The 135,993-nt window shown below is 35.6% G+C and overlaps 3 protein-coding genes and 2 long non-coding RNA genes across 6 annotated transcripts in view; all 5 read left to right on the top strand.

Moving 5' to 3' along the window:
* The first annotated feature begins 940 nt into the window (after window positions 1-940).
* Window positions 941-18,091, top strand: LOC125661185 (uncharacterized). The gene is made up of 7 exons (XR_007364703.2): window positions 941-1,135; window positions 7,129-7,278; window positions 8,250-8,369; window positions 8,641-8,659; window positions 8,757-8,803; window positions 13,628-13,649; window positions 13,757-18,091. It is a non-coding gene; the product is annotated as an uncharacterized LOC125661185 (long non-coding RNA).
* A 13,042-nt stretch (window positions 18,092-31,133) lies between these two features.
* On the top strand, window positions 31,134-83,978 carry LOC130049630 (multiple epidermal growth factor-like domains protein 10). Its single transcript, XM_056147498.1, has 13 exons — window positions 31,134-31,214; window positions 31,327-31,536; window positions 32,363-32,584; window positions 34,274-34,399; window positions 37,773-37,922; window positions 37,997-38,137; window positions 50,311-50,457; window positions 67,903-68,112; window positions 69,689-69,910; window positions 74,896-75,033; window positions 82,185-82,334; window positions 83,770-83,919; window positions 83,962-83,978. The coding sequence occupies exons 1-13, from the start codon at window positions 31,154-31,156 to the stop codon at window positions 83,976-83,978; spliced, it is 1,944 nt and encodes a 647-aa protein (XP_056003473.1). The 5' UTR covers window positions 31,134-31,153.
* Window positions 83,979-85,360: 1,382 nt separating this feature from the next.
* On the top strand, window positions 85,361-88,696 carry LOC130049465 (uncharacterized). The gene is made up of 3 exons (XR_008797974.1): window positions 85,361-85,504; window positions 86,960-87,109; window positions 88,557-88,696. It is a non-coding gene; the product is annotated as an uncharacterized LOC130049465 (long non-coding RNA).
* A 1,468-nt stretch (window positions 88,697-90,164) lies between these two features.
* LOC125661166 (receptor-type tyrosine-protein phosphatase epsilon-like) lies at window positions 90,165-117,595 on the top strand. Of its 2 annotated transcripts, none has more exons than XM_056147166.1 (22): window positions 90,165-90,306; window positions 91,747-91,896; window positions 93,187-93,336; window positions 95,180-95,314; window positions 96,186-96,294; window positions 96,522-96,574; window positions 99,392-99,564; window positions 101,207-101,300; window positions 101,829-101,896; window positions 103,274-103,310; window positions 104,378-104,475; window positions 104,646-104,771; window positions 105,634-105,782; window positions 107,316-107,451; window positions 109,141-109,290; window positions 110,015-110,108; window positions 110,601-110,674; window positions 110,801-110,935; window positions 112,020-112,145; window positions 113,727-113,878; window positions 114,026-114,161; window positions 114,818-117,595. In XM_056147166.1, the coding sequence occupies exons 3-22, from the start codon at window positions 93,246-93,248 to the stop codon at window positions 114,950-114,952; spliced, it is 2,271 nt and encodes a 756-aa protein (XP_056003141.1). In that variant the 5' UTR covers window positions 90,165-90,306; window positions 91,747-91,896; window positions 93,187-93,245; the 3' UTR covers window positions 114,953-117,595. The 2 variants fall into 2 exon arrangements, with proteins under 2 accessions (XP_056003141.1, XP_056003140.1); XM_056147165.1 differs by having other exon boundaries at window positions 99,383-99,564.
* Window positions 117,596-126,027: 8,432 nt separating this feature from the next.
* Window positions 126,028-135,993, top strand: part of LOC125661182 (DC-STAMP domain-containing protein 2-like) — a 20,094-nt gene continuing 10,128 nt past the window's right edge. Inside the window, exons 1-9 of the mRNA XM_048893111.2 lie at window positions 126,028-126,227; window positions 126,358-126,540; window positions 128,325-128,495; window positions 129,502-129,603; window positions 129,959-130,079; window positions 130,758-130,834; window positions 132,779-132,844; window positions 133,710-133,923; window positions 134,610-134,767. Coding sequence (XP_048749068.2) covers window positions 126,071-126,227; window positions 126,358-126,540; window positions 128,325-128,495; window positions 129,502-129,603; window positions 129,959-130,079; window positions 130,758-130,834; window positions 132,779-132,844; window positions 133,710-133,923; window positions 134,610-134,767 — 1,249 coding nt within the window. The 5' untranslated portion in view covers window positions 126,028-126,070. The remainder of the gene's footprint in view (window positions 126,228-126,357; window positions 126,541-128,324; window positions 128,496-129,501; window positions 129,604-129,958; window positions 130,080-130,757; window positions 130,835-132,778; window positions 132,845-133,709; window positions 133,924-134,609; window positions 134,768-135,993) is intronic.

The following is a 135,993-nucleotide window of genomic DNA, read 5'->3' as shown; positions in this document are numbered from 1 at the left end:
GAAAAACAGACGGTGTGTGTCCTCAAGGGTGTCTGGATGGATGGACAAATTATCATTGCAATGAAAGTAAAGTAAAACAATATTGAGATAAAACTATTGTTTTGGCTTCGTGATATTTCTGATTTCTCAATGTATTGTAAATGAGTGATATTTTTTTTTTCAAATGGGATGTACAAACAAGCGAGTGTGGCATTCATATTATTTTATTAACATTACTTACAAACAAAAACAGGTATTAATGTTCTATTTTGTGCATACGAAATAAAACACACTCATTCCCATAGTTACGACGTTAAAGAGTATGGAGACTCACTCGCGGTAAAATTACCACGATACTTAATGGTACAGAGATACTTGTAGATGCCGAAAATATTTTGGAAATCCTGCGTGTTCTTGAGATGAAGTCTTAAGGTCTGAAGTATATATTGAGTGACCTCGATGTAGATGCATAGGGTACTGTGAAGACTGTAATCCTGAAACATTGATTTTACTTTAGAACTGGAAAGTTTGAAAAATAGATACAAAAGTATTAATGTTAGGTACCTGTAATATTTATAGACATTTTGGTACTCTAATGATGTGAACTACATTTACATAGATAATTTTCATACTTTTTTCATTAGAATATTTTGGGATAAATATAATTGAGGTATATCTTCAAGCAGATCAGTAGTAAATCGCATATAGACTGTATATATTTAGGAATCTTTTCCCGGCACCACTCAAAAATAGAAGATATCACAATCTGACACATTGAAAAATGTTTTTATTGATAAGAATGTATTCATATATAATGAATGAAAGAAGAGTTTTAATAAATGGTGCTATTTAATCCGTGCATGGTACATGTAATGGAGTCTTGATGAATTGGAGAGTAGCTAGTATCTCACTCCCCTGCACATAATCATTAATGAATCAGTGGTTCACTCCCATGATTGCAGCCTGTAATGATTCTATATCTAACATACGATTCCTGTCATTGTAGCCTGTGCAAAAGGACATTACGGTCCTAACTGTAGTCGTGTTTGTGGACATTGTAAAGGAGCGGATGCATGTGATCACGTGAATGGTTCTTGTCCTTCACGAGAATGTAAACCAGGATGGAAGCAAACATCTGATCGAAAATGTAACACAGGTTTGTTTCCAACTTTTTTGATATGATGGTTTGAAACAAAATATCGGTATCTAAATGATATTCCATTTCATCTTAATGGTTCATATGTTGGAAATATGCTGCAAAAACGGATTAATGAAAGATGGATGATTTCCATTTATCTTGTTACAACGACAATCATCTTTTGTATTTGGTGTTCATTTAATTTATACAAATAAACGGTGAGTGTCGCCATTTTTACCTGCATTCCATTGGTGTTCAATGATTCTATTGAAACATTCTCCTAAACCTTGTTTATCAAGATACTGTTATAAATGCTTATTGTGAATTATCAATGACATTACGAACGTGCGGAACACAACCCCCAGAATTTCAAGATGTGACGTGAAATACTCAGATATTTTGTTCGCGGGTTGATAATCATTTTTGATACAGTTTGGTTCTGGTGGAAAGCATTGATGATAGCTGTTGAGAAGATATAGAAGTGTTTGCCCAATTATCTTTTGCATTGCTTATAGGACTTACGAAATAAATAATTATTCGTTATCTTCACTTTTCATATTGTTCTCTTACAATCTATGCTGTCAGGAAATCACATTTCTTCTTTTGTAATTTTGTAATTTGCGGAACATCTGGGTATGTTTTGGGTGACACTTCTTAGAAAATATTCCATACCACTCTCAGACATGTGTAAGGAAAAACTGCTTTACCAAAGGAGTTTTCTACATAAATTCTTAAAATAATGACATCTGGGCTTTTGATTTAGGCCTTAGGGTGGGGCCACTATATACTGAACATGTATTACATATAAGAAAAAGCTTCTCTACTCTCAGTCATCAGACAGTCACAACTTAGGGTGGAATCAATATGACCATATAATGATATGTCTTAAATCTTATAAAATATATCTTCTGACAAATGATTGAGAAACATTAAATGCATAGTTATTATACCCACTATTATCACTCTATCTAAGTTGTAAAACCCCCGGCACCTGGTATAAAGATTTAGACTCCATGTTGGGGTCAATATGAATAAAAATGCATTAAATGTTAGAAAAAAAAACTCTTCTATTTTAAAGTAGTAGAAGATAATCTGAAATCCATGAAGCCTATATTGCTATATAATGTAAATGAAACTCTTTTCCTCTACTTTTGCAGCAGAAATCTCCTTTAATCTTATGTACTGTGACACTTTTTTGTTCAGAATGATTATGAATATTCATGGCCTTAATGATCAAGGTCAGTTCATGATCCCCGTGGTAAGGTTCTAATTTCAGATTGAGGCTAAACTTGTCATATAATAATATTGGAATTTTCATGACCACTGGGACAGGGGTACTGATTCCAGCAGAATCATATAAAATATAATGGTTAAATGTTTAAAGGACACATCACATGTTTTTAAGGGTATACAAATTGTATGTATTTTGTCTTTCTTATGCTTATATTAATAAATTCTAATAGTTAATTTACCGAAATATTGCGATGATTTGTCACGGTGCAATGTAAATCTAAACCCCGATTTCAAAAAGGCTCCTTCATTAGTAAGGCAGTCACGTGGTACAGTGATGTCACACGTGCTCTTCTCCGATAAACTGATAGGGAACGTATTGTGAGATGTTTTCAAAAACTTAGCTTTTAGGTGCTGAATTTATTCACCATGGATAACATCTACATCGATGTTGCCAAATGTTCCCGAGTCTTATATGGTTAAGCTACCTGTACATACAATTAGCGATGTAGATATCCAAATAAAGCGGTTTGTGTTCTAGTAGCTTTCGATTAGCAATCAGATGCTATTGGAAGTCTCCTATAAAAATCAAAGCACATCCTTTCCTGATTCGAAACACTTCTTCAAACCTTCGACCTGTTTCAGGTGTTCAGAGAACAGGCCTAATCTTTCGTTTCATAAATATGACACAAAAGGGTAGGCCTACAAGAAGAGAGAGTGCACAAGGCATGACATGGATATACCCACAAAACTGTAGTATTTGTCTATATACGCCTACATGTCAAAACTATCCCCGCGCTGCCCCTCCAACCGCCCATGTAATATTTCTCTCTCGCGAACGCAAACACACACATACACACAAACACACATATACACACAAACACACACATACACATAAACACACACATACCCACAAACACACACATACACATAAACACACACATACACACGCACACATACACATAAACACACATATACACACAAACATTGAGTCTCCCTCCCCCCCCCCCCTCTCTCTCTCTCTCTCTCTCTCTCTCTCTCTCTCTCCCTCCCTCTCTCTCTCTCTCTCTCTCTCTCTCTCTCTCTCTCTCTCTCTCTCTCTCTCTATCTCTCTTTGTGCTACATACTTTTTAAAAAATTGGTTCTCTCACTTCATACCTATGAAGTTGCACATTTATAGATTTGCTTACTCCACCTGTTCAATTTGATGCATATCTCTAATACAGTAGTTAGCTTAAATTCCCGTGTTGTTTTTATTTTCTCCATCACAGTACTGATTTTTTTTACGTAAAGTTAACACGTTTTAAACGTGGTAAAGTCCTGCTCATGACCATTATGTTCATTGAAAATAAAACTGCGCATAGTGTTGTTTATGCCTAATTTAAAGCTTTCCTTTTCTTATTCAAAACATGACAAATGGTAGTACTTGCTTTGTGTGCTCCCGTGTATTTGTATGAATGTTTGCGCACTCATACCTGTATGCCACGCCATATTTTTATTTATATTTACTCCTGTATAAGTGCATCTTATATAAATTATGAGATATCTTCTATTTTGAATAAGATATCTAATAAATTTCTTAAGATGTCTCATATAATTTACAGTTGATATTATATGTCATAAAATATATAAGATATGTTTTAAACTGTATAAGATATATCATCAACTTTTATATTAAACAAGATATCTTATAAAGTTTATGAGATACCTTATAGAAGATAGAACATATCTTATAAATCTATCTTTATAAGATGTCTTATAAAATATAAGATCTCTCATATGTTTTTAAAGAATATATCTCATCAATGATTTTTTTTAAATAAGATATATCATCAAATTGATGAGATATCTTATAAAAGGGCCTCGATGGTCGAAAGGTTTGAGCATCGCGCTCAAAATCACCGGCCTCTCACCTCTGACCGGCGCGGGTTTGAATCTCGCTCGCGCCGGTAAATGAGAACGTTTCCCAGTTTACTTTCGGAAGGTCGGTGGTCTCTTCCACTAATAAAACCAATAAAAACCGGTCAGCACCAGATAACTAAGTAATTGTTGAGTGGTGAAAAACAGCAAAACAAACAAACAAACATATAAAACACACAGGCTATCAAATATGTTTTATAAGATATCTTATACATGCTATATAAGTTAATTCATATTGTTATAGGTCAGAATTACCCAGCAGCAGAATTTACTAAGAAAAGCATTCAAACAAAAGATAATATTCATTTACAATTATTGAAAGAAAATTATACTAATACAAAGTACTAACTTACGATAAGTGAACAATAAACAATGTCCGTGCCGAGTAAAATCTGTACACAAAACAAATCACAAATCGTCTGTTAATTTGCAACGAAATTCCTAAATCCTAGCTCCAGTTATAAAATAATCCAAAATGCCTAAAGTGCTTGTCTAACCAGGGCTTAACATCGGTTAATTCACAGTGTATTCATAATCAGAACAACTTTTCTGGTATATTTTTGAAAGACACAGTTATGCAACCATTCCGTCATCTTTCTATTACGTGATAAACATTGAAGTTTAGAACAATCTAGGTCACAGGTGTCACCCAAGTGCAAGTATTGCACATTAATATGATACATTATGTAGTTTATAAGACATCTTATAAAATATAAAGATATCTTATAAACTTTCGTTTATAAGATACCTTATTCGAGTTATAAAATATTTTATAAGAATTTATGAGATATCTTAAATCAAAAAGGTTAATAAGACATCTTATATAGTTTATGAGATAAATTATATACTATATAATATATACCATATATCAAACGAGATATCTTATAAGGAAAACATACACACGCGCGCACACACTCACATCGTCACTCAAATACACACCGACACCCACGAACGAACACACTCATGAACACACACCTTTTTTGCTAAACAAAAGCAAAGTTGAGGTTACGGACAGGGACTTGGGTGGTGACCATTCGTGCTCGCGTATGGCCTGAACTTGACGACCATTCGTGCCCAACCTTATGTCACCCTTACGGCACATTTGGTCGCCGAGCAACGATACGTTCGGCATGTTTGGTCACTGGCGACGAATTGTGCGACACGAATGGTCGTCGGCGACCAAACGTGCCCCACGTATCGTTACTGGACGACCAAACGTGCCAAGACGACCAAATGTGCCGTAACAGGGCCTTAAGGGCGGGTCGAAAACTGCCCAAAATTGGCAAATTTTCAAAAGCTAAATGCATGGCGATGTAGAGCAGGGAGCCCTCTACCACAATTGTAAATTTCATTATCTCAGGGGTAGGGGTTGTGACCCCAGGGCGGTGCTAAACCTATTATATAGTGTTTATATGTAAAATACATAAATACCATTTTCTTAAGTGTTATTGATACTAAATGGATATTTATGCAGAGCGGGTAGTCCTTTACCAAAATTGTAAATTTGATGATCTCGGTGTTGAGGTTTTGCTATCAGGGTGGGGTTAAAATGATCAGTACTTAAATGTGTGAACTATAAACATTTTTAACTTCTTCTTGATATTTGGTATGAAGTATCTCTGAAACTAGAGGGGGCATGATTTGTAAATTTCAGGATTCCAGCACCCCTGGACCTTAGGGGCGAGGCCAAAACTGTCCCAAATTGACCAATTTTCCTCTCTACAACAGCACATGTTTAAGAAAAACTAAATGCATTAAGATGTAAAGCAGAAAGGCTTCTACCAAAGTTGTAAATTTCATCATGCCCTGCGTAGGGGTTCTGGCCCCAGGGTTGGGCCAAACTTAATCTATAGTGTTTCTGTGTAAGTTTGCTGATACTGTATAAAATCTAAAATGGATATTATCGAATAGCAGAAAAATGGAAAATTTTACAACCTTGGGTTTTGACTCTATGATGGGTCCAAATTAGTCATATATTTTAATGTTTTAATGTTAATACACCTATTATATCATGTAGCGCCTTTCATCAGATTTTTCACTTATGGGGGCATTGAAGTTGTAAGAGCACATATTGTTTTATACCTTTGTTGAATGTTAAGATTTAGCTTAGATATTCAGAAAAGGAATTGTTTTCTGGATTCCATAGCCCTGGGAGTAGTGATACTTTTCAGGTGATCGATATGGTTTATGGGCCCATTCTTTATATATCAATCAGCTAGAGTTTTATCGTAAAAGCTACTACCTACGTGAAGACATCCCTCCACAAGTTGTGAAAACGCGTAGAAACCTTTTCATCACCAAAGATGATGATGCAATACGCAAGTAATTTCGGTAATTTCCCTAGTGCCCGTACACATACATGTTTGAAATCTCAACCTCTCTATAATCAGAGTTTTGTGGTTTGTAAAACCACAACTTTATCATTTTCTGAAAATAAATTGCAAGACTATTTTGTCAAGAAATCAAGGGAAGGAGAAGATTACCGGTATCTCTTCATTACAAAATATCCATATCTAGGTACGGTTTTCGCACGAACACATTAGTGTTTGGTATGGTTGTAATTGTCTCCGGTAGGTAACAAAGAATGCATTTTGAAAAGCAAAATGTGATGTATTCCATTTGTACATGAAATAGAATGGTATTTTGTATTATTTTTACACCATCATATACATGTGCATGTATACTGTATCAAAGGTTTGTATTTATCTTTTAGATATATAATTTGGTGATTCTATTGTTAATCAATCAATATATTGTGTACAATGATTTCTGGCTTGATCATGGGGAGATTGTGTGGTAATAGTATCATGCAATGAGTCATTGATGAGTAAATGTTTCAGATAAAACTCTTATCATTGTAGCCTGCGAGAAAGGATTGTACGGCACCAACTGTCGTTATGCCTGTGGGCATTGTGCGGGGAACGTAACATGTGATCACGTGGATGGTTCTTGTCCTTCTGGGTATTGTGAACCAGGATGGAATCACACATCGGATCGGAAATGCGACCAAGGTATCAATGCATGATTTAAATGCAAAATATCTGTAAATGATAGTATTCTGCGTATGGTTAGTTTCTAAATTGGGCAGCTTCTGGCAAATAGGGTGATATTACATATATTTTAGCAGTTTTATTTAAAGTCAGCATTTCACAAATCTCATGGTCGTCATAACGGTCCAATTTACAAGTACAACACGTCATTGAGTAAAATTGTTATCAGCTTCATACCAATTTAGGCCGTTATTGACCACTGATTTTAATTATGGATCACTGTTCGTTATCTTAACGTTTTCACGAAATATTTGCTTTTTATTGTTGTAAAGTAACTCTCGTTTTGTTTTGAAAACAATAGTTTTTCGGAAGAATGTAAATTGAATGCTCATCCCGGTCATTATTTATTGATAACATCAATCTTAAGATTGCACACGCTCTGGGAGGGGTGTTATCGCCTTGAATTCGTTAAACAATACACATTATATAATTAAAGAATGTCTGGACAATTTCATCCTATCGATGCTATAGCCATATGTGTGGGGAAGTTTATTGTATTAATTATCTAGCTATAAAATGAAAGGTGAAGATAACAAACAGTGATAAATCTCATAACTCCAATAAGTAATATGAAATAGAGAGTTGGGGAAGCACGGATCCCTGGATATACCAGACTTGGTATAAGGTGACTAGGATGAGTGAGCATCCTCTGTTGTCAAACCCGCCGTGAGCCCTATATTTTGATCAGGTGAACGGTGTTATCCGTTGTCAAAATCAGTGTGTCAAGAGCTCCCGAACAACCGACCTGAAACACGTCAGAAATCATTTAACCCATTGGTATTTTGTATTAGCAAACTAGATCGCTATAACAACCATATGATTTGCGAAATGCTGACTTTTGGAACCCCTGCACCGTCAATTTGTTGTTCATTAGCCTGCTTCAATTAAAACACTGACCATAGTGTATATGTTAAGATACTTATTTTTCATAGATTCGCAATCCTGTACCACTGCGGGTGACAACACTATAACCATCGTCATCCTGATAGTTTCTGTTATCATTGTTCTTACCGGAAGCATCATAAACTTCCTGTTGTGGAAAAGAAACCAGTGTAAGTAAATCAATTTGCAACAATAAAGACAGGCGCTTCGTAATTAATCTATTGGAGAGCAGAATAGTATATGTCAAAACCGTGACGAGAATTCAAATAATCTTTTATGTCATCAAATATCTAGAATCATAAGTTACTTTTAGACCATAATAATTAGATTATATTTCTTTCTTAAATTAATTTGTGGCTTATATTGCCTTTGCATAAGATAACGGATACATTTTGAAGAGTCGAAGTTTTATTAATCTGGATATATTTTCTTTTATTTCAGCCCAGAACACAAAACGGGGGTGAATATGTTGTTTCATTGTTATTATTGGAAAGTGTACTTGTTCGGTAAATTTGCCACTAAGCGGGTATATCACGGTAATTTTCTTCTTGTTTCAGAGTAAAAGAAAATTCTAGTAGCCAAACGACGGCGCATGAACTTCCAGGTAAATTCATAATGAATATATAATGATGAGTGTGTCACCGTGTGAATATCTAAGGTGAAGATATCGAACAGTGATCCATTTCATAAATCTATAGTCAAAACCAGTGTCTAAAGAACAGTTTAACAATTGGTATAATCCACGTCAGCCAACATTTGACCCACTGCCAGACTGTATTTAGAAAAAGATTATTGAATTCGCAAAATGCTGACATTCAACGAGTCTGTAGCTTACTTCAATTTTAAAAGCGGGTCATATCGTTTGAGAGACAATGTGACATGTGACAATGAAATATTGTTACATAGATATAGGTAGTCAAGATGTATGTTCAATAGAAATCCAATTATGAACCAGATACAATAACCATAAAGTGATTATGCTTGATATACATCTGTTGTGACGTGCCTGAATGGTATATATATATATTGCTCATGCAGTAATTTTTAGGTTTAAAATGGAGTCGATGGATATACTTTGAGTTCAAATACCCGGTGTACAACTTTGCACAGCAACGATTTGATTAGTGATAAATAGCTCAAAGAAACTTTGGTATTGATTTGATGAAAATCAATGATTTCTTAAGCACGTGATTATTGAATGATACACACATCCACATTCTTTCACAAGATTAGATGCCTCTCTAAGGGAAGACATATATGTACCAGTAACATCGTATAAAACTAAAAACTGTAAATTGCTACTCCTTACATAATCTTTTTCTGATAATAGATTTCATGCAATATCAATGTCAATTGCATTCCTTAAAACCCCAAGTTTCCAATTTACAAGAAAAACAACACAAATCTGTTGAAACAGGAGTATGTTGGAATTCAATGAAATTGTTTGGATTTTGACATACATGTAGTTATTTAAATTGTCAAGGGACACATCACTAGTATGCACGTACTCATACATGAGGTTTCTTAAGCGTTGTCTTTATATTATAATTGGTCTCTGTCCGTCGTCTGAAATGTGTTTACAATTGAAAAATTAACTACAATTTCAATTCTTTTCAAATTTAGTATGAACTAGTCTCGGGAACAAGTGGGACAGAAATCGTAAATTGTAGGACTCCTGCACCCCTTTGGCCCTTGGGATAGGACATAAATTAATCACTTTTCACAAAGCTTGGTTTCTGCAACAACACACCTTTAAGACAAACTATATACCTTTTCATGTGGAACAGGGAAGCTTCTACCAAAATTGAGAATTTCATAATCCGAGGGGTACATGTAACAGTTTTGGCTTCAGAGCAGGGATAAACTTGGCATATATTGCGTAAAATTTATATATATTGTAGCATATTTGTAAGACTCCAAAGTGCGATGGGACCCCAAAGTGCGATGGTCACGCCAAACCCCGATGGTCTGCGCCAAACCCCGATGGTGTGACACGCCAAAGTGCGATTGTCCACACTCATGCGCCTAAGTGCGATGGTCTGACACGCCAAAGTGCGATGGTGTGACACGCCGAAATCCATTGGTTTTTGTTAACGACACAGTGTTTTGGTACAGACTGTACCAACCGTGTGTTGTCTCACTAAAATATCAGTGCAAAATTCATGCTTAAAAATAAGAAGTTCAACTTATTTCGTTACCATCTAGTTGTGTTGATAAACACAGACTTTTCCAGCGCGAAATCGTGAAGAATGTTTTGCATTATCGCATTTCCCCAGGATTTTATTATTTGTACGTCACAAGTAATAAATTATCATGAATTAAAGAATGTTTGGGCGAAGTAGATAGTTCGACAACAAATGTATTTTGCCGTTCTCACTATCATCAACAGTGTAAACCTTGCTGTTGCTGTCGTCCGTGTTGCATTTATTCGGTTTCATTTTGAAAGACGTTAAGAATGACGTCACAATAACGTGACGTCACAAACATTACTGAACTACGCACCATCGGACTTTGGCGTGACCATCGTACTTTGGCGTCCGTAATGTTAACAAACCATCGCACTTTGGAGCGACCATCGCACTTTAGAGTCTTACATATTCTTTAATGCTATTGATACTAAATTGAAACAAATCATATATATTTCAAAGGAGCATAGGTCCTCAGTACCCCTTGCTTGTCGTAGAAGGCGAGGTAACGTGTCACAGTAGGTATGGACGATAAAGATCCCTCCCTCCTCAAAGGTCAGAAGTGCTGAGCACATGCCGAAATTTTGCAGCCCTTTACCGGCAGTCCCTAGATGAGTGAAACATTTTCAAGAGGGACGTTGAACAATATTCAATCAATCAATCAAAGGAGCAAATTGTCTTTCATTAAAATTGTAAATTTTATTATTCCAGCAATATATATTATTAGTTCCAGTGTGGGTCCAATAGTATCATAGTGGTTATTATCTTTTCCATCTGAAATGCTTATTTATTTTTTCTTGATACCGAAGAAAAACCAAAAGCATATCTAGAGAACAGAAAAAAGGTGTGTACCTCTGTGAATATTGCAATCCCGGGATTTTGACTCTAGAACGGGTCTAAATAGCCATACATGTAATTCATAGATTATATTCTGTAAAGTATTACGTTTTATAAGCACGTCTTCCTTTATGCTGCTACTGAATATAAGTAGTTAGCTAAGTATGCGAAATAGGAAAACAAATGTCATAGTCATTGGGGATAGTGATGATGTTAACAAATACCCTGATTATCAATAATATTTGTGGGCCTCTTGTTTGATTACATAGAAACGAACATAAAATATCTTTAAATTGCTCTTAACTATTTCCAAATAATCTAGTATATGTGTAATCAATATACATGTATGCATTCGTAAAAATCAGATGAAACAGTTGATTTTCAACCTGTAGAATATTTTCTACAATGACGTCGTTATCAGCACCTGTAATACGTTATCTTGTCACTTTTGGCACTTTCTTTAAAAATATAGGATACAGGATATTATTATTTCTGAATATGTTATAACTATTCGTAAAAATTAAGACTTTTAACTATTTCTTTAAAATATTTCATTGTATTATACATTGTAATTCTGATATCATTGATTTTCATTCCATACTAATATTTTGTAGTTATTCCATAACACACTTGTTTGTTGTATAATTACGTTACTATTACTTCACCTCTATTATGAATTATGTCGAAGATTATGCCAGACGATAGACTATATCTGAAAAAGGCGAATTTGATTCATTGTCAGAATGGATTTAAAGTATATTAGAACATATTAGAACAAAAGTATCTACCATCTACCCTTCTGAGTTTAGTAAACCAGACGTGATAAAAGATTTAGATATGTTAAATGGGAAATATGGTTTGGTTCCAGCTGACAAAGCTTGTGATAACATTATCTTTGTAAGGCTCATTATTACAACCGTATTTTAAACGCACTTGGTATTAAATCTACTTTTTGTAATCGCAATCCGACTTAGAGATAAACTCCAAAAAAACTGGCAGTAATAACAGGTCTCTGACTCATTGCAGTGAATGAAAGACAGAAGCAACGTTTACCAATTTTTTTGATATAACAGCAATGGTACATTCGAGATATATTAAAATGGACAATATCGGCCGCATGTGAAACACTTTGTGGGGTAACTGGGGAGTCGCCCAGTGAACCAGTTTAACTTAACTTGTAAGGGGTACACCGGGGGGCCCGAGTAAAACATTCAGTGCCCAGACCTGACCGGACGCCTGCATTCTAAGGAGGGAAGCGAGACCCGCCCTTCTCACCCTGTTTCCTGCAGATCTACCTGGTATGTAGATTATCGTGTTGGACATAAGCCCCTAACATGCATCAGACTGTAACATCCCCTCACTGAAGTGAGATGAATGTGGCCCCAACCGTCCCCAGTGTAGGCCCCACTATTAGTTTACTTGTTTTAACTTTTACAACTGATAGTACTGTAAATTGCCCTCGATTATTACAACTGAATTTTAAACGTACTCGGCATTACCTCTACTTTTTGTAATCGTAATTATACTCCAACTGCCCTTTCAAAAGGTGAAATTTTTCGAAACCATGCTTCAGTCTTAGGCACATTTCGTATCCCAGTCGGTAGGTTGAATGAATATAAGTTACTGTACCTATACTGGATTCGTAAACTTCATGAAAATCCTTACAAACAAAGATACATCGCTGGATTCGAAAATATTAACAGCTGGGAAGGAGAAACTTGTACTATGCGACTACATATCCCAGAACTGGTGTAAATCAAATGCGGATTCTAAAAATACTAATGAACGTTTAGTTAACGTGAAATCGCTAAACCTTTCTCAGAACAACATCAAAACTTATGACTTTTCAACACTTTACACGACCATTTTTCACGATGAATTAAATATTAAACTTGTTGACATCATATACAGTTGCTTCTTCAACAAAACTGGAAAACGGAAATATTCATATCTAGTGATCAGTCATTTAAAAAAAATTATGGTAAACACTACTCTGATTCCACGCTCAAACACTCTAAACTTGAAATAAAAAATATGTTAGAGCTTCTCATTGACAATATCTTCGTGGTCTTCAGTGGTCAGGTCCTCTAACATTATGTTGGAATTTCCACGGGCACGAATTGCGCAAATATTGTCTGTCGTGTTTCATACTGATTGTTAGACCGTTCGTGGCACACTGATGATCAAGATATAAGGCTCACGTTGGGTGTTACCGGTCGACAAGGGGATGCTTACTCCTCCTAGGCACCTGATCCCACTTGGTGTGTCCAGGGGTCCGTGTTTGCCCAACTCTCTATTTTGTATTACTTATGGGATTGATGAGATTAATCACTGTTCGTTATCTTTCACGAGACAATCAAACATTATAACTGTGAAATACGATAACGAAATTTCTTCATTTTCAGACACAACAAACAGCGAATATCAGTATGTACTATTTTCATTCACTAATTATGTGATACCTTGCTACTCTATGATGTTTTTTATAGCATAAACAAATCTAGAATTTTAGTTTATATGTTCATTTATACCAGGGTTAGATCTCCATATGCAGAACTCGGAGACCTCGACAAACCAAACACATACGAAGAACTTAACCAGCACGTGTATACCGAAGCTGTTTAGAAGAATTGGATCTGAATTTCTATATTGATAGATCAAAAGACACAAAAAGTATACTAGTATCTGAGCAGTCTCCTCGAATTCTATAGAGTGTGCTGTTGTCTCGCACGTAAAGCTCATAATTCAATGATGTATAATTGAAAGTGGTATGCATGCAAGGTATTTTTGGCAACATACTTATTTTGTGTTGCTTTTGTAATATTTTGCATTGGAATGTAAATATTGGTTTTAATTTTCATGATGTTTCTTGTTTTACATTTTCAAATACTCCCCAGTATACCGAACTAGTTTAGGAAATGTAGGCCTGGATTTCTTTGTTCATATATCAAAATAACACTGAATGTATATTAGCATCTAGGCAGTCTAATCGACGACGATGGCACGTGCAATTGTATCATATGTGAAGATTATGATAAAGCGATGTTTTTTTTGAAAAGTGATACTCATGTAACGTATTTTTGATTTGTTCCTATAACAAGTTACTTGAGAATGTCAAGTATTGGCTTTCATTTTCATGATGTTTCAACTTGTTTTACACGTTAACGGGATCTTTGATAATGGTTTTTGCTTTTATTCAATATTAGCGATACCAAATAGTAACTGTAGCGTGTTGAGAACATATACCATGATGTTATATGTGACTGACTACGTCAACCCATTGCAAACTATATATTTTTGAAGCGTTCGGAGAAGATTAAGTAACGAAATTTTTTTACAGAATTTCATGGCTGAAATCAGAAAGTTATGTAATGTCAAACATAATCTGAATGAATCAACACGGAATCGGTACTCTGAGACAGTATACAGATGTTAGGAAGGGAAAATTTGACTTTCCAGAACTACATTAACATCAACAAAGTTATGAAAAAATCACATTTAGAGATCCGAGGAAATATGCTATTTCCAAGATATGGGCTCTTTTTTATGGAAGTATATTCAGTATTTTGTTGAATGCTTCGATGGACACAGGGCGCATGCATACATATATTTCAAACTAATGATAATAAATAATTTACCTTCTCAACACCATTGATAGTTAATGAATCTCGATTTTTCTTCCAGTTACTTTTTATTTCAAATACCCACAAGCATACTGAATTTGTGTTTCCCTGCAGTTCGGGTGCTTGCATAGGATTTATTAATCCCTCTTTAGTCGATAATCACTTACGAGCGCCACGATCGACCATTTGTAGATAATTGCAGAACTTGTCTGGAATCGCAGGTTTTCATTCGAGATGATGCGAGTTAATCCATTCTGATTCCGTCGGATCACTAGATACATTTCTGTTGTCACGATGTGTCATGATCTGAACACCCGTTGACATACGATACGATCACATACGTTCTGATAAGATTGTCTCGATTGTCCAGATCAAGTTCACGATTGGACCTCGACCTTATTCAATAATCAAGATCTGAATTTCCGATTTGGGAAGATCATGTACGTGCAAATACGTTCGTACACGGCACGTTACATTAAACACGAACCGATGCACTATGTTGCAATAGGATGCGATTGTGATCGCGTGTGATATTTTTTTATGTAGATATTAACAGCAAACTAACAAGTCGACATTTTGACAAACTTGATGATTTTACATGTAGCTTCTTCATCGTCAATTTCCCATACATATGTAACAATATTCCATTATCACCTGCAAGTGGTATTTAGATTTATCAGCAATGGTTAGATACGCAAGGGCTTGTTCTGTTTATGATCGGGTTTTAAATCGAGACAAACAAGTTAATGTTACAGGGTTTTCAACAGTCTCGTTTAAAGTCACCATTTCGCAAATTCTATGGTGGTTATAACGATCATGTTTGACAATACAACCTGCCATTCGTTTAATTGTTGTCTGACGTATTCTTTACCGATTTTAGACCGTTCTTTACGCACTTGTTTTTATACGGATCACTCCGTTTACCTAATCAAGCTATGGGGTAATGGCAAATGTGAATGACCAGCAGGGAATGTTACTCCTCCTAGACACCTTGTTCCAACTCTGGTATACCCAGGGTCCGTGCTTGCCCAACTCTCTATTTTGTATACCTTATAGAGAGAGTGAGGCTGATCACTGTGTGTCACTATTGTTTACAATAACTTATAATGTGGTAATAAGTTCATACATCATTTGTGTTGATAAACGAGGAAGCATATCTGGGGAGGGAGGTGCTCCATACTATGAATTCCTTTCTGTGGTATCCTTTAGTACACTCATTGAAATCATGTGTTTTTGGTAATGTAATTGAAAAACATGAGCTCTTCTGAAGAATCCCAGCTTTGGTGAAAAAATCCACCAGGAGTCGAAATATATAAGTTTTTCTTTTCTTTTTTAGACTTTTAGATTACAATTTATTAAGACCATGACTCAGAAAGATAAGGGGGGGGGGCTGTAGTTTTTACATTGCAATGAATGAGGACTCTTTTTTAATAAACCTTTCTTATCAAGATCAGCCGAACCATGCTTAGTTATATTTTTAGGCAAGCATCCATCGTGCACATTTATATTTGAATTGATAGAGAAATAGGTTTAGGATATTTTTTGGAAGAGAAGCAGGACCTCTTTAAATCATATGAATATGTGAATGTTTGCAAGTTGTTTGAATTCAACTTTTTTCTTGGAAATTTTCATTAGAGTGGATCGAATTTCATTTGATGAATATAGAGGAAAATGTTTAACTTTTTTCTCTTCAGATCAACAGGGCCATGGTAGTCAAATTTACATTGACAAATTGCCCTAGTATGTGGATATATGCACTGTGTCCCTATGGGGTTGGGTTGGTGACATTATATAGGGTTTTAAATTTGTCAAGAGATGAAAAAGGGTAGCATATTTCTGAAGTACAGCATAGGCAACGTGACTCTGACGAGCGTTGTACATGTAGCACATGGACATATTTCAATTGTATACTGGATGATTTCACATTTGTCTGTATTTTTTCATTCATTTGTTTCTGTATAGAATGCGAGTATACATAATATGTTACCTTGGTATTGTGAACACATTTAATTATTTTATTATTTTTATTTAATGTGTAAATTCACCATTATTGTATAAACATTCTTATCTTAAATGTGTATGAAGATTCATTTTCAAAGTTTATGTCCAGAGATTGAAATTGTTTTGTTCATATGTGTGTTTGTTTACCAGATGGGTAATCTTTTTCTACCACTTGACACTGCACAAGAGGTTTAGTTGTCAACGTAGACAGGTCTAGATCTGCGGTAACTACCAAATTATGGTCAATGTAATTGTAACCGAGCTGCAAGGAAAAGGTCTTGATTCGGCTTTATGTTGATTTATTTTTGTAGAAATGTGTAAGGTATTGACCTATACTCAAAACAAATAACAATTGTATTACACAAAAAGTACAAGTTCATAATTTAGATAAACTGTTGACAATAAGTTACCAATAATACGGCATACATTGATGATAGAAAAATAAGACCTAAGTAAATATGATTCTTAGGTACCCCAAAATGCACCTGTAGAAGCTGGACAGCTAGATGTTCGAAGTATAGATGCACAGTTCTTTCATTTACTCCATTTGAACGGTAACTTATAGTTAAAGGTGACTCGTGACTATTGGGTAATACTTAATGACAAATGAAATTTAATGCTACAAAAATATCAACTCAATTCAATGCACATAAGAAAACCAATTCAATCCGATGCGCAGTAGAAGTCCTATTCAATCCAAAATGTATTAAACTTTTCAAAAATATAATCAAACGAAAAATGAATAAATACATAAGAAATGAATAAGAATAGATTTGTACTACCACATAATTAAAATGGTCAAAGAGCAAATTTGCTCTAATAGAACATGTTATCCCTCCAGAAAGTCCACTTGCTTCCTGGGGATTCTACTTTGTAATCCCAAGTGACTGGTTTTGGTTTTGATTCGGATAAGATATCATCATATTGCAGTGTAGAAATGATATCAATTATAGGTAGGATTACAAGATGTGAAGACAATTACAAAATATTAATAGTGTGTTAAGTATCCTTTTTGAAAAGTAACTGCTAAAAGTTGATAATTAATCATTGGATTTTGAAGCTAATGCATTGTTATGGCAAAACGTATGCTAAATGCACTTGAAAATGTCATTTATGTATAATTTTGATGTGATTAATACAGTTTCACATGTTGGTGTTAAAAATTTGATGATGGTATCTAATACCAGTTTATGAAATGAATTTTGATAATACTTGTAGCATTTATATATACTTAATTCTTGTCGTATGTCAACGTGAATTCCAAGCATGTCAGCATGTACCACTTTGAAATTAAATATCATCGTATAAGAAATATTTAAAAATCCTGGCAATTATTGAGTACCAGCATACAAGATGTTGGATAAAAAATCCATGTATTCCTTCAAATTATCATTGCTGAATTTTATGTCGGCATGAGTCATTTATGTATACATGTAACTTCTCTATGTCGACATGTATCTTATCTCATTCTGATTTACTCCGGGTCTGAAACATTAGAGGGTAAGATATTAGTGGTCAACTCACCCCACCGTGAAAAAGAGTTCCATTTACTGGTTATAAAGGTTAGCTCATTCAGTTTCATTCATAATGCATTACACATAGCGAACAGACATCGGATTCGGAAACAATGAAGACCCCTACCCTGGACCTGGAATTTTGAGAATAAAATTTGGAGGAACAGCTCTCCAAAACTAGAGAGAATACATCACCATATTTTGTACTGGAGGGAATTGACTACTAAACACTCTACCCTCAACATTTCAGGCCATGGGACAGGGGTCTTCGATGTTTCTGAAGCCGATATGTAATTACTCAGTGTAATGTATTATCAGTAAAACTTGGAGGAGCGGTTCCCCACAATCAGAATGAAAATCATTACCATTTCTTCATAGTGGTGGTGGTTGACACCTTGCCCTAAGCATATCAGGCCCTGGGTAGAGGTATTCAATGTTTCTGAACCCGACGTTTATTCAATAGGTGTTATGTATTATAGATAAAAACAGTGGAGGGCGGATATTCACAATCGGAGAGAGTACCATCACTTTTTTCACAGTAGTTATAGCTGACCACTAATATCGTACCACCTTCGATGTTTCCGAACCCGATGTTTATTCATAAGAAATAATGAATGATGAATAAAAAAGTTGGAGGGCGGATCTCCATAACCAGATATAGTACTATCATACTTTTCTCACAGTAGTGTTAGTTGACCACTAACACCCTATCTTGTTGTCTTTTCAATACATATACAATTTTGAATAGCGACCTAAGTTCTTGAATGTAATTCCCTATTGAATTGCGAATAGTTAATTGCAAATTGCATTCTGAAATCCCATACTATTGCCGGAATTGTATCGTTTCAATTTCATTACTGTAAAGCATCAGCAGTATTTTATTGTATTGATTTTATAAATGAAGAATATTAAGGTAATTTTATTGTGTCAATTATAGGACAATCCGAAAACATGAGTTATCTTTCCTTAATCCGGGACGTAGTACGCTTGCATAAGAGTAGTGTAAGACTTCCGGGTATTATATTCGAGAAGCGTCATTATCAACATTGCAGAAGGCTACAAATATATTGCTGTATAATTTTACAGTAATCACGCCAACAAATATGTTAACGTTAATATAAAAAAAATCACAATGCATAAGTTTACTTCGTACACGTGAAAATAACCAACTTTGCATGTAAAAATAATAGAAAATTAATGTTGTAAATAGAGGAGGACCCCCCCCCTCCCCGACCCGATAGAATGTTCTATTGTTAAAGTGATGTAATTTCCTACGGCGGGCCTGTCATGAGACGCAGTTAGATTATTCTAACTACCCTTCCCCCTCCCACTTTCTAGGATTTCACGTGTTTTATGACTGAAATTAGTATATATTATATATTGCATACATTTCCTCAGGCCTCAGGATCTTTAACCCGTGTTTCTATACAGTCAGACTTATAGTAAAATATCAGAAGTTACTTGTTCAATATCAATGTAGTACATTAAGCGATAAAAGTTCTGCCACGATGTACGTCTAGGTATGTCGGACTGACGCCTCTGGATTTTGAAAAAGTCCATCTCTTTGATTGGCGAGTATAAAATTTATCCCAGCCTGTACTTGTAAGTGAGAGTCCACTGACAGATTTCCAGCTGACTACTCACAAACTTTATACAGTTTCAAATACAAGTATAACCATAAATAATTAGTCGTCAGAAACCATCTTTAAACTAACATTTACACTTACAATTGTTTTGAAAATAAAATAACTTATACTAGTAATTGAACGCCCTGAATTTATAGTTGGCAAGAGTGTGCATCTGTAAATACAGCCATTTGGGATAAAATATTTGGAGTTTTACTCAAATTATTTTGTAAATTTGTGGCGAAAAGGGGGATCTAAATCTGTCATTGCAATTTCTGTTATGACCGATACGTATATATAATCACTTACATTTCAAGGGGGCTAAAACGAATAAAAGAGGGAAGATAGAGAGACGTCAAAAGCATTCTATTGGGGGTTAAACTTACCTTCCCCCAAAGAGTACATTTGAGAATATGGCAACAGCCCCACCCCCCTCGGGATCACACAGGTCTATGAAAAATAATTTATATCAATCGAGCAATATTGAATAAAATTAATTTTTAAAAAAATATTTAATTACCTATTTTTCTGCATTTTAAACATATCAGTTGATATTTTAAAACAATTCCAGCCTCATAGTGCAGTGTACAAATGATTTGCACACAGAATGAACATGTCCAGGTACTTTCGAGAAAGTTACCCAAACATTGCAATCTGGTTTATTTTTGAAAGAATCGATTGGTAGTGGTGGAATAATTTTAGCCCTGATAAAACAATGAGAGCGTTGATTTCCTAATTTAATTGATTTTTGTTTGTTTTTTTTATTTTGGAAAAAGGGGGGGGGCATGTTATGCAAGATCTTTGCACGTGTCGATCCTCGTAAAAACCCGAGCTTTGAGTTGATGAGATGCCATCATCTCTTGAGAATCAGAAGTTCTGTTCTGATTTCATACACAATAATTATGTCAGTCGTTATTGGAGACATTTGTAAACAAGTGAATGTCTGCGTGATTTCCAATTCAGTTTTTAACCACAACCACCCCCACCCCGAAAAATCACAGCCGACTCGATCAAGAAATTCGTTTTTGTTTCCATTAACATTTTCTTACTCTCTCGTACAAATGATTTCAACTGTTTACGATTTTGAACAACACCCATACTAATATAACTCTTATAATATATGCGCAGTCTGAGTGTGTTACTACCCGGAAGTTGTCATATTGACACAAAATGTAAGAATACAAAGAGAGATAACTCACGTCTTCGGAAAGGCCTATATAATCTTTATACCTGTGGAATGTCCTTGAAATTTTATTGTATGAATTGTATAAGACTACAGGAGATCCCTGAGATTAATTAGTAATTCTTTTCTACAATGTATATGCATGTCACGGGGAATTGTTCATGCATATGATGGAAACTATGGTGAAGATACTCTATTAGATAACAAATTGCCTTAATTTAAATGAAACGTTTTAGGGAAGTTACAGATACACCATTCTGATACCTATTCAACACAAAATGGGGAAATTGTTATTTTAAGCCCAAAAATGTGCTAGTTGAATTTACGAAATTTAAAGGAAACTATGAAAACAAGTCATTATTTTTGTTTTTACCCTTCATGAAACAAAATTTGGAGTTGTGTTTTTTCACGTCCTGTTCCATGTTTTTACTCAGCTAGAGGCATTGCCAGCTGTTAATGATGTGCCGCACATTTTGACCTGTCGAATTCTTTAAGCGTATTCATGCTGTTGAAGGTATGTTCAGGAATGTGAGTGTTTAGGTATTCCACCTTCCTGTGACGTCACAAAATTTTGACAAATTCAATGATATAAAACTTATACGGTACAAAATTTGATGCACCAGATGCACATTTAGACAAATAATGTCTCTTCAGAGATGCTCAACCGAAATGTTTGAAATCGGAAACAACAATGAAGTTTTAGAGCTATTATAGGGAAAAAGAGTGTGCCAACAAAGTGGAGTCAATTTCGTCCAGGGATAAGAGCTATGCGTGAGGGAGATAATCCTTAATTTTGAAATGAATTTCTAAATTTTATCACGGCAATTAAATATACAACCGCATTTGCAAGCTAGTAACGAAGTACTTAGCTATGCATGACAGAAACGTATGTTTGTCAGAGTCTTTGTCAATGGTCATTGTAAAAACATCTTGTTAACCATAAAAAAAATTTAAAGTCTAGGTTATAATCATATGTTTCAAAATATTGAATCCAAGGACAATAACTCTGTTTTCATTAAATTATTTATCAAGTCCATTATGCGATAAATTTCCTTTTTTTTCAAAAAAAAAAAAAAAAAAAAACCAAAACATTGAATAAAATTTAAATAAACAGTTTCATGAAATTGTTGTGAATACTATTGTACCGTTACAACCAGTTTTTGTGAAATTTTGATAATGCTGTTTAATGAAAATTGCAATTTTCTGACGTTGATAACAGCCATATTATGCTAATCGATAAAAAGATATTGCTACCGCAACACACTTATTTCATCACTTTTATTTGTTACTAAGATATATTATTTGAAGAATCGACAATCAAATATAAGATTGAAGCTATAATTCTAAAAGGGTGGAATTACCTTAATCTAGTATCAGCTTCTATACAAAAAAATTGACAATATACAAAATTTGGTAATCAACGTTTATACAAATGTGTATATCAACAAATTTTCTCTTCAGCATCAATGTAACTTTGATTTCAGCGATGACGGGATTCTCGGATAAAGTTGTATGATAACTTGCAGTGGTCATTGCGCTAATGAATTACCGTGTAGTAAAAGAGGCGGGTTGTTTTCCGTGGGTTGTATGAATGGATGGACAAATTCTTATTGCAACAAAAGTAGGTCAAGGCTTTATTTTTATCAATTAAACCTGAAATATTTCACATTATTGTATTATAGATGCACACTACTTAGGAAAACCTTCATTTTTACCCAATACAAAATTGTCTTCATTTACGATATTTGATAGAAACTATAAGAAAACAAATCAGTGCATTGGCTGAAAATTCTTCATCAAACAGAATTATGGGTTATGCCTTCTTATTGTCGTATTTTCATGTTTTACTTAGTTAAAGACAATAACAGCTGTTCGTGATGTGTCGCACATTTTGAGTTATTAAGATCTTTATATATATTCATACCATTGGAGACCTGTTCTGGAATGTGACTTTTTACGGTGTGTCAGCTCCACTATTCTCTACCCAGAGTTCCGTGCGCTCCTCGCACTACACCTCAGTCAACGGTTTTTTACATAAATCTTGTAAAAGTTTTTAATATTCAACATTTATGTTTTCGACTAAATATTTAGTCATACTATGAAATGTTTTTGGTGCAATTAAATTGATTCTTACTGTAAATTGTTAAAAAAAGGCCTTTTCTGGAACTACGTCGTAATATGCGTATCAATGTAGGACATCCACGTGGTGAAGATTTGAATGTAAACATAAAATCAAAAGTAAACAAAGGCTGTAAAAATACGATAAAACTTGTTAAATAAGAGACAAACAGTTAAACAGTAAATATGTACTGATTAAAGTACCAGTGGGCTATGAAAAGAGCCTGATATCATCACCTGTTATCAGAACTTTTAAACGGAAAGGAAACCGAGAATTATTGTTTATATCATGTGATTATATTGTCACGTGATTCCAAGCGTTGACAGAGGTGTATGTGAAGCTTGCGTAACGCGCCCTCTTGTGAGAGAATGCTTCTCCACAACAAAATATATAACATACAATATTTGGTGATCAACGTCTCTTCAATTATGCATCTCAACAACCTTTGCCTTTTCAGTATACATGTAAATGTGACTTTGATTTCAGAGTGCGATGACGGAACTTTTGGATATAATTGTGTGGTGATTTGGAGTGGGTACTGCGCTCATGGATTACCGTGTAGTAAAACAGACGGTTTTTGCCCTGGAGGTTGTGTGAATGGATGTACAAATTCTTATTGCAACGAAAGTAGGTCATTCTGAAGTAGCATCTCAAGTAGATTTAATACGCTTTTCCTGTAACTTCTTTTCTTAATTGAAATGCTCCTTTTATCGAGGTTTTTTTGTAACAATTACACCTGAACTAATTCACATTTTTGTATTATCGATATTAGCACTGTAAAACAATACTCACTTTCAACTTGCCATCAAAACAAAACAATGTTGTCCCTATTCATGTTCACGGTAATACCGTTTTAGTAAAAGCAGCTACAATTATATGCGTGGACTCAGAGTTCTTTTTTCAATGTCAAACTAAATGTTAGAACCACCCCTATTTTCATTTAAAAGTCAAGCTAATGGTGATAATTTGATACCAGTCTTGTAGTGAGATAAGTTCATAGACAGGAGTACAATTTATGTGGTATAGTGAGTATTTCTTATCATTTTGTTTTCATTACCGGATATTTCAGGATATATGTCTCACGGCGGTACAGCTGGCAATTGCACCAACTGGAATAGTTACGATTATATCGATAACATGTTCACATCTGTTAATCCACCAATGACCTTAGAACAGTTGGGGGAGTTCCTCTCAAAAACCTCCAATTTAATTGAAAAATCCCACTTTCCCTTGATGAGGTGTTTAGAACCATGTCTAGGGAGAAAATGAGTTCACCTCTAATTTAATGGAAAAATATTACTTTCCTTTGATGAGGTGTTTAGAATCATGTCTATCGAGAAATTGTGTTGATGCTTAGTAGCGGAAATTTGGGATCAGGGGTAGACAAATGGACAGTTGTCGAATTTAAGTTTTACTCCACTATCTGTATGAAAACGTTTTTGTGTTAATCAAATGGTGAGAGACAATTTTGATTCCCCGTACGATATATACTTATCTGTTTAACTAACAAATTCTGAGTTACCTAAGTACATATATGTAGGTGCTGTTTTACAAGCACGGACTATTCTGATTTTACATTATAAATATATGGTTGATTTACATAACATTCGACTCAATGAAATGTTTGTTGAATAATATATATTTTCAGAAATCCCAATCAAGGGAAGTCGGAAATAACTCTCCATTTAGGATATAAAAGAAATGAATAGCCAGAAAAGGATTAATTTCAGAATAGAAATAATATGTATGGGAATGGTCCGCCGTAAACGTAACCGGAAAGAAAAGAGAGTAGATTTACTATATAGTCATTTTGCCGGGAAAAGGCTACTGTACAACACCGGTTGACAGGGGATGCTTACTCCTCCTAGGCACCTTATCCCACTTCTGGTAAATTCAGTGGTCCATGTTTGCCCAACTCTCCAATCTGTATTGTTTATAGGTGTTATGAGATTGATCACTGCTCGCTCTCTTTACCTTTCATGTGAGCGGTTGATAATTCCAGACATGCACATTTTCTGTTGTACAAAACAATATATTCCATGATATCAGCCATACCGTAATTTGTATTGTACCATCAACTATGATCGATATTACTCTTTATTATACATTCTAAATAATTTCCAATCGATATCGTAGGGAGCCATTCAGTGTAAAACTAGGGTGAGTTAATCCACTAAAGTTTATAATCTCAGAGTAAACCCTCGTTAGTGTATAATCTCAGGGTAAATCAAGGTAAGTGTATAATCTCGGAATTAATCCATAGAAGTTTAGAATCTTAGGATGCGAAATAAGAAATGGATTGGCTTTAGGATTATGTGACTTTTCTCCACGTGCGTGTAGCTATAATTTTCTCTGTCCTTTCTTAAGAGTAAGAGGTAAACTATCTCTATTCCATCTTTATAGATCAATCAAAGGAATAAAGTGTCTAGTTGATTTTATGGTTTTTTTCATACAGTTTGTTTATAAACAATGGAAGCATAGAATATGTTCGTATCAATCTGATTAGTTGTGTTTTTTGAGAGATCAGATTGTTTTGGTATATGATCATTTTAATTGTTTAAATAATAATGATTCATTTTAATTGTTTGATTAACAATGGTTCATATTCATAAAATATACCAATATTCTCCAAAGTTGATAAATGTAATCTTTAGAATGCAGTCATGGATTTTATGGGAGAGCTTGCATGGAAATGTGTGGTTATTGTGCAGACAACGAACCGTGTAACCACATCAACGGAACCTGTCCTGGCTCATGTAAACCCGGATATCAGGAGAGGAAGTGTGACACAGGTTGGTGCCATTTTTTTTTTTTTAGAAATCATGATAAAAATAGTTGGTATTTCCCTGTTCAAGGAAGAATTATTACGTCTGATTTTTGTTTCGGGAACATTGACATCATGACATGGTATAAGTCCTCTGTAGATAAAACATATTTCACCTTTCACTGTAATGATGACTTCATCCATGAAGTACAATATGTATCTCGATTGTAAGATACGTAGAACATAAGATATGCAAAATGTAAAATATATGAATTGATTTTCAAAAATACACATAATGAGTTCACATGATAAAAATAAAAAACACATTGTCGTAAGGAAATGTGTACTTCTACACGTGTAAAATACAGAAAGATAGACTAAAGTTTTGTTTATTTCTTTGTTTTACACCCCTTCGAGAATTTTTTACTCATATTGAGACCTCACCAACAGTAGTTGAAATACCATAAATTTAAACCTATGCTTAGCGCTCAGGTCCATCTTAGGTTCCCTAACATAACAGTGGCTGCCACAACACGAAACTTTCGTTTCAAGGTCACATCCGAAAGACCTCTCACTCTCCCTCTTCTAAATGCCGAGCGTTTGGTCAAGGGGCAATCACTACCTTCGTCTTAGTTGTAGTGTGAACATGACGCGAGCGGGGATCGAACTCATGATCCACAGTCCACGAAACAAACTCTAGGTCATATACATAAGTGGAGTAGACTGACTGACAGACCGGTCAATATATAGTAGTTTATACTTGTATGTAAAGTCAACAAGCAGTCTAACGGACATTTCTTGTAACATAATGTTCTAGAATTGAAAGGTCATAAAATGTATCATTTAATCAAAACTACCAACCATGACAATGTTTTCAAAATGATGCAACATTTTTCTTTCAGAGGGGGGCCCCGGGACCTCTGGATTCATGTGTAAATCGCTCTGTGCTAATGTGTGTAACGCGGTGTTCAAGAAGCAAATCGGGAACTAAGAGAAGATACATCGATGCATCTATAGTATATGACGTTTTGTAACCATGTTTCTAGTATATTGATATATTTAGATTATTGCATTCCATGGAATATGTGGAGACTTTTATATTATGTTATACATGTGTTTATATTCGCTATATCGGTGTTATTCAAAGTTTCGGTATCAAATGTATATCCTATAGGAATTATTTCATACACATTAAATAAATAATGATGAGATTTATTGTTTCCTTGCAAGACATCATTACTCACGTGAATGTTTCCCAAATGACAAATAGAGTTTGACTAATAGTATACCTCTTTTAAATGACATGTAATTACTTCCCTTACCAATAACTAGTATGCAAGGTGAAGATAACGAACAGTGATCAATCTCATAACTCCTACAAGCAATACAAAATAGATAGTTGGGCAAACACGGACCCCTGGACACACCAGAGGTGGGATCAGGTGCCTAGGAGGAGTAAGCATCCCCTGTTGACCGATCACACCCGCCCTGAGCCCCATATCCTGATCAGGTAAACGGAGTTATCCGCAGTCAAAATCAGTGTGGCAAGAACGGCTTAACAATCGGTATGAAACACGTCAGACACCATTTGACCCTATGCGAGGTCGTATTGACGAACTAGATCGTTATAACGACCATAGAATTTGCGAAATGCTGACTTCAATCGAGACTGTTGAAATCCCTGTACCATCAACTTGTTTGTCAGTAGTTTACCTCGATTTAAAAACTGACTATACCCAGAACAAGCTCTTGCATATCGAATCAGTTGAGATATATAAACACCATATGCAGGTGATAATGGAATATTGCTACATAAATAAGGGAAGTTGACGATGGAGAAGCTGAAATCATCCCGTTTGTCATACAGTTGAGTTGTTAGTTTGTCGTTAATGTGTACTTTCAATAAAATATCTAAGTATGAAGCAGAATATCAGCAGTAATGATATCAACATTACATGTATTCTACACTATCATCTCCAGAAAACAGTGCCTCTTCACGCCGAAAACTGTGAAAATAACACTCTTGAATCGTCATATCACTAACTAGTTGGTGTATTGTTTCAATAAAAGTGAGTTTGGGTTGCGATACTATGATGTCAATCTTTCATTGCGATTGCTGACTGAAAACAAAAGTAAAAGCTGTTTCCTTGAAATCTATGAGAAATGTGTACGCTCGATCAAGCGAATTGATATGCTGCTATCGGAACGGTAGGAATTATATTAACATAAAACAATATTTTAACATCGTTTGTTTCTACCCACCATAAATACCTCTAAAACCCGAAGTCTACATAGCTCAGTGATGGTAATGGTAGGGTGCTTACTGCTATACAATGCTTTCAGGTCAGCGTCCGAAATGAACAGGGGGTGAAGCACGTGCCCTTTTCCTTATCTTTTGGAAGATAAACAGCCTTGAAACATGTGATGAAGTATTACTAACAGCAAACGATTTTTTTTTAACGATAATAAATTTAATGATGAAAGAAATTTACTTTAAGATATACATGTATGTATTGTATCCAGATAATTCACTAAAACAATAAGATGGTTTGTTGTTTTATAGGGATATAAAGCCATTGGAGAATCTGTTTTACAATTATTGTCACGCCCATCTAGAACTGCACATGGTAAAGAAAAACTAAATGCATTAAGATGTAAAGCAGGAAAGCTACCAAAATTGTAAATTTCATGTTCCCCGTTGACCTCAGGGTGTGGCCAAACTTAGTGTATAGTGTTTATGTGTAAGTTTGCTGATACTGTATAAAATCTAAAATGCATACTAATAAGTCATAGCAGAAAAAGATGTACAAAAAATGGTGAATTTCACAACCCAGGGTTTTGACTCTAGAATTGGTCCAAATTAGTCATATCTTTTAATGTTAATACACGTATTATATTATGTGAAGCCTTTCATCAGTGTATGTAGCTGCAGAACTGTAGCTCTCCGAAAAAATTATGTTGAGAGACCAGTCTGTATATTTTTTTTTTCGGAGAGCTACAGTTCTGCAGCTACAGTGTATGTACTTGTGATGGTATTGAAGTTGTAAGAGCACATCTTGTTTTATACTTTTGTTGAATCATCACAGTTAAAATTTAGCTTAATATATTTTGAACCTACTCTGGAACCAAAAGCCTTGTATCATGAAATTTACAATTTCTGTAAAAGGCTATCTGTTGCTTCTTAATATCTATATCAAAAGGGTGTCCGAGTTAGAATAAGTCTTCAGTACCTCTTGCTTTTTGTAAGAGGCGAACATGGGCGGTCCCTCGGATAAGACCACAACAATTGAGGTCCTGTGTCACAAGTCTCGCACAATGCAGACCCCTCACTGCTCAAAGGCCGTAATCGTCGAACATAAGCCTAAATGTGCAGCCCTTCATCGGCAATGGTCTCCATATGAGTGAAAAATTATCGAACGAAATACTACATAATATGCGACTAACCAACCAACTATATGGTACACCATTACATTTCAAACCTGATTTTTGGACCCTGTATAAAGGTTTTGTAGTAACCCTTAGATATTAGGTTTGGAAAATAATTCAGTGCTATTTTTTAGCGGAATACAGAATGTTAAATATTCACAACAGCTGAACATCAGCAGGGCCAAGGTAATTCAGCTTAGCGATGTGGTCCCTTGTCTGTAACTTACTTATATGGTATTTTTTGGTTTTTGTACCTTGGATCTGTCTCTATCGCGTGCCTTTTACTCAGAGAAAATACATTTGCCATATTATTAACCTGGCCGATGTATAGCTCCTTCTTATTTTATTTACTTGCTAAGTCTTTAATCATTTTTGGTACGTTGTTTTTCTTAATGCTTTACATTTATGTCTGTTTTTTCTGTTGATTTATCCTGATGCTTCTTAGTTATACTCACCGCTATATGTGTGACATGGTTTACTTTACGCTATATCTTGCATTTGTGTGTGCTGATTTTCGTGTGTTTGCATACCTGTATGGTATATCATATTATATATATATATATATATATATATATATATATATATATATATATACCAGTTGGTATAAACAAAAGGGAACATTACTGTCTATAAACTATCTTAATGAACATTTTGGGTGTAGTATATGTGTACTATCTATTTAAAATATTTTTTTTTAAAAACATATATGTTTATGTATATGCAAGAATTTACTTTACACCAGTTAGAGTGCACTTACAGGTATGATTTAAAAGGTTATTACAGTAGCTCTCGCAATTTTTCAGATGTTTTGGCGCAATTTTGATACATGACGTTGCCTTTCAGATGTATCTACATTGTGACGTCATAATACGTTGTTCAACGTTAGTTGCTATACATTTTAATAAACACGACTGATGAAGGCTGGTGAAACGGCTGAAGTATTTCGAAAAGTGTTTTAATGTTTTTTTTTAGTATATATATATATATATATATATATATATATATATATATATATATACTTTCTTTACATTTTGTTTATCCGATGCTGTTATGTATGATGGATATTTAACAACTAGTCTGTACATAGCAGTTATCAAAAAGAATCCACTGTATTTTACTTCCTTATCAGTAGAGGGATTATTGTATAATACATATTAGTAAAATTAAGGTTTGAAAAGTGTTGCCATTAAAAACATTTCATTATCTACGGATATGAGACATTTTGTTTAGGAAGCTTAAGAGAAGTTAAGCACTTAGGTCAGTACAGTGATTAGTTAATCTTAAAGGACGATTCATATCAAAGATGTAATGTACAGTTGTGTGCGAGAAAATAATTTCTCTTCAAGTCTCCAGACAGGAAGCAAGAAGATAAATCATGAAGTAGTTTTAACAATGATGGAGGTTTTCAAGTTGAAATGAAACAAGTCAATCTAGAGTCTTAAAGTATCTATTCGGATAAAAGAAATTTTCTTTAAAAATTCTAATCAATTTATTTTGGAGAGAACATTTGTGCTAGAAAAATATCATCATTTATGGTAGTGTGCCTGTGAATGAAAACGATAAAACAGGAAGATAATTGTATGATATTCACAAAAATTATGAAGTGGACATAGTGTCATCAAATGAAAATAAACAAACTTCTTCCTTGTTGAATAGTGGTTTTCGTGTCATCAAAGATGAAGTCGTCCGCGTTTCTGTACATCCAAGTCAGCTATTTCATTTACGTACAGTCCTACGGTAAGTTTACGTTTACTTTGTACATTTTCACATCTTAGAAAATCTTGAAAACAATGAGTTTGAACAGTACTTAGCGTTATTGCTCAGAAATAGTGATTATTTTCTTGAGTAGATCAGTTGGTGAGGCCCGGAGTTACGGAGGCTGTGAGTAGTTCTGTAGGATGGGGAGGGTATCCAAACAAGACAGTGGACGGAGACAGGAGACAAAGGCCTTACACGTACTGCATGCACACAGCAGGCGGAAAAACAGAGGCGTGGCTCAGAGTTGACTTAGGAGGGATCTACAATCTGAAATCGGTTAAACTATGGTATAGAAACACTGGTAGGTAATCAGTTAAATCACCAGTTATTATTGCGCCTTCAAATAGAATTTATAGAGTAATCTATATAACTTCATTTACAATACACGTGCTTAATGGGCTTCATAAGTTCTGAAATAACTAGTTGTCAATACAAATCAAGAGCATATTTGTTAAGAAAGAGGTTCTAATAATGATGCTGTGTGTTATTACCATTAGTCTCTGGAGATGTGAATAATTTCATTTTCAGTATGTATGTTTACAGTGTAATTTAATGTAGAAGGCTCGAGATTTTATACATACCAATAGGAACGAACATTACTTACCGTTATTTCTTAAACACAAAGATATTCTGGAGTGACATTTTGCAATTTTGCGAACAGATTTTCAGTCTCAGCTACTCCGCTGTAATTTTTATTTCTCTTAATTTGAATCAATATTATCTAATAATGAAAGTATGCTACTGAAAAATATACTGGTGGCTTGAAAGTTTGATGTTTACATCCCATGTGTTTCATTTAGATACGAAGGTAAGAAAAATCAGATAAAATCTGACAAATTAGATCTACGATACACCCCTCTCTAGATCTAGCAGTGAGAGTTCTATATCGTACTAACACGTGTAGCAAAATGAAACCACGGCTTTGGAGCAAAGCACGAACTTATTGTTAGGGAGAAGGGGGGGGGGGGTATGAAACATGTGAATGTGACATAAAAAAAACTCATACCATGTTTTCTATAGGAAGAACATGTTGAATCTTATCCGTTCTTTCAAAACAATTAGGACTGTTTAAAAGAAGGACTTACTGTCATAAAAAAAATAATCCTTATCAATCTTATAACTATTAGATCCAGGACGTAATACAGAGAGATTACGGGGATTTTCCATCCGCCTGACAAACACGATTACATCTGTCTTCAGTGACATCTGTTACCAGGATCCTGGAAACCAAACTCTGCCTGCCGTGTTAGAGATAGATTGCCGGGGAGCGGCCCGATATGTTTGGTTCTATACAAAGAAAGACAATAACGGTGGGGTGTTTCTTGAAATTTGTGAAGTGGAGATATACGGTAAGGGTTTAACTTAAACAGGTTTGAACCTGAGTTTTGTAACATTTAAAACTCTTTTGAAAATATATCTGCAAAATCCACATTGAATGGGATTAAAAAAAACACCATAAAAATAGTGTTTGAAACTCGCTGTAAAATTTAATAGACTTGTAGGGCTGACTACTTGTAAAAGGAATGGAGGCATGCTCCTGAAGTAATATCGATGAAAAAATATTCGGTCACCAACTTTCATTTTCGACGGGGTGTTTCAATAGTAGGCAGTGAAAAATTCGTAATCTCAAACTAAAATGGGAAAATTTCCCTGTACAATAGTAAAGTATGAGAGGAGGGAAAATCTTAAAAATCATAAGACAAAATATAGGTCATCAGTCTGGATTTTAGGGGGAGCCTGTCAACGGGATTAGTGACCAATTATATATATATATATATATATATATATATATATATATATATATAAATAATTGGTCACTAATATATATATATATATATACGTATTGGAATATAAAAATATAAGGTATATGCGATGAAAAATAAACTGTGACATGCAGATTTAGAACTTTTTGATTAAGCAATCCTTCCACCACAAAATATAGTCAATGCCAACCCCTATTTGAATAGTTGATAGGGTTCAGTAATAGATGTGTAATATATTTGCTCCAATAGTATCAATGGCGGATATAAGGGGGACAGCCGGCGCCCCACTCCCCCACCCCCTAAAAATTTACAATTTCAGGTATATCATGGTATATTGTTTAGAAAAATTGTAAACGAGAAAGGAAGCAATATTTTTATTTTCACTCTCGGAGAAATAAATCACAAAATATTTTGATTTATTGAATTACTTCTATTGGGAGAACTTAAATTGCTTTCCCATCAAGCCTTAAGATTTGCGTCATTTTATTAATTTCTCTTCATTAAAAACAACAGAAAATAGTGAAAATGGCTATATAGGAGACATATTTCAAGCCCTATCAAATCTATAAAACCCAGGAGCCCCCCCCCCCCCCTGGCCCCGACCAGGCCTGGAGGTTATAAAACTTTTACCGTACTCATATTCAAACTCAGCCATATTTGTTTTGAGTACAACGCTGAGTAAGCTCAAAACATACTGGACAAATCTTGAGCATGTACTCCATTTGAGCATTAGAATGATTTTATAAAAGTTTTATAACCTTGACGTTTGAGTATGATTACGATTTAGAGCACAGAGTTCGAGTTTGAGTATTGAAAACGTGCTCAAAAAAGTTTTATAACCTCCAGGCCAAGTCTCTGTCATGGACTCACTTGGGACCTCAAGGCAGCCCGCAAATTCCCTGCCTCATAAAGTTGTGCCCCCTATCCACAATTCCCTGATTCGCCCCTGAGTATTCGCATTCAACTAGTAAAGACTTAGTCGTAGAATTCTGCGCAGTTGTTCTAAGAAGCTCAGGAGCTAACTTCCTTCAGAGAGATATATATACAATCATAAGGTTTTCCCAGGGTTGAACTATTAAAATTTCCTTATCTCTGGCCCCATTGTTTTATGGATTTTCCTTTTAAGAGAGATATATAAAACATCATAAGGTTTCCTCATGGATTTGAATCATTAATGTAGACATCCTCTATTCAAATAACATACACAATTCTGATCGTGCTTTATTCAGCATAAAAAATTGTCTATGATATTTGTTTCTGATCATTACCATACAGGATGTCCAGAAAAACATTTCGGCGAAAAGTGTATCAGATGCGATGACTGTGGAGGCCGTTGTGACGAAATAAGTGGACAGTGTCAGTGTTTAAAACCAGGCTACCAACCCCCTGCCTGCAATAAGGGTATAACATAAACATACGAGTTCTTCAGATTTTTTCTATATTTTATAACAAGTAAAGTTGTAAACGGCTACTCAATTCCACCTTCCATTCATCTAAAATGATGCAATTATCTTTATGATGCCGTGAGATTTCAAATGTGTGTAAATGAAATCATTTGGAATTTTATTATACTAAGTACATCATATCTGTGATCTCTGAACAACAATATAATGTTGTTGGAATGTGTGTTCCCTTTGAACATAAAGAAAATAAATCATCGTTGATATTATCTTATAACATTTTCCCCGTCATGCATTCAACTCTACAAATTGATTTATGTGGAGCTCGAGTATATATATGTTTTCCGCCACACTCAACAATTTTTCAGTTATCTGGTGGCGCCCAGTTGTTATTGGTGGAAGGGAGAACCTAGATACAATGTACCTGGGAAAAGACCACCGACCTTCCGAAAGTAAACTGGGAAACTTTCTCACTTACCGGCGCGAGCGGGATTCGAACCCGCGCCGACAGAGATGAGAGGTCGTGTGATTTTGAGCGCGATGCTCTAACCACTCTTATTTAATATCTCCATAGCTTTTCGGTTTTGGTCTATAACCAGAACTCGTCTTGTTGTGATGTTTTACTGTGAATAAACTATCTCTCTAGCCAAGAAATAATGAAAAAATGACATATACACAGCACAATGTTATGTCATATTCAAAATAATTATATTTTTGTTGAAAATACAAATAACTTTTTTGTTTATAATTTATAACGATAATGATTATAACAATAATAGATAATTTATCTTACGCCATATAAGACACAGTGTAGAATGCAAGGTGAAGATAAGGAACAGTGATCAATCTCATAACTCCTACAAACAATACAAAATAGATAGTTGGGCAAACACGGACCCCTGGACACACCAGAGGTGAGATCAGGTGCCTAGGAGGAGTAAGCATCCCCTGTTGACCGGTCACACCTGCCGTGAGCCCCATATCCTGATCAGGTAAATGGAGTTATCCGCAGTCAAAATCAGTGTGGCAAGAACGGCTTAACAATTGGTATGAAACACGTCAGACCCTATGCGAGGTCGTATTGACGAACTAGATCGTTATAACGACCATAGAATTTGCGAAATGCTGACTTCAATCGAGACTGTTGAAATCCCTGTACCATCAACTTGTTTGTCAGTAGCTTACCTCAATTTAAAAACTGACTATACCCAGAACAAGCCCTTGCATTTCGAATTAGTTGAGATATATAAACACCATATGCAGGTGATAATGGAATATTGCTACATAAATATGGGAAGTTGACGATGGAGTAGCTGAAATCATCCCGTTTGGCATACAGTTGAGTTGTCAGTTTACTGTTAATGTCTACTTTTAATAAAATATCTAAGTATGAAGCAGAAGTGGACGACTCTGTGGTGTCCTTTATTTCGAGCTCACAAGGATATATCAAATCGACATATGAATGAAAGCTATCATTGTTAATATTACTCTAGGCGCTTTACAAACGTGGAGAAACACTAAAAGGAATTTACATACATGTAATATGTATTATTTAAAAACAAAATTACCAAATGAAAATCTTTAACGAAAGGTAAATATAGCCCTTACAATCAAAAGTGTTAGAGTAACAAATTTAGATACAATAAATAATCTTGATAAAAAATAGTAGCATCTATATCCCAATGACAGTGCAAAGAATGATATTAGAATTACATGTAAGCTAGTCTATAAGAGTGCGTTTTCAAATGATTGTGAACACACAAGACTGATTCTAAGTGTCAGGTATGCAGAGGAAGACTGTTCCATGAACTTTCCGTAACAAAACTGATTTTTTACTATAGGTTTTAGTAAGCACTCGTGGTTGTAAAAGTCTCAAGTTTCCTTCAGAGCGGAGTGAAAAGTATTGTTCCTGCACGGGAGGTTAGGTCCTAAAGATAATTCGGAGCATTTACGTGTAGCGATGAATATGCATACGCTAGAATTTTGTACTTCGATCACAACTTAACTGCCAAAACTGGTCTAGTTGTGATATGATATATCTTCTTGTGTATTTTAATGAGGCGGGTCAAGTTGTTTTGAACCCTCTGAAATTGACTCATGATCCCTTTGTTTATCTTTAAAAAGTAGACTGTTTCCGGTCAAGTCTTGCAGTACTTATAGAATCCATCAGTTTTTTACGTCCGTAGATATAAAGCAACGGTTTTCTCCAATGGCACTGACGTGGTAGTTGCATCATTTGGTGACAATAACAGCAGGAAGTTGACTTTCCATAATACGGAGCAGGTCAAAGAAGACTGCAAGATTACGAACCGAAGTTACACCGTTTATGATGTTATATCCCTTTGTAGCTTATGGGCATCTTTCGATTGGGGTTTTGATGAGAAAGTAATTCCATATTTTCCTCGTTGAGTTTGAGAAGATTGCTCGACATCCAATTTTCAATATCTTGTAGACACCTTTCGAGTCTAATGGAATAGTTTTCCTACTTGTCGCGTGGTCTTATCGCCATGTACACTTGTGTGTCATCCCCATAGCAGTGATATTTAAAATCATGACGACGACAGCTTTTTGCAACTGACCTTGAAAAAGGCAACATAATTTAGATCCAAGGACAGATTATTGTTGGACCCCAAACGGAAGATAAACTGATAATAGCATTTTACATGAGTTATTATAAAAATATTTCTAAAAGATGAAAGATACTTAATACAATGGGATATTATCTAATGGAATACAATATTATGGGGTTTATGATATTGATTATTGTTCGTTAGTTTCACCTTTGATGTCAACAACAATGGACATTTTTCGATAATTCAACGTCTGATTCATCTGTTAGATATTTTGTTTCCAAGAGTCAAGATATAATAATTGCAAACTGTATCAATTCTTCAATAGTTTATGTAAGTTGTAGTCTTCTACTTTGTATGCGTACTAGTCATGATCGCTGTATAGCCTCAATATTTGAGTTGTAATGGAATTAAATCAAGATGAATTGTCGTTTAACGCAAAACGTAAACTCAACAAGAAATTGAAACATCCTGGCTCGTTTATCTAATGAAAATAAATTACCACCATCAATGATCATAGATTTAGTAAAGAGAGTAATCGGTGCTTCTTCTCTGCCAGTAGAAAAGTTTGTACAATATAAAACTGTGATATGAAACAAATATTTGCAGGATTCTTTAAATGACTGTTATCAAATTAGTTTGCTATGTAAATAAAGTATCGTATTTCATTTGCCATACAAAATGAATAATTGAATGACCGTTCGGAATACTTCATTGCAAATAGTTGAAATACCATAATTATGTACATCTCATTAGTAAGCTGTATCGAATTGCTCTACACTTATTTGCATTGTTTTATTGTAGCCTGCGAGAAAGGATTATACGGATCAAACTGTGTTGGTTCATGTGGACATTGTCAGGGAAACAAGGCATGTGAGCACGTTAATGGTTCATGTCGTAATGGCCATTGCGAACCAGGCTGGAAACATACAAATGAATGGAAATGTAACCAAGGTATATTTCGATGACTATTGCTAATAATTTGGTTTCAGAATAGTGAGAATCATTAATGTTGCGTTTAATTTCAGAGTGTGATGACGGACATTATGGACTCTACTGCCTGAATAATTGTAGTGGTCACTGCGCTGACGGACTACCCTGTAAGAAGAGAGACGGTGTGTGTCCCGGTGGGTGTAAAGATGGGTGGACAAATCCCTCCTGCAATAAAAGTAAGGGTACAATACAGAGGACACGAATAGCTGTTCAAATATATGTAGATACCACGGAGTCGTCCACTTCTGCTTCATACTTAGATATTTTATTGAAAATAGACATTAACGGCAAACTGACAATTCATCTGTATGATTTCAGTATCTCCATCGTCAACTTCCCATATTTATGTAGCAATATTCCATTATCACATACATATGGTGTTTATATATCTCAACTGGTTCGATACACAATAGCTGGTTCTCCGTATTGTCAGTTTTTAAATCGAGGTAAGCTACTGACAAACAAGTTGATGGTACGGGGGTTTCAACAGTCTCGATTGATGTCAGCATTTTGCAAATTCTATGGTCGTGATAACGATCTAGTTCAGCAATCAGGATATAGGGCTCACGTCGGGTGTGACCGGTCCAAAGGGGATGCTTACTCCTCTTAGGCACCTGATCCCACCTCTGGTTTGACTAAGGGTCCGTGTTTGCTCAACCATCTATTTTGCATTACTTATAGAGATATGATACTGATCACTGTTCGTTATTTTCACCTTTCATGTACTCACTCCACTATTCACAGTGATATCTCTCAGTGATGAACATTATATAAATATTTCATATGGTTGATAGTAATATTGACAATCTTCACCCCGCCTCGGTTAACAATGTTTTATCGATGGTCGAAACATTTCAAAGTTGCCCACAGCAACATGAAATATCTTTTTTATTATACTGAATGTTATATAAACAGCAAGGCAGAAAAACTTACGTTTGTTAGCATTTGATCAATCACTATCATCACATACGATATTTCGTATATCGTTGCGGTTATTCGTGCTTATTAAAGAAGCTTTTGAAAATGACGTCATCTAACAGTTTTCGGTGAACCGTACGCGAATGGATTTCATGTATGTGCTATTTTGTTAAATATCACTCGTCTATAGTTACTATCACCCTGAACCACGTGATATCTGTTATCGGAGGGTAACAATATGTTTGTTTGCTTTTTTTCAAATACTTTCCGACCAATCATATTCGAGTATTTTACGCGAGAGTATAATTAATTCCACCTAACATATATTAAGGGTAGCATGAATTTAAGCAATTTTAAACAGAAAAATACTAAATACATCTTTAAAACAACACTGATTCTATTAATGATATGCTATTTCTCTCATATCTACGTATGTAAGATACGTATATTCTATGAAAGAAAGGTATGAAAGATATTTTTATCTTTCATATGACGTGACGTTTATCTTTCATATCCCATGACGTCATGATCAATACACAACTAGCCTGCAATTTACCTCGATTGACGAACACTGGCGTTTGTACAAAAAATGACAGATTATAATGTCCTTGATAATCTTCTGTTGGCCTCTTCAGTGGTGTTTTTCGTGATCTGTCCTTTTTCTTGTCGGTGGAGTGAAATCTGGGTTGCAAGATATTATTCGCATTCCCAGCTATCTTTTCAGTGACCTTCAGCTTCCTAGAAGTGTCATGTTGTAGGGTCATGCAGGCTTTGTTTCCTGAAATTAAACTTTCCAAGGACTTTATTATTGTTGTTAGCCTGTATTGCTTAACATGTCTATTTGTAACTTGTTGACCCAACTCATTCAATAGACTGTTGACATGATCAATTTGGCTTTGTGATGAATTCCTTTCAGGTTGTGCAGGTTTATACTCTGAATGGGACAAATGAAGGTCATCTTCAGAATCCTCATTGTTATTTCTGTCCAAGTTCCTAGAACTAGAATGAATCTTGTGGACATGTTTACATATATGACTGTTATTATAATCATTACAACTGCATTTATACATATGGTAACAAAGATTAATGCATGGCAAACTCTTGCACTTGGTGTAACAATGTCCTTGATCACAATTGTCTAGCATCACTTATATAGTGTAGATCTCATTTCCAGATTCTAATGAAAACAAAGAAGTAGTTATTTGTTAATCCTGGTATTGTCTATTTCTAACCCTTTGTTATATCTATCCTTAACATTGATATCCTCATTAGTAGGATTATTGAATGAAACACGTTGCAAGTGTTTAATGAAGTGGTCATTCTCTATCTTTAGCAATGTGTCTAATAATACATCTGTACGCCTATTGCGCTGTCCTGAAAAGTAAATAGTTTTCAGTTGATTGTGGAAACTTTCCACAAACATATTGGTATTGACATTGTCATATTCAGTTCCTTTTCTAAAACACAATGACCATTTCTCTGGGCGATTAAAGTAATAATCTGACAGGTACTTTAAGAAACCAGGATTTTTTGTGAGAAGTTTTGATACCAATATATCTTTGTATTTATGAAAATCACACTCAGACTTTGCTTGCATCATTACACATAAGTAACAATAAACTTCTGTCTTCTGCACATCATTTTTAAAATGATTAATGAATATTTTTAACCCAAGACCTTTGAATATGCCAGATACATAAGAAGTGCTGAAGATTACCGCCATAACTGATTGTGCAGCATTCCATCCTGCATTGTCATCGTCAGTCATAATAACATTGACTTTGGTTTCAGGAGAGAGAGCCTTAACTGAAGACAAAAAGAGATTCATTACTGTTTCATCCTCTCTATTTGATATGCAAAATGCTATAGGATAACCTTTCCGAAATTCATCAGCTACCATAAGTGTCACAAGCTTAAAGGAATAGCTGTTTGTTTTGTGGGTGGAATCCATGCATACAATTCTGCTTGCAAATTTCTTATACATTTCCAGTTGTTGCTTTGTCATGATGGCCAAAATGAAATCTTCTTTGTTGAGTCTTTTGGAAGGATCTTCATTTCCCTGTTGATTAAATAATAAAACTGAATTAAAGGATTCCTGACTCAAAGCCTCCACCTTTAAAGATGTGGACAAAGCATCATTGCTGTCTTGAATAACAGTTGCATCTGCTAGTTTTCTTTTTAACCCATGGAGAGTTTTTCTGTCTATAAGATGATAATATTTTAAATCATCTAAATTATCCCTGCTATTCCTGTCACTAAAGTGTTCTCGAACTTTCTCCATGATATTTGTAATCGGAATTTTGAGCGCAAGCATATTAAGAATTTCTTACTTTAAACTATCAGGAATAGGTAAGTACTTACATTGTTCAAATAACAAGGAATGAGTATGGGATTTTACATACTTAGCTGTAACTTTCCCATCGCACCTTTCACATATAGATAGCCGTGCAGGACACAATCTGCTAATTTGGCAATGACCTTTTTTGTTTTTTCGTGATGTCTTGACCTGCACTCCCTTTGGTTGGTGAGATCTTACCGGTCCATTACGATGACATACTAATGAATACGTCTTTTCTCCTTTCTTGTTAACTTGGGGACGAGACCTCCGCACAAACCTTGTATTAGATGACAGTTCCTCCTTACTGCGAAAATCTGAAAACTGATCTAAATTGTCAACACTATGATGACCTATTTTTATATCAGCATTATGTTCGTTGATAGCATGTTCCAGAAGTTAGTCTACTGATTGGAACTTCATTTGACATGTAGATATCATGCATGCCTGAAGCTTAATCTTGGATTGCTTGTATGAGAAACACACTTATCCGAATGGAAGTTATTCATATGTTTCTTTAAATTAGCTCTTGATTTAAGAGATATTTTACATTTTGGGCACAGCAATGTATTGCTTCCCTCGGTCTGAATATTGATGTTGTCCTCAGACTTTACATATGAGTGCAGTGTAGATGTTGCCGTAGGTGATTTCTTCATAAATTTTTCCATATCCACAGGCCTTGAAAAGTTTGCATGCAATGGCCTTGTATTACCACCATGACCTTGACCTTCAATTCTTACAGAATCTGATCTGGGTAGGTCTACAGATCCTTTCTCTGTCAGAGATTCATAATTACCTCCACCTGCTCGCCGCCACACAATATGGATGGTTTGTTGAGGTTGCTTACCATCAGAAAATGTATTTTCATAAGTAGTGACTGGGTTGTCAAGTGTGTCACTGCCAAACGTTACCAGTATATTTATATTCAAAGCTAAAATAGACTCCTGGCCTGCATAAGTATTAGGCTGACTTAACACATTAATTTGCTCCTCAGGGGTACCTCTGTCTTCAAGAAAATAATTTTGAAATAAACCTACATTACCTCTAAGTGTATCCACAGCCAGATTTCGGAGTTGAAGAGGGTTATTTTGATGACTATAAAGGGAAAAACTAATTACCCGGAAAAGACAGTTACCATCTCCTATTATGGGATTTCTCTGTAGACCAAACGATGTAAAATACCTACTTTGTTGTTCAACTTCCAAGTCAACATTGATGCTTTCCTTTAACACTGCATTAAAATCATCAGCCTACATATAAAAAGACGAATGCCAGTAAAATAAAACAGATACATTGTAATATATAATAGTTAAGACGTACAATAAATGGGTTGAATCATTAAAATTGCATGTGATACACAAGTTGCTATACCCACATCTCCGTTGGAAAGCAACTAAGTAAACTGCAATTATTAGAAAAAGAAGAGGGTCAATAGGCCACATTGCTCACATGAGTCAAATTGGCCTTGCTGTACGTTGTTCAGTTACTGTTATTTTTAAAAGATTTTTGAAATATCTTTATTCCATGAAAAATGTTGAACCTATATTCCTGCCCCAATCTAGACTCAAAGGGTCATTGAATAACCATGATGCATGTACACGGCCACAAGGTCAACAATTTGTTATCAAAAGGAAGGTGTTTTCAAAATGAATGCATATATAAACTATGAGAGTCTGATCAATCAACAGTTATGAGCAAGGTTCACGTTTCCATTACAGTTTTGAAAGTTTGGTAAAACTCCGAGGTCAAGGTCACAAACATGCAGTTCATGTTAGTTAATGATATGGTTGATACATGATACTGTCTTTGAAATAACTTACCTCCTTCATGTTCAAGGAAACTTCTTCCAACACAATACTATCAAGCTGTAATTTTACAGATATTTATCTATAGAGCTTCATATAATCTTTATCGACAAAAGAAACATCCTGCAAATTCATTCTTTAAATTTATATTTAGTAGGTATTAATTTTTATTTGGGTATCCCATCTTCTTAATAGCGGTTATTGATTTTTTCCAGAAATATCACATGTATTAAAACATTATCAATAGTAATACATGTACATTAATAAATGTTATTATTTTTAGATAATCCATAACGTAAACACTGCTTACATTAATTTCTTGTGTGACATTAGATTCTGTTGTCGTCAAGTTGTCATTTAAATGTAAAAACTCTTCACTACCAGGGATTGGAATTTGTGGCCTATTTTCCTGTGAATAGGAATACATCATTAATTTATGCAATAAAATAATATTTAGGAATGATGGTGGTTAAATTGAATTCAAATAGTGTCTGTCAATATCAATGATATAATTCTAACATTACTGAAATCCCTTCCAAGTAATTATAATTACACTTACTGAAAAAATAAAGTAGTCATGATCTATCCCTGAATACATACTGCAACTGCCAAGCTCAGTATGTACACCTGAAAAATAAAACAAAACATACAGCTCCCAATATTAAATCCCATATAAGTGTATTATCATTATTAGCACTCGTTATCTACAATTATTTATTCATTTGTACATGTGTTACATAGATCGAATCATGTTTACATTCCTTTATACCCCAGGGTTTTATCCAGCAATTAGATGTTACTATCCATTTTATATTTATGGGGAATTTTTGAGAATGCAGTAATGATCTTCCATGGGATGGGGAACATCCATGGAATATAATATCCACAGATTATTACAGCCATATAAATTGATTGATTACTCATTTTATCTAAATTGTAAGAGTCTGACAATTACAGAAAATGATTTATAATATATAAAAATGATTTTTCATAAAAAATTATCATACAATTTTGTGAAGTTTTTACAAATGAAGGGGATTTTTTATCCGTGGAAGGGGAAATATCCATTTGTTACCAAAGGGGACAGGTACCTTTTACAGGTAGTAAAAACAACCTAGATAAATCCCTGCACCCTGTCTGATAGAATAATACAGAATATGATAGGATATAATAAAGAATACAATAAATATATATATATACAACATATATTCAGTCACTCTTTGTTTGGTAAACTTTGCAAGCCATATACTAGCATGTTTTGGTCCTGAAAAAAGTAGATACCTTTTTTTATTATATACACTGTAGTATAGCTTTTAAAGTTTAATATCAAACAAGCACCTGTGAATAGAGTATCATAGAAGAGAGAGAGAGAGAGAGATAGAGAGAGAGAGAGAGAGAGAGAGAGAGAGAGAGAGAGAGAGCATTACATATATATTACAGAATATAAACAAATTGAGGTAGATTTTATTCCATATTACATTATTATATATTTGTTTCAACATACATGTATCTAATTCAACGGCGCATCCCTCCCACTTCCAACATAACACTATCCCGCCCCCTTCTGTATGTCTAACTACGTTGTACATCTCAAATGAATAAATATTATGTTGCTAAATAGTTTGGGGTTGGACAAGAAGGAGTAACACATATTCACTGTCCTGATTTATAGATTATAGAAAGCTTACTGGTATACTTACAAGAACGTTGAAAATAAGAGTGCAGCTCATCGCCATATTCATGTTTTGTGGCATTGACAATAACCCGATGACGTCATGAGTCAAACCCAAATATAACGATAAGTTCAGTATAATGGGGTTGTGATACAAATAAGAGATTAAATTTCGTATATTTTATTCTTTAAAGTAAATACAAATCTTTTTGATATAAAATTATGGAAGAAAAAATTCTTTTCATTCATCTGCTCCGTTTCGTTTGTTTTTGCCGCCATTGTGCACTTAGCATTCCGGATAAATACTATTTACGGATACGTTTCTTTCATTTTCTCCACTTCCGCGCGAGACCATAGGTTGTTTTCATCTGCCCGTGTAGCACATTCGTTAGTTATAATGGAATTCTCTTATAAATGAGACTCGTGTGACATCATGATGTGACTTCAAATGCGAAAATCTTTTGTTCGCGGATTGATAGACATTTATAATACGGTTTGTTTCGGGGGGAAATTATTGTATGTTATACAAAATATTGATTATTGCTTTCCTATACATTCAAGTACTACATGGAATAATTTCTGAGACTTAACAAGGTGTTGCTCCTGAAAGATATTAACGAGGAATTATTTTAGTAGTGTAAATAGACATTGAGTGATTGCATGGTCTGAACTAAGGATGGGGAGTATGTACTTAAATGGTACAGAGATACTTGTAGATACCGAAACTATTTTGAAAATCCTTTATGACCTTGAGGTCTAGTCTGAAGGTATGAAGTATATAATGAGTTGCCTCGATGCAGATACAAAAGGTACTGTGAAGGCTGTAAGTGACCCTCAAACTTTGATTTTACTTTAAAAATGCAAAGTTTGAAAAAAATATATATATAAGTATTAATGTTAGATACCTGTAATATTTATATGTATTTGGGTATTCTAATAATGTGAACTATAGCATATACATAGATAATTTTCATACTTTTTTCAGTAGAATATTTGGGATAGATATAATTAAGGTCTATTTTCAAGCAGATCAGTAATAAATCGCATATAGACTATACATATTTACGAATCGTTTCTCGTCACCATTCAGAAAAATTAGAAGATATTAAAAACTTTATTGAATAATGATACATGTACATAGTGTTTTTATTAATAAGAATTTATTCATATATAATGAATGAAAGAACAGTTTTAATAAATGGTGATATTTAATCCCTCTATGGTGCATTGAATGGAGTCTATATGGAGCATGTTGGAGAGTGACTAGTATCTCACTCTCCTGCACATAATCATTGATGAATCAGTGTTTCAATCCATGATTACAGCCTGCAATTATTATATATCAGGGCCCGGTTTTTCGAAAGCTGGTTAACTTTAACACAGTGGTTAAGTTTAACGCAGTGTTAACTCCTAATCAAGTGATTAGCTAACACAATGGTTAAATTCTGTTTTTCGAAAGCAATTTAACACACTGATTAGTTAACACTGTGTTAACCGAGTTAACCACTTGCTAATCATTTGATTACCCATAATGCACATGTACTTCCTATGTAAACAATAAGAATGCAGGAGTAAATAAAAGTCTTGTTTGTGGGAGATAGCTGATGAAATGTTCATGTATTGTTTTGTTTCAAAATACATGACAGTGACTGTGAGCCATGCACTTATACTTGTATAAATGCATTTATTAGTCTATTCAATTTGAATAATCACAGAGGTATTGGATATAATGATATATACTAGGCCTTTAGAAGCCTAGTTGGGAAAAATGGTGCTTATGTTGTAGAAAGCAGGCTCATTCCATAGTTTATCAAAGTGGGGGTTTATAGGGAGTCGAACAAGTTGACTTCACAATTGTCTGAAAATACTTGACAAGCCAAAACAAAATTATTTATACCCCCCCCCCCTAAAATGAGTTGTTCTGTACGAGCCGAACCTAAAATCCTAAGTTGCGTGATGGGGGGGGGGGGTCGGTTTCATCCTTTATCAGTAAAATATACGGGTTCAGTTCAAGCTTACATTTCAACTACCAATCACTAGTGCTATGATATGAAAAAGCGGGGAAGGGGGGTGTCAGACTTTGCATGTAAAAATAACAGTAAACGTATGTTGTCAGAAATAAGGGGGTGAGGTGCTACATGTTTTGGACTAGGAAATAAAACATGTGGTTTTCTATATTGTTTGATTCATAATTGGACAAAATTTATGGGAGGGGTTTAACGACGATGCTAGCCTATAAAAAATTCTAAATTTCTAAGAATATCTAACTTTCTTTTTTTTTAATACTCTTTAAAAGTCTTATTTTCCCCAATACAGTTAAAGATATTCATGAAGAAAATGATAAATAAATTTACCTTATGATAGTCTGTTCACATACATATCTATAGCATTTTATAGCTATGTTCTTTTTATGCATTTATTTATTTTAATATTCTTTTTATTTTAAACATAACACTTGATCCACCACTCCATTTCTACTAAGGGAGATTAATCTGGAATATCAACAATGAAAAACTCTTCTTCCTAAGTTTGTGTTAACAACTATTCTGTATTAGCCTGAATTGAATACTGTTCATATTAGATAGCCTTCAAAAAGAAAATACATGTATGTACGTTTCATGCATGCAAATCTTCATTTGAATCAGTTGTAAATGATACAAGGGATTTTCAAAAGGTCAAGGCCAGTGCAGACGATAGTGTTTTTAAAGTTGGTGTTTCAATGGAGATTATCATCATGAACTAAGGGCCTGGATACACTTTGACATTTGGAAGCCAAAATTAGGTAAAATTATATCTTAAGCATGGGTCCTCGACTCCTGTTACAGGATTTCATATAAGTGAATATAATACGAGTTTTATTGACACCACCCCCCTTATTGAAAGTTTCTGCCAAAAGTATATATAGATGCGTGCAAGATATTGCCACTGACAGAAAAGTGTAACACCATCATCCAACTGTACTAGTTTTTTCCATTAGCTGTTCCGCTTAGGTAAATTTAATGAGATTTGACGAATATACCAATTTATGACAACATAAACAACACACCGTCATAGTTCAGCATCAATAGTGTGAATACACACCTCAGACTGTCTAAGCCTTTGAAATTTTCATGATTTTTGGTCTGAGGCGGACAGAAAATGAAGTAGGCGGCCATTTTTAACCACTGTGTTTAGACTTAACACAGGTACTGGAGGTGGATTAAAGTTAACACAACGTTAACACAGTGTTAACGCAAACTCGCATTTTGAAAAACAGTTAATCACATGGTTAACTTTAACACAGAAGTTAACACCGAGTTAACACTGTGTTAAAGTTAATCAGCTTTCGAAAAACCGGGCCCTGACATACAATTCCTATTATTGTACCTGTGGAAATGGATCTTATGGCGCTAACTGTAGTCGTGTGTGTGGACATTGTAAAGGACATGATACATGTGATCACGTGAATGGTTCTTGTCCTTCAGGAGAATGTAAACCAGGATGGAAGCAAACACCAACTCGAAAATGTAACAAAGGTTTGTTCCCGACATTTTTATATGATGGTTTGAAACAAAGATCGGTATCTAACTGATATCCCGTTTCAGATGAAAGACCCAATTTTAAGATATTACCCCCAATTTGTAAGCTGCCTGTCAATCAAACATTTAACAATATATATCAGGTGGAGGGACATCTGCAGACCCTGTGGTATGGAGCTACCCCAGAGAGGTGTTTTGATAACAATAACATCCAGTACCTACAGGCATTCTTTATATCTTGAGGAAGCCCAGTATACATGAGTTTTAATAGCATTGACATGTCCACCACTGCTATTTTCTCGTAATTCAATTGTTTTTAAAAAAGACCCGCGATTTCAATATAATTGTAATTTCCCCCTAGATATATATATATATATATATATATATATATATATGTATATATATATATATGTATATATATCTAGGGGGGAAATTATATGCACCCCAGTTTAATTTTTGGTCTTCAAACTCAATGCATACTTTTATCAACTGACCTTCACGTTCATAATTTTTGAATGGCCATAGATATTGTCATAATCATTCTGCACATTATATATATATATATATATATATATATATATATATATATATATATATATATAAATTTCTAGAATGCTCCAATATGCGCCCTCTATATGCAAAGTTGCGTAACTCAACAATTAAAATTACCCCCCCCCCCTTGCGCTAAACATGAACAATACAAGAGAGATAACTCTAATAAGATATACAAACCTACAGTTAATATCACGGTGTAAATTACATTTTGGTTTTGCACTGGCACATTATGCAAAATAGATCAACTTCAAATTGATGCTGGTGTTCGAATGTTATGTCTCTTTTGATAATTTGAGTGTCTATTAAGGAATGGGTTATCATCGCAATGAAATCAACCACAAAATATTCATTAATTAAAGAAATTTGTACTTTGAAGTTGATATAAAAAGATGCTGCAATTCACCATTAACAATATATTAATAGTTTATGGTGGTCAGGTCTTCCAACGGTCCGTTGGAATTCCCATGGGAACGAATTGTGCTCATTTATAACCTGACCTCTTTCTATATTATTACGAGGTAGAATATATTTAAATGCTTCTACATCGGAAGAAAAAAATATCTTGATGTAGCCTTCAACTCGACATTTAGATGTATCGATAATATTTTATGTATTGATGATAATCATTTTCATTCATACATGTACGGCAAATTGATATATTCAGTGAACTCGAAATAAGGGACACTACAGTCTTCCAAATCCGCCTCATGCTTGAATATTCTATTGAACATATCTGCCAATGGTAAACAAACATATGAACTTTACAACAAACGGGATAATTTCAACTCATTCTTCAAACTTGATATATTTATGTCGCAAAGTTCTATTATCACCTGCATATGCTGTTTATATCTCTCAACTGATTATATATCACACAAACACACGCACACACTCACACACACCTACCTACACACACCCACATACACTCACCCACACACATCCTGGTTGTTCAAATAGATAGTTACTGTTCCTTTACCGAGCGATCTCTCAACGTATACGTGATTTTTTTTCGAAATGAACGTAAAACAGCAAATGAATAATTAGTCTAATTTCCAAGAGATGTCCACTGACGCGGTATTTGATTCGTTTGAACTTGTTTTTTGTTTTGGACCTTCACTCATATCCACGATAAGTGTTGGTGGTGACATCATACTGTACGTGTGCACTGCGCCGTGCTTTTAATACTTGGCAAAATAGTACGAGTATTTTCAATTTGATTTAATAATAGCTTTCAACACTTGTTTCTGATTTTTTAAGTAAACCTTTTCAGTCACTTTTGAAAATCATTAACAATGTTGAAAAAAGATGAATGAATGTCGTCACACAAGCAGTATATACATATAATGTATATAGTAATATCTAAACTAATAAGGAGTTGGCGTATTTGTAGCCTGCAAACAATTATTCTACTGCAGAAATTATAGTCAGGAATTGTTCTAGATAATGTGTGGTTGGGTGGAGGTATATACACATTATGATTATAAAGTCATTGGTGCATTCGTTTTTGTCGACGGACACATCAATGAAACTGGTATTCTTATTGTAGAATGCAAACAAGGATTCTACGGCAGAAATTGTAGTCAGGAATGTGGACATTGCGCAGGAAACAAAACATGCAATCCCGTGAATGGTTTCTGTCCAGGATCTTGTCAACCAGGATGGCAGCAAACACTTGATCGGAAATGCAACCAAGGTATCTTTCGAAAATTCTATATCTATCCATTTTAAAACCAAATATGTGTTTCATTTGCAATTCATTAAGAAATCTTAATTTGGAAATTGTGTATACTACAATACCTGTGATATATGCGCAGGATGTTTACCTCACAAAAAAACAAACGGTGTCTGTTCTAAATGTTGAAAATAATTCTCAGTGCAATGAAATTAAGAGCTTAGACACTACTATGCCCATATCCATTGAAAGTTATTTTTGATGTCTGGATCCACATACGATGGAGTGGATATGTTGTTTATATTTCTAACCCGATTTTATATGCCAGAGCGTGTTCATTTATTAAATCGAGACAGGCTACTGACAGATATGTTGGTGTTACAGTGGTTGAAGTCTCATTTTAGTGATTGTTTTGCAAAAATTGTGTGGTTTTTTAATACAACGGATACAACCTGCCATTGGGTAAAATGCTTACTGCAATGGTTCATATCAATTGTTATGCCGGTTCTTAATTTACCAATTGGTTTTGACCACGGATTGCTCTGTTTACCTCACCAAGATTTAGAGCTCATTATATTCACTTTGTCATTCAAAAACTAACGTGTGAAACTTTTTTCTAGTGATTTGGTGGTTAGTTTAGCATCAATAATCACTAAATAACTCGCTCAATAATGTGTGTTTAGCACTCGTACTCCGGTATTGCCCTAATGATGAGGACACACCCATGATGACCAACACTATTGGCGGAAATTGTTTGATGTGTTCAAAAAGAAACAAAGTGCCTCAAAGGAGATGTACCGTATCAGCAGATTAAGATGGATGCAAACGTGCACATTGGCGTTGTGAGATCATGGAACAGCATACCAATAATACTGTTTAAAAGTTATACAGTGTGGCGAATTTCAGTCAGAGGGTTCCGATTTGCGTACCATTTTACGTTACCAATGAATTCCAGGGATTGTCGCCATGAGAAATTTTGTAGCAGGCTATCCATATATCTGGCAAATAGATGGAAAGCTATACAAGAAAATTACAATGTAGATCCTGTCCGGAAACAAGTGCTCCGGAAATTTATTTGCTTCTAGAGATGTCAAACCGCCGCGGTGGTCTAAAGGTTAGAGCGTCCCTCCCGCATGCGGAAGGCCGGGATTTGAATCCGGGCTTCGACAAACCTAGGTCGTTAAAACAGGTAGTGACTGTTCCATCGCCAAACGCTCGGCATCAGGTGTGAATGTCTCGGGTCCTCCAAAATAACCTTAAAATCGGATATCCCTTGTCATAGTAGGTGTGGCACGCTAAGGAACCTCCACCGCTCAATGGCCGTAAGCGCCAGGCAAAGGTCTAAATTTGAAGCCCTTCACTTTTGTTGGTGAGGTCTTCATATGAGTGAACAATTCTCGAGAGACGTTAAGCAAGATACAATTAATTGATCAATCAATCTAGAAATGTTACTAGATGTAGACGAAATACTACAAATTCAAACATATCCCTAGCGTTCATGGCCGTACGAGAGAAGTTTCCCCAAACGTGGCAACGTACACTACAACACGGGACATCTGCTTCCAAGGTCATCGTAAAGACATACTACACTGACTTCTAAATGCGAGCATCAGACTGTTACGTATGTTTTCGTCTTGTATTTGACGAAGTTATGGTACGAGTTCGACTCCAATTGACGATATCCATGTCATGAAGCGAACGCATATCCCTGTGCTACATGTAAGCGTTACTGTTCATACCATTATGTATACGGAATAATGAAATGTTTTTAAATATTTAAATTCTTTCTTTTCTGAGGGAGTTTCATTCATTAAAGTAGACAACTCTCACACCATTTTGAAAAAAGTAAGTCATTGTAATGTTAGCCAGTTCGTCTTCGCAGGCAATGTAAGGTCATGATGCAAGATGTATTTAGTATATCAGAAATTCCTCATTATTGATTTTTTATCAATATTTTTCACAACAAAAATACATGTACAAAACACATGCCTGAAATTGCATGTGCAACCGACGCATACATGTACATTATCAACTTATCATTTCACAATGGAGAAAATCACTTGTTGCTATGTTCATAAAGTGCCAATAAATAGAACAACTTGATATCTCAATTGATATCTGTAGTGTAATACAGGTATTTCTGTCGGAATATTTCTCGTGTGATTCAATCTTTTGAAAATAAAATTTTCTTTAAATCAATTTGCAGCTCTTCTTGCATTGCAAATATTCAATTAGGCAAAACAAATTATCAGGCACGTAGCAAAAATGTGTCAGTCCCATTTCATTATTAAATGTGCAACTACATATGCTAGAAGTGATGTTAATCAAATGTGGATTCTAAAAAATTCTAAAGAACTTTTAGTAAACTTGAAATCACAGAATTTTTCTCAAATCAATAGCATTAAAACCTATGACTTTTCAACACTATACACGACCATTCCTCACGATAAATTAAAGACTAGGCTTTTTGACATCATAGACAGTTGTTTCTTCAACAAAATCGGAAAACGGAAATATTCATATTCATATACTCCTCCTAGGCACCTGATCCCACCTCTGGTGTGTCCAGGGGTCCGTGTTTGCCCAACTATCTATTTTGTATTGCTTGTAGGAGTTATGAGATTGATCACTGTTCGTTATCTTCACCTTGCATCTAGTGATCAGTCATTCAAAAACTTACTTTGTTAAACACCACTCCGATTCCACGCACAAGTACTCTGAAGTTGAAATAAAAAATATGCTAGAGTTCCTCATTGACAATATCTTTGTGGTCTTTGGTGATCAGGTCTCCCAACAGTCTGTTGGAATTCCCATGGGCACGAATTGTGCTCCTTTGTTAGCTGACCTGTTTTTATATTCATATGAAGCAGAATTTATTCAAAAACTTAACGTAAGAAGAAAAAATCTCTCGCGGTGACCTTTAATTCGACTTTTAGATATATCGATGGCGTTTTGTCTATTAACAATGATAGCTTTCATTCAGATGTCGATTTGATATATCCCTGTGAGCTCGAAAAAAAGAACACCACAAGGTCGTCCACTTCTGCTTCACACTTAGATATTTTATTGAAAGTAGACATTAACGGCAAACTGACAACTCAACTGTATGACAAACGGGATGATTTCAGCTTCTCCATCGTCAACTTCCCATATTTGTGTAGCAATATTCCATTATCATTATCACCACTGCATATGGTGTTTATATATCTCAACTGATTCGATATGCAAGAGCTTGTTCTGGGTATAGTCAGTTTTTAAATCGAGGTAAGCTACTGACAAACAAGTTGATGGTACAGGGGTTTCAACAGTCTCGATTGAAGTCAGCATTTCGCAAATTCTATGATTGTTATAACGATCTAGTTCGTCAATACAACCTCGCATTGGGTCAAATGCTGTCTGACGTGTTTCATACCGATTGTTAAGCCGATCTTGGCACACTGATTTTGACTGCGGATAACTCCGTTTACCTGACCAGGATATAGGGCTCACGGCGGGTGTGACCGGTCAACAGGGGATGCTTGCTCCTCCTAGGCAACTGATCCCACCTCTGGTGTGTCCAGGGGTCCGTGTTGCCCAACTATCTATTTTGTATTGCTTGTAGGAGTTATGAGATTGATTAATGTTCGTTATCGTCACCTTGCATGCAAAGTTGGTTATTTTTACGTTCCGAGGTCGTTCAGTAGATAGGCTGCTTTACCCCCCCCCCCCCCCCACCCCCACCCCCTTTCGTTTTTAAAGCCAGGGTTGTCGTGAATTGTAGTGGAAATGTAAAATGTTAATTGAAATAAAAGATCCACCACTGCCCCCCCCCCCTCCCCCGCTCCCAACGATTAAAGATAATGGATTTTTAAAAATTGACACAGTTTGTAAAACAACTGGATATACATATTCATATTGTTTAGTGCGACTCTAAAAATTTTACTTCCGTTTAAGTGCACAAAGGTCTCAAATTTGGCACTATTCCAGATTTTGATAAATTGCAGAAAATGATAACTTTTAAATTAACTAGTAGTCAAAATGTAACGCTTTGATTTATCAATTTCAAAATTACTTTCATCTTATAGAGAAAAAGTATTTTTACGATATATCAAAAATCTGTCTTTGGACTCTCGATTATAGTAAATAGTAAATATATTAATACATAAATGCAAATATATTAATACTTCAAGTTGGGCATTTTTTTCCTGCTTGTAAAGCTTTTTTTCTGGTAACCACCTAAACCTGTTTGCCATGCATGGTCCTTGTTATCTTATCAAGTCTTATATAATTTTATGATTTCACATCAGATGACCAGAAGTACGTATCAATAATTTTTTGTTGCTATGGGTCCTGGTTGCCATGGTGACATATTGCAAAATTTAAAAAAAATAACGTTTTTAAAAAAATATGGATCGTATGAATAGTTGTAATTTAACAAAATTGATATTTGTGTACTTTTAAAATGCAATTTTTAAAAACAAATTTCATGCCAATTTATATTATGCTATATATATTTTTTTATTTAGACAGGATATCACAATTAGTACAAATGACTAGTTTACATTGTGGTCCTACAGAGACTTAGATATACCACAAGCAATTGGATCATATTTCTTCATATATTTGCTTTTCCCATGGATACAATAAGGATTTTTTTTTTTAAATCTGACTGGTTATTGAAAACATTCTGAAATAATCAAACTCAATCGCAAATACTAAACCAGACAGCAATGTAACTTTTGAAAAGTTGTATGAGAGTCACAATATTCAGATATTCTAAAACAAATGAAATTGTTACCATAGTAACATTTAGACCAATTTCAAGACTGACGTGCTTTAAGTTCAAAAGTAAAACTTGTGTGAAGACAGAACTTAATAAATATCCAGAGTATAAAAATACCCCAAATCTTTATCTGTTCCTCGGGACAGTTAACACGTCATATGAAGTTGTCAGGTACAATATATTAGGTAAAAAGTACTTTGTGGTTAGGAATGTTAGATGTCATCAAACTTTAACAAATGAAGTACCCAGAAAAAAAAAATGAACAGCAACCCTTAAACAATCAAATAACATGCTTAATATGTACATATAAACAAAAGTTACCAGATGCCTGTACCTTACCGTTTGTTCAAAAGGGTAGAATTTTTAGAAAAATAGGTAAAAGTCCAAGGTCGACGTTGACAGTTCTGGTAACAAAAGAAATGGCATCTATGTTTGAAACATCAAAGTTCTATCACTCTTGGTTCAAAAGATATAACCAAGATAAAGTTTTTGAACAATACGTCAAAGTTCAAGGCAAAGGTGGTTAGGTCAAATGTCTTATACCAAAACAAAGGCCTTTTCATGAGGCATCTATATATGTAAAATATCAAAGCCCTATCCCTATTGGTTCAAAAGACATAGCCCAGGTTGAAGTTCTTTTTTTTTAAAATAGGTCAAGGTCACAAGGTCGAAAGTCTTGGTACCACATCAAAGGTCTCTTTATGGGGAATCAATAAGGTAAATATTAAAACCGTACCCCCTTGGTTTAGAAGATATAACCCAGGTTAAAGTGTTTCCTTAAAGTGGCGCCGACGCCAACACTGGGGTCATTACAATACATGTATATCTCCGGATAGTCATCCCGGTGAGCTAAAAGGAATGTGCATGTTCTTACATGTAGCGTATTATTCTACATTCTAAATCCATGCGAAAGGGTTTGAAGCAGCCATATTCAATACCGGAAATTAATGATTATAAACATTATATTGAGAGGAGAGGGGTGGTAATGGTAAAATACTCTTAGATAGTGAATGATCTTGTTAAAATCATAAAATAATTAATAATGTTGAATAGATCTAAATACAGAAATATTCTTTGCATTCGCACTCCACTCCTAACACCATTACACGTACAAATGAAATATAGCTTAAATACTAACATACATTGCACCGAAGATGAAAGTAAGATAATAACAACGTCCGAATTCGCACAAAAGTAAAGAAGTTCGCTTGTAATAATTGGAAATATAATTTGTAATGAAATGTATTGTTTATACCTGATCCGGCTGGTATAGTCTGTCCTGCCTAAACACATACAGTAGTTTGTCATACTGTTAGATTGAGCACTAGCTGAAGAAAGAAAGATACCGAGCAAACTGTTACAGTATACATTCTTAATTGAGAACACGTTATGCATTTTTATTTCACACTTTTGTTATTTTGTCCTGTCCTCATTTCTTAGCACATATATGTAAACTAATAACAATTCTTTTTCATCAATCATGATGGTAAATACATTTTGCAAATTCGGGGAGGGGGGGGGGTTGCACTAGATCCTCACATGCTCCATCTGGACTGACTATAGATGCATATTTTCTTTGATTTCCTCTATATAACATCTAAGCATTCTCAGTTAATGCATGAATTACCAAGAAAAGAACGCTTTCAATTCTTCAATGACAAAATGCCTGACCACTAGCACTAGTGTGCAGTATAACAGGACGAAGTACTGGATACTTTTTAAACCCTGCCAATATTTAGAAATGTCTGGATTACATTCACAGATACTGTTATGTCTTTCCCTGATATCACATACACATGATGTACAAATTTTCAAATCCCATTTCAAGTTGGAATCCCAACATTTCATGATATTGCTATCATTTTTATACCTTCTACGTATGAAGAGTGCATCAAAGGGGAGGTAATTCCAGCAACAGGTCTATTTCATTAAAAGACCCCCTTTTTCATATAAAATAGTAGATTACTGGGATTTATTTATTAGGAAATGTTAAATCTATAAATAAAATTAAATGTCCAAACAATTCATGCATTTAATATCACAAATTTTAAATCTTTGATCTTTTAAAAGATAATTTTACATGCTTACAAATATTCATTTTTGTCAGTTTTCAAATTTTAATTGCAAATAAACGGCCAAAAGTCAAAAGTACAATTTTTGATAAATATTTTACAGACAAGGATTTGATATTTAAGTATTATACACTTTTAAAGAAATTTAAGCGTTACTTTTGCAGCAACACCTATTTCAAAATTGACCATATAACACAAAACGAAAAAGTTTGGCACAATGCCAAATTTTAGGTTCCATGTAATCTCTAAATGGACACTTATGATTTCAAACATGATATCTCTATAAATGGTTTACATGGAAATATCATAAAAAATCCATTCTTTTCATAAGTCTTCAGAATTGATTTGCATTTTTAAAAAAAAATAAAACCCTAATATTTAAGGATTTTTCTTGTGTTCAAAGACTAATCCACGTGTAAATACAGAATGCGCTGTTACTAAAAATAGAAATGACCTATCAATAAATTGACCTCGAATTATAATTATTCCAACCATATACTCCAATGATATAAATGATTAGAAATGATATTGATGACCACCATTTCCTTCATTTTTAGCCGAGTTGCAACGAAGTTGAACTCGGCTATTAGTTTGGTGATGCGGGCGGGCGGGTGGGCGGCTGGGCGTCAACAATTGGTTTCCGGATGATAACTCAAAAAGTTTACAATCTAATCAAATGAAACTTTAATATATTGTTGAGTACCACGTAAAGAAGACCCCTATTGATTTTGGAGAAAAAAGGTCAAAGGTCAAGGTCACAGTGACCGAATATAAAATGAAAATTTCAGAAATATTTGGTTTCCGAATGATAACTCAGAAAGTTTAAATCCGAATCAAATGATACTTGAAGATATTGTTATGTACCAGGTAAGGAAGACCCCTATTTACTTTGGAGAAAATAGGTCAAAGGTCAAGGTCACAGTGACTGAAAGTAGATTTAAAATTCCAAAAGGATTTTGGTTTCCGGAGGATAACTCGATTTTTTTTTTAATTTGAATCAAATGAAACTTGGATATATTGTTGGATACCAGCAAAGCAAGGCCCCTATTGATTTTGGAGAACAAAGGTCAAGGTCACAGTGACCGAATATAGATTGAAAACTTCAGACAAATATGGTTTCTGGACAGTAACTCGAAAAGTTTAAAACTGAAATTAGTTCTTCACAATTATAAATATACCACGTTATACCTGGCTTTACAATGTATCCCATGCAACTCGGCTCACGCACCCCTGGGTGCATATACTGATTTTTATATATTTGCATGGTTTTCTCGTAGACAAGCTCTTAACATATCCATTACCCAGATTGGACGTAATTTCATCTAAGAGCACGTCATGTAATCTTTAAGCTTTTGCTGTTTAATGTCTGCCATATAAAATTGAAAAGAATATGTAGTTTTACTATGTATTTTGTGTTATCCAATGTTCGTTAGAAACATGACATGACATCATGTATATTGAGACATCCTGTATATGCAATTATTTCTGTACTTCATAAGAAGTGTTGTGTGGCGCATATTGGGAAGACATTGTGAAGGAGTTTTCATCGTTCATGGATTTCTGTTTCACATGTTTAATTTCAGATATATGATAATAGGTGATGATGTGATGAGAAATGGGTATAGAAGATAAAAGTTATTGGATGGAGAAACTGTAAATAGTCTTGAATATCTGATTTCTTAAGCATGTTTTCTTACCAAAAATTCTATTGGGAGGGAGTACCCCTTTTAGCGAGAGCCTTGTTATTTACTAACGTTGTCAAAAAGAATCTGCTATACTTTACTTCCTTGCCAGAAGACAAGATGGTGATTAAACTACATAATATATTATGTTGGAGCTACTTCACCGTACATATAAGTACTTCTAAACCCTTCAGACATTGTCACAAAACATCTACGGATAACAGAAAGTGTGTTCAGACACATTATGCGACATTTGAACGCATATGCCAACACATTGAATGTTTGTAATGAAGAAATGATTAAGAAGCAGTCGCGACAATGATGAAGTGTTTCGAATGGAAGTGAAATAACTATAATAAAAATGTGATATAGCGAATTTCTGTGGACATTCTATAAAACTTCACTATAAACGTAATTCGCTACACGTTTATAGCGATTACATAATTCAAATATAACGAATTTGTTATGAAATTGATTTGCTCTACATGTATATCAGTTGTATAAGAAAGCAGCAATCGATATACTTACGTCTATATTGTATTTAAGAAAAATTAACACACTGATTTATATATGGTAATTTATCTTACTGGATTATTAAGTCACGCAAGATCATGTTGAAAGAAAAATGTCAATAAAAGTATGTGCAATACTAGCAGTCTATCGTAGTTGTCATGTACTTGTTGCTTTACAAAGATATAGGAATGTGAGATAAAATAAATGTAATCAAACTTTATATTTAATTAACGAGAATAGCAAACAATACCGATAATATATTTGCTATACGTATATATAAGAATTGTTTTGCGTTAACAACCTCTTCTGAAAAAACTACAAACAGAAATGTCCTAACAAGTGTGGATCCTTTATGACAATGACAAGCAATTGTTAAAAATCATAGCGAGTTTAAAATGAAAACGACAACAACAAACAAACAATTCGTTATAAAAGATGATTTTACGTTCATTGTTAATTCAAGGGGAATGGGAATTTACTTCGTTACATGCGTAAATTCTCTATATCCGTGTTCGTTACAGACGCAGATTTTTCTATAGAAGAGATAAAGAATTTGCTGGGGAAATTGATGTCACTTCACTATAGCCGTAATTTTCCTATATCCGTGTTCGCTATATGCGAGTTTTACTGTACATCAAAAATCCTGAAGTATTTACATAAAAATATATCTCATTATGTACCGATATAAGAAATCCCATCAAATTATATGGAGATTTTGGCGAGACAATTCCTGTAACAACAGAAATTTTCATCCACCTACAGAATACATTATATTTTGAAAAAAATGAAGAAAAAAATGACATACTAGTCACGAAAATGATGAAGTGGATTGAGTGTACTTCAAATGAAATTAAGCAAGCTTCTTCCTTGTTGAATAGCGGTTTTTGTGCAACAAAGATGAAGTCGCCCGCGTTTCTGTGCATCCAGATCGGTTATTTAATTTACGTGCAGTCCTACGGTAAGTTTACATTCTTTCAGATATTCAAACTTCGCACGTATTAAAAGATAGGTATTTAAATTGTGACATGTTTGAATAGTACTGTAGTGAAATTGGGAGGTGGATTTTTAGTATTTCTGGTCGGGCTCGGAGTCCTCTGAGCCTGCACGTGTTTTTCTCTCTCTCTTACCCGCGAACTCTAGGCAAGCGGACGGGGATTTTATTGCGCAGCATTGTAGTCATTGTATTTGTTAACCCCTTGTAAGTTGTTCTGTGTATTTGTGAATATATCTGTTTATAAGTGTTTTTCCGGTGTTCTGTGTGTGTAGGAAATCACTTTATTGGCGTCGCCGGTAGGATATTTTGCCCACCTGCGCCGTCGTAGCTTCAGGCCAGGGACATGGGACTGGGTCAGTTAATATGTCACAGGCGCTGGAAGGTCGGCTTCTGATGATAGAGACCCAATTAGGGGCCATGAAAGAGGTTTTTGAGAATCAGATTGCACAGTTGACTGACAATGTTAGTAACATGATCAGTCAGGTAATGTCCAGGACAAACAGTAGGGGTGACGACAGTTCCATAGTAGTGGATCAGCAGTTAGTGGGGTGTCCTGGGAATGTAGGTAACTCTTCCCCAGGGCCTCTGCCCAGGGGTGATTTGTGGGTTTCATCTTTAAATCCAGGTTGGGATACCTTGTCCGTAGGTCAAGTAGGGGGGTACCCTGAACCAACTCTGCCAGTTATATTGGACGAGCAAGTTGGTTGGCCCAGCTTGGTGGGTGAGCCATGCCATAGAGTCCTCAGCAGTAATGGGTCGGTATCTTTGGAAAACACCTATTACATTAGCCGCACTAGTAGTGGTGGTAGTCATGACCAACCTCAGTATCCCCATCATTTGCCCATCTATGCAAACGAGAGTTCCTCAGGGCCCCCATGTCACCAGTGCATCTCGCAGGGTCAGTCAGGTGTTGGTGCATCACAGTTGAAGTTGCAGACGAGTGAGGTGCCGGTGAGGCCTATGGGCAATGCAGATAGGGGTATGCGTTTCGGTCTCTCGCCAGTTAGACGTGGGATTAGACATAGCAGGTCAAGGTTGAGATCTCCACTCGTTAGGCATGTCAGTACAGAAGACTGCAAGGCTGCTAGTAGGGATGGTCCCAAGTTGTCTAGTCAGTGCGTGTTAGTTGGTCAATATCCAGGGACCGGGGCTCAAAATAGGTCGGGGCATGTGCTCCGTAAACCCTTATTAGGTAGCTCCATTACAGCAAGGTCAGTAGTCGACAGTGCATGTCATGAGGTCAGGATGCCAGTGAAACCAAGTAGTTGTGTGTCTGTGTTAGGCAGTAGTGTTTTGTTGTCGACGGGTGTGGTTGTTCAGAGGGCCCGGAGTGAAGTAGGGGTCAGGGACACATGGTCGGCGCAGACAGGGGTGCTGCCAGGCGCAGATGAAAAGCTGTGTGGTTGGCCGGAGGACACTGAGGCATGGGTTAGTCACCAGGGTGGTGGGCTGGAGAACACCGGGGATAGTGTTGGTTGCCATAGTGATATGACTTCTCGGGGTAGCTCTGGGTGTTCTCTGGGTTTTGATGTTGACATGGCTGTTGATGTGTTCTGCGATGTGGATGATGATCCTTCCACAATCGAGTCGGGGTGTCTGGTTGAGGCACGGTCTGGTGTGATCGGTATATCATCTCTCTCAGCTCATGATCAGCTGAGTTTGAGTGGTTGGACCAGTGGTGCTGGACGTCGGGAAATTGATGTGGTACGGGCTCTGGTCTTGCATTCTGTTGATGGCCAGTACTCGGATGCAGAGGACGAGTCTGGGGGCGAGGATGCAGTTGAGTGTCGTGTTAGTGAGTCTGGATTATTCCAGGTTGGAATCGATGCATGCGCGGATGTTTGTGATGAGGGCTGTGTTGGTATTCCATGCAATAGTGAAAGCATGCAGGCCTCAGTTGTAGTGTTAGAGACCGTTGCTGACTGGCATAGTCTAATCATTACCAATGCCCCAGCCATGATTGAAGCAGTGGCCTATCAGTTCCATGGGGTGTCTGTCCCCAAGGCATCTGATAAATGTACCATTGTGTGTTGGTGTGATGGAGGGTGTGTTGTGTCTGCGTCTCGTGGAGATGACCCCGCAAATGCGGGGTTTGTGGCTCTGTCCCGTTCAGCCTGGTGGGATAGCACTGTTCCTTCTCTGACTGAGAGGCTTCCTCCTGATAAACGTCTAAGCAATGAACGGGATGGGTTTGTTGCTTGTGGCTTCACGAGTATCCATTGGTCGTGGGATGATGGCTATGCATCCCAGGTTCAACTAACAGTGAACCAGGGACAACCCAGGTTTGGTCATCGCAAGAGGGTACGAAAGAAAGCAAATGAGTTATGTGAGGGATGTGAACTCCTCCATGCACACAGTACCCCGAAATGCGGGGGAGGGTAGATTAGGCTGTCGTAACCCAGCCGTTCTTGGGCAGGGGTATTTCCTTGTGGTGTTTCCGGATCTGCTGACCTGGAAAACGTGATGTCCTCAGGTGTGATGTGCCGTGTCCGATGTCCAAGATGATGCCTGTACTGTGACGTTTTCATGTGGAAAGTTTGTGACCGTATGTGACTCTGTGATATGACTTTCCTGTTACTGGATTTTCTGTGATGCGTTGTGTGACCGTGACTTTCTGTGTTGTGAACTTTGTGGACTGCTAAATTGCTATGATGTTATAGAGTAAAGTTTATCGTACTGTAAATCATAGGTGTAATTCATTCATTTATTTGTAAATTGTATGTATCTATTGTAAGCTACAGTGCTGCAGGTTTAATTTTATCGGAATTGGGACATTCCTCCTCAAAACAGGGGGGAGTGTAGTGAAATTGGGGGGTGGGTTTTTAGTATTTCTGGTCGGGCTCGGAGTCCTATGAGCCTGCACGTGTTTTCTCTCTCTCTTACCCGCGAACTCTAGGCAAGCGGACGGGGATTTTATTGCGCACCATTGTAGTCATTGTTTTTGTTAACCCCTTGTAAGTTGTTCTGCGTATATGTGAATATATCTGTTTATAAGTGTTTTTCCGGTGTTCTGTGTGTTTAGGAAATCACTTTAGTACACAACAATTTTTAACCCCCTTCCCCACAATCACGCACTTTAACGCATATACCTTTGCCCCACAATCACGCACTTTAACGCACTTTCAATGCGCAGTTGTTTTTACTGCGTTTTATCATTGATACAGCGAAAAGTGTTATTTTTTTAATATCTTGGGTTGTAAGACAAAATAGTGATAAAATGAGCCATTTGCCAGATTTATTTGATAGTTTCAACAGTAGCATAGAGATAGATTAGGGGATACACTACTGCAACGCAGCTCTATTGTTTACTGACGGGAAAATCTAACGCGGTATTGTAGAGGAATTATTCATGTTTGATTTTATTATTTTATTTGATTATTTCAATATATTATAAACGTACAGGGTTATGAATATTACTGATCGTCAGGAAAATGATAATTTTATTTTAAAGTAGCATCAGAAAGAAGGGGGGGGGGGTGAGGTTAAAAATCCAACACAAATTACATCATGAATTTCATGGTATGCATAAGTTATGCATATCAAACAAAGTCTCATAAAAAATGGGGTAAATATTTTTTAAAAGACAAATGTATATGTATTCGCCTGTGAGGTGGACACAACAGCATTCTTATTTTAAAAGAGAAAGGAAATGTGTGTACATTTTCGATTGGTCATTTGTAGTGTTGATAAAGAGACCTTAGTCAAAACCGTGCCTTTAAAAACTCAGACGCACAGAATACGCAACCTTAAAAAATCATATTACATAGAAATTTACCGAAACAAATGAAGTCAGTAATGGACACGAAATCTAACATTTTATTAGATTTTAAATGAAATGATTGGCAAAATGAAGTATATATGTAAGGGGCTAGATCGATGTCGGATAAAAATCTAAATTCAAATAGTTAGCTTAGGGGGAGGGGGTGAAAATTTCCGTAAGTTTCTGGCATCCGACATCGATTACATATTAGTGGAAAGAGAAAAAAAACCAAGTTTCTGGTAAAAACTACATGATAACATCACATTTTAAAATAGTTTTAATGTACACTTTCTTTTGTGAATAAACGGTGGAAAATGTATACAGAGTGTTATTTATACTAGTTGTTTGCCTTTACTTGTTAAACGAGTAGTTTCACAGTCATCATTTAATTTATGGGGGTGGGGGGAGGGGTCTTGGTAAAAACTATGTGAATTTAGTTTTTTGTCAGACATTGAACTTTTGATCTCGCCCCAAAATCTTTCCTTTTGTTTATCGTTATTTTTCGCAAGTGAATTCATTGATTTATCGAAGACAATTATTATTTTATTTTTATTTTTTTTTTTACTTTGCAATAAATGAAAGATGAATGACAGAATAAGTAGCAATTCTTAATAAAAGAGGGGGGTGCGCCTTCAATTTGGCTAAGTTTCAGGTAGAATTTGCAGATAAACCATGCCGCTTTGAACTGATAATTCCTCGTAAAACCCGTGCATTTCAAAACTCCGATTGAACACGTGTGAAGACAGGAAGTATTACGTAGCCATAAAACCACACTGCTTAATTATATACTGTATAAAATGAAAATTACATGTAACGAGAAGAGTAAAACCAAGGATGAAATTTAAAAAAATCACATTTACCATTGTCAGAACATCTTCCAAAGAATAAAACGATCTATGCAACAGAATCTGCTATAAAAAAAAAAATGCACACACACGAGAAGATTCAAACGAAAGTAAGACTGGTTGAGTTTTTGTTAAGATATATGCAATTATTATTATTATTTTTAAATTGAAGATTCAATAAAAAGAAATATATGTTTAAGGAAAAGAACACCAGCCCATCAATTTTAATCCCAATAAAATTTATTTGCCAATCTGGCCACATGTAGTGTATCGATTGTAAATAAAGCTCGTGTAAGTATTAACTTTACTACCTACATGTATTTAACACTGTTTAACATAACTCAACATCTAAGTACAAAGCATACAGCCAGCCGTGTACGCTGAAGGACGTGCACATTTATCATTCAGACTTATACACAAATGTTAGTGAAAATACACAATGCCGTTCCTATAAATATACTAGTACAATTGCATTTAATAGTACATCAACCCCCTTTGTGAACACCAGAGTCGGCCAGGAAAAACCTAGAAATAAAACGATAATAATCGTGAAAAACTCTAGGAAACCTGTATCTGATGCGATTGCTCCATGATGCAGGGGTAGTGTGACGGACCTCACACTTTACAAATATATAAAATGCTATATGAAAACTGAAAATAGCGAAAGTTGTCTTATCCGCATGAAGTGACCTGTCTAACAAAGCCGCTTACTCCCCGTGACAGTATACTACCCCCTATATTGGTCAGTATTATAATGGAGCAAAACAACTTTATCAAACACGCTACTATAACGTGTATACATAATTTTCCCGCTTTTACTAGCGAACCGCGGGATAATATATTTATCAAGACTCGGGCGCACTGGTAGACGGGAAATATTGCGTAATCATACATAGATACACTGTAACAAGGCAAATGCGCAAATGTAAATATTCTACCATTTAATTAAGATACAATTACCAGTAAAATGCGCATCTTCCAGCGCATAAAATGATTTGCAAAATGAATGATGTCAAAATAAACACGAGAAGATTCATCGAGAATTTGAATTATCTTTCTAATAAGTCACTCAATTATGATGATTCATTTATCAAACATCTGAAGACTGGGTTTTGGTTAAGATTCATGTAATCATTACTCTTAACCAATTTTAAGAGTGGGTACACTAACTAGCTGATATGTATGTTAAATGTAGAGAGACAATATACTTAAGTTGCCTATAAATTGAGTGTTTCACTGGATCAGTTGTTAAGTACAATGTGTACATGTAAGTATTTATCAAATGATTATTATACCATAAATTTTATATTTTCTTATATCACATTATGACTGCTTGACATGGGCCGTTTCATCCGATTTTTATAATAGAAGGAAAATAAGTGTAGTTTTAAATTCATTTTAATACAATTACAAATGTTGTGATAAGTTACGACATGTTCTCATAAATTTCTGTTCAGACCAATATTTTTTTGGAGACGTTAACATGTTTGACATACACACACTATCTAATTAATCGCAGTCGGGCGGAGGTTGAGGCAGTTTTAGTAGCTGGACACCCCCCCTTCCACGAATTAGGACTTGAAGTTCGGACAACCTCCCCTATTTTTATTTCCTTGTCAAAAATTTTAGACAAGCCATCTTTGCCCCCCCCCTTCCCCTCCATTTTTATGTTGTTGAAAAGACGATGCTACGTGCCTGTGAGGCTTCGCACTGACACAGCTCCTAATCGGAACATGCAGAACACCGCAAAAACAATTGCAAGGTGGCTAGAGTGCATTTTTGTATTTTCTGTTCTAAAGCACACACCCTCCCCCAAAAAACATAGGGCGCGGCATATGGATACGGACTGTGTAATGTACAGCAGTGTTTTGCTTTTTTCACATCTTGTTTTGAACATTGAAGAGAATTCATGCATGCGTAAAAAAAATTTCCACTACATAGGATAATTCTTATTTACAAAACCTGATGTAGTACCTATATATACTTATATGAATATACTTATATTCGTTTATTTTTATTAAGTAAACTTTGAATCAGTCGTCAGTACAGATGAATATGTTAAACCTTGTCTAAAACTGCATTGATTACGTTTTTTCTTTGAAATCAAGGTGAAATTTTATGATAAGGTTGTTTGAATTAACACAAATAATATACAGAACATATCGAAGGGGAAAAATCCATTGGAAATGTAGATACATGTATAATGATATGATTTTTATTAATACTAGTAGATAAAAATTTATTCATTCGTGGCATTTCTCTGTTTACATACATGTAGAATAATAAATAAAATAAATAATAAGAAAAAAAGGCAAATTTTGGACTAGATATCTTTTCAAAAGAAAATATTTTGTCCCACATTTATCGTAATTTTTCACTTGCTCCCACTCCCGATTCGATAGTCTTAAAGTTTGAGCTTTTATCAGAACTTTCCGCGATAAACTAACAGAATATATAACAATGGAAAACGTAGTGAAGAAATGTGTTAAAAATTCCGAATTTTCACAAGTCAACTCCAAAGCGCTGTGGGGAAAAGGGTAACGTCATCATTCAGCGTCGAAAGCAAATCCTACTGTTACGTCATAGGCGGCGTGATAGGCAAAAAGTTTAATGTTAATGAGCAGGAACAACAGTAAAAAACGTTTATGCTTTATTCTTTATTTTCACACAACTAAATAATACATGTTCTGTAAGGAAATAACAAATATGGATGGAAAACAATGTTCTGTAAGGAAATAACAAATATGGATGGAAAACAATGTCCTGAAACTTTTCATCATGTTGAATTAAGCAAGTGAACTATTGCTTGGAAACTGTGATTATTCTTTTCTTGAGTAGATCAGTTGGTCAGGCCCAGAGTTACGGAGGCTGTGAGTAGTTCTGTAGAATGGGGAGGATATCCAAACAAGACAGTGGACGGAGACAAGACACAGAATCCTTACACGTACTGCATGCACACAGCACCCGGACAAAGAGAGGCGTGGCTCAGAGTTGACTTAGGAGATATCTATAATTTGAAATCTGTTAAGATATGGTATAGAAACGACAGTAAGTAATCAGTAAAATCCCTACTTATTATATCACACATTCAAATATTATTTACACAGTGATGTGCTTAAGTGACTGATCAGCCATGACTAATTACTTGTAAATACAAAACTAGAACAAGCAATGCTGTTTGATGTTTTTTTAGAAGAGATTCTGAGTTTTTATCATCAAAATAATTTTCTTTCGATCTATTATCCTCTTCATTCCATTAGAAAACTTGTTGGTTGGTTGTATATTGTTTAACGTCCCGCTCAAGAATATCTCACTCATACCACAACGTAATAGAAAAATATTTAATGACGAAATAGCTTATGGTGTTAAATATTACGTAATTAGTTTATAATATAAGAAGTCCTTATCAATCACCTGAGTATTACATGAGTATTCCCCAGTAGCTAAGTACTTCGTCACTAGCTTGAAAATACGGATGTATATTTAATTACTGTTATAAAATTTAGAAATTCATTTCAAAATTAAGGATTATCTCCATCATGCATAGCTCTTATCCTTGGACGAATTTGGCTCCACTTGTTTGGCACGCTGTTTTGGGCTATATTTAGATCTAAAACTTCATAGTAATTTCGGATTTCAAACATTTCGGTTGAGCATCACTGAAGAGACATTATTTGTCGAAATGCGCATCTGGTGCATCAAAATTGGTACCGTATAAGTTTTACATCAAAAAAGTTATGGAAACTATAAAGCAATAACCATTTTCTTGTTCTGCATATCTAAGCAAAATTTTAATCTTAAAAAAGATGTGTTCTTAAAACACAAATGCCCCGAAAGTATCTATACTGATTAAAGACTTTATATCATATATGTTACAGCAGGGTCTAACATTATATTACTATTTTGGAATTGCCCTACAATCAGAAAAGTTGGAGCTGCTTTTCCTACCTATGTATTTAGTTTTTATACAATATCAACAAAATTAAAGTAGAGATATTTCAAATAATTAACATCAGGTGTAAATGCCACGGGTCCTCGGATATGACCTTAAAAAGCGGATGTCCCGTATCACAGTAGGTGTGGCACGCTAAATAAACCCCACTGCTCAATGGCCGTAAGCGCCGAACACAGGCCTAAATTTGAAGCCATTCACCGGTCTTGGTGGCGTGTCCATGAGTGAAAAAATCCCAAGAGGGACGTTATAAAAGATACAATCAATCAAGTCCAAGTCTCATACAATTCGAATTTGATATGTAACATGTCATGGTAAGGCAATGTACTAAAAATTAAATTACCATCTGCAAGTATGACGAAAAAATTGCGAAAAACTGATTTACCGGACTGACAGAGATGGAAAATGTCCATTGTTGCCAATTAGCATGCGCGATAGGATAATAGTTCGTTGGTGTGTCAGATATCAGCTGATTGGTTACATTAAGAGTTGCATAACCTATTTAAATGAAAAAAAGATACCTGTATTTGATTGACACCGATTTTTAAAAGGATGCGCTTAGCTTAGATATCGAATATATGAGAGGGTTGTGATATAGTCGATATTTAATCGAAAAACATTTCCAATAGACTTTGCATTGTGATATATAGTTTAAGAATACTCATTATCTAGGGCCATCAGATACTACAAAGAGATTACAGGGATTCTCCATCCGTCTGTCAAACACGACTACACCTGTCCCCAGTGACACCTGTTACCAGGATCCTGGAAATCAAACTCTGTCTGTCGTGTTGGAGAGAGAATGCCGGGGAGCGGCCCAATATGTTTGGTTCTATACAAACAGAGACAATGGCGGTGGGGTGTTCCTTGAAATATGCGAGGTGGAGGTTTTCGGTAAGAATATTTTTTGATTTGGAAAATATTAAAAACTGTAACTTCATGTTTCTTATTTATCTTAGAGATACCGTTTTATCCCCCCTCCCACTGAAAAAGAGACGGCATACTATTTTGTATCTGTCGGTCAGTATTTAAATAAATCCTTCCTTGACATTTACCAAGCAGTGGTTGCCCCTGGAAGTATATGACCCCTATCACTTTTTCGTGTCAGATGATCAAGGGTCACACCGGACGAAGTACGATATTACCTCTTCCATATTCTTGACAGACAGCAAATTTGGTATACTGGTGTAACCTAAGAGGTAGATTGCCCCCATGAATTATCATATCACAACGTTAAAGTTCCAATCACTCTAGATGCTCGTATGGTAGGATAATATCTACTCAATATCTTACGAACTCTTTGCTTGACATAATACGTGATACCCTGGTACATCATTTATGATCCTTATTGAAGTTGAAGTCACAATTCAAATTATGACCCTCGGGGTAGGATGGCACTACAATATTGGGTGCTGTTTTATAGGAAATATCTTTAGAATTCATCTGAAGGATTACTTCGCCAAAAGATGGAAATTTACATTAAAGTTTTCCTAACCTAGAATATATTCACGTTTTTTCAAACCATGATACCAGAGGATAGGGTGAGGGCACAATAGGGCATGAGAGTTTTATATGGGAATAAATCAATAATCAATGAAAAATTCGTTTTAAAAGTAACAGGGCCAGACCAATTAAAACCAAATGCAAATTTTCCAATAGTGTGTTCTTTTTTTTTAAAACAAAAGCTCCTTCGACTATATAGTGTGTATATATATATATATATATATATATATATATATATATATATATATATATATTCCTTTCTGTTAGAAACTTTAACCTTGTTCATAACTTTTGAGGGGTAACTAATAGGATTTCATAAACATATTTTTTGTACCATGACCTTTTCTTTCCTACCAAAGTTTGTGCCACTGACCTCGGGATTTGACCTGCTTTGAAGAAAACTTAACATTTGCAATATCTCCTGATAGGGATTTTATGATATGCAGAAAAGATTCTTAATGATAGGATCTTACATTTCATACATCATCTTTGATCTTCATGTTGGATGTTGACCCTAATTTCATAGCTTCAAACGTACACTTAACATCTAAACATTGAGTGATGTGACTCAAATATTATAGATAGACAGATATATAGATACATGTAGATAGATATATATATGGAAGATAACGAACTCGTATAAGCAATGTAAAATAAAGATTTGGGCAAACACAGACCTCTGAATATACCAAAGGTTGGATCAGATGCCTAGGAGGAGTAAGCATTCCCTGTCAACCGGTCACACCCGCCTTGAGCCCTATATCTAGGTCAGGTAAACAGAGTTATCCATAGCAAACATCAGTGCAACAAGAACAATTGGTATGAAACACGCCATACAGCATTTGACCTAGTCATAAGTTCTATTGTATAACGACCATAGAATTTGTCATTACCCAAATGATGGATCCACAGTTACATAGTCCTTTTTTATGATGACTTAGTTGGGTCAGGAATTTCGTGGGGTGGGGGTTTTTTTTTTTCCACATCTTCCCTTCGCATTAGTGTAATTAACTACTTGACAAGAAGGCACCAACCTATTTATTCGTTAAATCTACCACATGCATATCTTTGATGATCTTATCAAAACTGGAGCAGAATATCTGACGTCAAAATTATTGATTTTTTGTGATCTTGAATTTAAAAGAGTTCCATATCATGACAACCTCTATAGATGGCGTGAATTTTAACGTGTTCAAATTAGTACTGAAGCTTTTCTAGGTTGATTGATTGATTGAACATCATTTTACGTCCCTCTTGAGAGTATTTCACGCGTATGGAGACGTCACCACTCATTCATATATAATAAATACCATTTACTTGTTCCCAATTCTGGGAAAATACGTAGCATTACTGCATTGCTAAAACTCTGATGTTGCCTTCCGACGGTTGCTTCTTCGGAACAACGTTATCGACATTATTGGATTTACAGTCCCCTGTAACAGGTGGCCTCTAGTTTCAGTAGTGCAGATACTATGCGGAAATTATGCGTTTCAACACGGGTTCCACACTATGGAAATCATACTGTTCATGAAGTGTATGGTCGAACACACACACACAATTAACAGCGTGTGCGCGTGCGTGTGTGTATACCGAACACTGGTACTGATAGAAAACAAATATGTTCAAGAACCCCTTTAACACAAATACCTCTTAAATACTTGAATGTGTTTTACAGAGAAATATTTGGACCCAAAATTAGCAGTTCATAGAAACTTTCCAACAGTCCATCCAAGATGCATCCACGCTTTTATTCCTCAACATTTTGTCCTCACAGTTCATGTGTAGGTCTGAGTTTATATTACAAAACATTCATTTTGCGTCAAAAACTTTCTTGAACCGATTGTGAAATAGTACCAAATAAAAAGTTCTTCTAACGTTGTAATTCCTATGCATTAATGTAGCGCAGTATTATACATAACAGCTCTCGCAGCTTTTGGCAGGTTCATTATGTGTGTTTACATCCGTGGTAATTTTAAACATATAATAGAAATACTTTTTTATGTACATGTAATTAGAAGCGTTATTGAATTGGTGTGTCAATCATTTGTTCATTATCACACATTTATGTTAAAATTATTGGTTGGTTGTATACGTACAAGTGTCGCTCGATAATTTTTTTATTCCGTAATTCGAGATCCGGGTTTGAATAGGTCCTTGGTACCTCTTGCTTGTCGTTAGAGGCGACTAAATGAGGCGGTCCTTAAGAGGAGATCGCAACAATCCAGGCACCGCGTCACAGCAGGTGTGGCGTGATAAAGATTCCTCCCTGCTCAAAGGCCATAAGCGCCGAGCATAAACTTAAAATTCGTAGCCCTTCACCAGTAATGATGATGTCTCCTTATAAATCAAAAGTTCTCGAGAGAGTCGAGGTTAAGCAATTTACAATCAATCAATAAATCTTAAAGACTGTATAGGAGACAGTAATGTTTGTCGATTTCTGATTTGGTTTTAATCTGGTATTATATTTGCCAAAACCATTGATTTACAGGTAAAGGTAACGTTCCTTGTTTTACTTGGAGTTGCAATTGTTTTGTAGCAGTGTAACATATGAGAGGGATGTTAATCGTTTGCTTGGAGTGTGAGCCATGCTCTGAGAATAGTAGAAACACTCCTTCGGAATTTGACCTTATAAACAGAGGTCCTAAGTCACGGTGAGCGATAAGGGACCCTCACTCGTAAGCTTCATGTACATATTAAATGGGTAGCACTTGATCTATTGCAGGTAACGTTTTAGATGGATGAACACTTCTGGAATAAAACGTAAAAGAACATACAAGTGCATTCTTAGAATGCTCAGGGGCGGGTAAAATTCAAAACACCAAGTCGCGAATTACCAGCTTATTGTGGTCACCTGAGTCATTTATTGCAACTTGTCTACGTCCGTCATGTGTTTACAGTTGAACACTTTTAACTTCCTGATAACTTCAATTTCAATTATTTTTAAAATTCAGTAGGAAACATCTTTGAGACGAGGGAAATCTAGATTGTATAATTCAAAACTCATGTCCCACCAAGTCTAAGCAATGGGGCTAAAACTGCCAAAATTGACAAATGTCCAAAAACCTTTCCCGCATGTGCACACATTTGTAAGAAAACCTACATACAAAGTCATGTAAAGCAGGACGTTCTCCACAGAATTGTAAATTTCATAATCCCAGTGATAGAGGTTCTGACTCCAGGGGTGGGGGCAAACTTGCGATATAATATGCATCTGTAATGCAAATTATTAATATTTTCGTTAATGCCATGGATACTATACTGAAATCACATCGATATTTAGACGGAGCAGGTATCCCTTTATCAAAATTGTATATTTCATAATCCAAAAGGTACAAAGATTGGGCCGAAATGGTCATCGTGATTAAATATGTGTTGATGTCATCAGATTTTGCAAAATCAATGATTTATTTAGATTTATGAATGATAGGAAGAAACATTTTGCATTTATTAGAGTTAAAACTAACATAAATTAATTATCAAATACAATAATAACTTCCGATCCTTTTTAAATTTGGCATGAAACCTTTTAGCGGCATGGGGGACATATATTGTAAATTTTAGGATCCATGTACCTTAAGAGATATAAAGACGGGATAAACACTACAAATTATGATCACTTTTTAGAAAACCTCTTCTCCAAAATCTCAAATCTGTAAGACAAACTTAATATATAGGCATGTATGGAAAGACGTCATCTAGCCAAAGTATGCATTTCACGATCCCCATAGTAGAGGTTCTCACTCCAGGGCGGTACAAACTTCGTAAATGTTGTTTGTGTCTATATTATTTAAATATTATCACCATTACCGGTAATGGTATTTATACTGATTTGAAGTTAAATAGATATAATTTATCTAGAAAAGCAGACAGTACTTACATAAAATTGTAAATTTCATAACCCAGGGGTAAGGGTTTTGGTTTTAGGGTGGGGCTAAAATTTTGCCTTTATCATTTGAAATACTTCATGTATAATTTTGATGAAATTGTATGAAATTAAATATATAATTAGGAAAAGCAGAAAGAGGTGTACCAAAAATGTAAATTTCGCAAACCCACAGCTTCGAAATTAGGACAGGTGCAAAATAGTTATATATTGTTAATATAGCCTAAAACATTCATTCTTGTATATTAAGTAAAATCTTTCCTCAGTATGGATACTTTCGGGGGCGTTTATGTATTTTCAAAAGAGCATATCTTGTTTTATACTGCTGCTGAATATTAGATTTTAGCTTATGAATGCATAACATTAAATTCATTCTAGATTTCATAACCCTTGGGATTAATGATACTTTTAACTAATACTCAGGTGCCGGATAAGGCCTATGAACTTGTTTCATCAAACTATATTCTATAGATTGCATTTCATATTTCTTCAGGATGCCAGTCTTCCTATTACGGTAGAAATTGTTCAGAAAGATGTGGCCCTTGCGGAGGCAAGACACGTTGTGATAACATCAACGGATCCTGCCCTGGATCATGTGAACCTGGATATAAAGGACCAAAATGTAAAACAAGTGTGTAAACAACACAGCAAAACAGAAAATACATATTTCAAAGTCCTAAAATAGCTACATTTCTCGCGCATAAGTTTACAAGTATATTCCACACATTATTGGTCTTATTCAGTTTTCATTATACATGGAATCGTACATCGGATAAGTTTTGCGCTGAAAATAGTGAATTTTTGTCGGTTGAGGTAAATGCACGAAAAATATGAACGTCAAAAATGTTTCTGGCATAAATTATACACTTGTTGCATGAAATTGCTACAAATAACGAGACATGATTATAATCTACCGATTATGAAGTCTCCCAAACGAAGTACTGGCTGTATAAAAGTGGCTTTTTCTGAGTACTACTATTTTTCACCCGTGAAAAAATCCATTCCAATTTTTACTTCATTTAAAGAAATCGTTATCACTAAGGCTTTGATTTGAAAGTTTTCAAAAAAATCCCCGTTTTTCTTCAGTAAAACTGGTGTCACTTGACTTCCATCCTAGTTTGTAGGTCCCAACATCTTCTTATCATTTCTGATGATCCATGTCTCTATCAGTCCTGGTTCTAAATTTACACAAGTTTTTATAATCAAGGTCAAAGGTCAAGATCAATGGAGATATTAGTTTGTAGGTCACTACACCCTTTTTCATTTCTGAAGATTCCATGTCTCTATCAGTCTCAGTTCTAACGTTATATCATGCGTATGTTTAGATCTGGAAGTCAAGGTCACTTGACCTTGATACCGATTTGTCGATCCCATCATCCTTATAGTATTTCTAAAGATTACACCTCTTTATCGAGTAATACTAAATTCATGATCTAAGGTCAGAGGTCAAGGCACTGGAGTCACTTGACATTCATACTGATTTGTAGATATCATCATCCTTTCATCATTTCTGAAGATCCAATGTCTCTATCAATTTCAGTTCTAAAATTATATGAGTTAGTATGGTCAAGGTGACGGGAGTCACTTGACCTTGATACAATTTGTAGGTCTCATCACTCTTTCATCATTTCTGAAGACCCTATGTCTCGTGTTTCATAAGTAATACCAGTTTTATATCCTAAGGTCAAAGGTTAAGGTCACTAAAGTCACTTGACATTGATACTAGTTTGTAGGTCCTGTCATCATCTTGCCATTTCTGAAGATTCCATGTCACTATTAGTACTGCTTTCAAAGCTATACCAATTTATATGTTCATGGTCAAAGGTCACTGGAATCACTTGACCTTAATACTAATGGGTAAGTCTTGTCATTCTCTACTCATTTCTGAAGACCCTAGAACTCTATCTATCATATTTGTCAAGTTATATCTGTTGAGTTTTGGAATTAAATTTTTCCACATTCTTTGTTAAACCCCACCCCATTTGATCCCTCTAAAATGTACCCTAACCCCCTTCAATCTGAAAACAAAAACATTTCTGCACATCTAGATACAGTGGCCTATCATATACTTCAATATATATCCTTTTCATTCACTGGTTACGGAGAACAGTGTCGGACAGTCTTAGGCGCGAGAAAGAAGAAGTGGAAAAAAATAAGAACCGAGCAAAAACAACAAGTCTCCAAACCTCATTTTGGGAGACTTAATAAAGCTCTAAGATCTAAACTACTTTATATATTTAAAAAAAACACCAAATATTCCCGGTGCCAAAATTACAGATTGTTGAAAGCAGGGAATCATTTAAAATCGTATGAATATATAGAGGCCATGGATGTGCATTATGAATACACAGGGGGCGGGGAAACATAAATGCTGTGACAGTTATTCTTAATTGTGCAAAGCCTACACAGCGAGGTTAGCTGAATCTGGCGTAAAGCAGACGGAGCAACACACATATGACTGAACAGACAAAGCAGACGCAGGTTTTTTTCGTATATAGTGTACGTCATATAAGGTGTGGGATTGTATAACATTGGTACCCTTTGTGTTCTAATAATCTTTTCCTGTATAAGTATTTCAACTCAAATCAATATATCTAACATATCTTTTACTTAAGAGTGCGTCAAGGGTACCTTTGGATGTAGGATAAGAAATTATTAAATGAAAACATCTTTAACTGACTGTGCCCTCCCAAGAACCCATACGGTCGGTTCTGCTGAATCTGATAGGGGTATACCATCTGCCTTAATTAACTAAAAAGAGTATATCTTAAAAATTCTAAGAGATTTGATTTAAACATTGCAAATAATTTGTTCTTAGACTGAAGTTATGAATTTCTTATTCTGAACTAAAATATTTAAAGTATAAGAAAATGATGCTAATTTCAATTTTATTTAAGAATATAGTTGTTTAAGAAATATTAAGAAGAAAATAAAACAAATTAAAAGGTTTGAATCAGACCTTTTACATATTTTTTATCAAAGTAAAATAACATTTATGTACCTTACATTTTGGGAAACCCTGCCATCATATAAGCGGAACCTGTTCAGGCTCATGTGAACCTGGATATAGAGGGGAGAAGTGCAACACAAGTATGTAATACGTTACAAAAAAGTTGAGGGAGTGTTACACTTTTCATAAATCAGTCTTGCACACTTTAATCCCAACACGCGTATGTACAATGCCTACAATGTTTCCAGAGAAAAAAACACATCGTCAGCGAGGAATCATTATTCGTTGTTTAGAATCAAATTTTCTCACATTATCACAAGTGTGGGATCGACTTTACTCATATGAGACAGTCATGTGAGATTTTTCTGTCTCACACTGCTGCAACGTCATTTGTTTGTGACGTCCTATAATTTCTATGATTTACGTTACATGGTGAAGATTTACGTTACACGGTGAAGTAAAAATAGTTTGCATTGTTATCTTTAAATTTTAATGTATGTAAAACTTATACGGTACTAATTTTGATGCACCAGATGCGCATTTCGACAAATAATGTCTCTTCAGTGATGCTCAACCGAAATGTTTGAAATCCGAAATAACAATGAAGTTTTAGAGCTATTATAGCCAAAACCAGTGTACCAAAAGAGTGGAGTCAAATTCGTCCAAGGATAAGAGCTATGCATGAGGGAGATAATCCTTGATTTTGAAATGAATTTCTAAATTTTATAACAGCAATTAAATATACATCCATATTTTCAAGCTACTAACGAAGTACTTAGCTAATGGGCTGTAGAGACCCTCGGGGACTAACAGTCCACCAGCAGAGGCCTCGACCCAGGGGTCATAATGTAAAACTTATACGGTACCAATTTTGATGCACTGGTGGATAATCTTGGTGTTTTTTTTTAGTTTACACTATTGTAAACCATTTTCGGGTATGCTCTTTCTGCCTATCTAATTAGTTTTTGCATCGAAGTTCAAATGAGGATTTCGATAATTTAAAATTTTCTCAAAGCTCATAAATTTATGCACTAAACTGTACGTAAAATGTGAGAAAAATAATCCTTCATTATCTACTTGTGTGGGATAGGGAAACCCCACCTCTGGGACAAAATTCGCTGTCTAGAACTCAGCAAGGCCTCCTCCTAGACTGCGGATCTTGTCCCCTTGGTGGAATTTCCCCATCCCACACTCGTACTAATGAAGGATTCTATCAGTCTTCAATATTGGTCATATCCCTATTTTGAACATGTGAGGCCAAAGCTCTCCCATAGATAGTACATGTATTCACATAATCTATATAATTGATGTACTTATGAAATCGTGAAATATACTCCTTACATAGAATCATTTCAAGACATGTTATGTGCTGTCATTTGAAATCTTACAAGCTAATGTTGACGTAAATATTGAAGGCTGCATAATTCCATATTTACATAGTTGATTAATCTCTACTAGAATTGCTGTAACGCAAATCTTACTCCGTCTGCATCTTTTCGATCTCGATACGAACAAAATGACATCAGAATGGCCATAACTTTATAACACATCCTAATTGTTTTCAACGATGTACGATGTTTTATTAAATATTAACAATTATGATCCTTTATAGACAAATTGTATAGTATTGAATCATTTGAAGAAGAAAAGATGGCGAAAGTGGAAGTGATTATTTCAAATCAATGTTCCAAAGTTATAGGTCTTTTTTTTTGTATCACCACATATTATAGTGCAACTTTTGCATATCATTTTAATCCCTCTTCTAGAAATGTTTATAGACGTGAGTGTGTGTATGCGTATAGCTAATGTTGTATTACTGTAAATTTAAAAAAAGCAAATTCCCGACTGCAAAGAAGACAAAGCAGGCGTTCAAAACACCTGAATCATCAACATAATTGTCAGTACCCTGTCTGGGTTTATAAATTAATCGTGCACAGAACATTCTCTGCAGAATCGATTCAGTTGGGTGGCATCGAGAACATATGCCCATTGCATATGCATGTAACACTTTCCCAATTATTAAAGATTTGTATCCTATTTTAATGTACTGGGAAATCAGATATGGAATCTTAGAGGTTTAGTAGTACTTGCAGTTTTGAAATCTCGAAAATCTATTTGTCATGTCATACTGCTTGTATGCTCCGACCAACTTTAAAGATGAGATTAATGCATATAGAAAAATCCAAAACAGATAAAGCTGAAATCAAAATCCGTCTAATCTGGTGATATATGTAGGTTTTCAATTTTAAGTCATTCAATTACGTTTATTTAGAATATATTTACATTTTCAACTGTATTATCCTATATAACACTATTACGAGCAATACATATTTATCACTGCATAAATACACTACGGGGTATGAACATTTGTTAAAAGTAGGTAACCGGTACTACTTTTACTAAGGCAATACATATCTAGCAATCGCACTCACTTACTACAGAAGTCTATCAATACACATGTAGATGAAATCAACATCATAAAATGTATTTATGGTTTTATTTGTATTCCAAGCAGTGGGTTGTCATCAATAATTGATAAATGTATATCTGTAAACAATGTCTTACAAATGTATGTTTAAAATATCGTCTGCTACAACTTCACCGTGGTCATCGGTGATGCGGAATTGTACCTACTGCTAGACGATGACTTTAGGCTTTCGCAAAAATATCATTCACAGGATGTATGGCCGATAAGTCGTCAAAGTGCATTAAGACCTACACATCGCACTGCCTCCGTGCCACAGCAGCCATGAGGTGATTGATGTCGGTTTCCAAGTTTATGTCGGGACATCGAAGCGAGGCGTCGTTAAAAACCTATTACAGAAATTTATCGAGTCAAAAGAACCGTTAAGTATCTCCGAGGACACGTGACATTCACACCTTATGCCGATCGTTTGGCGATGGAACTGTCACTACCTATTTTAACGACTTAGGTCTGTCGCGGCCGGGATTCGAACCCCGGCCTTCCGCATGCCGGGCGAATTCAGATGTATATATATACACAACATCTATATATATATATATATATATATATATATATATATATATATATAGTTTGTAAAAAAGAATTCGGTATTTCATACAGTAAATACATCCAATAATAAAAGTCAAGAAACACAAAACTCGAATAACATTTCATTGTTAGCGCTTTCGGCTAACATTTCACTGTTAGTGCTTTGCTTTAGCCGAAAGTGCTAACAGTGAAATCTTATTCGAGTTTTGTGTTTCTTGACTTTTATTATTGGATGTATATATATATATATATATATATATATATATATATATATATATATATATATCCCTTACTACATTGTTTGTAGTTGAACTAATATGGTTTATACGTAGTCAGTTAATTCTGTATATGAAAAAATGCTTCTTTCTCGTAAATAAGGATTTACTTACCACATATAACAGTACCGGGTTAACGAGAGAGAGGGAGAGGGGGGGGGGGGGTATTGCATTAAATCAATACAGTGAAGAACGAAGAAAATAAATACTTTAGTACATTACTACAAACGATTGATTTTTGATATGATTAAAAATAAATATTTTCTTTTGATCAAGTGATCTTTTTTTTTCAAATCTGTGGGATGAATATGTGAGTTGCAGTAAATATTAAAAGTTGTTCATTGTTTGGTTTTGATTTTTACTTTTTACTTTTTACAAATGTTTATATGTGTTTTCAACGTATTGTGGGACTCTGGTATGGGAAAGCTTTGGAAAGTATGCTGTTATAAAAATCAAAGTTTGACCATAATGATGGAGAGTGTAAACAAACAACAGAAAATGAAAGATGTTTACAAGGATGAATCGAAGGAAGGCAAATTTCACTTTCGTTCAAACAAGGACTGATATTCAGAAGGTTTTTGTTTTTGGAAAAACTCACAACTTTACTAGTGTATAGTGTATTTTCCTTGGAAATGCCCAAATTAAAATGAATTACTTTAAACTTCCTTTACCGAGTATTACTCTCATAGTGTACTTACGATTTCGCGTATTACAGCGGCAAGGATGGTTCAATCACATACAACAAACAACTGGATTTAGGGAATTTTTCGCATCATCACAATCGAGATATTGGACTCACGGCGGATGTAACCGGTAATCAGGTGATGCTTACACCACCACCCCCAGAAACTTAATCCCAATTCTGGTGTTTCCAAGGTTTCTTGATTGGCCTACCCTATGTTTTATATTCTTTATAGGATATAGGAGAGTGTTCTCTTTCATGTATTTGAACAGTATGTACCAATGGGGAGGTCATGCTCTGGTTGACAATTGCTATATTGACTGTAGTACCCTGGAACAAGCCATTTTGCAATCGATTTTATGCTATGATTCAACTATTACATGCATTTACTTTTGAAATGCTTTTACTTAAAATAATAACAACATTTTAAAATAAATTGATAAGTGATATTGAGGTATTTCTCTGAATACAGTGTACATGTATTGACATCAAGGCTAATCATAATAGAAGTTGGATGGTAGTTGTTTAAATTGATGGAAGAAAAGAGTAATGATAATTAGAGGAGATAATACTCAATCCTCATCAAATAGATAAACTATGCATACATCAAAAGAGTGAAAAATGTGAACGTAAGTAATATGACATTGATGGACCAAAATCTAATGTAAATCTCTCATTATTGCTCTTATCAGGAGAACTTACATTTTTATTTCAAAAACCCTTAAAATATGCGTCATCTTATTGATTTTACTCTATCAAAAATGACAGAAAATAGTAAAATTGAAATTGGGTGGTAGTTGCCTTGATACCCTTGTAAATCATTGATGAATTAATATATAATATAAAACTCTCATTACTGTAGTCTGTGAGAAAGGATTCTACGGCCCTAACTGTACTCGTGGCTGTGGACATTGTAAACGGAAGGCTAAATGTGATCATGTGAATGGTTCTTGTCCTTCACGAAAGTGTAAACCCGGATGGAAGCAGACATCAGATCGGAAATGTGATCAAGGTATGATTTATAAGATGTGAAGGCAAGGTTGCTGTATTACAGGAACGTGTATGCAATAAGCCAGACAATCAACGTCACTTCCTGTAGGGACTTTAATTTAGAGTCTTAAATTAATCTCAAATGATGGCAGTGGTGCATTAAACGTTGTCTCATTAAATTCAAAATGATATTTGTGTGTTTGCCGATGGATCATGGTATAGTTAAGTGAAGAAAAGGGTAGTAATAATAAGTAGATACTACTCATAAAATAGATAATACACTATATATAAATCAACAGAGTGAAATATGTGAACGTAAGACACACGATTGTTTAATGAAGATGCTTACATAGGTATGTACAGCATCAACATATTTTTATTAACATCTATTGACAAATCGGAGGAAAATGCATAAACATTTGTGCATCGGTAAATGCGTACTGTTTGAAACAGTTTAGCAGCCTATTTCTTATAAGGGTAAAATTAGGAAATCTAGGAAATAATAAAAACTATCCCTATAATCATTACCACACAGATATCCACGGGAAGAAGATGTAGAAGTTGGTGAATATTTTCATAATATATGCTCCAACAAATAGCTAAAATTAACCTGCTTATGTTAAGAAGAACATCTTCGCTGTGTATCTATTTGTTGCAGTAAATACGCTATATTCGTTGACTGCTCTGTATCATAAATCCAAATTGCATGAACATTTTTCATAATTTTGGTGAAATCATAAAGTAGATGTTTGATTGTGTGTTTTACGTTCCGTCGAGAATTTTTCACTCATATTGAGACGCCATCAGCTGTAGGTGAATTATAACAAATTTAGACCTGTTCGTTGCGTGTTTGCTCCTTCGTCAAACGTTCGCTATTTAGAATTGAAAATCACGGATCTTTAGAATATGACCTTCAAATGGAGATCCCGATTCGCGGCGTGCGTTGACATGTTAAAGAACCCTCCTCACCGCTGCGACCGTAAGCACTACAATTTCTATGGGTCTGGGGGTCTGGAGCCCCCTTAATACCCCAGTGGGTCCAGTAATCGGGGTCCTGGAGTGAAGCCCCCGGAAGCTCCTGGATTTTACAGAGCTCGAAATATGTCTCGTATTTAGTCATTTGCATTATTTTCTATCATTTTTATCAAGTGAAATTGATAAAACACAATGGATGATTATGAAGAACATTGTGTAAGGAAATACCATTATTTGGTTGACAATGTAAACAATAAAGAAATGTCTTGTTCTTGTCTCTACTGTTCCGATCCCATGCCGGGTACTCTTCATGACCCTATGAACCGTGATTTGACCATGATTTGATGATATATTTTAACGATTCTTTTATTCAGTTCAATAACTGAAACCTTACGTAATCCATTTGTTTTCTTAAGTTTCCGCATAGTCTCCGCACCATGGAAACCATAGTTTTCATGCAGTGAAAACTCTCATTATTGTAGCCTGTGAGAAAGGATTCTACGGCCCTAACTGTACCCGTGGCTGTGGACATTGTAAAGGGAAGGCTAAATGTGATCACGTGAATGGTGCTTGTCCGTCACGAGAGTGTAAACCTGGATGGAAGCAGACATCAGATCGGAAATGTGACCAAGGTATGATTTTTAAGATGTGAAGGCAAGGTTGCTGTATTACAGGAACGTGTATGCAATAAGACAGATAATCAACGTCACTTCCTGTAGGGACTTTAATTTATAGTCTTACAATAATCTCAAATGATGGCAGTGGTGCATTAAACGTTGTTTCATTAAATTCAAAATGATATTTGTGTGTTTGCCGATGGATCATGGTATAGTTAAGTGAAGAAAAGGGTAGTAATAATAAGTAGATACTACTCATAAAATAGATAATACACTATATATAAATCAACAGAGTGAAATATGTGAACGTAAGACACACGATTGTTTAATGAAGATGCTTACATAGGTATGTACAGCATCAACATATTTTTATTAACATCTATTGACAAATCGGAGGAAAATGCATAAACATTTGTGCATCGGTAAATGCGTACTGTTTGAAACAGTTTAGCAGCCTATTTCTTATAAGGGTAAAATTAGGAAATCTAGGAAATAATAAAAACTATCCCTATAATCATTACCACACAGATATCCACGGGAAGAAGATGTAGAAGTTGGTGAATATTTTCATAATATATGCTCCAACAAATAGCTAAAATTAACCTGCTTATGTTAAGAAGAACATCTTCGCTGTGTATCTATTTGTTGCAGTAAATACGCTATATTCGTTGACTGCTCTGTATCATAAATCCAAATTGCATGAACATTTTTCATAATTTTGGTGAAATCATACGGTAGATGTTTGATTGTGTGTTTTACGTTCCGTCGAGAATTTTTCACTCATATTGAGACGCCATCAGCTGTAGGTGAATTATAACAAATTTAGACCTGTTCGTTGCGTGTTTGCTCCTTCGTCAAACGTTCGCTATTTAGAATTGAAAATCACGGATCTTTAGAATATGACCTTCAAATGGAGATCCCGATTAGCGGCGTGCGTTGACACGTTAAAGAACCCTCCTCACCGCTGCGACCGTAAGCACTACAATTTCTATGGGTCTGGGGGTCTGGAGCCCCCTTAATACCCCAGTGGGTCCAGTAGTCGGGGTCCTGGAGTGAAGCCCCCGGAAGCTCCTGGATTTTACAGAGCTTGAAATATGTCTCGTATTTAGTCATTTGCATTATTTTCTATCATTTTTATCAAGTGAAATTGATAAAACACAATGGATGATTATGAAGAACATTGTGTAAGGAAATACCATTATTTGGTTGACAATGTAAACAATAAAGAAATGTCTTGTTCTTGTCTCTACTGTTCCGATCCCATGCCGGGTACTCTTCATGACCCTATGAACCGTGATTTGACCATGATTTGATGATATATTTTAACGATTCTTTTATTCAGTTCAATAACTGAAACCTTACGTAATCCATTTGTTTTCTTAAGTTTCCGCATAGTCTCCGCACCATGGAAACCATAGTTTTCATGCAGTGAAAACTCTCATTATTGTAGCCTGTGAGAAAGGATTCTACGGCCCTAACTGTACCCGTGGCTGTGGACATTGTAAAGAGAAGGCTAAATGTGATCACGTGAATGGTGCTTGTCCGTCACGAGAGTGTAAACCTGGATGGAAGCAGACATCAGATCGGAAATGTGACGAAGGTATGATTTTTAAGATGTGAAGGCAAGGTTGCTGTATTACAGGAACGTGTATGCAATAAGCCAGATAATCAACGTCACTTCCTGTAGGGACTTTAATTTATAGTCTTACAATAATCTCAAATGATGGCAGTGGTGCATTAAACGTTGTTTCATTAAATTCAAAATGATATTTGTATGTTTGCCGATGGATCATGGTACAGTTAAGTGAAGAAAAGGGTAATAATAATGAGGAGATACTACATGTACTCATAAAATAGATAATACACTATATATACATCAACAGAGTGAAATATGTGAACATAAGACACACAATTATTTAATGAAGATGATTACATAGGTATGTACAGCATCAACATATTTTTATTAACATCTATTGACAAATCGGAGGAAAATGCATAAACATTTGTGCATCGGTAAATGCGTACTGTTTGAAACAGTTTAGCAGCCTATTTCTTATAAGGGTAAAATTAGGAAAATCTAGGAAGTAATAAAAAATATCCCTATAATCATTACCACACAGATCTCCACAGGACGAAGATGTAGAAGTTGGTGAACATTTTCATAATATATGCTCCAACAAATAGCTAAAATTAACCTGTTTACCTTAAGAAGAACATCTCCACTGTGTATCTATTTGTCGCAGTAAATACGTTATGTTCGTTGACTGCTCTGTATCATAAATCCAAATTGCATGAACATTTTTGATAATTTTGGTGAAATCATATGGTAGATGTTTGATTGTGTGTTTTACGTTCCGTCGAGAATTATTCACTCATATTGAGACGCCATCAGCTGTAGGTGAAGTATCACAAATTTAGACCTGTTCGTTGCGTGTTTGCTCCTTCGTCAAACGTTCGGCATTTATAATTGAAAATCACGGGTCTTTGGAATATGACCTTAATATGGAGATCCCGATTCGCGGCGTGCGTTGACACGTCAAAGAACCCTCCTCACCGCTGCGACCGTAAGCACTACAATTTCTATGGGTCAGGGGGTCTGGGGCCCCTTGATACCCCAGTGGGTCCAGTGGTCGGGGTCCTGAAATGAAGCCCCCGAAAGCTCCTGGATTTTACAGAGCTTGAAATATGTCTCGTATTTAGTCGGTTTTTTTTTTATTTTCTATCACTTTTATCAAGTGAAATTGATAAAACACAATGGATGATTATGAAGAACGTTGTGCAAGGAAATGCCATTATTTGGTTGACAATGTAAACAATAAAGAAATGTCTTGTTCTTGTCTCTACTGTCCCGATCCCATGCCGGGTACTCTTTATGACCTCATGAACCATGACTTGACCATGATTTGATGATGTATTTTAACGATTGTTTTATTCAGTTCAATAACTGAAATCTTGCGTAATCCATTTGTTTTCTTAAGTTTATGCATAGTCCCCGCACAGTTTCCGCACCATTGAAACCATAGTTTTCATGCAGTGAAAACTCTCATTATTGTAGCTTGTGAGAAAGGATTCTATGGCCCTAACTGTATCCGTGGCTGTGGATATTGTAAAGGGAAGGCTAAATGCGATCACGTGAATGGTTCTTGTCCGTCACGAGAGTGTAAACCTGGATGGAAGCAGACATCAGATCGGAAATGTGACCAAGGTATGATTTTTAAGATGTGAAGGCAAGCTTGCTGTATTACAGGAACGTGTATGCAATAAGCCAGATAATCAACGTCACTTCATGTAGGGACTTTAACTTAGAGTCTTAAAATAATCTGAAATGATGGCAGTGGTGCATTAAACGTTGTTTCATTAAATTCAAAATGATATTTGTATGTTTGCCGATGGATCATGGTATAGTTAAGTGAAGAAAAGGCTAATAATAATGAGGAGATACTACATGTACTCATAAAATAGATAGTAAACTATAAGTACATCAACAGAGTGAAATATGTGAACGTAAGACACACGCTTATTTAATGAAGATGATTACATAGGTATGTACAGCATCAAAATATTTTTATTAACATCTATTGACAAATCGGAGGAAAATGCATAAACATTTGTGCATCGGTAAATGCGTACTGCTGGAAACAGTTTAGCAGCCTATTTCTTATAAGGGTAAAGTTAGGAAAATCTAGGAAATAATAAAAACTATCCCTATAATCATTACCACACAGATCTCCACGGGAAGAAGATGTAGAAGTTGGTGAATATTTTCATAATATATTATTATGCTCTAACAAATAGCTAAAATTAACCTGCTTATCTGAAGAATAACATCTTCGCTGTGTATCTATTTGTTGCAGTAAATACGCTATATTCGTTGACTGCTCTGTATCATAAATCCAAATTGCATGAACATTTTTCATAATTTTGGTGAAATCATAAAGTAGATATTTGATTGTGTGTTTTACGTTCCGTCGAGAATTTTTCACTCATATTGAGACGCCATCAGCTGTAGGTGAAGTATCACAAATTTAGACCTGTTCGTTGCGTGTTTGCTCCTTCGTCAAACGTTCGGCATTTAGAATTGAAAATCACGGGTCTTTCGAATATGACCTTAAAATGGAGATCCCGATTCGCGGCGTGCGTTGCCACGTTAAAGAACCCTCCTCACCGCTGTGACCGTAAGCACTACAATTTCTATGGGTCAGGGGGTCTGGGGCCCCTTGATACCCCAGTGGGTCCAGTGGTCGGGGTCCTGGAGTGAAGCCCCCGGAAGCTCCTGGATTTTACAGAGCTCGAAATATGTCTCGTATTTAGTCATTTGTTTTATTTTCTATCATTTTTATCAAGTGAAATTGATAAAACACAATGGGTGATTATGAAGAACGTTGTGTAAGGAAATGCCATTATTTGGTTAACAACGTAAACAATAAAGAAATGTCTTGTTCTTGTCTCTACTGTCCCGATCCCATGCCGGGTACTCTTCATGATCTCATGAACCATGACTTGACCATGATTTGATCAGGTATTTTAACGATTCTTTTATTCAGTTCAGTAACTGAAACCTTGCGTAATCCATTTGTTTTCTTAAGTTTCCGCATAGTCTCCGCACCATGGAAACCATAGTTTTCATGCAATGAAAACTCTCATTATTGTAGCCTGTGAGAAAGGATTCTACGGCCCTAACTGTACCCGTGGCTGTGGACATTGTAAAGGGAAGGCTAAATGTGATCACGTGAAAGGTTCTTGTCCGTCACGAGAGTGTAAACCTGGATGGAAGCAGACATCAGATCGGAAATGTGACCAAGGTATGATTTTTAAGATGTGAAGGCAAGGTTGCTGTATTACAGGAACGTGTATGCAATAAGCCAGATAATCAACGTCACTTCATGTAGGGACTTTAACTTAGAGTCTTAAAATAATCTGAAATGATGGCAGTGGTGCATTAAACGTTGTTTCATTAAATTCAAAATGATATTTGTATGTTTGCCGATAGATCATGGTATAGTTAAGTGAAGAAAAGGCTAATAATAATGAGAAGATACTACATGTACTCATAAAATAGATAATAAACTATAAATACATCAACAGAGTGAAATATGTGAACGTAAGACACACGCTTATTTAATCAAAATGATTACATAGGTATGTACAGCATCAAAATATTTTTATTAACATCTATTGACAAATCGGAGGAGAATGCATAAACATTTGTGCATCGGTAAATGCGTACTGTTTGAAACAGTTTAGCAGCCCATTTCTTATAAGGGTAAAATTAGGAAAATCTAGGAAGTAATAAAAACTATCCCTATAATCATTACCACACAGATATCCACGGGAAGAAGATGTAGAAGTTGGTGAGTATTTTCATAATGTATGCTCCAACAAATAGCTAAAATTAACCTGTTTATCTTAAGAAGAACATCTTCGCTGTGTATCTATTTGTCGCAGTAAATACGCTATATTCGTTGACCGCTCTGTATCATAAATTCCAATTCCATGAACTTTTTTCATAATTTTGGTGAAATCATATGGTAGATGTTTGATTGTGTGTTTTACGTTCCGTCGAGAATTTTTCACTCATATTGAGACGCCATCAGCTGTAGGTGAAGTATCACAAATTTTGACCTGTTCGTTGCATGTTTGCTCCTTCGTCAAACGTTCGGCATTTAGAATTGAAAATCACGGGTCTTTCGAATATGACCTTCAAATGGAGATCCCGATTAGCGGCGTGCGTTGACACGTTAAAGAACCCTCCTCACTGCTGCTGCCCTAAGCACTACAATTTATATGGGTCTGGGGGTCTGGGGCCCCCTTAATACCCCAGTGGGTCCAGTGGTCGGGGTCCTGGAGTGAAGCCTCCGGAAGCTCCTGGATTTTACAGAGCTTGAAATATGTCTCGTATTTAGTCATTTGTATTATTTTCTATCATTTTTATCAAGTGAAATTGATAAAACATAATGGATGATTATGAAGAACATTGTGTAAGGAAATGCCGTTATTTGGTTGACAATGTAAACAATAAAGAAATGTCTTGTTCTCTCTACTGTCCCGATCCCATGCCGGGTACTCTTCATGACCCTATGAACCATGACTTGACCATGATTTGATGATATATTTTAACGATTGTTTTATTCAGCTCAGTAACTGAAACCTTGCGTAATCCATTTGTTTTCTTAAGTTTGCGCATAGTCCCTGCACAGTTTCCGCACCATTGAAACCATAGTTTTCATGCAGTGAAAACTTTCATTATTGTAGCCTGTGAGAAAGGATTCTACGGCCCTAACTGTACCCATGGCTGTGGACATTGTAAAGGGAAGGCTAAATGTGATCACGTAAATGGTTCTTGTCCGTCACGAGAGTGTAAACCTGGATGGAAGCAGACATCAGATCGGAAATGTGACCAAGGTATGATTTTTAAGATGTGAAGGCAAGGTTGCTGTATTACAGGAACGTGTATGCAATAAGCCAGATAATCAACGTCCATTCTTATAGGGACTTTAATTTAGAGTCTTACAATAATCTGAAATGAAGGCAGTGGTGCATTAAACGTATCATTAAGTTCAAAATATTATGTGGGTGTTTGCCGATGGATCATGATGCAGTTAAGTGAAGAAAAGGGTATTAAAAATGAGGAGATAATACTCATAAAATAGAGCATAAACTATATATACATCAACAGAGTGAAATATGTGAACGAAAGTCACAAGATTATTTAATCAAGATGCTTACATAGGAATGTACAGCATCAGAGAGTTTTTTATTAACATTTATTGCCAAATCGAGAAAATGCATAAACATTTGGCATCGGTAAATGCGTACTGTTTGAAACAGTTTAGCAGCCCATTTCTTATAAGGGTAAAATTAGGAAAATCTAGGAAGTAATAAAAAATATCCCTATAATCATTACCACACAGATCTCCACGGGAAGAAGATGTAGAAGTTGGTGAGTATTTTCATAATATATGCTCCAACAAATAGCTATTATTAACCTGCTTATCTTAAGAAGAACATCTTCGCTGTGTATCTATTTGTCGCAGTAAATACGCTATATTCGTTGACCGCTCTGTATCATAAATTCCAATTCCATGAACTTTTTTCATAATTTTGGTGAAATCATATGGTAGATGTTTGATTGTGTGTTTTACGTTCCGTCGAGAATTTTTCACTCATATTGAGACGCCATCAGCTGTAGGTGAAGTATCACAAATTTTGACCTGTTCGTTGCATGTTTGCTCCTTCGTCAAACGTTCGGCATTTAGAATTGAAAATCACGGGTCTTTCGAATATGACCTTCAAATGGAGATCCCGATTAGCGGCGTGCGTTGACACGTTAAAGAACCCTCCTCACTGCTGCTGCCCTAAGCACTACAATTTATATGGGTCTGGGGGTCTGGGGCCCCCTTAATACCCCAGTGGGTCCAGTGGTCGGGGTCCTGGAGTGAAGCCTCCGGAAGCTCCTGGATTTTACAGAGCTTGAAATATGTCTCGTATTTAGTCATTTGTATTATTTTCTATCATTTTTATCAAGTGAAATTGATAAAACATAATGGATGATTATGAAGAACATTGTGTAAGGAAATGCCGTTATTTGGTTGACAATGTAAACAATAAAGAAATGTCTTGTTCTCTCTACTGTCCCGATCCCATGCCGGGTACTCTTCATGACCCTATGAACCATGACTTGACCATGATTTGATGATATATTTTAACGATTGTTTTATTCAGCTCAGTAACTGAAAACCTTGCGTAATCCATTTGTTTTCTTAAGTTTGCGCATAGTCCCTGCACAGTTTCCGCACCATTGAAACCATAGTTTTCATGCAGTGAAAACTTTCATTATTGTAGCCTGTGAGAAAGGATTCTACGGCCCTAACTGTACCCATGGCTGTGGACATTGTAAAGGGAAGGCTAAATGTGATCACGTAAATGGTTCTTGTCCGTCACGAGAGTGTAAACCTGGATGGAAGCAGACATCAGATCGGAAATGTGACCAAGGTATGATTTTTAAGATGTGAAGGCAAGGTTGCTGTATTACAGGAACGTGTATGCAATAAGCCAGATAATCAACGTCCATTCTTATAGGGACTTTAATTTAGAGTCTTACAATAATCTGAAATGAAGGCAGTGGTGCATTAAACGTATCATTAAGTTCAAAATATTATGTGGGTGTTTGCCGATGGATCATGATGCAGTTAAGTGAAGAAAAGGGTATTAAAAATGAGGAGATAATACTCATAAAATAGAGCATAAACTATATATACATCAACAGAGTGAAATATGTGAACGAAAGTCACAAGATTATTTAATCAAGATGCTTACATAGGAATGTACAGCATCAGAGAGTTTTTTATTAACATTTATTGCCAAATCGAGAAAATGCATAAACATTTGGCATCGGTAAATGCGTACTGTTTGAAACAGTTTAGCAGCCCATTTCTTATAAGGGTAAAATTAGGAAAATCTAGGAAGTAATAAAAAAATATCCCTATAATCATTACCACACAGATCTCCACGGGAAGAAGATGTAGAAGTTGGTGAATATTTTCATAATATATGCTCCAACAAATAGCTATTATTAACCTGCTTATCTTAAGAAGAACATCTTCACTGTGTATCTATTTGTCGCAGTAAATACGGTATGTTCGTTGACTGCTCTGTATCATAAATCCAGATTGCATCAAAAGCTTTGGTAATTTTGGTGAATTCATATGGTAAATGTGTGATTGTTTGTTTGTTTTACGTTCCGTCGATAATTGATCACTCATATTAAGACGTCATCAGCTGTAGATGAAGTACCACTAATTTAGACCTATGTTTATCGTGTTTCCTCCTTCGTCAAACGGTCGGCATTTAGAATTCAAAATGATGGGTCTTTCGAATATGACCTTATAATGGAGATCCTGATTCGCGGCGTGTGTTGACACGTTAAAGAACCCTCACTGCTACGGCCGTTGACACCACATTTGTAGTACTTCACACACAACTGTCGATGTCTCAATATGAGTTAACAATTCTCAAAGGGACGTAAAACCAACCAACTCCGTGGCGGAGTTGTTAAAGCATCACGCTAAAAATCACACGGCCTCTCACCTGTGGTCGACGCGGGTTCGAATCACGTTTGCGCCGGTAAGTGAGAAAGTTTCCCAGTTTACTTTCGGAAGGATTCCATTCTACTAATCAGTGCGTGTGTCATAACGTACGCTAGTCTAAAAATATAAGAGGTTGGCACCCCGGCAAAGAATAATTGATAAATTAATACCTGACATAAAACTCTCATTATTGTAGCCTGTCAGAAAGGATACTACGGCCTTAACTGTCGTCATGCCTGTGGACATTGCAAAGGAATGGCTACATGTGATCACGTAAACGGTTCTTGTCCTCCACAAGAGTGTGAACCAGGATGGAAGCAAACTTCAGATTGGAAATGTGATCAAGGTATATATGAAACACTTTATCCTATCCCAATTTGAAGGCAATGTATTTTTCTAGTTGACAATGTAAACAAAACGTTTTCTTGTCTTGTGTGCTTATTCGTTACCGGGTACTCATCCTAATCCCATGAGCCATCCTTTACCTGTCTCTGAAAGTCAACACATAGCCGAAGTCTTTATTGACTCGTTGCAAACAATATTAGGACTATAGTGAATTTCAGAATTGTGAATATTAGGGCTTGTTCATTGTCAGAATGTACAAGAGAGAGAGAGAGAGAGAAAGAAAAGGGGGTTATATGCAGTTTACATCCTTCATGCCTATCAAATCCACGCGTATTATGCAGATGACGTCACCATTGTCAATGAATGGCAGCATTTAGTCCTATGTTCGGCGCCTATGGCCTTTGAGCAGGGAAGGATCTTTATCGTGGTACACCTGTTGTGACACGGAGCCTCGATTTTTGCGATCTCATCCGTTGGACCCCCTCATGTAGTCGCCTCTTACGACAAGCAAGGGGTACTGACAACCTATCTTAGCGCAGATTCCCACAGGAATATATAGTTCATGTGGGTTTTGTCCCACGTAAATATACATAACAGAATAAATGTTTAAAAGGGACTGGTTTTCGTATTTTGATCTATTTTATTTATACCTATTTTATATATATCACATTTCAAAAATATTTTTCATTTTTTAAATGTGATAGATATAATAAACCATGATATACAACCAACAAACCTATGGTATGATTTTACATTTCATATCATGATTTTTGACCTTGTGACCTTGTACCATGGTAACACAATCTGATTAAAACAAGATCCTGAGATCCGCTCACTTAGATCGCTATACTAGATAGAATCTGACGTAGCCCCATATAGGGTCACGGCCGCATGACCTTTCGTTAAGCCAATCAAATTGACCCTGTCGATTTATACCAAAGATAATTTTTCTCCCATGAACCTTTGCGTGATTATTTACGTTAGAGATATAAAAAAAAAATGGCTGCGCATTTGACAGACGACTGCACACCTGTCAAAACATGCGATTTAAACAACGTCTGTATTCTCTGCGGGTTTTCTTTCATTCAAACGCTAAAAATCCCGATGGAGTTCACAATTCAAGGAAAATGGCTGCGATTGTTTGGTTTGAAAGAAAACATATCGCAGCTAGATGCAACGTCACAATGTACAGTTTACGTCGACTGGCGTTATATTCCTCGCGTTATTTAAGTAAACCATCTTGAAAACTATTCAATTCGTACCCGCCCCTATTCATACATAAATCTGAATTCACAATTAATTTAATTTGGGTATATTTCATATCGTACGTTTTGTTGTTTGAATGAACGGAATAGATTAAGCATTATTGCGAAAGTTTAAAATTCGTTAAGCGAGAATATACAAATTTACAGTGTGGAATAAACTTCGTGGGAGAGAGATTACAGCAATTTGTTTACGAATTGCCAGGAACCACCTAAATAGCCATCATTGTCTGTATGGCGCAATCTGACTGGCTGATAGTTCTCATCAATATTCTAAGCGAAAGGTCATGCGGACATGACCCCCTATGGGGTTACGTCAGATCCTAGTGTAGCGATTGTGAGCGGATCTCAGGATCTGGTTTTAATCAGATTGCATGGTTACATTATGTCGTGACACTGTGGGATTACTTTGGGCCACAATATGTTGGTAAACATTTTTAATAGGAATAAAGTTTTTTTTTTCAAAAATCTTTTAAAAATCACAACAGCTGAAGTGACTCATGTGAGCGATATTGCCCACGGGGATCTTGTTTATACCGAATAGGGTATTATCATTGATATGTCTATTATGTTTGTTGGTAGAATGTGACAACGGAACTTTTGGATTTCTGTGCAACTCAACATGTAGTGAAGGCTGTTTCTCTATTTGCAACAAAACAAGTGGATCATGTGACCACTGTCTGACCGGATACATAGGTGTATTCTGTAACGTATCGGGTATGTCATTAATTATCTACAGCATATCTGATAGGAGAGCAGTTTCCTGAGTGCGTGTACTGTAACTTGAACGTAGGTGTAATACATCTGATATGATATGAATTATAATGATTTATATAATATATGCATAGGTTTGTTACAACTAGTGAGGTTTATCTGGTAACTGCTTATTGAACATTTCAATGTTATGTTTGGGTGGTTATGTAATATATCTTGGGAGTATTCTGCTGTGATTTATTTTTAATTGCACATTGCGTACACTTGAATGTGAAAATGAATGAAAATGAGTATATGTATTGTATGATACAACTTGCTAAAAGGAATTTCTAAGAATCTGATTAAGGGCAACAAATTGGGATAGGAGTCTTTTCATATATTTTTTTAAATTATGATAATCGGAGTATAACATCCAAAATGACTCATTATATTTTAATACTATAACGGTAATCGTTTTATTATACAAAGTAGGATATATAAAATGAATTCTTTGTATTGAGAATACTGCGTTAATTAGGAGGCATAATTTTATTAGATTTCAGTAAAGGTAATTTACTCTGCTTGCAGAAGGTGTAAGTACAACGAGGATGCCTAGTAACGTTTCAAACTGATATATTGTAATAAACAATAATACAATCAATAAGTTACATATAAATCCTGAACAAAACTTGACGCAGACGACATGCGTTTCGACACACAACACACGTGTTTCCCTCGAACGTCTCTGGGGACCAATCTAACACACGTAACTATCGTTCACAATTGCAAAATAAACATAAACGGTTTTAGTTAATATCATCCATGTGCATGAGTGTATTATATATAAAAATTCGTAGAAATAATGTAAAATAATACAATTTTCATTACAATTCAGTTTCAGAATCAGGACAACAAGCGGCAGTGAGCGTAGCATTAGCAGGAGGTGTAGTGGGCCTCATAGTTCTCGTCATAGCAATCATTCTTCTTGTAGTTATCATCACTAGGTAGAATAATTTTTATTTATCTTTAAATTGTTTCCAAATACCCTCTTCTAACAGTTGTCCTAGCAACACATATGGCAACCAACCAAAAGATGTATCTCTTGAAAATTTTAGTGTTTCCTTTATTGTCAAAACGATCACTTACATTGTAATTCGTGAAGTATTTTATTCAAATCTCTTTGGTTCACAAACAAAATACTATGTTGGTTTTTTTTTAAAAATATTTGCAGGAAAACACAGAAGAAAAAGTCAACTGAAATAGAAATAGCGGAGACTGCAGAGGGTACTTTAGCTTGTATTTTGATACAATTTTATTAGTTTTTGTCGTCCTTAGCATGATAGGCTTTAGTCGTGATCATTTTGTGGTATGTTTGTAATTGGTCTTGCTTTAGAGGACCTTTTACAACTTCTGGCTGTGGATCCGTTTTAAAAACACGTTTCCATGGTAAATGGGGCTTAATCAACTTCAACAAATTGTATCTTTTAATTCATGGATTAAATATTGACATTGTGTTGCCCCTTTTGGGTAAAATAATCGCTTTCGGATCATCATAAATGACCCACTTACATCATGCAGCCCCCTTTGGATCATCGTAACGGATAATAGCACCATTAAAATTGTCCCCAAAGGTCTAGCAAAGTTATTTCATTTTTAATGTAATATTGCATTGCTTTATCGTTTCTATATTCTTATTTTAACCAGCCCATTTCAAGTGAAAATGATTTCAAGCAGACTGTTTGATTTCAAGCATAATGTGTATTATATGATTTTGGACTATAAGGGGGGCATGGCTATTGAAATATATAAACCTACAAGATGTTTAAAATTTAACAACAATTTGATCAACAGAAACAACCAACCCCTATAATTGGTCAGTTTAGATTTACTGCGGGAATAATTATATCCCAAGTCAAAGGTATCGAGGTACTATGTCCTGACTACCATCCTGGAATTTTGCCAATGACATTTTTCGAAATGCATTTTTTTCCTTCAAAATCACACAATAGTGGATTTACTAACATGTTACGTTTAGATATTAAACAAGTGTGCATTGAACGACTGTGATATCCAAATAGGACCAGTTGCTAATGTGCGCAACTTCACATCACACCGTCCCATAAACTTCCATTTTACGCAACACGCCGTCCCACTAGCTTCAGTTTGAGCAACACACCGTCTTGCTAACTGAAGAACATGTATGAACAACACACCGTGTCCCTAACTGGAGTATGGGCAACACACCGTGTCCCTAACTGGAGTATTGGCAACACACCGTGTCCCTAACTGGAGTATAAGCAATACGCCAACGCCGATCTGTTACACTGTATGCTGTTGCACGGGCTATCAACACAGAGCGATAACACAAAGTCCATCACATTAAGACACAACACAATGTCGCGCTTACACTATTCCGTTGTGTTAGCATGATTCCCAAAACACACCGTAACGTTAACATTATTTCACACGACGCGCTATCGGCACACGTCTCTTCATTTAGTGCGAAGTGCCACACAGGAATTGATTACTGTGCATCAAAAGTTGCAATAGAGAACTTGAACGACACAATGTGTCCGTATAATGCAATGTCTTCTTTGACTACATGCACACGTTTTAAGTGTAATTGGATTTGCTTAATGCCTATATTCGCCTTCGTTTTATTCTATCTACCTCCTGTCTTATCTTTATTTAAATGTCAGCACATTATTTTAGACCAAGTATTAGATAATCAATGCTCTTTTTCAACAATGTTTACCTATTACACCGTTTGCAATGTGACAGATTGACTGTAAAAATAAATTTACATTTTTTCAGTTTGTACAATTTAGCTTCCATGTATATAAAGGACCTTCCTTCTTAAAATAAACTGACTAACGTAAATGCGATTCGATGATTCAATCAATCAATCATATTTACCGAAATTAGTATTTCGTATATTGTTCAATGTTAAATAAATGAGTAACATTTCCGAAGAATATATATATTTAGAAACAATATATCATACTTATAATTATGGCCGTTATATCTTGCTTCCACTTGAAATAGTGGTTAAGGTGCCTGCTCCCCAACCAGGCAGCTCGGATTCAATTCTCGATCCAGATTCCACATCAAGCCTTTAACGTTTAATGTAGGTAGTAATTGATCAAGCTTCCGCCATTAGAAGAGAAAACTACTGGTCTTTCGAATGACATCAAAAACAGAGACGTTAAACAACACACCAAAAAATCAATAATACTTTAGACAGATAACTATAAATCACAACATTTGTTAAACCAGATTTACATGCAACATATCAGCATAGTATAAGCTTTTCGGTGATCAAAATTTTATTTAAAATTTTTGTTCTATAACGATATTGCTTATACTTACTTTAGAAACTACCATGGATAGAAATTCGAAAATATTGCCACAATTCAAAGTGTATATCTTAAATAAAAATGCATTACGTCAATCATATCATTACATTCACCCAGATATATCGTTTCCAGAATCTACATTGACATTCATTGACATGAGCAGTGATTAATTTCCGTCTACATCCACCTTGTGTAACGTTGCACTGCAATGCCATTGCTTAATCTCGTTCTATGTGATTGCGACGGCGTGTTGTAGTGTAACGGCTTGTTGTGTGAAATGGTGTTTACTTAGCGTCACGGCGTGTGGTGTGAACTGGCGTTAGTAGAAAGAGCTGGAAGAAGTTCGAATGTGTTCTTTTATATAAAAACTACCAGTTCAAAACTACTCATTCTACGACTTATAATTAAAAACAGTTAATGATATTTGAAACGAAAGTACAGTACATCGTGCTTAAATGCAATATATGTAAAAATAAAGTATGCTTTCCAGCTGATTAAGAAAGAAGAATGCATTCTTATCCCAGGTCAATTAGAACGTGTGGATTATTCAGTTGAAATATGTATTTGAGATTGGACTACTACCGGTGGAATTTAAATTTCCATGATAGATTTGAAAATCTGTTTTAGAAGTTCTGTATCTTTTAATATTCGATATGGTTTGTATATAACGCATACAATGAATTTTAATGGCACGTGATCAAGCTTTAGCCAATCAGTTGAGGATAAATGTAGATAGATATTGCAGAAAAACCAGAGAGGAGAGCTGACACAACACCTGGGGGAAGCGGATATGTCGAAAAGAATGCTGAACCCAATGGAACCGTACAGCGGAAAACACTCATGAAAATAGCTGATCTCGGGAAAGTAATCAAGAGCCTGTCTATGGAAGAAAATAAGAAATTTAATGAAGAATTCAAGGTAAACAAATTTTAGTACATTTTGAAATTGATGAATATTTGTAAAACAACCACTTGCGATTACAACCATTACCGGTTGTGAAGTTTATTAAGTGGATCAAATGTTGAAAAAAAGAAGCGGGAATAGAGATTTACTTTGCCCCAACAAATTCATGATTTGGACAGACTATGACGTCACAATGTTGGTGATGTTTTCCATTACAAAGTATCAGTATTTACGAATAAAAGTGTTGGGACGTACTTGTATTTATCAATCCAAAATATGTTTTTGTATTTTGTTCAACTACAGAATAAAAATGCTTTTAGATTCTTAATCGTAATGTTAGAATCGACAGAGCTACGCTTGAGTGAAGTTTATGGACGTCAATCACATGTAATTTTCTCTGCAATTAATTGACTACCTTACAGTAATATACTGAAAATTGTTTCCATATTTAAAAAAAACCCATACGTGTTGTAAAAATTAAAAGGACATATACATTTCAGCGATAATTTTTAAGTTATGAAGAATTGCTTTAGCCAAAATCTGCAAATATTACTTTGGCTTGCTGGTAATGCCTCAAATTTCTAGCGCGTATGATTTGAGCGTTTTGTACGGAAGCCGATAGGTGCCAGGGTAGAGAATTAATATTTATTCAACTGGCAGCCGCCACTTAATTTATCTGGCGGCCGCCACTTAATTTATGTGGCGGCCACCACGTAGTTTAACTTGTGGCCGACGCTTATTATTTGACGGCCGACACTTATTATCTGGCGGCCGCCAGTTAATTTATGTGGCGGCCGCCACTTAATTTATATGGCAGCCGAGACTCAAATTAAATCATTTATATGGATGTGACCAGTTATTCTATACCTCTCTCTTTCTCTATCTCTCTAAATGAAAGGGGTGCAATTCCTCCCAATGCTTAGTAATATGTATGTGATATATATACAATTAAGAGCATTAAATTATTGTTTTTCGATTGTACTGTTAAATACGTAGAACCACGGGGCTGACCCTCCATTTTTGACAACGTTCAATTTCTATTATTTTCACATGCAAACTATAATTATTTTCACATTTGAAATAATATTAATTGACGGATTGGCCCACACCCCACTCTTTTGGTGGTAGTAATGAATGGTAAAAATGTAGTAATGAATGAACTGATAAATTGAAGTATGAACAGAGCCCTCTCCCTCCAATTTAGGAGTACGAAGTTTGGACAAAAGAGACAGTCTAGGTTCCTTTTTTGCTTGTCAACAATTGTAGAAGACAATTTCTCCTCCGACTGTCCCTATACACTTTGAAAAACGATGCTGCGTGTTTGCGTACTATTCTAAATCTTTCCAAAATAATCATTCAGCGATACGAATTACATTGTTTTTGCAATTGGCAGCCGCCATATATGAATTAAGAGGCGACCGCCAGATAAAATAGCTGGCGGCCGCCAATTAATTTACATGGCGGCCGCCACATAATAAGTGGCTGCTGCCAGTTAATAAGTGGCGGACTGGCGGCCGCCACATAAAGTAAGTGGCGGCCGCCAGTTAAATAAATATTAATTCCATACCCTGGCACGTATCGGCTTCCGTAGTTGACTGTGTGATATCAACTCTTTCTCTTTGGATTATATATATATATCACATTCCTTTCTTCGCAGGGAATTCCATACGGTGAACAAAGCCATACTCCGTGCGACGTTGCCAAGATGGCGCAGAACATGCCGAAAAACCGATACAAGACAACGTTTCCTTGTACGTAGAATTCAAGTGATAATTCAAAGGCGTGTATGTATTGTAATGTTAACGTTTGGATGAATTGCGTATTTTGTGCCTTGTGCCTTAACTCTCTAACTTATTATATACAAGAGAACCTTATTATTTTCAGCTCAACTTTTGTTTTTCATTTACGATCATTAAATGTGATAATGCGCACAAGTGATTCTCATATCTTATTTTTTTATCATGTACCTTAAACATATTTATCGTAAACTTCATATTGTCAGTAAGATTTCCATCCATCTCCTGTAAGTCTAGCACGTAGATGGGTTTATATGTACGTAGTGTATTACATATGTATTTTTAATTTTAATAGTTTAACTTTATGTAGACGGAATGTTATTTGTATTGTAGTTTAGCTTTTTTTAGACGTACTAATTAATATTTTTAATTGTAGTATAGCTTTATTTAGACGCACCAATATTTAGCTTTATTTAGACAAACTAATTAAGTTTTTAATTGTAGTTTAGTGTATGTTGATGAAGTGTCGTATTTTAATTGTAGATGACCATTCTCGTGTTGTTTTGACTATTTCTCCCGAAAATGACTACATAAATGGAAATTACATAAAGGTATTTGCATGTATATATGAACATGCATGTAATGCATTTTAAAGCATGCCTATTCTGTCGATGATGGGAGGGTTTCTTTACCGATATTTCAGTATGTGTCCAAATATACTTGTGCCGAAATCTATATTTTTTTTTTGTATTGTACAATCTTCATTCATATGTTTTACGGTGCAACCGTTGAGTCGAGCGAAGACCCTTAAGATCGTACAACACCACTTCAGACATATGGTCCGCTTATTTATTTAATTTTCGTTTTCGTGATGGATCAAGAGCGCAAATTCATGTGATAAACGATGCACTTGTCCAGATTGAAGCACAAATCAAATGACATTTGTTTGCAAAACCACGGACATTGAAAATCATAATTATCATGAAAGTAGACTAGGGTATTTCCATGAGTGTTTTGTACACTGATATTAAAGAACTGCGAACGATAGCTAGTACTGTTTCGCTGATATTAAAGAACTGCGAACGATAGCTAGTACTGTTTCACTGATATTAAAGAACGGTGAACGATAGCTAGTACTGTTTCGCCGCCTACCTTCTTGCCATTTTATTTAAAGTTATCATTTTCAAATGATTTTATTTAATGCCAATAAAGATATTTATATGAATTTTCATAAAAAAAGGTGACCTGTTTGACAAAACAACGAGAGGTAACTCTATATAATCATGTGTTTCACTATAGAATTCAATGGAGAACGGGAAATATTTTTGAAACATCTTTTCCCCCAGTGAATCACAAATTCCTTTTAACAGGTATTATACATTGTCATTTATCATTTATACCAAAAATGTTGTTGCTTCATGAGGAGAACACATGTTTACAGACCAAAAACACAACAAACATCTTCACTCTTTGATCGATGACAAATTAGGTCAACCTATGAAAAATGAAGATTAACCATTATTTTACTTATAAATTTAAATTAATTTGACAAATCAAATGGTTATTTTTATCAATAAGCATTTCAAAATATATGATGTTTTAAACCCTAATTTCAAGGAACAGATTTTTCTACCCCTTAATCAATAGGAGGTGTAATTAAGAGCAATCAGTTAATCAACACTGGAATTAAAGGTAATAATCAATTACTAATGATTTCCACTTTGCATTAAAAAAAATCCCATGAGCAAAATTGCAAAGTTTTTAAAAAAAGATATACGAGTTGAAAATGTAGGCGGGAATCCAGAGTTATCGTGCGTAGTTCTTTCGTGAATTTAACAAAATGTACAGTTTACACCGTGTTCGGTTGTTTTGTAAGCAAGCATTGTATTCCGAGGAAGGTTTGGTTTTGTGTTCAGTCAGAAATACAAAATGAACGAGCAATAATGAAAACACAGTACTCATTTTTTCCTGCGTTCAATATTCTGTAGGACACGAAAGGACAAAGAGAATACATCGCTACCCAAGGTAAATATTTTGTCTTAAATCTGGAAACCTCATATAGAAACTCCGACGTCATACATATGCCCTTGTAATCGGAGATCCGGGAACACAGTTTTTGGTCTGTCCGTCTGTCTGTTTGCCTGTTAGTTTGTTTGTCCGCAAAAACCTTAACCTTGGTCATAAACTTTAATTGGATAGTGATGGTGTTTTCATAATTACATGTGTATTTCTTGTAACATGACTTTTCCTTTCGTGCCAGAATTTTAAACTCGTGACCTTCAACTTGGAGTTTAATCTACTTTGAAAAAACTTTTAACCTTGGCCATAACTATCAAATGGTTAGTCATATAACTTTCATATTTCACATGTGTCTTCCTGTTAACAAGTCCCGTGGAGATCTGGGTTAGAATAGGTCCTCAGTATCCCCTTGCTTGTCGTAAAAGGCGACTAAATGGGGCGGTCCTTCGGATGAGGCAGCAAAAACCGGTGCACGATAAAGATCCATCTCTGTCCAATGGCCATAAGCGCCGAACATAGGTCTAAATGTTGCAGTCCTTCATCGGCAGTGGTGACGTCTCCATATGAGTGAAATAATCTCGAGAGGGATGTTAAACAATATTCAGTCAATCAGTCCTATTAACAAGACCTTTCGTTAGGTAGCAAAATGTTTTACCTCATATCCTTAGAGTTTGACCTACATTTGAAATTCTTTAACCTAGTCCATAACAGTGAATGTCTGTCTAGCGACATGGCTTTCATGATTCACAAGGCTTACCCTTTTGACAAGATCTTGCTCTCAAGATCAACATTGTGGACCTTATAAATGATCTTGACCTCAGAGTCTGACCTACTTTTGAAAAACTTTAACCTTGGCCATAACGTTTGAATGGTTAGTGATAGGTGTTTCATCTATACTATTTGTATTTCTTGTGACACGAACTCTCCTGGGGTACCATGATTACTTTACTGCCACATGGGGGCATTACTATTTCACAAACAAATGGTGTTTAATTACTGAATGATTCACAAACAGGTGGATACACGTGAAATTGTCTTCTGTTCTGTTAATGAAAATACTTTGACTACCGTAGGTCCAACGAAGAATACGGTACAAGATTTCTGGGCTATGATCTGGCAAGAGAACATCCGGGTTCTAGTCATGGTGACGAATTTGACGGAAGGATCAAAGGTACACAATAAACGAATGTGCTTTACATGAAAAATGGACATTGTTTCCTTAAAACACTCATCAAAAACGTCCTATTCAGTGTTGTTTATCCAGATGAAGCATATTCTATTTGCAAACCCGAGAGGGTAGTGAGTTATGTACAATCATGACTGACGTATTCTTTGAAACAGATTAAATGTCACCAATACTGGCCTGAACACGGTGAGATGACATCGGGATCATTCCGTCTACGGGTCATATCTCAGAGGGCCTCAGCGAACTACATCCGGCGTGACATCAACATCACCCACATAGAGGTGAGACTGATATTGTAAACATAAAACTTATTATATACAGGCTGACATACTGACATTGTAAACATATAACTTATTATATACAGGGTGACATCAACACAGAGGTGATACTGATATTGTAAACATGATGCTTGCGCCAAGTTGTTTTCTTATATTACAACTGTATACATGTATCGTCGACTGCCCTATTTCGGTGACTGATCAGAATCGGTGACATTTTGTTTACGTGTGCGCGTTGTCGTTTCCGGGTGTAGATTGCGTCATCAATTTCGCCGGAATGTTTACAAACATGTATAGAATACGCCTTCAATTGTTTTCCGAAAATGAACTACTAGAAGGAGAGTATGCAAAAAATCAACACGAGCACCCCAAAAATAAATCCATTTACTTATTACTTTTTCAAGCAAACTTTCAAATTGATATAAGGTATACCAAAAGTCTAGAGTTCTACACTATGTTATTTCATTCATTGACGTTTAGTTGCACATTTCTCCTGTATATATACGTTTTAACAGTTATAGACTTTTGGAAAAACTATATTAACAATGGTCACCGAAATAGGTGAAGTCACCGTTTTAGGACCACAAAGTGACATGTTTTTTGTTACGAAAATATATTCAATTAACGTACCAATGGAGTTGGAATTTTCGAATGAAAGTAAAGAAATGTAATTACTTTAAAGGTAGGTGAATTGTTTATTTATCTAATTTAAGTGATTAATGAGAAAATCACGGTTTATCACTAAGGTCACCGAAACTGGTCAGTCGACGATATATCTCTATCACCACCAACAAAAACGGTCCGAGGACAATGAATCAATCTGTTTTCTAGCAATATAACTGTGTACATGTATCTATCACCATAGACAAACGTTGTTAGGACCTTGAATCACATGCACTACACAGCATGGCCTGATCATGGAACTCCTTCACCAGTAGAGCTCCTCGTGTTTTATCGTCACGTCAAGCAGTTAAAGCAGATGTATCCCGAAAGTCTTCTGGTTGTACACTGCAGGTATGTGAAAATACGCTATTTCAATAATATTATCTAAATAGAAACACGATTTATGTATTCGATGATTAGCATTCTGTTAAGCTCATTCCATCTAAAGTTTACGAACGATTTTCAGACGGAAGTTTTACTGTTGTGTACTTTTCACATATCTCGGGAAGAACTGGTTCTGTTTCAAAGATTGTTTGGTAAAGGGGAGATAGATAGATAGATAGATAGATATATAAAGAAATAGATAAATAAATAGCTAGATAGATAGATAGCATAAGGGACAATCTTTGAACATCGTCTCTACAACCACAAGTACAGATACTTTAAATCGGTACACGATGATTTTCCAGGGTGGGGTCAAACTAGAATTCATGGTGTTATATAGAAATGCGTAAAATGTTAAATGTTATTCGTGAGAAGCACAACGGTACAACTTGTGAAGTTAATACGCAGGTGTCCCATGTAGTGTAGATTCAAGTATATTCATATCTTGACTTTGAGTCATGGTGGGGTCATAGTAGAGGTTTAAGGTTTTGTAAAGAAATATTAAATGAGCATCTTTCTCAAATATTACTTTCGATGAACACAAAAGTACATTTGTCAAAGTACATGCATTATGCAAAAGTCTGTATGCAGTATATATTCTTATTTGTCTTAGCCATGGTCGATAGGGACTGAGTGACGTCACAAGAGGAATTCCATTCCAGAATTGAAATATGTAGGGAAAGCCTTTGATCGATTGATTGTATCTTGCTTAACGCCCCTCTTGAGATTTTTTCACTCATATGGAGACGTCACCAATTAAGACCGGTGAAGGGCTTCAAATTTAGGCCTTTTCTTGGCGCTTACCGCCATTGAGTAGTGGGGGTTCTTTAGCGTGACACACCTACTGTGACACGGGGCATCCGTTTTTAAGGTCATCTCCGAGGACCCGTGACATTCACATCTGATGCCGAGTGTTTGGTGATAGAACTGTCACAACCTGTTTTCACGACTTAGGTCTGTCGCGGCTTGGTATGAAAATATCTTTCAACGCTCACAATCTTTTACAGATTTCTATAAATTGAATTCGACAAATAATACATAAAACCCATAATATGCAAATATCTGACTATTTACCAACTTTGGAGTTTCGTTCTATTGTATTGAAAATAGTTACACGCATGCCACCTAAGGATTCTGATATAGTAACCGTTAGCCATAAGGTCCGACTATGGAAGTGGAGAATAATTACATGAAAATGTACCACGTGTGCATTATGCCTTGAATTGGGATCCACTGGAAATACAGCACGGCGCATAAAGTTGTTGACTTAAAGAAAACAAAGTATAGATGTAACACCATGTGCTTGTTTTTCATAATTAGTAATTACAGGTCAACCTGACCAGTGCGCAAATTAATCTATTTCTGTGAATATTCGTCACATCTCGTTATAGCACTAGCTGTGAATTCACTCATCACATCTCGTTATAGCACTAGTTGTGAATTTACTAGTCACATCTCGTTATAGCACTAGCTGTGAATATTCGTCACATCTCATTGTAGCGCCGGTATCGGGAGGACTGGAACCTTCATCGCGCTAGATGCCTTGTATAAGCAGGGTCAGAAGGACGGGTTGATTGACGTGGTGCGCTATGTCAACATCATGAGAGAAGACAGAATGAACATGATACAGAATGTGGTGCGTATACTCATCAAAACCACCCCTTGCAATTAGTTCTCTCCTGATCTGTTAAATTTCGTTTCCGTGAGAGATCGTTTGAACAATTTCAAACGTTCGATGCACCTTAAATTGAAACAGATGTTACCTTGGAAATACTTCCTATATTGTTTTGGTACGTTTTACACATACATGAAACAACCACATTAGCAGTTTTACAGCTTTTCCCTCCTTCATGATTGTTCTCTTCATTGTCCTTGTCACATTTATCTTTTTCAACATTCAATATTTTTTTAATAAACCCGATATGCATATAGTTTGATAAAGTACATATATATGCATAAATCCCAGGTGTACATATATTTAGTAGAGTGTATTCCACCGGTATACATATATTTAGTAGAGTATATTTCCCCGGTATACATATATTTAGTAGAGTGTATTCCCCCGGTATACATATATTTAGTAGAGTATATTTCCCCGGTATACATATATTTAGTAGAGTATATTTCCCCGGTATACATATATTTAGTGCAGTATGTTCCCCCGGTATACATATATTTAGTGCAGTATGTTACCCCGGTATACATATATTTAGTAGAGTATATTCCCCGGGCATACATATATTATGTACATTTAAAAGCCCCGTTCACATGCCCTGATTTACTCACGGGATGCAAGTTCTGCATATATGCAAAATCTGCACCCGGGTGTAAATTTGAGCATGTGAATACAATTGCATAAATGCAAAAGTAAATATACATATGTGCAAATATACACCCTGGTGTAAATCTGCACCTACTCAGACCAGATGCAAATTTACTTTTGCATATGTGTATATTTATTCCTAGAGTATTTTTCGTCATCTAAACGCACACACCGTATACAACGTCACACTCGAGGAGTCGTCACTGTGGATCACGAGGGATCGGCTCCGAAGAGGAGCAAACTCAGTATCACCGAATATGATATTGCTTTTCTCATAAAATAAACCGTATTTCTGCAAACATTATATTGCATAGGGTGTCGTAGACATATCTTGATCAATACAATTTGTCACCGAAACCTACACAGTAAGGGAAAACTCCTCCTCCTCAATCGAAAATAATTCCCTATCTTCATCTAACTTCGAGAATCATTGCCATTTGACCCTAATTTGTTAAGTACCATGTGAACGCTTAGCAAATATACTTTTACACACGGGTACAATTTTTGCATATATGCAAACTTTGCACCCCGTAAGTAGATCAGCGCATGTGAACGGGGTTTTAGTAGAGTATATTCCAGGTATATAATATTTTAATAGATTATATACCCCCGGTATTTATTTAATGTAGCATACTATTATACTTTCGGTATTCATGAAAGGCGAAGATAACGAACAGTGATCAATCTCATAACTCCTATAAGCAATACAAAATAGATAGTAGGACAAACACGGACCACTGGATATACCAGAAGTGTGATCAGGTGCCTAGGATGAGTAAGCATCCCCTGTCGACCGGTCACACCCGCCGTAAACTTATATCGTGATCAGGCAAACGGAGTCATCCGCAACATATTTTTAATTAATATATATACCCCGTTATATCTATACTTAGAACAGATGCCCCCTTGTATGCATTTAATTCAGCACATGCATGTACCTCTGCATTCATCTATTAATTGAAACAGTACCTTCATCTCATGTTTAACTCTCTTTCGACATAGGGTCAGTACATCTTCTTGTACAACGCCTTGAACGAGATTTTTCAATTCAATGGGAGGTTGTTGAAAAAGGAACAATTCATACAGGAAGTGACGTCACAGTTGATGTCAAATCAAGCTGTCAATGCTTCCTATTTCAAGAAAGAATATAATGTGAGTAGAATATTATATATTTTGTTTTTGTTTTATGCTACTTTTACTCATGTTGTAATGGTACATGTATCATTCGTACATGTAGGTGAATGCATATTTTTGTGGTTTCTCGAAATTCCAGATAATTATCATCGATAAAGCAAATAATCATAATCAATAGAATCTCTTCAATGTAACTTTCTCTTTCATTTTAACATACATATGACGTCAACTTCGTCAGTAATACTCACCCAGTAGACAGCTTGCTATATCTATAAACCATTACGTCAAGCGGATAAGGATTAAATTTACAGACTATTGGTGATTCTCTTGAGCGCAGTTGTTTGATTCTTGATTTCCTCAGTCTGTAATTATCATACTTACAATACAGGTACAACTTAAGTGACGTAAGGTTTTCTATATTCTCTGTATTCAATCCCGTAAACAGTGTTCCCAAAAAGTCAACAACCGCTTATAATTTACAGTCAGTCAATCTCGATTTATGAAATTAATTTGTTGGATATCATAAACATGACATAAATATTGACTAAAATACGAAACTATCAAGTAAATAGTATCAGTGAGTAACCGTATCTATATTGAAATACGAAACTATCAAGTGAATTTTATCAATGTGCGTATCGAAGCCAAAACACCTGAACAGTATCAAAGATGATCAATTTCATAAATGGACGAAGGTAGAATGATTAACTTGCTAAAGCTTTTCTGTACTTCCATTGTGAAGGAACTGGTGTCCATAAGACCGACATTGAGTGTGGAGGATACAAAGGAAGCAAAGCAACACATCCATCTCAACATGACAAAGACTGTTCTTCCGGGTAAACATCTAATGCTTCGGCTGCTGCTTCTGGTGGCTTCTCTTTACAAAAGATGACCCTCTTCCATAGAGCCATGGTCCTTTGCATGGGTATTGTTTGTGATTGAAGATTGGTATGGTGGACACGCATGATCACTTTCAATCATCTCAGAAAACCTGCTGTTCTGCTCCCTTTCTTCTAAAATGCGCTATATTGTAAATATTTGAGAGGACTAAAGCTTTGCAATTTACAAATTGTATCGTTGAGGGTGTGTACATATATCTATCTAATTGTCAACCGATTCTTGAGAAAAGTTATACCGACTTATAAACGTGTCAATGGTAAATCCCTCCAAAATAGGCTACAAAATATACAACCGACTTATAGGCGAACCGACCTATAGGCGAGTATATACGGCATATCAGTCTCATTACAAAGCAATGTATTTCGCATTACACTGTATATATGTATTGGTCTTAATATTCTAATTAATGCTTTACAACTTTTATACAGCGGACAAGGCAAGAACTGTGTTGACCTCTTATGTCGGCGGGAGAGGTAATTACTACAATGCCGTGTCCATTTCGGTAGGTGTAAACAAAATGTCAAGGGAATTTACATAATAATGAATGGAATTTGATGTAAAATCAAGATTTCTAGAAGAAGAAAAAACTTTTCACGTGGCTTTTTTTAACGTTTTTATTTTTATGCAGACATACACACTGAGGGACGGCCTGATTGCTGCGCAGTATCCTGTGGAGGGAGCCGCAATCGATCTAGTGCGCATGCTCATTGATCACGATTCCAGCGTACTGATTTCCTTCAATCAGCTTTCAGACATCGCTTCAGTAAGAGTGTTTTTGTTTTGCTTTTTACAAGAAATCATAATCCACTTATAAAAGAATCTTAACCTTTTAACTATAATTATTACGGATGTTAACGAATATTCGAATATTCATTTTTGAGGTGACTTTTGAATGTTAATTTTGTATAGAAATATTTGATATACGTAAACCAATTGAAAAGAGAGATAACTCTGGTGAATTTGATTTGGAGTATGATAGAGTTACCTCTCTTTTAAGTCAGTGTCTGATCCGTCAATTGTTTTCATGACTGAGTAAACTAAATAATTTATCAATGTGTAAAATCTGGAAATTTTACTCACAAAATTAACATAAAAGTGCTTTGCACTTTTATTCAGTTTGTGGGTAAAATGTTCAGAGTTTACACATCGATAAATTCTTCAAAAAGAATGTTTAATCCTATGATGATTACTATTATCGTGCTGTTGGAGGTGATATGCTCTGATGATTGCTGATTATCAGCAAATGTCAGCAAAGAATGAAACTCTCAGCACATATCCCGTCCAGTAGTGTGAGATTATCAGGCAATTTCTACGTGATACAAAATGTCATGCGCTTTGTCAATCCTTGTCCAAGCGACAATACATGTACATATAATGATGTAGCAGGAAAACCCCCGTCACATGTAATATTTGGGTGTTAACTATGTCCCTCTACAGGAAGTAATCGGCATGTTTAATCTATCTAAAACAGTTCACTTGAAATATTACTTAATCTGTCCAAGTTGTTTTAACGGAACCCATTACGGATTTCTAAAATAAAAAACATAAATATTTCGTGGAATCGGCACTTCTACAAACTGACATTGGTTTTGGTTTTGTACATCGAAAATAATACCATGCAAACAGGAATATGTTTGTTGAAGTCATGAATTCAAAATATTAACAGATTACTGGTATGTAGGGAGTAACTGCATATTAAAGGTAAAGCAGGCTTTGTTTCGTTTAGAGAATAGTCGAATGCTCTCAAGGTATATTTGAATACGAATTATTGACGTCCTTAATAACTGATCAATCATCATGTCGAAACAAACTTTTAGAATATTAATTTTAAATTATTTTTTTAAAAGTCTGCAGAGTGGTTTAAAACGTCAGCGGAGAGAAATGTCATTTCTCCTTATAAGACGATTCTGGGCAAAAGTCGGAAAATATCGGAAAATGTCCGAATGACTTCCGTGAAAATGAAGCATGACAAGGTACGTTCTAAAATACTATATTCATTAGATTCTTCTGTATATCAGTAATTTAGAAAAGATAAAGATGTATGTCTGAGATATTCGATACTCGGCGATCTCCCCATTATAGCTGGGTGTTGAAATTAAGTTTCAACTTTTACATTCGTCATTGATAAATGACCATATTCAACCAATAAATAGATTCTATCGTTAACCATGGCTTAAAAAGATCGCAAAGCTGCAGCACTAAGGAAATCGCTAAAAAAAAAAATAGCATCGTTACACCACATGAAAAGCAGCAGACATATCCCGATTCAGCATATTCAGACATGTGAGACTGTCTCTGATTCAGTAAATATTACAATATAGATACAATCGTAGTGCGCGTGCCTGGTTTTTCAGTAGCTAGTGCTAACTACATACGGGTGATAGTCATAAGTGTCGGCACTGGTACCCATTCATAGTTGGTGCGCATGTACAGTTGAATGGACTTAAACAATGTACAGGTTGGTTAAGATTTGTACATGTCTAATGAAAGGTGAAGATAACGGACCAGTGATCAATCTTATAACTCCTATAAGCAATACAAAATAAATAGTTGGGCAAACACGGGCCCCTGGACACACCAGAGGTGGGATCAGGTACCTAGGAGGAGTAAGCATCCCCTGTCGACCGATCACACCCGCCGTGAGCCTCATATCCTGATCAAATAAAGGGAGTTATCCACAGTCAAAATCAGTGTGCCAAGAACGGCTTGACAATCGGTATGAAACACGTCAGACAGCATTTGACCCAATGAGAGGTTGTATTGACGAACTCGTTATAACGACCATAGAATTTGCGAAACGCTGACTTCAATCGAGGATGTTGAAACCCCTGTATTATCAACTTGTTTGTCAGTAGCTAATGTCAACACAATGTCACGCATACATGCACTCTGGAATTTGAACTTGAACCCGAGACCATGCTTTGCTTATTGGTTTGAACATATTTTATTGTTAGAAAATATACAAATTGTTTGTGAAAAATAAAGGAAATCTACCTCATGATGGACTTGATAAATAATTCAATGAAAACAGAGTTGCCCTTTGATTCAATATTTTGAAACATACAATTGATTATTCATATATACAATGTAACTTAAAGACATTTTAGTAATATTTTATGGTTAAAAAGATGTTTCACAATAACTATTGGAAAAGACTCTAACAAAATTTATATTCCTGTCATGCATAAATCTTATTAAGTCATAAACGTTGTGAAATCTTATGACATCATATGTGGGTGGAACTACGTTAAAGAAAATCAAGTAATAAATATATACATAGTAATCGATCAAAACGATCGCTATGTTTGATAGAAGCTTGTATGATAGTAAATGAATATCCGTTTTCACTAGTGCTAAGGGCTCTGCCTATTAAAGAAATGTAAGACAGGTACCTAAGTACTAGGTTGATTGTGTAGTGTTTAACGTCCCTTTCGAGAATTTTTCATTCATATGGATAAGTCATTCGTTGGAATCTTGCATAACATTAAAACCTCCTACATGCATAATTAAATATATTCTATATCTGAAATATCACGATTTCCGTCTTTATATAGGCTTCTAATTGGCATGATGTCAGCGTATTTGAAATTCTGAACTGGAAGATAAAAAATCAACTTCCGGCGGAAACGAATGCGTGTGTGGAATTGATCAACGAAGTGATGGAAGTTCTCAAGGACAAAGAAACAAAAATCACAGTGTTGTCAAGGTAGATTTATATCAGTGATTTAGTCTTATCATCAAAACAGGACTCCCTAAAAACATCACAAGAATACGGAGTTTTGATATTTACTGGAAAATACGTAGTCTTTTCTTTGAAATTCTTATTTCATTACTAAGTAAGAAAATATTGTAGAGACGGGGCGACCGGATGTGGGATGTTCTGCGCTGTTTATAACGCCGTACAACAGCTACAACTGGATGACGAGGTGGACATGTTTACCGTCGTCCGACAGCTGCAGATACGTAGACCGGAAATGATATCCAGCTTGGTATAGCATTCTTGTATCTAAGAGAATTGATATATTTCTAAACTTCCTCTTTTCTGTTTTCTTTTTTTGAAAATAAACAAATAAGGCCAGGAGCGGATTCAGATAATTTTCGGGGGGTGGGGTACAACCCAACTTTGCACCTTTTTCGTACAAAACGCGTCTATCCACTGTTGACGATAAACCAAAAAACATGAAATGAGCATTTTCGTAACAAATGTTCAGCCGAGTGAAACGAGCGTTGCAATTCTCGTATCCCCCTTTAGATCCGCTCCTGTATCGGTGGTATCTACACAGATTTTCCTTCACATTTTTTGTAATATTTTGTATACTAGAATGCCCAGTAATACGCACTTGCAGAATGTTAAGCATTCCATCCACTCGAAATATACTTTTAAAAATGTCAACTACAGAATGATCCCCATCATGTGCATTCCATCCACCTACTTTTAAAAACGTCAACTACTTTATCGATGCATGAATCATAAACTTCTAAAGACTAATGGTAGTATATTTTGAAATCTAAAGTTAGTGCAGAGACTTCAGGAAATGTTTCAACTCCATCAACTTCTTTAAAAATAAAATGCAGTTATTTTTATTGAAGCATTCTACTAAAAGCAACAATGAACGCCGTTTATATCTTGATTTTTTTTTTTCAGAGTGAGTACCAGTTTTGTTGCAAAGTCGCCGCAAGCTTCTTCTCGGCGTGCTCGGATGCCATTTATGAGAACTCGCCGGGACGAGTAGAAGTTCCGCCAACAGAGGAGACCCTATACGCCAACACCAGTGTGTAAATTACGCGACATTGTATGTTAGTGTAATCAAGCGATAGTACATACAACAGGTGCGACCATATATGTATAGTGCACAACATTCTGACGATGTCTACTCTAAAGATGTATTCAACTTCAACACTTTGTACGCATTGATTGATATAATTAATCGATATACTATTTATTCCTAGATTTATTTATTTATCTACTTGTATTTATCTTTTTTAAAATGCGTCCATATTTATATTTATTCATCTACCTGTATTTGTTTATATTCACTTTTGGTTTTACATGTATTCTAAGGACATATGCGACATTTCTAACATTTTGTCTGAAATTAATTCTTCATCACCTCGATATGGAAAGTTCTTGTATGGATTTCTGAAATATGTTGAAATTTTGTATTATAGTAATATTACCACACTTTGTATATTGGCCCGGGTAGATCAATGGTTAGGTCACCTAACTAATAATGCGAGGGTTCCGGGTTCGATACCCGATTGTTCCAAAGATTTTACTTTCCTTCTTTGCTACAATGTCCATTTACAACCTGACTATACATTCTTACTAGCAACAACCAGGAACTATCAAAATATGCTAACTCTAAAACAGTCATGGTAATATATCCCAATATCTTTTTGGTAGAAACAAGATACAATGCAGTACGTGAAAGATCACCAAAAATAATACATGATTGTGAAACGTCGCGTATGCTCCTATATTCCTATCTTTAGCCAATCTGGTTAAAACCAGATTGATCTTTAGCTCACCTGCACTGAAAGTTCCTTTGGGGTTTTCTGATCGATATGTTTGAGGTCTGTCCGAAGATCCCGTTTACCCTAACGAAAAGGGGATGTAAGTGTGTTTGTTTGGTTTTTTTTCAAACGAAGGGTTATGCCCCCTCTCGTCGACCGGAGGAAAGTGAAAACAGATGAAAATCTTAGATATCCTTCTCAAGAACCATGCAGATCCGATGCTCATCTATAGATAAGACAGGTTCTATAGATAAGACAGGTTCTATAGTTTTGAAAGATCCAATGCACATCTGTATTTATTTTTGATAGATCCCATGTACATCTAAATATTTGATAGATCCCATATACATCTAAATATTTGATAGATCCCATGTACATCTAAATATTTGATAGATCCCATGTACATCTAAATATTTGATAGATCCCATATACATCTAAATATTTGATAGATCCCATGTACATCTAAATATTTGATAGATCCCATGTACATCTAAATATTTGATAGATCCCATGTACATCTAAATATTTGATAGATCCCATATACATCTAAATATTTGATAGATCCCATATACATCTAAATATTTGATAGATCCCATGTACATCTAAATATTTGATAGATCCCATGTACATCTAAATATTTGATAGATCCCATGTACATCTAAATATTTGATAGATCCCATGTACATCTAAATATTTGATAGATCCCATGTACATCTATGTATTTGATAGATCACATGTACATCTATGTATTTGATATATCACATGAACATCTATGTATTTGATAGATCACATGTACATCTATGTATTTGATAGATTCAGATTAAATGTAAATCTATATATTTGGTAGATCCCAATATACATATATTTGACAGATCCCATATACATATATATGTATAGGTATATATTTGAGAGATCCCATGTACAACTATATATTTGATAGATCCTATGTACAACTATATATTTGATAGATCCTATGTACAACTATATATTTGATAGATCCTATGTACAACTATATATTTGATATATCATATGTACAACTATATATTTGATAGATCATATGTACATTTACAGTACATGTATTTGATAAATTCAGATTCCATGCAAATCCATAGATTAGATAGATCTTTTGTGCATCGATTTATTAGATTATTTTTTTAAACCGTATGAATGTCTCCTGGGGTCACAAATTAACAAGCTCTGGGGTTCAGTTTTTCTTAGAAAAATATCGGAGGGAAAATGAATGTTTTTTACCTTGTACAATTCTACATATAGAGGAGATTCAAGTTTTTTCCAACCATGGCCTGTGGGGTTCCAACCATGAACTGGGGGTTCCAATAATTGTATACAGATATGGATCGGAATATTTTGGGGAAAATGTTATAGAACTTTATTTTCAAAATTCGATACGTAGATATTCTTTTTTCATGTTTATTTAACTTTGTTTACGCCCCCCTCCATGACAAGATAAGTTGACAATGGTGCATGGTGGTGGTGGTGGTGTATTTGCATCACGATCAATGCATGTGACCTAAGGGTTTTTTAATTTCTTTTTATTACATCATCATTTTCATATTTGTTTAATTTGATTCTTAAGAAATACTTTTATTATATTGTAGAAGTTATATTTTTGTATTTATATGAACTTTGTTATGAATTTTTGTGTGTGAATAGTGCTGGCTGTATGCGCGGAACTAGATTTTTTTAACTTTTGGCAGTTTTGTCCAGGAAAGGCGTGCAAGATTTAAATCTAAAAATTGTCCCAAAAATGTGTTTTATCAAATATCTCGGGTGGGGGTGGGTGCAGACTTCCGGTTCCCCTTCTGAATCCGCGCATCCACAGTACTGTGTATTCGTATATTTTCTGTACTCTCTTATTTAAAAAAAAAGTCCATTAAATCATCATATAGTCGTTGTGCTCTTTATTTTGAGGCTGGCTTATACAGCTTGCTGGTGAAACAAAACACAGGTTCGGTAGGACAAACCAAGGAGAGTCATATGTCCAAGTCTACGATTCTAACTTCAGAAACCTTACATCACGCCATTCCGCCCGTGGCAATGAAACATAAATGCTGCTTTATGATGTTAATTTATCTTAATATACCTGGTAACATGTTAAACACCAGGGTAACTTTTTGATTTACCATAGTGGATCTTCAGCCCTTTGAGATGACGATGTATTAAACAAGAATGCGAGATTGGAAAATGTCTTAAGTACTTCCCTCATTGTTCTAAGTATAAATAAAACAGTCATCGATGAGTAGAAATTCACAGCGAATTTTATCACCAAAAAAAGGGATGATGTTTATATATAAAGCAAATACATATACATGTAATTAGGTTACTGTATTGCTATTTAGGCGAAAGTAAGGAACCGTGATAGCGAAGAGGTTCACATTTTCGATCCAAAAATGACCAATTATATTTTAAAGCAGCAACAATATATAATTTTGTTTATCGTGGAACAAAATACAGCAGCAACAATGTAGATCACCATCACCATTTCTTCACAGTGTTTGGGTTGGTTACTTGCACCCCATCCTTATAATTCCAGTGTGGTGCACCTCCGAGGACCCATCACATTCCCACCTAATGCCGAGCATTTGACGATGGAACTATCACTGCTTGTTTTAACGGCTTAGGTCTGTCGCGGCCGGGATTGGAACCTCGGCCTCCCGCATGCGGGCGAACGCTCTAACCTCTAGACCACCGCGGCGGTTGATTTGATAATGAAAGATATGAAGATATGTAATGAGTACAAATGTCAAAAAGGCATAAAATATGCAATTTCGGAAGAAGAAAAAAAAACATGATTGTTAAAAATTATTTCGATAAACTCGAGAACAAAGAATGAAATTTTTATCACCTAAACAAATACAATGTTGTATAAAGTACATAATGTTTTTACTTTTAAACAGATCATAACTAACAATAGATACTGGGTAAGTTGTTGGTTTTTTTTTTTTTTTTTGTTTTTTTTTAAAGAAATCTCTGTACTAGCGTACTTTCATTAAGAAATTAAATTGATAATAACTTGATATATACTTTATTACACGCATGTATTATTTACTGTTGTACATGTAAGAGCTTTTTGTTTTTGTTTTCTATACCTCTGTATACCATTGCATAATGGTAATGAGATCCAATAAATTGAGTTCAATTGAACTATGGATCTGCGAGTTACTAACCCGATACCTTATCCATTGAACTACGATGATAGACAAACGGTGTAATAAAAAGTATAAGTCTTGGGTGTAGTGAGCTACCTTAATTAAGAGGTCTCGCTACACCGTGAAAGTGTTTATCAAATCAGCATGAAATATAATTTAATCATGAAAGATATGAGGATGTGTAATAAAATTGAATCACCATCTGACGGCGCGCGCCCCCCTAAAATTTTCAAAAAGGTAAATTGTGGTATCTTGTTTAGAAAAATGTATTAAATGATAAAAAAGTTTGAGGAGGGGGGGGGGTTGCATAATCTATTATGTTCCCACCACGTGCGACTTCTGCATACATGGTGACGCGCGCGCGGGTGCGCCCAATACAACTACATGCATACTAGCCGCTGAAACGTACGCCCCTCTCTCCTTTCAAGCGTATGTTTCAGCCGTGGTTTGCGACGATTATATTATTAAACTTGAGGGTGGGGGGATATAAGAAAAACATTTCCGATACAGCGTGCATTACACACGAATGTGAATTCTCAATTATCCAAGCCTCAACGGGTTGCAAACTTACCACCGTCATTCCTCCACCTCATCAGTCTAAATATTTAATCAGCAATGAACACATTCTATGCCCGATTTCAATATAAAGGCCTAGGCCTAAATCATTATTGTTAATGTTTCTCTCTCCAGAGAAATTATATCAATAACAGTACTTAGCGGATCTAGAGGGGGGGGGGGGGGGGGGGGGGGGTCCGGATGGGGGCTCCCTTTTCATCATAAACTTTTGCTCTCGGAAAGGTAAAAATAAGCATTTTGAGGGTGGACCCCCTCCTTCGAAAACCAAATTTAAAGGTGCAGACCCCTTCAAAAATTCCTGGATCCACTCCTGAATACGATTGCACTACCTGAGAATTACACAATCTTTCAGTGAAATAATAAAATACAATCATTGTCGTGTAGTTTTTAGTTTTATTTTCTTACTTTATGTACAAACAAAAATGCAGACCATTTCACTGGAACTTCAAGTTGTTTAGCTATATATAGATCTACATGTATATAAATCTAGGTCTATATAGCTATAGGCTAATCATTTCAGGGTAACCCCCCTCCCCCACATCGCTAGCTAGATCTCCTCCCTTCATTGGAATTTTTAAAAAAAGCAATAACTCCTCCATAGATCCTGTCAGTTCGTATGTAGATCTATATCGTGAACGATTTTTTAAATGCAATACATTAGGCCTAAGTACAACACCACTTTACATTATTAGCATGAATTACGTCATTTATCTATTATGACGTCATATATTCGGAACATCTGTGTTGATAGTAAACACTTGGCATAACTTGGAAGACAATGGGTTATCAAATAGTGAAAATACTAATTAAGGTGATTCGAGTAAAACTCGCCCTCAATCGCCTATCTCGAGCCAAGGAAAACGCAGTACGGATGCACCTGGGATACCCGCCACTCATCCCATGGTAAGTATGTTTCATGAACTTGTTGTCATGTAGATCTACGACTGGTACATGGTGTGGAGAACAATTTTAAAATATATATGGCTATACATGAGGCGCATATTCGGAACTGTTTTTGTGACCGGCTCCCTGGCCTTGTGATCTAGATCTATATATATAAGCTTTATATAACAGAACGTGCAGTTATCGTTTTCCGAGCAATCGATCATAAATCTTTATGCACAATAGGTGTATTCTGAATTTCCTCTGATTGTATTCATGATGAGTATATCCACAGTGACTGTTTATAACAAGGTATTTTGTCATTTAAATTAATGTACATGTTCAGTGTTATGTCCGTTTGAGACTAATTTGGAATAAACCCTATCCTATCCTACCATGATAAATAAGAGATCCATGTATTGTATGTGAACTTGGTGAAATTCAACGATTCTCTTTAGATGGGTGTTGCTAAGACGCGGAACGGAAATCGGAACGGAATGGAATTTAAGAATTAGAATGATTAACGCCAATAATCGGGGAAAACATTATTCATTTTGATTAAAATCAACAATTTGGAAATTGTTTACAAGCGAGAAAACAACTTCATCTATAAATTTTCTAGGCCTATCATATTATATTGATTTTAAAGCGAATTTTAAAGTAAAATGTTTGTATAAGAATTTACAAAGCGTTTTACAAGAATTTTGAAATGTCGGCATTTACAGAGGTGTTAGTGAACAGTGACACCTATGGGTAGATAATGAAAATAACACGTGGTCCCCCCCCCCCCCACCCTCCCGTTGGCAAAACGTCATTAACGCACACGTGTATTTACACATAATACAGTATGTGTCTGTACAGGGGGTGTGATTTGTATAAAGCAACGACAATTCATGATCTTATTAAGTCAACAAATTAAGTATCATGTGCTTGATTTAATATTTTAACTAACAGAGGAACGTTAAACAATATTCAATATTCAACTAACAGAGGGGATCCGGGTTAGAATCAGTAGAATGGGTCCTCAGTACCCCTAGCTTGTCGTAAGAGGCCACTAATTGGGGCGGTCCTTCGGATGAGACCGCAAAAACCGAGGTCCAGTGTCACAGCAGTTGTGGCACGATAAAGATCCCTCCCTGCTCAATGGCCATAAGCGCCGAGCATAGGCCTAAATTTTGCAGCCCTTCATCGACAGTGGTGACGTGTCCATATGAGTGAAATATTCTCGAGAGGGACGTTAAACAATATTCAATCAATCAATCAATCAATCAACTAACAGAGATTGGTAACCGCAGCACCTCAATCCTAAATAGGGAGGGCTTCTGGCAGTTCATTTCTAAACTAAATACTTTTATAGCTTAACAAATTTTAAAATATTAAAATAATCCCATTCAAGCATAAATTCTGTATTAGCCTTTTAACTCTTTCGTATATTATGAAATAAAACGGTTGATTCCCCTTACTATTGGTCGTAAACTTCACCCTAGTTTACATTTGTTCTGTTTCAATCTTTCTTTCCCGCTATATCTACATTGTATTCAGTTTCAACACTAATCCGCAGGATATCGGTAAATGTACGAACTTTCCCATAAATTCATCCAAAATGAGGCAAACCTTTTTTCCCACACCGGACTCGTTCGCTTTAACATTTGATGTAATACATGAATATAAATTGTTCCAGGTGCAGAACTAGATTTAAATTCAGTTTTCTTAAACATATCTAGTCCAATGAAAAGCACGTTCGATTTAAAAAGGCTATGTTTGGGGAAAAGCGTTCAAAAAATGATTATATCTTTTACAATGTTGTTTTCGGGGGTTGGGGGTACGTTATATTCGTTGGATAGGCTCATAAAATCCTTTCTTAAGGTAGCAGGCAGAATAAAGTAATATAACTTGAAAGTTTTTTTCAGTATGTTGATCTTATTTTTCTTCTTATGACAAAGCCGAGGAAAAGGATGGTACCAACAGGCGCATGCTTAATATTTTTATTAAAACTTACTATGCAAAATATTTACAGCAAGCTCCTGTTGGCACATTCATCCACACAAAAAAAATCCACCGTTTTAAAATACATTTTAATACATTAGTATGAGGTATCAATATGAATTCCGAGGATGACGCTCTGTTCTCTTTGTAATTTCTGCTTCTCTGTTCATAATAAGCCTTTTGATTTTACAAAATGCTGACCTCCTCATAATATTATTGCTTAAAAATTTCCCGTTCAGTTTTCAAGAGAAATACTTTAACCTTCAATGGCTATAACTTTTTGCTAGGGCTTTCATGTTTCACAAGAGTGTTCCTTGAGACAAGAACTCCTTCAAGTTTCTGTTTGTATCATTTTTTAAAACTCGTGACCTCGACCTTGGGGCGACAGTGTTTCACGAACACATAGATCTCTTTTTTAATGTTTTATATTCCTATATATGATATTCGATTTGACGATTTTCTTGATCCGGCCCTCTGAAATATGTTCTTGGGTTATTCCTTTCTCCCGCAGTAATTAAATCAACTCTATAATCATAGATGTTTTGCACACTAAAACTGGGTCAAAAGATCATAAAGGGAAACTTTACATTACAGCGGCGACGGCTGATCATTAGTGATCAACAAGTTCCATCACGTATGTTGTCATTAAACGTTACTTGAAGAAATTATAACAGTCGTAAAATTAAACATTAAAGTTACCACTAAGCGCTGTAGATAAATATATTTCATTCATATTTATTTATTTTGAGTTTGTGAAGTAGGTTGTAAATGTTCATAAATCATGTCTGATCCCTACCGTCACTTGCGATTTTTTCTATCCATTGGTCATTGGTCCTCTAAAAAAACTTAGATAAAACATTCAGTGGCGGATCCAGGATTCGTGAAAATAGGGAGGCAATAGGCTGATGACTCAAAGGTTTTGGGGGCTTTCTAGATTACTTTTATGGGTTATTTTAGTGTAGCGGACAGTATAGCGAATTTATACTGCATCGCTAATGAGCTAGCTTTTCTAGTCAGACAAGTGATGTGGATGGGTGACCGTTACACGTTACAAAATTACAAATTAATGGCAGCGGTGGGATTCTGGTGTTTGGTGTGAGACCTGCTTCAGGTAGAGCCTCTTCGTAGCTTTGGGACTGTGTGTCCATGTACGGACGTGATTTCGTCAGGGAGAACGACGGTGGATGTCGTCAGGAACGACAGCAGTGGTTTCTGAAGGGGTGCCTAACATACAGAGAAAACTTATGCTGAGCTTCGTCGCTTCTCTGAGCGACAGAAAGTGTAGCGAGCAGTATATAGAAAACTTATACTGTCACGCTGGTGAGCTGGCTTTTCTAGTAAGTGATAATAGTTTGAGCATGATCAGCCCAGGGATGGGTGACCGTTATACATTACACTAATTATACTTTATTGATAATAAAATGAATAAATAATCATGATTAATTGATTTGTATATATCTTTATGCGCTTATTTATATACATGTCATCAAATGTATACGTTAACAGTTCTGGTTGATTTTTTTATGGTAACAATGGGAGGGTGGAGGTTCTATCCTAAATCCTTCACCGACATGAGTGATCACGCTATTGACAATCATGAGTGGGTTTTTTTTTTTGGGGGGGGGGGGGGGGTGTTGCTTTGTTTTTTAGTTTTTTTTTTGCTTTTTTTTTGTTTTTTTGTTTTTGTTTTTTTTCTTAAATAAAGTTTTGAAATGGCAAAGTAATTTGATTGATGGATTGTTGCCTTTCCCCCTCCCTGTTTGGAAGTTTGGATTTTGTCCCCGGTTTTTGTTGTTGTTGTTTTTTTGTTTTGTTTTTTTGGTCAAAGAAAACAGATGTTGTCCGAGGATATGATATATAACTGTTTTTATACACCTTCATTCTTTTAGGGTTTTTAAATTCTATTTATTTATCTTTTTTATTGATTTATTTTTGGTTATTTTGTTATTTGTATTTATTTAGATTCATTCGTCATTATTTAGTCAGTTTCTTCATTGTCTGTGTTCCCTGTCCATTATAGCCCAGTTTATTGTCTGTCAGTACGAGACAGTCATTGTGTGTGTTCACTGTCCATTATAGCCCAGTTTATTGTATATCAGTACGAGACAGTCATTGTGTGTGTTCACTGTCCATTATAACCCAGTTTATTGTATATCAGTACGAGACAGTCATTGTGTGTGTTCACTGCCCATTATAGCCCAGTTTATTGTATATCAGTATGATACAGTCATTGTGTGTCTTCACTGCCCATTATAACCCAGTTTATTATCTATCAGTACGAGACAGTCATTGTGTGTGTTCACTGCCCATTATAGCCCAGTTTATTGTATATCAATACGAGACAGTCATTGTGTGTGTTCACTGCCCATTATAGCCCAGTTTATTGTTTATCAGTACGAGACAGTCATTGTGTGTCTTCACTGCCCATTATAGCCCAGTTTATTGTTTATCAGTACGAGACAGTAATTGCCTGTATTCACTGCCCATTATAGCCCAGTTTGTTGTCTATCAGTATGATACAGTCATTGTGTGTGTTCACTGCCCATTATAGCCCAGTTTATTGTCTGTCAGTACGAGACAGTCATTGTGTGTGTTCACTGCCCATTATAGCCCAGTTTATTGTTAATCAGTACGAGACAGTCATTGTGTGTGTTCACTGTCCATTATAGCCCAGTTTATTGTTAATCAGTACGAGACAGTCATTGTGTGTTCACTGTCCATTATAGCCCAGTTTATTGTCTGTCAGTACGAGACAGTAATTGTGTGTGTTCACTGTCCATTATAACCCAGTTTATTGTTTATCAGTACGAGACAGTGTAGGAGCTGTTGTCCGAAGCCGTATGATGAGGGCAACAGATCTGTTCAAAGGTCAAACAAAACAGCTGATGTCCGAGGATACAATATATAGCTGCTTTATTATGCACCTTCATTCTTTTACGTGTTTTTTTTTTTAAATCTAGATGTACATGATTTTTTTACTTTAAACTTTTAACAGGACAATGTGATTGCGTACATTTATAAACATATCCGTTAGTTTATAAAAAGCATACCCAATATCCTAATTAACAATTATATTTTTCGTGTTTCTGCCCTGCTTTTCCTTTAATAAATTATGTATATTATCTTCAGTTAAATCAGTGTCTCCATTTATGATATTAAACAAAGTAGTTGACCAAGAATCGTGTGAAATGCTTAGCCAATAGAATCAGTACAGACCGGTCACAAATAGACCGCAAGGGGCGAGAGTTTGTTTCACGATTTTAAAAAAATGTTGGTTTTGAATCGTATTAGTTTTATATAAGAAAAAATACGGTGTATGGAGACGTCACTATTGCCGGTAAAGAATTGCAAAATTTAGTCTATGTTCGGCGCTTACGGCCTTTGAGCAAGGAGGGATCTTTATCGTGCCACACTTTTTGTAACACGGGACCTTGTTTTTTGCGGTCTACTCCGAAGGACCACCCCATTAACACAGGGAAATGTGCTTTACGTGAAATTCACGTGAAAAGAGCATCAAATGAAATTCACGTAAAATTCACATGAATTTCACGTGAAATTTTAACATGAATTTTACTTGAATTTCATCTAAATTTCACATCAAATTCAAATGAATTTCACATAAAATCCACGTGAAATTCACGTAGTCACTTCTTACGACAAGCAAGGGGTACTGAGGACCTATTCTAACCCAGATCCCCGCGGGACTACTTTCCAATATGGTTGTCTTAGTTCATAAACTTCTTTACAGGTACGAGAGACTGTTTATTTGGGTGATGACGGGGATTCGGCAGGCGCTTATGGAGGCGTTCTGTCCTTGCTGTGTCTACGACAGAAACAGACACCTTCGGAAAAAGGAGGTTCCCAGTTCTGCTTGTAGACGGCTATTCCATCCGGGCACTCACGAACACGAGATGTTCAAACACTTTCTGGGTAAAACAAAATGTTTATGAATTCAGTAGAATATAAACAAGCTATTTTTTTTTAAATTGATTCTGACTCACTTTCAACATTGATGACGGTGTTCTTGATCAATCTCTTAACTCTCTTATTGACTTCCCAGGATTCCTCTGTGGAGTTTTGCTTGGTATATTTCTGTACGTCGTCATGGTGTTCCAGTCCGACATTCCGTCAGGAGTAGCCATGGTTATTGGGATCCTATTAAGTCCCATTATCAGCCTCGGTTTGGCTTTCTCCCACCAGGTGCGCTGTGTTATTCTACTGATGGCACCACAGTTGTTTTCAAGTAAGTTTGGTTTTACCTGAACGATATGCGAGTAACTCCTGGAAATGAATTTCCATTTCGAATGATATATGATGGGTCGATATACATTTAATACTGCCATACAATCTGGTGCATGGGAGAAATGAGATGAAGAAATAATTAAAAGATAGATAAAGAATGAAAAAGAGCACAATGTGTACTTGTAATTACAATCTTAATGTTCTTTTTACAACTCTATGGATAAAGTGGTTTAAATTAAATCGGTTTTCGCAACGCACAGAATTTTACAAGATGTTTTGTTCAGTAGACGAGCATAAATACTTTTTTTTAACGCCAAGCATTTAGTGAGACCCTTCTCTACCTTTCTATTTGAAATATGATATATACTTTGATAAATGGACGCTCGCTTTGTAATTTGGATTATACTAGTTTTTACATCCAATAAACAAATGATTGGTGGTTGTTCTTTTGACGTTGATATATTTAAAGCACAGAAAATTTCACTTTATTTGGATACCCACTTCCGCCCCTACCCGGGGTTGAACTCATGACCTCCTAGCGGAATGTAACCAGCGCGCTAGACCGCTCGACCATCCAGACAAGTCAAAAAACTTGCTTTCGATGACGATGGAATTCTCGCCACGCTGTCACACGCTACACGGTCATTGAGAATGGAAATGGGATAGTTATTTAACGATATAGTATATATTATGTATACATACACATGTACCAAGACATGTGATATTCCAGGATGACATATAAAATAACATTCTTATCAGCTTCTTCATCGTCAACTTCCCATATTCATGTAGTAATATTCCACTATCACCTGCATATGGTGTTTATACCTCTCAACTGATTCGATGCGCAAAAGCTTGTTGTGTTTATGGTCAGTGTTTAAATCGAAGCAATTAGCTACTTACAAACAAGTTGAACAAGTTGATGGTACGGGGATTCTAACAGTTTCGTTTAAATTCTTTGATCGTTATAACGATCTACAGGGCCGTAAATTACATGGAGGCGGAGGAGGCAGCTGCCTCCTCCAACTTTTGAGCCCAAAAAAATTAAAATTTAAAGTTCATTAGAATTTATGTTGTTTCCAATAACTAAGAACATGATACCTCCCTTAAAAAACATTCCAAATCTTTCTTTTAGAATGAGTTAGTCAAGTAACATCTTAGAAGGCCCTAGAATCAAGGATTTTGCACGAAACGTGTTCAGTGTGAACAAAATGTGCTCAGCGTCTGGGGGCCTGGGCGGCCCACAGACCCCCGCCTAATTTCCTGCCTCCTCCAAATTGAAGGTTAATTTACGGCCCTGATCTAGTGTGCCAATACAACCATTATCATTGGGTCAAAGGTTATCTGGCGTGTTTCATACCGATTGTTAAGCCGTTCTTGGCACACTGATTTTAACTATGGATTACTCCGTTTACCTGATCAAAGATAATGGGCTTACGGCGAATGTGACCGGTAGACAGGGGATGCTTAATCCTCCTTGACACCTCATCCCACCTCTGGTATATTCAGGGAGGGGGGGGGGGGGTGTTCTTTTCACAGCTCTATTTTGTAGTGAATTTTCTTAATGGAGTAATGAGATTGATAACTGTTTGTTAACTGCACCATTCATTGAGCAAATCACCATTATAATCTTTTTGAGGTATAACATGCCTTAAATTTCTTCCTTGAAGTAGAAATTTAATTACTTTTTTTCAAATCCTGATATTTTATTTCCGATTAAAAAAAATAATAATAAAAAAAATTAAGTCAACACATTTTCTGAATCAAGCACGGATTTCGTTACAGGTAAGGGCCGTTCTTTCCTTGTGATATATGCCGTTGTCTTGGTGATGAGTCATCCCGTCACCAACTTCAACAAAAACGTCATGATTATGTCAAATAGCGCCACCTGCGGACAGGAATTATCGTATAACCAGACAAAAGAGGCACTGGATCAAATAGCAAGTCCGCTTGCAGGTAATGTCTAGGTTGCTTTTATTATTGAGTATATTGTTATTTTTATTTTTCAAGTTTGTTTCTGACTGTCTATAGAAATTTCGGCGGTTGTTAAAGTCCATAAAAGGCAAGATGAAGCACTCCATAACAAAATTGTTTAACTATTTTGTTTAGAACCAACATGTGTTTAATATACGTAATCATATATCAGAAACAGATACAATTATAAAGACGTTACGGACACTGTTGCCATCAAAATTTTGCTACTCATACGGTAATCACGTGACCCATTTTATCGAATGACAGAGCGTCACTCAAGTGCGATGCAAAACTAAAACAATGGAAACATGATAGACAAAGGAATTACTTCATGTTTACATTTTTCTATACCCCTATAATACAAATTACCAACGCAATCATTGTTTTATACCCCCATAATACAAATTACCAACGCAATCATTGTGTGTATACCCCCATAATACAAATTACCAACGCAATCATTGTTTGTATACCCCCGTAATACAAATTACAAACGCAATCATTGTTTGTATACCCCCATAATACAAATAACTAGGACAATCATTGTTTTTATACCCCCATAATACAAATAACCAAAGCAATCATTGTTTGTATACCCCCATAATACAAATAACCAAGGCAATCACTCGATCCCTTTACTGGATTTTTTATGGGTTTTATTTCAAGTTAAAATGTAGCAAGTGTTTTAATCAAAGAAAAAACTAGGATAAAATATGGATAAAAGTAAAGTGTTGATATTAGGCAATAAGTTGCCAATTGAGAGAGCAATTCTATGCATACTGATTTGAAATAATTAGTATATTGATATGAAGTGGTCATTTACATGTACTATAAATCATATATCCATTTTATTGGTTACGCATCCATTTATTCAATTTGTGACAATTGCTCATAAATGAATAATGAAATATACCGATAGAATGGACATAGTTCGTTCTTCTTTGACTGTATGTTGTTTTTCATGACTTGTCCAGTATCTGTTTATCAGGGGTCATTGGTGGTATTAGGAAAACACTGGCGGCGCTAAAACAATTTGCTGAACTCATGAGACAGGCGTTCAACTCTCTCAAAGTAGCAATACTGGAGATAAGTAAGTCTTTGTCGTCGCTGTTACCATCTACATTTTCATCATCATCATTTCAGATTAAGATGTATTTGCTTCAAATATGTAAACCGGAATTTCTTTCCTCAGAATTTTTTAATGTATTCTTTGGTTTTTATCATCAACATCATCATCACTATCACCATCGCATTCGGTTTGCTAATACACAATGAATTATTTTATTATGTAAAAAAAATAAAAATCCAAACAACAACACACATTTTAAATTCTATACTGGAATCATGATCTTTGAAAACCCGAAGACTGTGTGTTTACTATATTAGGACTAACAGGAAGAGTTTAGTACCATGGCAATATTTTTTTTTTTTTCATCATTTCAAAGCCACGTTGTTTAAGAAGGTGTCCGAATGGCTGATGAGTATATCGGAAGTATGTGACGAAAAAATGAGTCAGCCATATAGGAAATGTTTAAAGATCTTTGATGATGCAGCAAATAACTGCAGGTCAGAATGCTCTCTCTCTCTCTCTCTCTCTCTCTCTCTCTCTCTCTCTCTCTCTCTCTCATTCAAGAAATAAAAGTTAACTGGAATGCCTGTAAAGCTTCGTTTTTAAAATGATTTGATAATAAGATGGATTTCTTTTTCACTACTCAGGGGTATGTTTAATATGTCAAATACATATTATACTATATACAGTCCTAATTTGTAAATGTAAAAATGCATATTTCTCTGATAGTATAAATTTCTCTAAAGGTCTCAAAATGTTCTTAAAGGAGGTTTGAATTGGAAGATCGTTGGTCAACCATATTGATTTTAAAAGCTGGGATTGCAGTAGCTCATACATGTAGCACATTGTTGCTTAACTACATAGAAATCATTATCCTCACAAAGGTCGATTTGATAGATAAAGATCACAAGTATTGGAAATAAAGCTTAAAATAATCATAAGATAATCATTTTATATGTACAGGTTCTGAGTATCTATACAGGATATGAACTTTTCGGGGAGACTAGTCTCGTTGAGATCAAATCAATCTAATAATTTGAAGTCAAAGATCGTTTCAGTAGTTGGATGAAAAACGCGTGTAAACTGATATATTGCGCTAGTGTTAGAACACACAGTTTATAAGAATATACCTGTATGTTTCACATGATTCTAATACACTGTGACAAACATTTTAGAAATACTCTGGGTTGGTTCCTCAGCTGGCTGTGTGTGATTGTGGATGGTGTTCAGGTTGTTTGTCACGTGGCCAGAAGTGAGTACAATACACTTCTCCAATATCTAGGACAATTTCACATTCTGATTCACTTTGTTTCAATCTGTAAAACAGATCGTACCCCTAACTATCAGACAACACGCATGAAACTTCTCACCGGTATTCCCTGTATTTCAATCATGTATAGATCGCCAGAATGCATACATTACCGACATATATGCGGAATACATGAACCCCCAATACATGAACCCCTAATACATGAACCGATAGCAGCGTCTTGTTGTTCAGGCTATCATCCTACAAAGTCCAGCGTGTCTGTGGAATAGTTTAATTCCGACGCTACTATTAAATGACTCAACCATAAATGGCCTAACTAGTATTTCCTATATAGTTGCCAAGGTACACCTCTGACTATTTAACGTTCATTTGAACTTATGCACTAATTATCCAATAATTCGTCTTGTAATATATATCTGGGATTATAATGAAATATCAATTCTTGAATGTGACTAGATATTCATTCAGATGCAGACTTGCATATAACTAATTCTATTACTAGTAATATATCTGAATGTTTGACCAAGACTGTGGGTAAATATTCATACAAATGCCTTTAAATAGTATATTCTAAAGTTTCCCCATGCGCGTAAAATTAAACTTTAAAAATCAAAATACAAATATGAATATATAATGAGCCCCCCCCCCCCCCCCCCCCCCGCACTATTTTTGACAGTAGTAAAGCATGAGATGGAAATCTATTTTTCGAACCAATGTAGGGAAGGATTAGCGTAGCTCGCAATCACACCCCTCCCCCGCCTCCACGATTTAAGGAATGAAGGTATGAAATATTCTGAAAGTGTTTTGACGAATTACATTGTCTTGCCTCTAATAACGCCTATGTGCACGTTTAAATGTGATATCGAAAGAATTCGCAAAGTAATGTTGATATGAAACTGTCGAATTGATGAGCATGCGTTAATGTTAACCTTAACAGTGTTTCATGTAATAATGCTATGTACTTACATATCATTGCATCGTTATTAGTTATAAAATTCATTGCCTTTACCTGTATTCCGTAAGAAGGATTCTGAAGTATCACACGGCAAATAGGGCGAGAATACAGACACACTCCTTGAAATTTTATCCGGCATCCCGTTTTTGTTTTTAAATCTTTAAAACATAATTAGTCACGTAAGGACTAAAATGTAAATGAAGAAACAAAATTAAGCAACATTCACCCTATCTTCCTGTGACCGGAAATTTATAAATCAGAGACCGGAAATCTATAAATCAGAGACCGGAAATATTATATAATTCAGAGACCGAAAATCTATAAATCAGAGACCGGAAAACTGTAAACCAGAGACCGGAAATCTATAAATTAGAGCCCATTTACCTCGAAAATCCAGTTCAAAATTGAAGATCTTCTGATTACTAATAAGAATTGATTTCTTACCTTGTACATGCAACTTAAAGAATTTGATGAAAGTACAAAATAGCAATCAGAATTGAAAAAATAGCTACAATAGACACCGAATCTACGACTCTTCAGGAAATATTTCTGATTAGTTTTGTTTTGCACATTTTCAACGGGAGTGTTGGTCCAAACATAAGGGGCGTGAGGATAAAACCTCTGGATTATTCCAACTACACTCCTCTGAATGTAGCAAAATTACTTTATAAAAAGGGATATACAGTTAAACCTCTTTTACCAGACACCAGTGTAATGCGTGTCACTGTGAATGTTGATTCTAATTGTTCCTTTTCCCCGTTCTTCACTTTGTGCAAACCCATCACCCTGTCTAATCCGAAAACAATTGTCTTCCAGTAAATTGAATGAGACAGATTTTACTGTTATCTAAATAGTTTATGTCTTCACTCATATATGGGAAACTTATCAAGCCGTAAATATATGCACTATTTAGGCAAACACATTGTTATACTTTGATAATATTTTTTACAATTTTCCTTTTTCTCATCAAGTCACAGAATTGATGTGCATAATTGCTGGCGCAATCAAAGACCTTGTAAAGGCGCATCTGTTCACACGTAAGTAGGAGAGCTTCAGTTGATTGGTTATCATATAACGCACTTCATACTGTCTATTCCGACACCCGTGTAATCCGTTTCACCGATAATTTCCTTCCCATTTACCTCCATTTCTATGTCGTTCACACTGTGTAATTCGGCATCCTGTGTAAACCGACACAAAAGTTGTCATCCAAGACTGTCGGGTAAGGCTGTACATCTTATCAAGAAATACAAGAACGTAGGAAAATAAAGAGGCAATACGTAATTTCCGAGTTGCCCAGTAGTTCTTTCCCTTTGTGGAACTCTTACGCACAGTGAGACGCAAAACATACTATCGTCCACACGCGTTGGGTACGAATGCATATCGCTGCCTTCATATATTGCCTTAAGACCGATTATCAGACATCATGCAACCACCCGATCTGCAGGGAAACACAATATTATTAAGTTTATTAGTATTTAATAACAAATTAGCTCAAACAAAAATCGATAATCACCATTTTTCTTTAATTAGAATATAACTCGTGTAGAGGAGGAAATAAAAAATAATTTTATATTTAATTTAATGGCCTAATTCAAACAAATATTCTTCTTCATATGATCAGTTTAATGTATACAAACGGCTGATATAAATTTTTTTTACACTTTCACTACCTGTATCCGTATTTACATAGCTAGTCTATAGTATAGGTATACATTCTGTACCCACCCAAGCGTTCAACAGAACACTGACCGTACCTCCATCACAGAAGAGCTGATATCTCGGAAGTTGCGTATTGGATTTTTAAAAAAAAAAAATGTTCAACTCTTTGTTAATTGTAGTATAACTGTTTATTTGAATTCAGTTTTTTTTTTACACACTATTTATTCATTTTGATTTCAGCTATTCGAGATGCAGTCATCGATGTCAAGGCGATGTTCTACTTTAACGTCACCATCAATTACACATATGAATACAACTTGACCCAGTCAAAGTCCTACAGTGAGGTCAAGGCCGATATTCTCAGGGACATTAACGAACGTTTGTCCGGGTTCACAAATGTCATCAGCATTGTCAAGAACTTAATGGTGGTGTCTCTGATTTTTGTTGTCATCAAGTAAGCTACTGATCATTGATCTACATTGTTTTGTAGTTATCAATAATTTGTTTTTTAGGAGATTTATTCTTTGATATAAGGTTTAATGTAATGCACCTGTATTTATTCTTTTGAATAATTTGTTAGGAGGCTATATCCACGCCCCGCAGACTGAAGATAATTATTGTGCCCAATCGCGGATCCAGGATTTGTTTAAAATGGGGATAGACTGGGGGTCTGGGGATTCCAGGGCTTGGGGCTTTTTTGGTTACTTTTACTTAGTAAAATCAATAATAGAATAAAAACAAATCGATTTGTTTATCTATATTCACTTCTTTGTGTGTAAAATGTCAAATCTTATACTTTTGCTGTTCCACTATTTATTTTTGGTCACAAAAAGCTAGCCCCGCCCCGCCCCGCCCCGCCCCGCCCCGCCCCCTCTAAATTTTCCACTTGTTTATTGATTTAGCAGGTCTGTCTTTGCTTCCTCCTTTTTGTTAGCAGACTTAACTTTAGTCAAAATGTTTTGACTTTACACTACAGAAACTCCGTATTTGTATTCTGAGAGCTGAAAGGTCCGTGTGAAGACGAAAAGGTGATTGTCAAGGACACATCTGTCATAATGCAGTGGAAATTGGCCATGGTCGAAGATCCTGCAATTACAAACGCATTTTGTTTTACTAAGTAACCTATCCTTATGATTTCAGGGCCCTGATATATAAGAAGAAATATCAGTCAAACGACCGCTTTGACAACTTCTACCTCACGTTCAAAGTACGAGACGTTGAGGAGCGCAGAATGGAGATGGGCAAGGAGGGCATATTTCCGCTCAATGCCAAAGAATCCAGAAAGTACATAAAAACAAGTAAGTTAGCTACACACGTACACTCTGATACAATATTCTAGTCCAATATTATTTGCCTTTGGATATAATTTTTTTAAAAATATCTGTGAAAGAGCTTTTGGTATGCGCGATCATTCTAACGAGAGCACCTGCAAAGCAGAATGTCCTGTCGCAACTAGGCATATTTATCGCTGAATATAAGGAGATGTGCCCGTCCAAGTGGTTGTGAGGTAAAGCGGACGGACCGAGCTTGCGAGATCCACTTCCGCTTAACCACCGAAGGCGAGCTTATTTCCCGATATTCACTAAATAGTGAATGACTTTCTATATTATTATAAATTGATATATTTTTCGAATTCTATGTATTTCCAATTTTAGACGCAAATATTCATTTAATTTTTCGGTGGCAGACCAAGTGCATATATGTCTAGTATTATTTGTCAACAAATGTGATGTGAAAATTATCGAGTCATGTACATGTAAGCAGATGTGGCGACATAAGCAAGTTTAAGTAGTCCTGGGACTTTTACCATAAGAGAATTTGTGGTTCAGTAAAATGTTCGGGTACGCTTTACGGAAACTATATGAAACAAAAACAAAATATCAAACCCGATACATTTATATTCATTTACTCGCTTACCCGCCTCTCAGGAAAGCTTACTGTTGAGTGACTTATCTGTCCTGATAACTCCGTTGTGAGGGGGTGCTGATTATCATAGTCCTTATGGTATGCAGTTGGGCTAAGTATTTCTTTATTGATGTCCTAAAATTTAGAATTCGGGTAGAATCTTTATTAGATATATAAAATTTTTCACGTGCCAGGAGTTGATCTGGTACATGTATTATACTAATCGCCCTGTGATTATCTATACATTCAAACTATAGGGGTTTATAAAGAAAATAAATGGTAATTTTGCCTACCGAAAAGTATAATTTATGGTACCAAATCAGTATTATCTAGGATTACTCCAATGTTTAACAGTAATTATAACTTATTTTCACATAAAAACACACACACACCGGCGAATTACTCTCACGAAAGTGTCTTCCCGTGGGGGTCCGGATTAGAATAGGTCCTCAGTCATAAGAAGAAACTGGATGGGGCGGTCTTTCAAATGAGACCGCGAAACCCGAGGCCCTGTGTCACAGCAAGTGACGGACGATAAAGATCCCTCCCTGCCGTAACTGGCAAGCATAGGCTTAAATTTTGCAGCCCTTCACCGGCAATAGTGATGTGTCCATATGAG

This window comes from Ostrea edulis, chromosome 8, assembly GCF_947568905.1.
Source record: "Ostrea edulis chromosome 8, xbOstEdul1.1, whole genome shotgun sequence".
NCBI classification, from domain to species: Eukaryota; Metazoa; Mollusca; class Bivalvia; order Ostreida; family Ostreidae; genus Ostrea; species Ostrea edulis.
This window is presented reverse-complemented; position numbering and strand designations above follow the sequence as displayed.

Excerpts from the sequence above, each read along its gene's own strand:
- LOC125661166 (XM_056147165.1), top strand. The coding sequence starts at position 93,246 with ATGGCTACATGTGATCACGTAAACGGTTCTTGTCCTCCACAAGAGTGT. Across the intron at positions 96,575-99,382 it reads AATAGCGGAGACTGCAGAGG|ATATTGCAGAAAAACCAGAG; the intron begins GTACTTTAGCTT and ends AAATGTAGATAG. Across the intron at positions 110,109-110,600 it reads GACAAAGACTGTTCTTCCGG|CGGACAAGGCAAGAACTGTG; the intron begins GTAAACATCTAA and ends ACTTTTATACAG.
- LOC130049630 (XM_056147498.1), top strand. The coding sequence starts at position 31,154 with ATGAAGTCGTCCGCGTTTCTGTACATCCAAGTCAGCTATTTCATTTAC. Across the intron at positions 38,138-50,310 it reads AAATCCCTCCTGCAATAAAA|AATGCAAACAAGGATTCTAC; the intron begins GTAAGGGTACAA and ends TTCTTATTGTAG. Across the intron at positions 68,113-69,688 it reads GATATGGTATAGAAACGACA|GGCCATCAGATACTACAAAG; the intron begins GTAAGTAATCAG and ends CTCATTATCTAG.